Below are 138,062 nucleotides of genomic sequence, written 5' to 3' on the forward strand. Positions count from 1 at the left end.
ACTCATTCTAATAAACTAATTTATTTAAACAATACAATATTATTACTAATAGTGATGACAATATTGTTGTTGAAAGTACCGGTAATAATAATAGTGATGACTTAAATGCGTGTCAAGCATAAAGAAACATTTTCCTGTATGTCTTCTCTCACATATATCGTGAACGTAGCAGGTGCGTGAACGTAACTATGATGGCGCTTCTTCATACAATGCATAAAAATACATATATTATATGTCAATTTGCTTTGCTTTGTTAGGTAATGTTTGCCATTGTAGTAATATATTGCATTTTGTGGAATATGTTGGAGGATTAAATTAAAATAGGCTAAAAATTGGAGTTTTCACAAGAAAAGATAGCACGATTACAAATTTGGAAAAGTATAGATTTAGGCGAAGTAGAAGATATTTAAGCATTGTGCATGTCCCTATATACCTTGAACCCATGCCTAATGGGATTTAAAAGGATATTTTAAGCATGCACTAGATAGATGCCTCATGCCCGTGCCCAACTGAAGTCATTTCAGAATTTGAGGTATTTTTAAGGAGATATGAGGACCATTCAGTTATATATCTTGAAAAATAATCTGAATGATGGATAAATGACTTTTGATTTAATTAAGAGATATTTCAGAAGACTTATTTTTAGAATACTTTTCTTATAAACTTAGGATTTTGTTTATTTGATTTCCTATTCTTATAAAATTATATATTAGTTTTTTATTTCGTTAGGATTTACCTGCTGTATAGGGAGATTTTCTCTTAGGTTCAGGGAATTTTGGAGAGTAAAAAAAACATTTATGAAAGGAATTGAAGGAGGACAATTACTCATTTCTCTGGTTCTTGATTATTAAAAGTAACTTCTAAGTTTTCTATGTGCTTTCTATACAAATGATTTGCAACTCACTTTTTTTTTGTCAGCAAAAAAACTTTATTCAAAAAAAGGATAAAGGATATAATTAAGGGGTATCCAACCCTTACAAAACTCACCAACACCAACAACAGAGAGATATATAGTTTTGAAAATATATCTATTCTCTACTCAAAGTAATACCATTCCTTAATTATAACCACCCAAATTATTTTTCACTTAAGTAATTAGCATGTGCTAATCATATTTTTCAATCCTCACACATGAGAAAATTAGATTATCTAATTAATTTATAGCTAGCATTTATTATTTTTTTACTAAAGAAATATAAATTAATTAAAAGTATTTTGGTATACAAAATTATACATTGATAAGGTTTTTTCATTCCGTCTCTTCAACAAATTCATGGCACGACGCCATGTAGAAGCTAAACTCGCTCCCATGGAGATCTTGCTACTCGATCTCCTACATTTGAGAATCTTTGCCATGCATCACAAACATTTTGACACCTATTACCTATACTATAGTTGTTCTGAAAATTCACTTTTAAGCATGATCAGCACAATTATATTCAAATAGTTTCAGAATATTTTTTATGGACACAAATCACACAATATTGCTTCTCCGTGCCTCACCTATATATTGCAATGTATCGCTGGCATACTATAAGTGAAGTGGGATACAATCACACACACCTTTTTTGAGATCATACCTTCAGGTATATATCCTTATAAATAGCCTAGCCTTTTGTTTCTCCTTAAATTCATTCAGACTTTCTGATGCAATGACAAAAAGGAACGGGGATACCCTTGTCCAAGTTCTTTGCCTGAGAAAATTTCCCTATTTGCTTTTACATAATTAAGGGATTCACTAATAATTAATTAATCTCCGTCACAAAGTAATAAGGAAGCCTATTTTCTCTCTAGTGATATCCAAATATTTCTAGCTTATTGCATCATATGCCTTTTTCGAGTTTACTTTGAGATTATGTATAACAAAACTAATTGAAAAGTTATTTTAAAGTTAAAAAATTAATTGGAAATTAAAAAAAATAGTTAATGATAATTGAAAGTTGAAAATTAACTTATTAAATTAAAAGTATTTGATAAAATTAAGTATTGAAAAGTATAAAATAAAAATAATAATATCATAATTCATTAAAAAATAGCAAAAAGAAAATGAATAAATATATCAAGAATAAAAATAAAAAAATATAAAAAATTATAAGTTAACATTTTAAAAAATAATTCTTTAAGTAGTGTTTCAAAAAACATTATTTCAAGTAATGATTAAAAAAACGTTAAAAATTATTGAGAAATTGCTTTTAAAAAAAAGTTATTTGTTCGTCAAATGATCTTCTAATAAAAAAACAACTATGGTTTCAGTTATTTTCCTATTAGCTTCTTTTACGATTTCGTTAATAATTAACATCCCATTCAACAGTTGTCTATGTCTATTCTAAATAGCGGCAAATTGAGTCTATAATAATATAATATTATTAAGAACCAAATCTCAACCTAGCTATTAGCAAGAATCACTTACAGGCTTACAACACCTTGTACATTTACCCTATAAGTTGAATTGGCCAATAATCTCCATATAGTCTTAGGGCTCGATATTTACAGCATGAGAATAATAAATGACTGGCTTGATATTATGGTGAAATTGCACCAACAATCTACATAAATCACCTTTAATCTTTTCTAACATCCATGTATTTATATGGACTTTTACAGCAAGAAAACTACCGTAGCTTATATAGACGAAATATTTCTAACGTGCATGTATTTAGATTTCTAAGAGCCAAATGTCATGGTGTCGAACAATGACCCCTTAATATATAAAACAATTACTGACAACTTGATTGATAGTAAGTTTTACACCTTATATATTGGGCAGACTATTGGTGCATATACTTTAGCGATGGCTGTGGAATTAATTATTGAAGGACAAGGTGTTAATATAATATATATATATATATATATATATATATAAAAGAAAGATTCTTCCAAAGTTGTCAGTAACAAAAACCATGTGCATGTGATGGCGTTAGACTATTAATTACCAACGTACAGCTTAATACTCCATGGATGTGATTTAAACTTATGTGTGTATAATATTTTTTTAAAAAAATTATATATTATATTAAAATAAAATAATAGGATATTATACTCACACGCACATTAAATATATATTTTTAATATTTTAAATTAGTATATTTCATATGACATGCATTAATATTTGATATAAAAAAATTACGACTTTTATAAATTTTATATTTTTAGTCTTTTGATAAACTTCTTTATAAAGTTTATAAAAATTAAATCACACATTTATTTAACCTTCATCCAAAGTTCTCTCCTCCAATATTTGTAGCATAAATTAAATAGTCTATTGTTCTTGTAAGTTATTTTAAACCTATTTGAATAAACTTGTTGTAAAATTTGTCAAAGAAATATTTAGCTTTGATAAATTTTTTGTTCAATTTTATAACAAATAACTTACGATTCTTATTAACCTATTTTGATAGGCTTCTTCTTTGATGAAAAGATTTTAAAAAAATTATTTATATTACTTTAATATGTTTTTTTTATCAAATTTATAATATAAATTATTAGCCTTTAAATATTCATGTATTTCCTAATTTAATTTTTGATTTAGCACCATGTGACGTGATTAATTGATTTGAAGTGCATGAACATATAATTTGGAGCATATTCTTCAACCAAACTATAGGGGCTCACAACCTACTCGATATGTTTAGCATTGCCCATAAAAGGGGCCACCGTCATAGTTTGGAAGGTGATCGAGTCTGCATAATTAAAAAGACTTTTGCTACCATTGGTTCACCCTGCTTTTAAAAAGGAATCACATCCACTGAAGAGGAATATGGTTTTGGAGAAGAGTGTGGATCGATCCACACTGGAGGGGGTTCATATATAATTGTTGAGCATGAACATGATTTATAAAAAAATCTTTTAAATCTTATTTAGTTTATAAATTATATCAAATAATTTTTTTTACCAAATTAACTCTATGTTACAGGCCAGTGATGATGAAGACCTATCCTTTAGGTTCTATTTATTATTTTTTTATAGTATATTGTAATTTTTTAATGTTATAATAACATTTTTCATTTATATATATATATATATATATATATATATATATATATATATATTATAATTTTGAATCTTTAATTTGTTCTTATTTATAATTTTTATTTATTTAAATGTAATTTATTTTTTATTTTAATATAAGTTAATATGGGTTGAGTGGGGAGGTGAGAATACTCAATGTAGATCTTGCAAAGGCTTCCAAAGATGACAATATTGTATTTAGTGATCATTATTTAAATCTTTGTAATAAATTTTTCATAACAATATTTAGACAAATGGATCAAATTAAAAAACAAAAATAAGTTTAATGACCCAATTAAAAACAAAAATATAATTCAAAGACTCAATTAATAACTAATAAATAATTTAGAGACCTGCCAATTAAATAATAATTACCTTAGCCTTTCTATAATTAACATTACTTGGATAATTATTCAAATTTCTTTCACTTGAAAGTTTTACGCAAATAGATCATGAGTAATTTTATAAAAAAGTCTGACATCACAATTTAATTCAAAATTTTAATATTTAGATTTAAGATTTTTTTTTTCCACTTATATGATACTTATCATTTTCATTTTTATCTTATATAAAATTTTACATCACATTTATACTTCAATCTCTACATTAAATTAGATATTTAATTATATGAATGATTCAACTATATATGAAAGAGTGCTCATACACGATCTTCTTAGTTGATATTTTTTATATATAAGCAAAAAAGAATATTAGTTGAAATGAATACAATCCCATTCTACTGGACTTTTACTATCTACAATTGAATAGTAAGTCCATGAAGACTGAACTATATATGAGAGCCTACACATGTTGTTTTTGTAAAATTGAGTTGAATATATTCTAAAGGGGCTGAACTATGAGTGGAAGTCCATGACTTGGCCTTAGGGAGAGCATGATAGAAGGTGAATGATTGTAACCTGGTGAAAGCTTAAAAGTAAACCTAGAGAGAAGTAGGGTTAAGACAATCTTGTACTCCATGAAGGTCAAATTCCTTCCTACACACATTCTCCCTCCAAACCCAAAAGGCAAGTACCCCATCTTGTGGTTGCACCCACCATTCACATCATCCATGAACCTCTCTGGTCTGAACTCATTTGCGTCGTTTCCCCATACTTCGGGGTCATGGTGCATTGCTACCACATCGATCCACAAGTTGGTCCCATTAGGCACTGTTATATCATCAACTTTAATGTCTTCTCTTGCTTGCCTTTGAACATTTGGTGCTGGTGGGTATAGTCTTAGAACTTCATTCATTACGCACTTCATCTGTAACGAGACATTTTACACATGTCAGATTTTAATGTAGCTAGAGAGAGGCACAGGATCAAAAATAGAATAAATAAACCATTTAAATATGTTTTTTTATCTCTAAAGTGCTATTAAAATCACATTATTTCTTATTTAAAGTGTTATCTAAATATATTTAGGAAAAAAATTAATTTATCAGGACCAACAATGATTTTTTTAATAGAGATCAAAACAAAATTCGAGCTTGTGAACAAAAACATTTAAATTTATATAAGTTGAACATAACATAAATACATCATCAGCGTACCTTCTTTAAACCAGAGAGCGAGGTGATATCAAGCTTTTCATATCCACCCACCACTTGTCTTATCTCATCTCTCAACTGATTTTGCCAATCTTCATGCATGGCTAGAAGCAACAAGGTCCATGTGATAGCAAGTGCTGTGGTTTCATGGCCTCCGAAGAAGAATGTCTTGCATTCATCAACCACTTCTCGTGATGATAGTGTCTTTCCTGACCGGCCATCAACCTGATGGTTTCCCTGAAGCAACAAACCTAACAAATCTTGTTGAGAATTCTTTGTGGGTGAATTCTTCCGGGATTCTATGATGGATAACAAGAGCTCATCGATTTCTTTCCCGAGTTTCTTGGCCTCCAAGGTTTTCTTCACATTGAAATACTTGCCAAAGGGAACACCTACATAACGATTAGTCTTGAAGAGAGTCATTTGCAAGGCTCTTAATTTAGCAATGGCATCTCTTGCATTGCCGTCTTTCATGCCAAAACTTGTTCTTGCTATGATCTCTCCAGCTGTTGCTGTGATCTCCCTCTCCACATCGAATTCGGGGTTGCCGGTGTTTATTTGGTTAGCCCATCTATCTATCATTTGATTCGTGGATTCAACCATCATATTTGCCATGGCCTAGAAAATGCAAAACTAATTATAATGTATGAAAAATTTTGATCCATTTCATGGTTGTTGAGATTTATGAGGTACAAATGAAACTTAAGAGAGAAAAGGGAGTGAGGGATATTATACCTTCAAGTTAATTGGATTGAACGCTGGGGCAACAATGTGCCTGTGACGAACCCAATCGTTACCCTCAACCATAACCAAACCACTCCCAAACATGGGGTCTCTGTCAGTTCTAAACACACTTGGTTTTCCCCATTTCTTAGCCATTACCACTGTGGACATTTTCTTCAAGAACTCTGGCTCAGCAACGTACAGAAATGGCTCCGTCCCCAACCAGTACACGAAAACCTTACCTACATAAACATAAAGTAAAAAATGCATCTTTAACATAAGACCAAATGAGTTATTAATGGATATATATAGTGTATGACATAAGACTAGGAGACTTAATTACCATGTGATTTCTGCCAGCTTGAAAAGTAGGGGAAAACGCTCGAGTGTATATCGTGCGAGAAATTTGAGGATACAATTGAAGATTGAATGTTATTCTTTCGTTTCATTTCTTCAATGTTTCCAAGTGGAAAACTTGGGGTTGGACCTCCCAACCCACATTTCTTAAGCTTCTTAAGTGTTTGATTAGGGAAAACAACCCAATAAAATGTTAATATCAAGAGCAACAAGAGGCAAAGTGCTGCTGAGAAGGCAACAAGAACCCCACATAGCCCTAGAAAAAACTCCATCTATGATCTGATCTCTTTCAGTCAGTGTATCTATGATCTATCTGATGCTTCTTGGTTATGGTTGTGTTGTGTAGAGCATATATCTATGTCGGGTATTTATATAAGAAGGTGCTGAATAAAAGAATGCGTGGCTTTTGACTATGAAAACAACATAATATTATTTTTTTCCCCTGATAATCCCCGGTTGACCTTTTTGACTCTCACGCTATGTTTGAATATTGTCTCTTTTTTGGTCCAACTTCTCTTTCTGCTTCAATATGTTATGTGGTCGGTTTTTGTTTCGCTTATTTTATCCACACATGCAGCTTAACTTGGTTCATAATTGAAAATTTGCGGCCGAGGATGAAACAGGAAAAAAAAAACATTGAAAAAATCTTTGTCGCAAGGTATTGTCCGCCATATTTGTAGTCAACGCGATATTTATGCAAGAGAAACAAAACAAAATCCACGTCTCCACCGTCACCGTGTTTGTTTGCCTTAAAAAAGAATGAAACCTACTAAGTCCTTTGTGAATCCGCGGCGTACTTAATTAGCTAATTTAGTATTAATTATATACCCACGAGTTTTTTTGTCACTACTACAAGAGATACCTGAGGAAAAAATAATGGTAACTTTTAATTAAGATATTTTTTATTTTAAAAATAAGCAAACTATACCGTTTGTGATTATATAAAAGAATTATATTATTATTGTATATGTTATTTATTTATTAATTATATCTATTACTGTAATTTTTAAATCTTAAAAGATTCTAGAAATGAATAACTTGATTAATATGCGATTATATATACTCCCATCCAAGCTGGCTAGGGGGTAAATTCCAATCCTTTTGGGTTCTAAACTCAAATTTATTCACTTGATTTTAGAAATGAATAACTTGATTTTCTTTTTCCCAATAAGATGTTTTAAAAATTAATGTTAAAATTCATGTAATGATTTACAGTATAAATTATATGGTTTTTGGTAGAGTGTATATTATAAGGACTTTTTTGTTTTAACCAGTATATTATAAGCACTTACGATAGTCATAATATTTTAAATCCTTAACAATAGCATATATTTAGTTTTTTATGATATCATGATGAGATAATAGGAGATAATTGAATCTATGTGAAATTATGTGTAATTATTATATTATCTCGTATTATTAGTCTGTGATCATATAAATTAAGTTATTTTTAGTCTAGACGTAATCTTATAAGTTTTATTTGGAGAATTAATCTATATAGTAAAATCTTAAGAAATTTTGTTGTAACTCTCTTGTATATATTTATGTCTTAATAAAGTATTAAATACAGAACAAAATTATTTTGTCATAGGATCCTTTATGGTATCGGAACCAACAAGTTCTATTTGAAATTTAATGACAATGAGTCATTATGAAGAGGAGACTCCTAAGAATGAGTCTCATAAGCAAGAAGAACATAAGATGGTGAAAAAGACTTTATCATCGTATGAATTGAATTCCAACAACGACCTGAGAACTAGACGAGGAAAAGGAGGAATAGTGTGTACAAATGTTGTGCACAATGGTGAAACAAGTACAGACACCAGGATCTCAAAAGGAGACATTTCAGATTTGACTGGGCATACTACATAGCAGTGGCAGATGCTGGTAGAATTACTAAATGCTCAGAAAACAAACTCTAATGACAAGATGACAAGTGACTGTTCACAGCAAAACTTGTTTGATAATATTCTGCGATGCTAATAAGCAAGTGTACTGAGTCGCACAAGTAATATAAAGCAGTAAGAACCAAGTATCGAATCATAGGGAACTTGTTTCATTCAGAAAATATATGTTCAATGAGCAAACATTTGTATAAAGCAAATAAATGTTGAATAGGGTTTTTTGTCTAAAAGTCTAATTAACTATAGATGAAAATATCTAAAAGTTGAGAAGTAAAACAGTCAAGTAACAAGCGTTGGGTCATTCTATTGAACTTACTTTGATGTTGCTAAATGTTTTTCTCTATTTAACGTTGTTTTAGTGTTCTTATGCTGAAAAAAACTATCCAAACCAAGATTCCTCAAGTAAATGGGCCTAACTCTATTTAAATCTCGTCTTTGATCCCTCAACAAACTTAGTCTAAAAGAGTTGCATTATGATTACAGCATAATAAGGACTAGATTGTTGCACTCCATCCCCAGACATACAGTTTTCTAGCTTGCTCTATCAAGTTCTAAGGTTTTAAAGCACTTCTTAGTACTAAAAATTCTAACTATGCATACAAATGGGTGATCAAGCCACAAGCATACAGTAATTAGCATAGATAGAAGCAATGAACACATAAAAAACAAATTTAAATAGATAGTAAGAGAATATTACATCAAAGGTTCAGCATAACTCCCCAACAAGAGATTTAGCCTTCCATTACAAGTTAGCAACTTTCAGCACAAAGGATAGATTTTGAAGAAAGACTAAGGCTACAAATGGTTGAGAATGTTTCCTCCAACCTCTAGAACCCTAAAATCACTCCTCTAACCTAAAACTCTCTTAGAGGCTGAGGCTCTGTCGCTCTAGCTTCTTCTCTTGCTCTATTTTTTGACCTCTCTCCTATTTTTCCCTAACTTCAATGTTTTAAAGGCTAAGTGCAAGTTAGTGATACTCTTTCACTATCTATTTAATGGAAGGCTAAGCCTCTTGGTTGGGAAGTTTAGCTGAATCCTTGATGTAATACTCTTTCACTATCTATTTAATGTTTTTCTATGTTCATTGCTTCTATCTATGCTTATTTTTGCATGCTTATGACTTGATCACCCATTTGTGTGTATAGTTAGGATTTTCAGCATTGGGAAATGCTTTAAAGCCTTAGAACTTGGTAGAGCAAGCTAGAAATATGTATGTCTAGGAATGGAGTGCAGTGATCTAGTTCATATTATGTTGTAGACTTAATGCAACTCTTTTAGGCTGAGTTTGTTGAAGGATCAAGGATGAGGTTTAAAGAGAGTTAGTCTCATTCACTAGAGGGATCTTGGTTTTGAGTAATTTCTCAGCATAAGAACACTAGGATAACATTAAATAGAGAAAAGTACATAATAACATCAAGGAAAATTCAGTAGAACAACCCAACGCTTTTACTTGACTGTTTTCACCCCTAAGTTTCTAGATATTTAGTTTTTATTCACAGAGACTGTAGTACCGAATTCAACTTGATATTTAATTTGCTTTTAGTTTATACAAATATTTGCATACTGGATGTACAGTTTCTGAGTGAAACAAATTTCCTGTGGACTCGACACTCGATCTTAGCGTTTTAATTTACTACTTGTGCGAATCGGTACACTTGCCGACACACGAACATAGTGCATTTGAATTAGTTCATTGTGATTTATGGGGACCATATAGAACTGCTTCTACTTGTGGTGTTTTTTATTTTCCGACAATAGTTGATGTTTATTCATGTGCTGTATGGGTATACCTATTAGCTGATAAACAAGAAATATCGACAATGCTTCACAATTTTTTTGCTCTGCTTGAGAGACAGTTTCATAAACAAGTCAAAATATTTAGAAGTGACAATGGGACAAAATTCACATGCATGAAAAGATATTTTCTTGATCACCCAATAATTTTTCAGACATCTTGCACACAAAATGGGAGAGTGGAACGAAAATATAGACATATTTTGGATGTGGCTCGAGCACTACGATTTCAAGGTAATCTTATTATTAAGTTCTAGGAGAAATGCATTTTAACTGTAGCATATTTGATCAATTGAAATCTTTCCACTGTTTTGAATGGGAAAACTTCATATGAGATGTTATATGGATAACAACCTGCATATGAACATTTGAGAATATTTGACTCCTTATGTTACACCCATAATCAAAGAAGGAATGGTGATAAATTTGCAAGTAGAGTAAGAAGTGTGTGTTTATTGGCTACCCATATGGCAAGAAAAGGTGGAAGTTGTTTGACTTAGAAACATAAGAGATTTTTGTCTCTCAAGATGTTGAATTCGTTGAGACCAAATATCTTTTTTTTATTGATGTTACTACCAAAGAAGATGTTCCTCCTAAAAAATGGAGCTGTGAAGAAATTGTTGGTGATGTGACTAATGGTGTAGAAGAAACGAATCACACAGAAGGTACTGAAGAAAGTGATGATATGACAATGGATGATAGAGGGGGTGAGCCAAATGCATGGTTCAATGAACAAGGTGTTACTCTCCAAAATATGGACACACAAGATACAGTGCTTCCATCTATATCATCAGCTGAGCCATTATTGGGTAGAGGACATAGAACCAAACAACCTTCTACTCAATTGCAAGATTATGTGACAAATACCACCAAAAGATTGAGCCCATCCAACTTTTCACCCTCTCCAAAGGCAGACTCGGGTGTACCCTATCCCATAACTGATTATGTGAATTATGAGAATTTTTATCTTCCACATCATGCTTTTCTTGCATTCATTTCACAGGAAAATGAGCTTGTCACTTATATTGACGTGGTGAAAGACAGTCGGTGGAGAGATGCAATGAAAAGTGAGATTCATGCCCTTGAGACCAATGGAACTTGGACAATCACACAATTGCCTCTAAGAAAGAAAACACTTGGCTGAAAGTGGGTGTACAAAATAAAGCATAAAGCTGATGAAAGTATAGAATGGTTCAAAGTATGGTTAGTAATTCTTGGAAATCATCAAAAAGAGGGGATCAATTACACAGAGACTTTTGCACTCGTTGTAAAAATGGTAACGGTACGCACAATGTTAGTCGTAGCAGCCACATGAGCTTGAGAATTACATCAGATGGATGTGCACAATGCATTTTTACACGGGACCTTGAGGAGGTTGTGTACATGAAGCCACCTTGTGGCTTTCTTCCTCAGCAATATGGCATGATGTGTAAACTCAACAAGTCCTTATATGGACTCAAACAGGTGTCTCGTTGTTGGTTTGCCAAGCTGTTCGATGCACTAAAACACTACAAATTTTGGCAATCTCTGTTTGATTATTCTCTTTTCGTCTTGCAAAGACTAGGGGTACATATTGTAGTGTTAGTGTTTGTTGATGACCTAATCATTTCGGGAGATAATAATGAAGCTATCACCGAATTTAAATCCTATTTACACAATTGCTTTCACATGAAAGACTTGGGGATCTTCAAATATTTCTTGGGTGTTGAAGTGGTGCGATCTTTTGCGAGTATCTTTCTTTGTCAACGCAAATATGCTTTGGACATTATAGCCAAAGCTGAACTTCTGGGAGCTAAGCCATCAAATGTGTCAATTGAACATAATCATCGTCTGGCACTTGCAACAGACTTGCTTTTTCCTCATCTTGATCAGTATAAGTGGTTAGTAGGTTGTCTCTTTTGTCTCTGTTTTACCATACCCTAGCTTTTATATTGTGTGCATGTGTTGTCTCAATTTATGCAGGCACCTAAAGAGGCCTATTGGGAGGCTGTTCTCCGTGTTGTTTGATACCTGAAAGGGAATTCAGGACAGAGTGTTTTGTTGCGTAAGGATTATGACCTTCAACTATCTGGTTGGTGTGACTCTGATTGGGCTGGATGTCCTTTCACTTGTAGGTCCCTTACCGGATGATTTGTTCTACTTGGATCTTTTCCAATTTCATGGAAAACTAAGAAACAACAAACAATATCTCGCTCCTCTGCTGAGACTGAGTATCGATCCATGGCAACAGTAACAGGAGAATTGAAATGATTAAAAGGTCTTCTCCATAGTCTTGGTATCTTTCATTCTTAGCCTATGCGACTTCATTGTGATAGTCAAGCAGCGCTTCATATTGTCAAGAACCCGATTTTTCATGAGCGCACCAAGCACATCGAAGTGGATTGCCACTTCATTCGTGACGAGTATCTCACTGGCAATATTGCACCTACTTATGTTCCTACACATGCACAATTAATTGATATTTTTACCAAGGCTCTTGGTCCCACTCAGTTCACCTCTCTGCTATACAAGTTGAGAATATGTAATTTATATGCTCCAACTTGAGGGGGGTAATGATATCATGATAATAATGGGAGATAATAGAATCTGTGTGAAATTATGTGTAATTATTATATTATCCCGTATTATTAGTCCGTAATTATGTAAATGAATTTGTTTTTAGTCTAAACATAATTTTATGAGTTTTATTTGAAGAATCAATCTGTATAACTCAATCTTAAAAGATTTTGTTATAACTCTCTTATATATATTATGCCTTAGTAAAGCATGAAATACATAAGAGAATTATTCAGTCATAGAATCTTTTAGTTTTCCTTGTAAATAATGCATGTTTGTTTATTTTTATTTTATTTTTGTGTAAAACAAATATTTTTTAATTTATCAATAATTTTTACACAATTGATTTTAAGGTAATTGTTTTAAATTAAAATAAATATTATAAGAGTCTTGTGAAATTATAATTTCATCATTAATTCAGAATAATTATTTTGGAGAACGGGGTATTTTTCAACTATCAAAGATCAAATACTATATACGTATAAAATAATAAAGGTGAGTGATTTGAATTAATAGTTAAAGTTTTACCAAAATATGATAATGAAGTTAAATAGTAAAGATAACTAAAGTTAAATATTAAAGTTTCACTAAAATAGCTTATGAAGCGAACCTGATGCTTCCCATAATCCACTGCATTTCTCCACTTCAAGCCGAAATTCATATCCTCCAATACTACGATTAATGCAAATTAATTATCATAGGATTTGTCAAAATCAACTTTAAAACACAAACCACCACCTCTCCTTTCCTATAAGCTATCCACAACCTCATTGGTAAGAAAAAGGCAATCCACAGTTTATTTCCAAGGTATTGGCAGCACAAAAAATTTCTGAAAACAAAAGTTTTATTTTTGTCCCCCACTTTAAACCACTTCACTGGAGATTCATTGTACCCGTTTACGTATTTTCAATCTATACTCCCTCTAAAATTTCTCCAGAATCTTGGAATTGGATATTTTCTCCTTTAAATTATCTGAACACCCTTCCTTCTCTAATCCTACCATAATTAGATTGAACTCATTCTCCAAAAGGCGAAATCTGTAACTTTATTTATGGTCCATACCCGTATGTTCTTCAATTTTTTTCATTGGGATTCATAATACCTTGGTGGATGTTAATCTTAGTTATAAAAAAAGTGTAAAATTGTAGTAGATAATGAAAAAAAATATGATAGTAAATTATCACATACATGTATCTTTTTTTCTTCTCATAACTGTTACTGCTTACTAATTTTATTCTTTAAAGCATATATATCCCTTTAATTTGGAGTTGAAATATATCTCTCTTAATTTGTCTGTGAAGGAAAATATTCCTTTTTTCTCTATCAAAGTTGTCAAATCAGGTTTATGTTCGTAAGCTTTTGTTAAAAGCATTTTATGATTTGGGCTAATGTAATACTTGAGGTTTATTAGTTATATATAAATAATATACCTCGTGGCCTGGATGCTTATGTGGGTGTTTCTTCAAGTATACAACCATGCATAACTATGAGTAAAATGAGAAAGAGTATAAGATGCAAACTCTTCCGCATTACATATACATAGTTACATGCATATATATAAAGAATTAATATATATGAGAATTTAAAGACGTTTGCAAACTGAAATAAACCGAACAATTTATTACATGTTTAATTAAAATTTGTAAACTTAAGTTTAAATTAAACTTGAGTTTATAAAAGCAATAATACAAGACTTATTTTTATAAAATTGAGTTTTCAAGATAAAATTTTATTTGACAAATATACTTTTACGGATAACCAAACATGTTATGAAACTAAATTTATCTTTAATCAGATTTTGAAGCACCTCAAACAAAAATTCAAACATTATCTTAATTAAATTGACTGTGTGAATTGGCTAACCGTGTCATTCGGAAAGAATCACTTTTAGCATCAAACTGGCTTAAACTGATGAATCATTGAACGAAGCCGGATTTGTAAAATCGGATGGTTCCAGTCATGGACCCACAACAACCCATCAAATTAAAAGAAAAATACCATATGTTAAAGAGCATTGTATCTACTACTATTGGCATATCTAAAAATAATTTTGTTAGTAGACGCCGGAGAAAGAAGGAGAATGGAGGGGGAACTGCAAAAGGATACACGGAAAGAGATGGGTGAAATAATTTAAAACATGTTAGGCAAGTTTCTTCGGAAACGTGAGGATGATTAAATTCAACAATGGCCAATGGCAAATTTTTCAAAAGTATTTATAGGAGAAAAAAATAAGAAGAAATAAAATAAATTTCTTCAAAAGCTAAAATTAACTTATAAATGTGTTTAAAATAATATAATTTAGGTTATGAAAAAGCTTAGATTTTGAGAAATTTATCCACGAAAACCTCTAAGATTTCAAATATCGAAAATATTAAAGGGATAAAAATTAATTAAAATAGTAGTAGATATTAATTATTTTTTGTTACGTAAATTAATGTCAATGTTTTGTGGCCAGTCACCTATTTAATTTCCCCCGAGCCGGCGTGGCTAGAAACGTTTTCAACAGGAATTATAATCAGTTCCCAGTACAAAACATTATAAACGTGCATAATCTGATTCTTCACATGTTATTTTTAACAGATAACATAATTTTAATTACTTTACAACTCAAATTTTTTATTTATTTTTCTCTTTTTTGTTACCAGATCACCTACTATCCTTTTTCTTTCTTTATATTTTTTATGTAATCTTTCTTTATATGTTAAGATTGAAAAATTATAATATATATAATACATTTAATTCAAAGAAAAAAAATAATATACTTAGTTTTAATTTTTAAAAAATCAACATAGTAGAAAAGTCTCTATCATTTTTTTTACAAGGCCAGAAAAGTATCTATCTATATCCATGAAAATGGATTCTATTGTTGTATGAGATACCAGTCATTCAAGAAATTTTATTAATATAAATATTTCTATAGTAAAGTGGAGGTTAAAAAAAACGATAAATCAAGGCACTTAACCATGTCTATTTTTTTTTTTCTTAGAAAGTATTCTTGTGCTCCCTGATGATATTATCACTTTGACTTCTTTTTTCTTTCTTTTTTTATCCCTCTTCTAAGATATATTTATGCTCAAGGGGGTGTGATTTTTTTTAATAGTTAAAACAAAACAAACAAAATATACTCTTTTTTTTTCATGGGTCTACTACGTTCGTAGATCATAATCTTTAATTTGGATTCCCAGACAGTTTTGGAATGGAAAATAATATTGAAACTGGCAAATTTTGATGCTCTCAATATAGTTTAGTGTTTACCAAAAAAAAATATAGTGTATTGCCAATGGGTTTTGTAATATATATATATATAAAAAAAAATTTAGTGTACTGAAAATGGGTAATCGGTAATTCATGCATGTGATTTCTTAGTTATTTATGTTTGTTAGGGCAATGAAAGGTGTAACAGTCCGAAAGCTCCGGAATATATCTTAATAATGTATTTGACTGAGAGGATGAAAATAAAAAAATGAAAAATAAAATAAATATTTGAATTAAAATAAAAAATAAAATATGTGAGATCCAAGTGAGATTTACCTTATTTCTTCTCTGCTTCTCTCATTTCCTCTCTACCAAACACAAACTAACAGCCAGAAATTAAAAGAATGTCATAAAACATGCACCAGCTTGTTAACTTGAAAAACATGAACTGTTGATAGGTAACCGACATTGATAATTTTTCTAAAACATGCACTAAGCTTGCTAATGTTAAAAACAAATTACACTGATTTAGTATTAAAAAAAGCCTAGGGGTGTATTTTTTTTTATTCTAGAACGTAAAAGAATCTAGGAAAACACAACATTTAAAGAACCTACAACATTTAATATGTTGCATGCCAACTTCAAATTATCAAGGCGTAGATATATCGAATATAAAGATGCACAATATGCCACGTAAAACATGCACAATATTTTTTTTTATGAGCACGTTAATAGGTATCCGACAAGGCGTAGATATATCGAATATAAAGAACCTACAACATTTAAAATACCACTTCAAATTAAATTATGCCCAGTTCAAAGTTGCATGCCAATTAGATCGAATTCCTTACACTTAATTATCATGAACACTGCCATGGCATTCGTAGTACCTTTTTCGATTATTAAAATATAAGTCATTCTATTAATGGAAAAAAAATCATAACGAGTGTCCCAAAATTTATATTCAAAAGTCATGGAAAAGCATCAGAGCATCATCGAGTTTCATCAATGATGATCCCAGGAGTAACCAGACATTTAGTAGCTTTTTGTATTTCTTCTGCAGTGGCCCTGGCCCCTGACGCTTGTCTTTAGGAACCTTTAAAAGCTGAAACAATAGCAACGACATTTTAGTACGAACCAATCGACAGATAATGAAACTCAACACAGGAAATGTAGACAACATATTGGAATAAATGCAAAGCATCGTTGGCCGTACAACATACCATTACCATCAAATACCAACCACGTTAAACATTTTGTTTCCAAGGATCAGATCAAGTAAAACAATGGGGGAATTCAATCTTCCCAGCTGAAACTGTTATAATGTTATTATGCCAAAAGTCCATGGCAACAGCTCAAATAGAAGCATTATAGCACCTAGGACTACTTGCTGATAAACTTTCCTTTACTAATAGTTGGTAGACTCTATTATATATATATATATATATATTGGATAATGCAAACATTAAAGTCATTTGGATGTAAAAAAATTAGAAAGACATGCTTAGTAGTTACAAGCTCTGATGTATGTATACTTTAAAATAGATGACAAATCCATATAGCTGTTTACATATCAGAACTTGTCAACTTGGCTGGCTTATCTTCAACCGTTTTAATGTTTTTTTTTTCCAGATAATAGAATTACTAATATGGCATTTTATTAATTCAGCTATGATTATGTTTTTTCAATATTTTTAACAAGACATTGAAGACCAACAAAAATACAATGATGATGGCATTTCAACATGAATATCAGCCATATTAAGAAAAAAATAAAGAAACACAAGACTCCTTAAACGAAGCCCCATTGAGGATGGGGAACCACAACCACATCCTTCCTTCTCGCCCCTGTCACATTGAGGTTTGCACAATAACTAACACATGCTTAAGATATTATAAGCTAATCTTATATACAATTTTATTTAGTGGAGGTCAATTTATAAACAATTTTAGAGTTACTAACCTCTTCATCCTTTTCCTGCTCAAAAGCCATTCTTAGGCTCAAATTTAAGGCAGCATGGTACATCTCGTCCAGTACATATTCCCAAAGTAGAGGCTTATTCACTTTCCACATCAAAATAGTTGTTTGCTTGGCTCCCACCGTTGCACCTACTTTCTGTAAGGATGATTAAGTTGTGGAAAGATTAAATATCAACACACAAATATCAACTGATTCTAAAGTGTGTGCAAATGTTGAAGAGATTGGTCACCTCCATATACAAGTAGTTGTCCTTCCATAACTTGTATAGCAGCTTTGAAGCTTCTTTTTTCTCAACCAGAGTAGATGCTGCTATCTACAAATTAAAGGAAAGCACTAACAGGTCATAATCATAGGCATATAATATCAGTTTAGCAATCTCCTTTATTGGATTTTGGCACATGTGAAGCTTCAGGAGGACTGTCAACGTAGATGAAGTTACATCCTAATCTAACAGCTTTTGTATCTGAGATAATTGGTTATTTGAATGTCTTTTTTTTACTCAAAAATATCATACGGGAACTTGTAGCTCAAATGGAACTGGTCCACATCTAGCTGCAATGTTAACACAGGAGGTTTGATCCTTCAGTCATGTTGCATTAATATGGGTACAGTATTAGTATCCAGTACAAATACGAGGAGAATACACCAAATTTTTAAAAAAAGGATATGGGTACACTGATATAATTTTTAAATAATACAATGCAGAATATAAACTATTTATAGATTGCTGTAAAAACATTTATAATTAACAAACTCACATCTCACAAGCAAGGATGAATGGATTTAATTAAATAGAGAGAAAAAAACATCGGAAGATTGAAAAAAGACAAAGAATCCATATATTTATCTGAGAAACTGTCATTTGGGGGGGGGATCTAGCTAATAGGTAAGGCATACATAGCTATTACTCACAATTTTTAAATTAATTTTGATGAGCACTCAAGTGTACTCAATGTGTAACACCAAGTAATGTCACGCTTGACAAAATGAAGTGCCCATACTTTAGAATCCTCAACCAGGATACCTTTTCCCCTCTCCTACCCAAAATGTTTGTCTAAGAAAGAGGGTTATGGACCTAACTCAACCCTATAAAACCAACTTAAAAGGTGAGGGTTGCAACCACTTATATATACTATTTTGACCATATCACTAGTCGAGTGGGACTAAACCACCACCCTCAAGGTTGCACTTAGGCAACCCCAAAGAGGTCGCAACTAAAGCAGGCTAAAGGCTGTCTGCAATTAAGACGGTTTTTCCAACACTCCCCCTCACACCTAGGACTTCCATCCTGGAGCGTGCCAAATGCAAGTGACCCACCAATGGATCTAGAATAGGCTCTGATACCATCTTTGAAGATAGATTTATGCCTAACTCAACTCTATAAAACTAGCTTGTAAGGTAAGGATTGTCCTTCACTTATATACACTAATTTGGTCATATCACTAGTCAATGTGGGACTAAACCACCACCCTCAAGGTTGCACTTTAGGCAACCTCCAAAGAGACTGCAACTAAGGTGGGCTAAGGTGTGTCCACAATTAAGACAATTTTTCCAACAGTTTGCACCTCTAGTGTTAAAGAGAACAAGAACAACAACAATAAACATCTGATTAGGCAAACAAAAGAAATAACAGTATAATAAGACAATAAGTGAAAATTTATCATAATACAGCATTTATGCTTCATCAAGACGACAACCAGTTTGATAACTCAATCCAGTGCTGAAAATAAAATATTTCTGCTGTCGAAATGATTTAGATGGTGGTTAATACCCAGTTACAAATATATTTGAGTGGGAAACAGCTCAAGATCAAAGGTCAATGAAAGTTTCTAGCAGCAACTCACTATATATATATCCTATCTAATAGGACAAGCATTAGTTTGGTCTCTTTGGTGTCTCCAAAAAACAAATCTATCCTAAATAAAACACATGTACAACTAATAAGTTGTTTTCTGAAACTATTTATTTTTTATTTTTAAATTAAAAAAAAAAGACTGAACAGCATTTATTGTATTTTAGTGTACTAGTAATGTATTATTATATGATAATACATTCCTTTTATACAGTCTCACTATTTTCTTAAATGCCCATAGTACCATTTAATAAACATTGAGGACTTCAATTTTTTCATATTTTTGGCAATAGAAATAAAAATCTTTGTGCAAATTACACATTTGATGCTTAAATTTTCAAAAATGAAAATACATCACTAAATTTTCACTGCCTAAACTTTCACTTTTATCAAACATACACTAAATGTCATTTCTCTAATAGTTCAAACTTCAAAACCCACATGGGGCTACAGCAGTGAACAATAATTCTAAAGCATCAAGTTAATTGGACTAAAATCTCAAACTGCCAACATCGATGAAAGATTTATAGAATCCACTATGTATATTAGCAAAATTAATTTTTTTTAACTTCATTGCAAGAGTAAATCACCTGATCTGTGTCGTGAAAACAGCAATCCTTTGCCAGTAGCCTGAAAATTCTGTAGCCATCCGTTCCATACCTTTTCAACACAATTGACTCAACCTGCAACATAGAACAAAAAATGAGACAGTTCCACATGAGTAACATGTATGTATATGTATGTATGTATGTGTATATATATATATATATATATATATATAATTGCAAAGAACATAAAGATATAAAAACTAAAAACCTCTTCATTTCGAGCCGGTTCAATAATTTTCTTCAAATCTGGAAAGGGAAGAGTTCTTCAACATTAACTAGTAACAAAATAAAATTATAGATGTTTTATATCACAAGAAATAGTCTACCATGAGAAAAATGGGTATCAATTTTACCAATACTATATGATTCCTCTAAAATCATGCTCGGTGAACAACCCAACTGGACAAGGGAAGCTCTAATACGATCTACAGTCATAGTTCGTCCTGTATCAGTCTTCATCACCTCTGTGATAATTGTATCCAGTGACAAGGGAACTGAAACATAGGACAATATAGTATAAGTCAAGAGAGAGCTATGAGATACCAGTGGTGCTGTGGAGATCTTTTTTTTAATGATGAAAGAAGAAATTCATTCCATGAAAGAAGAAATTCATTACAAGTTTACGACAGAAAAAATTACAAAAGAGAAGGGAGGATAAAGAATCCTTCTTAACAAAAGAACAAAACAGAGAACAACCAGAGAGAGACAGAACCAACGTGCAAGCACACACACAGATATATAGCCACATTACTTCCACCAAAATCCTAGGAAGATGAGCAATATGAATTAGTTGAGAGACAAGTCACACCAAACAACAATATCCTTATCACACTACGTGAAGTTAGCTACACACACACACAGATATATAGCCACATTACTTCCACCAAAATCCTAGGAAGATGAGCAATATGAATTAGTTGAGAGACAAGTCACACCAAACAACAATAACCTTATCACACTATGTGAAGTTAGCTACATATATTGGGTTCGATTAAAAGCCAAATTCCTAAGGATATTTCACTGAAAACAACTAAAGCTGTTTTTCCGCATCCCCCCTCAATATGGTGAATAGGCACAAACATGGGAAATAAACTTTCCCAACTTAAGATTCCCAGGAAACTAAAAATTTCCCTTGTACCAAACGTCCCCTAAGAGTTTCCAAATTCATAAAGCAAGGAATCTGGTTCACCTGAATTTTCCGTTTTCACTTTTTTCTGTACACTTCTTGTTGCCTCCAATACTGCACTTAAGACAGTAGCAGTTCCATCATCATGCTGAGTTCTTACATTCTCAATCAATACCTATAATAATATACAGACAAAAAACAAAAAAATCATCTCAATCAATTAAACACTAGTTTATAAATGGGACATCCATGAAAATTTTATAATCTTGTACCAATACGATTAAAAAGAAAACTGAGAGCATGGAAACAATAGTACAAAATCCCTGTTCCCACATTTATCACACAAGCAACAGAAAATATGGTAGCATCAACAAAGAAAAATAAGTAAATGCCAAACTGCTTTACAGGAAGCACTACATAATGATCCAGTGATATAGCCCCCACCCAAAACCGTGAGTTTCTTACTTTAGCTGATTCCATAAAACATTTTAAATTCATGAGTTATTGGAGTATAGAAGGTAACATGTGAATCAGATAGATGCTAGCTTATGTCAAAAATGGTCATTGAACATAGCTCCAAAAAAATTGTCAACTTAAATTCACCTAGCCCAATGTTAACGCACAGTTTTAATCAACAAGTAATCTGTGTAGTTTCATGCTTGGTTATTACTAGTATTCCTTTGACAACTTTTAGATGAACTATTGCCCTTTGAAAGACCGATTTCAAATTTAACTTTCATCATTTATATAACCTTGGAATATATATCTTCTTTGCACCAAAAACATTTGCAATTTTATTCAAAACATTAAACTATCACAGGCAATGTAATATGTTTTTACAACTCTGAAGTTCAATTCCCTTTCTCAGTAAGTTAAATAAAAAAGAATTTGTACGGGAAAAAAAAGGAAAAAATTAAAAGGAAAAAAAGAAGAAAAAAAAAGTAGACTGGGTAGCAATAGGTCAATGTTCAGATAAGAAATTTATCATAAAACACACCTTATGCCTAAGATGACGTATAAACTCCTCGAAATTTGCACGCCAAAGAATTTGCCCCTCTTTTGCTGCACCAAATTGTGTATCCAAGTTCAAAAAATTATACTTGCATGAAAAAATTGTTAACTGAAAACTACTAAGTTGATCTGATCAATGAGGTGAGAATAGTCTTTACCAACTTCTTCTTCAACACTAATCATTTGAGCATCATCTGAGTTTGTTTCTCTATCAACACTACATCTGGTATCTGCAGCGAGTGAAAATCTGATTACATCCCCAGGCACTGCTGCATCTACTACGCGTTGTTCTAATGTCTCTGGTGCTTCAAATATCTACAAGGCATATATTATCAATAAGAAATTGCTGAGAAAACTCATATCCAGGTCACAAGAGTGAACTTTGCTGTTGCAACTTTAATAAAAATGATAAAATTGAATGCTCATCAATTATCCACTTTCAATCACTTATTTGACTGTAAGCAACTATGCATCCTAAACAGGAAGCCATAAATGAAGGGTCATCTGCGTATACAAAATTCAATAATGAACTAGTAAATTGATCACAAAATTGGATAAGTAGCAGGGACAATGCCTTGCTCTTAAGTCAAAAAAAAAAAAGTAAAAGACTAAAGTAAGCTCAATAATAATAATATTAATAATAATAATAATAATAATGATGATGATGATGATGATGATGACAAGGATGATGATGATGAAGAAATATACTAAGTTGAAGTGAAAATATTACAAAGAGAAGGAGGACAAGGAATCCTAACTAACAAAAGAACAAAACCAAAAAAAAAAAAAAAGATAATCAAAGGAACAAAGCTTCACAGTCCCTCGACATAGCTGTTAGTGAAACCCCATTAGAAAGCTCATGTGTCTTACACCAAATAGACACCAAATGCCTCTTGCCCAAATCATTATTCAAAGATAACCCAACTACCTAAAGAAATTTGATCAGAGTGAACAATTAATTACCTTGGCAGACTTGGCACCCCGCTTCCTAGTAGTAGTTTCCTTAAATGAGGTAGAAACAACAGGCTCAGGGGCAGGGCAACGTTCAACAAATCGAGCCGTCAAAAGTTTACAGAGTGTCTCTCGTACAACTTTTGTAGGCACAGCATTTTCTGAAAGTACATGATTTGAGATAGAATAATTTGAAAGGATTCATGATTTTCAGACATACAGGTGAGCTCAACCATGGTATAAATACAATACTTTCAACATATTATTTAGAGCCAAGTATATGTTTGATTAAATTGAATAAACTGTTCAATTAAAGGTTCAGTAATATATCTCCCCATAATGTAATTTAGAAAGACTCTTATAATTTTTTGTCAGTATCATTACCTCCAATTGCTAACCAACTAAACCCTTTCCTTATGTACCACAAATTTAGTTAAGTTGTGAATGATGTACCATTACTATAACTCAACCCAAAGGGAACCACACTCCTAGTACATGTACCTTGACCCACTCCAAAGATACTCTTTGTTTTCATAGTTTTAAAAGTCATCTACAGTTCACTCATCTGATTTGCCAAAAGGATTATGATTAAACCACATATGATACAGTCAGTAGGTTACACCACTCTTAAAACTAATATTTGACACTTTGTGTAAAACATACCTTTTTTAAGAATTAAATCAATTAATATAAGCAAAACAGTGCTCAACCTATTACATGTATCATCAAACACTTGCCTTTTCTTTGACTTTCTCTGTCAACCATTTGTTTGAGGGTAAGCCTACCATCTCGAAGCAATCCATCAAGCAGCTTCACACACTGCAAAACAAGTGGAAAATACTTTCAGCATTTTAAGCCATAATCAAAAAAGGCTTCAAAGAAACATAATAAGGATCAAGCTGACTTCTTCATCAAGCTTCCGCGACACAATCTCCAAGAATTTGGGAAACCTCAATCGGTGGAGTATGCTATCAAACAACACCAGGTACTGAGTTCTTACTCTCAATCTGTCTGCATCATCATCTGCATTTATAATTATTCAGAACATCAACATCAGGTCACTTTACCCACTAATGGAGCAGTATTTCATTGTAAACATTACATTACATGAATCTATGAAACCAAGAGACGGCATCAAAACCACTACAGCTAGGAAGTCCTTTTTTATTAATTTTATTTTACTCCAGCATGTTTGTTGCATGTAGATAATAATAAAAAGAATGAAATAGAGAAAATAATAGTGTTATGTATGTAATGTTACCATCATCTTGAGGAGCAGAAACAAATGCTTGGACACAATTGTGTTGAACTAAAACAAGTAGGGAATTTCGGACTTGGTCCTTAGTAAGGTCGGTGTAGCGAACCAACTGATCCAAAGTGAGGGGCCCATGGATAAATAAGTTTTCGCATACTTTCTGCACGCGAGAAAGATTCAATGTTAAGGAATTGAATGGCGATAAAGTCCGTGAAGATGAAGAGAGAGGAAAAAAAAAAGAGTTACATACAGCGACGATTTTGCCGAAGTGTTTGGTGATGAGGTGGACGGCGAATTTGATGCCGTGCTGTGTGACCATTTTCTTCTGACAGAAAACGGCGAAGAAGCGAGAGTGATGCGAAGGAGAAAGGCGCGGGAAGAAGGGGCTTAGGGATTTTTCGACGGTATCTATGGTGCGCAAGCCAAACCTCCTTTCGTACCGTGCGAAGAAATTTTTCAACCGTTAGATTTTCTAAAATATGAATCGATGGCTGATATTTTTTTCTCATTTTTTCCTCCATTAGATAATCACCATCCTCCCCTCTCTGCCCTTCACACCCTCTCTGCAACCCTTCTGTAATATTTTATCACATTAAAAAACAAAAATTTTCAAATTAAATAAGAAATTATGAAAATAAAAAATATATTATATTTATCCATACGGAGCATTAAAAATTTAAAGATGAAAGTTAATTTAGGATTGAGATTATAATAAGCTTACTTTTTAATTTATTTAAAATATCTTTTAATTTGAAATAGTGTATAAAGATCAAAAATGCAAATTAAGTTAAAATCAAATTAATTAGCATTTTTAATATTATCTTGTTTCTTCTTTAAATATGTATTTCACACATTATTTATGCAACTAACTTAAAAAAATCTGTCAACCATATAAAATTGGTGGCTAGATGGACACTTAGCATAAATGAGATCAAAACAACTTTTGTAATAAAATCTAAACTTAAAAGAATTTATTTAAATAAGTGTACAACCATTTTCCTCTAAATCAAATCAAATCTTTATTATTTACACCGGTTTCAGTCATATAATTTTAACTTTTAATTTATATCGAATTATCTCTCGTTTTTAAAGATTTTAAACACTATGGAATAAAATTTACTTTGCAAAACTAAAGTTCTCGCGTATTAAAGTGTAACATCTTGAGGTTTGATAAAACTTGCACTCCCTTCTTCGTCTCATTATAATTATCAAATAACAAAAAAAAATTCTAAAATAATTATTATTTTAATTTTTTAATATAAAATTAATTAAATTTTTTACTCATATCTCTTATAATATTAATTAATAATAAAATCTATAAATGAATTAATGATAATAGAAATTTAATTTTATAAAATTATTATTGATTTTTTTATGTGTAAAGCAATCTATAACAACTATTTATTTCTAGATGGGAGAGTACTAATTTATTTAAAAATGATAATAATATTAGTTATGGTGATAATTATGATGACAACAAAACGTGTATGTAAAAACTGTGTGTTTTTTTAAATTAAAAAACAAATTTACAAAACATTTTTTCTTGATTTTGAAAATGGCTATATAAATGTTTTAAAAATTATTTCATCTTTATTTTTGTCAAATACATTTTGTTTTAAAAATTATATTTGAAACTCAAAAATTAAGAACTCACAATCACCCAAACGGACCCTAAAGTTATGAGGGATTCCAAATTTGTTTAGAAAACTTGTAGTTGAGTATGAGCAACCAATACGAAATTGGGAATATGCGTTAGGAGAGTGAGAAATAGGAGTATATGATAGTTATGGACATTAAAAACAATATAAAGTGGGAGAAGGAACTTAATACGAAAAGTGTTTACAATTTTGTTAAAAAAATAAGAGTAATTGCTTTTGTTGGTTATAGTGAAAATCCCCTGAAAGACTATTATATATAAACAAAGGGATTATAATATTATGTTGATAAAAAAACTTAAATTAAAAATATTTTTATTAAAAAATGAAAAATTATATTGTTCATAATATTTTTTATGTTGTCCCATAATTTACATAATAAACATTTTTATTATGTTCTTGAGTGAGTCTCGAAGTGTAAGATCTCGAGGTTTGAGCCTAATTTAAGTGATGTAAGTGTTGTATACGATGTGTAGACAGTAGAGAGGTCTAGTAGTAAATGGTACCTGCTGGCTTGAGGCTTGTTGAGAGGTCTAGTAGTAATAATTGTCATAAAGAATTTGTGACTAGTGAAACAGTTTCAGAAACCAGCTAAATATATATTTGTGGTTGTGAATTGTAAAGCCCTTGTTCTGTGCCTTGTTTTTGCTTTGATATGTCTATATGATTTGGTTGAAAGCTACTACAAATTTTCCTCCATTCTTTGAAAACTCCTCTTTCCTATACCCAACAATGTTAGTGTCATCCATCCAGAAGCTAGAGCAGTGGGGGAAGGATCACCAGAAATTAAAGATTAATTAAGGTTTATTTGGGTTTATTTTTATATGCTTATGTGTACTGAGTGAGATATAACATATTCATGAGAAATATAAGATTAACTTAATGATGAAGATGAAGGAAAAAGAAAAGAAAGAAAAGGTCTTAAGCTCGAATCTTCTCATTAATAAAAACTAACAATTAACATTTATTGATAAAAAAAGGAAAGATATAACATATTCAAACACATTTCTAGTATAACCCAAGTTTGTCAAAGGCTATGCTTGTTAATGGGTTCCTAATAACAGTATGTGCCTAAGTTTTTTCTTTAGAAGGTAGAAAGCAACCTTAAGTTTGATTGAATCAACTTGGCACAGCCTCAGAGTGTCTCCATCAAGTTTTCAAACTGATGATTGATAATTTCTTTCTATATCTTTGATTCAAAGACACAAAATAATACTATATGGGATTCAAAGATGTTCTTGGTAGCCTAATTGGTAGTGTCTAATAAGTAGCAGACAGCCAACTTTTCTAGAGATAGACTTTAAAGGATAGGTTGTAAGGGAAATCTCCGGAATTGCGCCAAGGGTAGGTTAACTGGGTCATGGAAAAAAGTTGGTGCCGGACCTGTCTGGTAAGAAAACAGACCTGAGGAATGGTTATTTTAATTTAAGGAAAAGAGGACATTGACACCCTAAACTTTATTATTTTTTGTAAATACACAAACTCAAACTTTTAATTTGTCTTATTCAATTTTTAAATTATAGGTGTCGCTCTAATAGGTCTTTCTCTTATCTTGACATGGAATTAAATGACTAAAAATGGTCATGATAATTGATTTAGGTTAAATCTAAGTTGCTTATATAATTTTTTAATATAAACCATTTTTTTCCTTATTGCTTCCAAGGTTACAGAAGGATTTATTAAAACAATTCCTGAAATTTGAGAATCAATTAGAATGAAAGATGTCTATTTACAAAAGGGATCAAGTCCAAGTAGTCTAAAAATCCTTTAATTTATTAGGATAGGGCAACCATGTTTCCTTTAGGATCATTTATGGTTCCTATAAAAAAAAAAGGATCATTTATGGTGAAGTTTTGAATGTCCTGCGTGTTTCACTGTCCATCATCAACTAAATCTCCTGTATTAGTAGTATGAAGCTATTTCTTCAGGCTCATGGTCCCTAGGGATTCCTGATTTTGGCCAAATGTTTCTCAAAATGTTTTATGTATATTCAAAAGCAAGCTTCTATATGATGCAGTTCTTTCTTTTGAGTCAATGCTAATAACTAATAAGTCTAGAGTTGTTTCAATGCCATTTGGTAACTCTGCAATCCACTTTGTCAAGACTAGCACCTCTGTTTTGTTACCTACAAGGTGGAGTTTGGGGTTTCAGGTTAAGTGATTAGGTTTTGATCAAAAGAAATTCTTAAGTTTCTTGGGAGTTAAGTACATCTGTTATTAAAATTGAAATTATTGACACAACCAAGCCGTCTCACATTCTAAAGAAAATACGTATGTATAATCGGAGGTCAAAAACTATTTCCTCTAAATACTGAGATTTATGTAAGAGATTGATCTCAGTTAACAATTTTTCTTTTATATACACGAATTTGAGGATCGAATTCTTGATCTATTGTTTAAGGAATAAAGTTATTGTCAATCACATCACGTTATTTTGATACATACATTTTTAATCCTTTTACATTTGCTTTTATTGTGATGTAATTAATCTGTCTTTCTATCATAAACGAAATTGGGCAACTTCCAAACCTCAAAGGCCACTAAAGCTAGCCAATTAAGAGAAGTAAAAGACAATATCACTGAGCTTCCAATGCGTGCATGGTATTAATTAAGTATTCTATTTGGTTTTGGTTGAAACATAAAGGACACAAAGCAAAACCATATAATGAAGGAAAATTCCGATCTTAGGAGCAATATGTGTCATTATCAATAAAGACTATGACTAGCTTCTCCCCAGCAGCATTAGCTGTTTGATTGCAACCTTCACCATCCTTAAAAGCCAAATAATCTTGCATTATGTTGTCGGTCCCGTAATTATTAACACAATTCACTGCTGATTAAATGGACTCAATGTTTGTGCATAAACGTGTCTATATATATATATATATATATATACATACTACGGGCAAACAACATATATATACTTAATCTGTTTGCCAATAATTTTCTTTTTGAAAAGTCAGACTAATTATCAGATCAGGTCATGGACCTGAAAAAGAGGTTTGTATTCCCCAAACATATTGTGATGATCAACCATAAGAGTTGAAACAAGAAATTATTAGAAGAGTGGAAATGAAGGACATGAGAAGGCAGAGACATTTATTTATCATTATTAACAAGGGAAAGGGTAGCTACTTCTCTCTTTTTATTTAACATATTCTAAAATGCACAGTACTTTCCTTTCTTTTTCTTTCATCATCTGATGTTCTAATGCATGCATGATTTATTATAATTTATGCATGCACAAGCGGTTAATTTTCTTGTCAAACTAAAATTATTTATTCATTTTAGTGGATTCAAGTCTTCAATTTTTTAGATAAATTTAGCGTTCTAGCTGAAATTCAAACAACTTACCCATTAATGAACCAAAATGCTCACAATACTTCATGCTACAACATAATATAAGGTGATTCAGGTCCAGAGAAAGTTTTCTTGTTTCTTTTCTTTCTTTTTTCTTTCTTTCTTAATTTCTTTTTTGAGGCCATGTTGTTTCTATGCTTAAACCATAAGAAACATGATGCTTCTGAATATCAGCTAATAAACCTTTACTTTTAATGATCGGTTAGTTATCGTGAGTGATCTCTTTTATAATAACCCTTGATATTGAAGTTTTGAAGTCTGTACTGTTTGCTAGAAAAGAAACATTTTCTTGAAATGGTTTTTTTCCATGTAAACAGAATAGGTGAAAACGGAATAATTTAATTAGAATAGACAGTGTAAAAAACTCACATTATCATAGCAAACCATTAAATCATAGATTAACATATAATTCAAAATTATACTTAAAAGAATTTCTAATTAATTAACAATGTAATAATTTTTACATTAACCATGCGTGAAAGTTTAAAGTTACTTCTATATATTAATTAACAATGTAATTATAAATAGGTTAGAAAAAGCAGTATATATAGAGGAGGATATGTTTCTGGTATACATAAATATAATGATTATTGAAGGCACTTGAGTAATTTCACAAAGCAAGCATTTTGTTTGGCACCTTCATTTGAGAATTGAAACAAACTACACGATGAAGGGCATGAAAAGCCCCACCTTTATTTTACTTTTTATTTACCATCATAAAGGAGCCCACAGATATGTTTTGGAGCACCATATATACAACTCGTCCAATAGCAAGCTCTTTGGATGAACAACAACAACCTTATTGTTGGTGGATAGTTCCAAAGGGATCGCATTGATCTAATTCTTTATCTTCCTGCATGTATTTACTTGCAGCTCTGGTTTTGGACCTTTTTACCGGTTCACTGACTTGGATCATGCGATCCCTTAGGAATTTTCCATCGCCATAAAAATTATCTACATCCACAACATGCATCATTTTCCTGAGTGAAACTTCTTGAGGTAATTAGTTAATCTTCTCCTCCTCCACTGTCTATTGCAATCTTATTTTGTTATTTTGAGAGGCAGTTTTTCATTTTCCGGTTACTAGCTAGCATTCTTATCAAAATTATGCTATTTCAGGACGATAAATTTTGGTTATGTTCATGGTAAATAGTATGCGTTAAATTAAAGTTATGGTAAATACGCATTAAAAGTACTTTCATCTTATCTTTATCATTTTAATTTCGAACATTTATGTCTCTTGAATTGAGTATGTCCTTAAATTAGTCTTCAATATTGTATAAGTGAGATATTTTAGTACTAAAACCTTCCGTGTAGTCTCTGTAAAAAATCATTTATTTTAGAATGTAATTTTTATGTATTATCATTGATGGTGGAAATTTGTTTTGAGAATTATAAGAATCGAGATGTTTTATTTTGGAAGAGATAACTCTCTGCAATCTATAGTGACTCTAATTAATCAACAAATATTTTTATCTTGTTAGATTTAGATCACTAGTTATAAGTTCTTTTTATTCAAACTGTAATAATGTTGTGTTTTAAATTTAATAAATTTAAAAGCAACTGAAAAGTAAAGTACAAAACAGTAAATGATTGAAATTGTAATTGAAAGCAATAGTAAATGGCACTAAATGTATATGAAAGCAAATAAAGTGTGTAAAATGTAAATTACTGAGAAAGTAAATCAAAATTTAACGAAATGATTTAAAAAGTGAAAGTTTCGATTTTTTTTAAAAAAAATAAAGGACAAGAAGGAGAAGAACAAATGTGCAATAAAATTTAAAGATTTAAAAAAATGTAAATTGAAAACAAGTAAATTACGATGAAGGTTAAGGAGAACAAGTAAAATCCAAAAGTACAGGCGAAATGGCAAGAAAGTAAAAGAAATGCATTAAAAATACATGAAGACATGCACATCTCATTTTTAGAACCAATATCATATTGCAATAATCAACATAACTTTTTTGCTGACATTGCAATCAACATATTATAGGTGTTAATTAGGTATAGTGTAGTACTTCAATTAAGGAAAAATAGGTATATTGGTTCCCTTTTATATAGATTTTCACTCAATGGGGTAAAAAAAATGTGTAGTCTAGGATCAACTATCTAAGATTGTGCCATTTGTCTCGACCACTGTCTCTTTGATGATTATCTGATGACATGTATTTCTCCCACGCGTTTTGACTAGAAATTAGTTTTTCTGGCATTCCAAACACTTAGTAGAATTCTTCTTCTATTTTGAACATCAAAACTCTGTCTTTATGCTCCAACTGATATTTCTCAAAAAGCCTGTATATATTAAGTTCTCTAAACTCAGAATTTCTAACAAATCTATGCCTTGAACTTACTTCGAACTTGAACTTTAATCAATTCAAGAATCGGTATTTTGACACTTGGAAAAATTTAAGTGGCACCAGCATTGATGCTTATAGAAGCACCCATGCTTAACACAGCTAGTGGGACCCAACAAATAACTTAATAATAAATAATATTTATATAGTAGAAAAGTATAAAAAAAAATTATTTATGAGATTTTAAAAAAAGTAATGTAGAATGATGAGACTCATTTAAGGCAGGTAAAATGTTAAAAAAAATGTTGAGTTAGAGAAATTGGGTGCTTTAAGTTGAAAAAGATATTAAGATTCCTCCTCCAAAGAGAGATCTGGGTTAGAGATCGATGGCCTAATAATGTAAATAATTTTACCATGCTAATTAATAAGAAATGATGAGAAAGTGTTGTTGTTGACAATGATTTTATATAGTATTTGGTCAAGAAGGAATAACTTGCTCTGAAGGAAAGTGGAGGACAAATGTGATGCAGTTTTGATGCGAGCAAAAGTTTTCTTGGCAGATTGAACAGCTTCTCAACAAGTTGCTGTTAAAGAAATACGACAGTTTTCAGATCAGCAACAAGTCGTTAGTTGGAATAAACCTCCAATTGGTGTGCTAAAGTGTAATAGAGATAGCTTGGGGCTTTTTATAGCTGCAGCAACTGGTTTTGATTCAGCATATATCAGTTATGGAAGGTAAAGCTTATGCAGTTCTCGAGGCTTTACTTTGGCTTATTCAGCTTAATTTTTATTCAGTTTTCATTGAATTGGATTGTAAATTGGTGGCAGATCGGATCAACAATGAGGTCAAAGATATTTCAGAATGCCGGATTATTCTTAGTCAAATTAAAAACTTACTTAGAATATATCCTACATACACTGTTAGTTTTGGAATAGTATGGTACTTTAGCACATGCTCTAGCTAGGAATTAATTCTACTAGTTTTCCTCAAGCTTCTTCTTTTTCAGTAATGCCTCATTTTATTCATCACATAATTGAAATGAAAATAATCTGATTTGATTGTTGTATAAATATATATTAGTTATATTTTTAAAATAATTATTATGAAAGTCAATAATTTATCATACATAATAATAATAATATTAATTAATTATTAAATGACTATATAATAATAATAATAATATTAATTAGTTATATTTTTAAATTAATTTTTTATTTTAATCTTTTTTATTTTTATTTTCACTATCATTTTGTATAAAAATTATCAAAGTGAATAACTTTTAAGAAATTCAAGATTAACGTCTGTTTTTAAAATCTGCTCAACCCATATAATTTCTTAGTGATAAGTAGAAATTTTAAGTAAATTCAATCTATTGAACATAAATTATAATCACCAGTTATAATAATAAAAAAAAAATATATCATCACTACCATTACATGTATAGTTGTTAATTTGAACATATCATAAACCAAGTCCACTTAGAAAAAATTCTGATTATAATTTACACCGCCTGACCTTGTTAAAGAAACAATATGCTTTTACAGAGATTGGAGTTGTTCGATTCATTAGTATTTTTTATTTATTTGTAAAAATAAAAGACAATAAATACAAAAAATATAATAATTTACGTATATTATATTTAATTAACTGAATTATACCGTTTAGTTCATTAGTGTTTTCTTTTCCAAGCTTGTGCATAACAAATGAAATAAAAAAAAGTACATTGGTTGTTTACTTATTTCATAAATAAAAAAAAAAAATGGGAAAGACGAGGAAGGAAATTTTACTTAAGAAATGGGATGGAGAATAAAGAGCACCTCGTATTCTCCGTCCCTCTCTCAACAATACAATTTTATCCCTTAGAACTTGAGGAAATGAAATATTATCACATTATTCTCTTATTTTAATAATATTCTCTTTTCTTTCATTTAGGAGCTGTTTATTTCGGTAAATAATTTTTTTTTCTCAAAAATAAATTTTCCTAAGATAACAGTATCTTATAAATAGTATGCTGATTTTTTTTTACTGCGTACATAGTATTGCAGAAAATGTATCATTATCATGTTCAGCATTGACTTTTTACGAATTAAAGAACTTTTTTTTTAGAATATGTAGCTATAAAAAGGATATCTATAGAATGAAAATTTCTTCAATTCTCTTGCTAATCTAAAGTAAGAATTTATTTCTTCTCATAAAATATTGTCTTGGAAAATGTGTAAAACTAATTCAACAGGTACACAGTAACACAAACATGTTTCTAAGGCATGAATAAGGAGTATAAATCGAATAATTAATTCATTCAATATTCTGTTACGTTTTTTATATTTTCTATTATATGATTTATGTTTTGTACACATATATTATACCAACTTCTAAAAAAAATATTCAAATGGGACAATTACGAGAATTAAATTGAACAGGATAACTTATTTGTTCTTTGATGAGTGTGAATTAAGCTTGAGTAAGCAAATTAATTGATGGCACGTACTGTGTGAGATAAGACTTGCATGAGATCTGTGTCACATCAACCTACAACACGAGTGCCCCAGCTGACAAAGGCAAACCCATCAATCAAACATGTCGGTTAATCAAATTTTTGTTCGCACGGCTCTGTTCATACTTCATTATGTATAAGTGTCTCCACTCTCTAGTTGTACCTTTCAAACATAGGTGACCATGCACGTGTGGTGCTGCCTCTTAATTACATTATTCCATAAATTGGACAACGAGTAAAAATATAAAGAAAAAACAAGAGAGAACTGTAAAAATATAAAGTAAAATAGTAAAGAATTACGTAAAATTTTAAATTATTAAAAATTATAAGAAACAAGAAAAAGGTAGAAAAAATTATATTTTTAATTGAATTATTTAACTAATCATATCTAGTTAATCAATTAATAATTTTTAAACATTTTCAATTTCATTTACTTATTATTTGTAGCTTTTAAATTTTAAATTCTTATCATTTTTTATTTTTAATTATTTTTTCATTTATCTATACCGGCAAAACCTTATGAATAACTTAATTCTACCTTAGTTTCTATTCATTTTGTTTTTTTTTTCTACTTCTTTCAATTAAATCTTTTTTTCCCTCACGTTTCTTCTAAAATTCAAAGAAAAGGTAAAGAGAGGACGCATGCAAAGATAGAATATTTTACTAAACCTTTACATGGTTTATATAAAATGTTATATACAAATTCATTATATCAAGCCCACTTTCCTTTAATTATCTAATTTTATTTCTTTTTTCATATTGTACATTTATTTCTCTCAGGGTTTTTTCCTCTTTAACACCCTTCATAGAATCTGAATGAAGCATTTGTTGACCAAAATGCCAAATGACATATATATTACTCGAATCATAAGTTAAGGTATATCAAAAGCTTAATTTAGAACAAGGCATATATCTTCTTCATTTATTTTCTCGATCCTCTATACACCTGAATCTGATAATTTGGGGTGTACGTTATCTTCATCTTATCTAATAAATTATGGAGGCGGTTAAAAATTGCATGCATAGTCTGTACAGATCTAGCTTGCATATAGCAACAGCGCACAGAAAGTCAGAAAGCAAAGCGTATAGCAGGACTGTGTGTGTGCAGTGACGTGAAAATCCACCTCATCTTTTCTCAATTTGTGCAGTTTCGGATGTCATTTCTCTAATTTGTTTTCTTGTGTCGTGCCAGGTCAAATCCAACACTAGGAAAATTTAAACTTTCAACTGTGCTTATTTTTTCCATACATATTTTATGCCGTGTAGGTGCTTTCGTTTTTCTATTTTCTTTTTTACATTAAAATGAAAAAAAGCCACTAATAAAGGACGTTAACGTAAATAAAAAATGCTTATAGTATATACCAACTAACAGTAAATTATGCACATATAGTCATAAACTGACAGGAGCCTCTTGAAAGACTATATAGCATCTTCATAGTGTTGCACTCATCTTAGCTTGACTTGAAGAAGGTTAATTTTGTCAAGTGTTGGTTGTGGGGGAGATAGCTATTCCCTTACTAGGCGATTATTGATGAGCACATTTGGATCAACGCTACAGAATTTGGTCTTTGCTAAACTGGCACTGGGCACCCATGAGGAAGGCGTTGGGCAACCATGGCACACTCTCATCTCAGTTGAATTAGCACTCAATCTCCATTGCGCGGGTGTAATTATACGTTTATAATGTGTTTATATAATTATATGACATCAAGTAGAATTATATAGATGTTTATAATACTTTCATTTTATCCCATAACAATTTTTGTTATGCTCATAAATATAATTAATTAAGATATAATATCAAATTATATTTCTTAATGTGCCTTTTTTAATGCAAATCAAATAAATAATATTAAGAAAGTGTGAATGTTAAATCATAAATATTTATTAATATTGCTCCTTTTGAGAATTAGGAAATTCAACATAATTTAATTAGTAGTTTTAAATCATTTAATGTAAATAAATCTAATTAAACACAAAACTTTAGCCCCGTGTAAGTTTTATGTCATTATATTTGTGATTTGAAACATAAAGCGCAAAACATGATAAATGGTCAGTAGCCTCATTTTTATTTTTATTTTATTGTAAGCATTTATGTTTTATACTTTTATGCAATTATTAATGAGAAAATTCTGAACTGTAGGGTGGACTATAAGGTCTGGAAGGATATAATTTTCTTTTATTTGAGGTGGATGAACATTGATTATGTTGTAAGAAAGGACGAGCCACCTTTAAATTATATCCTCCCCATTTGAGCTTAAATTTCTCTCTGATATCACACCATGCATACAAGCTATGAAAAGTGGAATCGATCTAATGGCCTTTGCGTAATATTGTTCATAAAACCAACATCTATTATGGTTTCATTACCGTTGCAGTGCCCTCAACGTACATTTGCAAAAGAAAAGATATCGTAATTATGTGTTGAAAACGATTTGGAATTTGTGCTACAACCATTTCAACTAAGACACAAACATGTTCTATATATCTTTGCTGACATTTAGGGCATTAGTTTATCATCATAATAAATATTCCTGAGAATTACCGAGCAATTTGAGATTTCAGATAATAAGGAACTTGTCAGCACCCTGATTTTGAGATGTTTATCCATGAGGCTTCCCGTGATGGAAGTTTTACATGAGCACATTATGCAAATGAGGGACATAAAAACATAGTTGAAAGTACTTAAGATTGAGATGTATAAGTCTTGTATGTTTTATACTTGTCAGCACCTAAATGCTTAAGGTTGAGATGTATAAGTCTTGACACTTAATTCCTTGTCAAATGCTCTATCTTTCAAGATCTCTTACAACACACAAAGACACATTTACTACTGGCATATTAAAGATCTCTTACAACACACACAAGGACACATTTACTACTGGCATATTAAACAAATATCAGAGAGAAATTTAAGCTCAAATGGGGAGGATATAATTTAAACATAACTTGTATGCATGGTGTGATTATTATCAATAGTCTTATTTAAGATTATCAAACTCGAGAATTTATGGAGATTCGTGAGAGATCTATAGACTCAACTCGTAGACTCGTAAAAATAACAACAAAATATTTATAAATAATATACAAATTAAAAATTTCAACAATATAATAAAGTAATAATAAATCATAAAGTTCAGAATTTGATGGTAGATTATTCTCATTGAAAGTTTGATGTTATTAGAGAATAAGACATATTTGAGAATAACACGATAAATGAAGGTTTATAGTAATAGAAAACTTGAGTCTGTCAAGTTTACTTAAAGTTGATAGAGTTTTAAAAAAATTTACTCAAGAGTCAACTTAGAGAGGACAAATGAACTCATAAACTTGTAAGAGTTAACGATTTAACTTGAGAATTTTCTAACCATGACCATGTTATCTTTGATGATATATTATTATATTATATACATTATTCTTTCAATTTAATTAATTGTTTTAATTATGTTTGAGTTTTAGGCATAAGTTGAGTATTCCTTCACCCTTTTTCTTGTTGCTGTTAGGATTGGAAATTCCTGTATTTTACATGTTTATAGGATTGAGTCATTGAGTTTTTAAAATAGTATAAAATGTTTGGAATCATTGTTATTTAACTTGGAGCTATTTTAAAAAAGTCAAAACATTTTGAATTGTTTGTTGACAAAGATAAAGAGTCTTTTCATATTAGATCTTGAACATATTATAGTTCCGAATTAAATTTTTGTATGTTAAAAATTTTAGAAAAAAATATTTATCATCTATAATAATTTTATCTAATTCAAACATGAATTACTTCCTAAATCCATTTGACCGGAGCCGAAAACTACTTATTTATAGTAAGGATATACCAGCAAAGCTGTGAGGCTTTCCAAATTCAAGCGATTCCACTAAAAATTGAATAGGGCCACGTGTTGAGACTTGAGACGAGGGTGAAAGAGCAAGTTAGACAGCCTCCCACCATCAAGGTTTGGTGGGTATGAAACAGGAAGCAATTAAAAGGGGCCAAGATCATCTCCCTAATTCTGGGATAGATGCCTCGTGGTCAACTCGTTATCAATTCCGCTGCCGTAGACTATGCCATGGCATACAATTTCTTCCGCAAACACCGGTAGCAAAATTAAATTTCAATTTGAAAATTCTCTTCTTCTTTTTTTTGTCTTTGAAAAGTTTATCAATTACAATTATAAAAAAAATTAGCTACGATACGAACTCAGATCATTTTATCCTTTAAATACAGAGGTTAGTTATCATTTATATAGTCGTTTAGCTAATTGTACTATTACTATAAATTAACATCAATTATGGATCAATATATAAAATAATCATGTTCATGTAGAAATTAATAAGTATTATTGTATTAAATATTAATATAATACATTATATTATTAGTATAAGTTTATAATATTTATATTGAAATTTTAATTTCTGTTAAAAAAGCTAAATTAACAAAAACAATGAAAATATTCAACATTTTCGTATAGGCTAGGCCAACTGTGTTTATGCTTTGTTTTGTAGATAGGAGAAAAATAGGATGAATGGAAAAAAAAAAAAAAAAGAGTGATTGAAATTATGTGAGAAATAAAGTAAAAAAATATAAATGTTTGATTGAAAAAAATAGATAAGAAGCGGTACAAAAATAGGTGAAAAATAATATAATGGATCTCATTATTTTTAAAATTATTTTTCCTCTCTCTTCCTCCTACAAAACAATCCACTTCTCCAATTTCTACTCTATCAAACAAGTTGTTAATGGTAGATTGAAATTTTGTTAGATTAGTCTATGATAGTGTTATTTAAAGAATATATATGATGTGTAATGCAATAAAATGAGTTTAATTGTTATCCATTACTAATTTTTTAAAAAAATGCATTCTCAACATATTAGAAATTATTTTTGGAATGACTTACAATTTAATTATTTTTATAAAGTTAATGAACTTTTTATACATGACAAAATTTATTATTGTAACATTGGTGTAGGATATCATCAATTTGACTGACTGTCAAAGAATTGAACTAATCATATTTAATGAAATCCTCTTTCATGATAATATTTTTTCATTCATAAAATTTAATCTTTTACTCAAGATCGAACCAAATTTTACTCTGACAAATAACAACAACATTTAAGGTATATTTTAAAATATATATTTTAAGAAAAATAATATTAATATAAAAATAATATCATATATATGCAAAACAATCTAATAAATCAAAAAGTTGTATTACTAATACATTATTATTTTTTTTAAAAGAGAATTTGAGGCATAAAGACTGGATTGGGATAATCTGAAAAATAAATCAATCTCATCGTCAACTCTTAATTAGTTTTTAAATATGAATCATGTCATGAGTTAATCTAAATCAAATCAAATTAGTGAAACGAGATAAATCACAAATACTCCTAACTAAAAATAAGATTTGTCAATTATAATAATAAGTAGGTGCATTTTTTTAAACTAAACTCAATATACATAAATGTTAAATTTTTTTTGAAAGGGAAAATATTAATCTTAAAATAAACATCAACAACACATATAACATTATATTTATCATTTATAATTTATCAATTATAAAAAAAGTGAAAAAAAAAATTCAAGCCAACGAGCAACCATACCTATCACATACTAGTCCAACCTTGTACCCAAAAAAAATACTGTCCAACCTAACAAGTAAAATTTTGGATTGGACTGAGTTGGAAAGTCTGAACTGGAATTCTTACAAATCAATCCAAGTCATACATCAAATTAATTTGGCCTACCTAATAAACTTGACACATTTTGGCACTCGTCTTCTATATTTCTCCTCCCTCCTTTCCAACCATTACCAAACAAGCCGTTAATTACCAACCGATAATAAATAGTATGAACAAAAATTCGTTTTGTTCATCAGGTGTACTATGCCTAAATAACTTCAAAATTGTAATTTTCATAGTATGATGACATTGTTCATTGGACCTGGGAAGAAGCAACAACAAAGTTCTAAGTTAGCGGTGAAAGGTGATGTGACATATGGATGGTGGAAGTAGTAGATTGAGTCATTGTGAAAGATCCGCCACTAATGGCGGTATTAAGAACATAAGTTTTTTTTCGCACGAAATTAAGAACATAAGTTTTTTTTTTTTTTTTGTATAAAGACACAAAGTTTAATGAATTTTGAACTTTACATCATGAAAAATTCGTTCATATGAAACTTAACTTGCTAAATAAGACATGGAATCTAATTGTTATCATTTTTTCTTTAAATATCTAATTGAATAATAATACATTTTTTTTTAAAAAAATGGCAACTAAAAACAAAAGCAGTGACATTTAAAAAAATTATATAAATTTTGACTAATTTTCATTTGCTACTACTGTTGATTAATTTGAAATTGTTTTAAACATAACTTTTAAAAATAAATATTATAAAAGTGAATATTTTATCTATAAAATAATTTATAATTAGATTAGATCATAATATATCTTACTGAATATTTAATAGATCTACATATTAAGAACTCAAACTTAAAATCCATTGTAAATTAATCCACTTTATTAAGTGTTATACTATTAATATTATGTATTTTAATTTATTCATATAAATTTCTCTATTTTTTAACTAAAAAACAAGAATGGAATCAAAATGATGCAAAGCATATTTGAATCCGAAGAAACGTGCATTAGGGGTCTGGTAAGTTTCATAACATTTAAACTAGTCTTCTTTTCCCCTGACTTGCAATTCACGTTGAGAAATGGGAAGTCCACATACTCCAATATTTTTATGTCAAATTCCAGAATTAGTCCTACTGATTAAAAAAAATCCATAATTTCCATAGAAAAAAACCCACCATATAAATGCACTAGCCATCAAGCCTCATAAGTCATAACATAACATTCCTCCAAACACATAGTTATCATCAATTCCCCAACTAGTTTTAGCCACACTTGTGTCTTCTTCTGCTTTAAGCTATGGCCTCTAACTTCAGCTTGAGAACTTTGATGATATTTTCCCTTGCATTTTGGCTCGCCCTGAAAGGCACTCTTGGTAAGTAAACAAAACCTGTCAATCTCATAAAAGCTCACCCCACAAGAATTATCAAATTGATTGAAACTATAGTCCTAGGATGATCTTGGATCATATAATAATTTCTTGGACCCATCCCCTTTCTTTATGAATGCCTTAATTGTCATGTTTCTTCCCATAATAAACAATTAATATTGTAATGGGAAAATGCAGGAGGGATAGAGTGTGAGACTCTAAGCCATGACACATGCTCATTCGCTGTGTCATCTGCTGGAAAACGGTGTGTGCTTGAGAAGCGCGTCAAGAGGACTGGTGAGGAAGCATACACATGCAGGACATCAGAGATTGAAGCTGATAAACTGAAGGACCACATTGAAACAGAGCAATGCATCAAGGCTTGTGGTTTGGACAGAAAGTCCCTTGGAATCTCATCAGATTCTCTTCTTGAGTCTACTTTCACTCAGAAGCTCTGCTCCCCTCACTGCTACCAGTGTTGCCCAAATGTTGTTGACTTGTACTTCAATCTTGCAGCTGGTGAAGGTACACATACATATTCATCAATAGACATGTAACATATATAGTATGCATGCCATATTTCTCAAGTAAAACCCACTTTAATTCAAGAAATCGTGATTCATAAATCATAATTAATGGCACAGAATAAGAATGGAAGTGCACAACATGCACAATTCTAAGGACTAATTAAAATAGTTTATCCATTTATAATATAAAACGATTTTACAGTGTTATTTAGTCACATATGATAAATATATTGATTTTAAGCGTGCATAAATAGAGAGTTCAGGTTGTTCCATATTTACTCTTTTAATGTCTAAGCTTGAGCAATTTTATGTTGTTTGTGTGTACGTAGGAGTGTTTCTTCCCAAGTTGTGTGAAGCACAAGGTGTAAATGCTCGTAGAGGAATGGCTGAACTGAAAAGCTCTGGTATTGTGGCACCTGGACCTGTGCACGGTGTGCAGTTCGCAGCTGCTCCTCCAATTAACCCTGTGGAGCTCACAATTGAACCCGCCGTTGCCCCGTCAGCAAACTAAAGCCTAGTCTAATTTTTTAGAACACACAAAAGAAATTGAGAGAGGCCTATTAAACAACTTAGCATATAGTAGAATACAAATTGAGAGTCTAATAATGAAGTTGCACCTAAAATGTAAGATCGCTCGCTATATGGTTTGTGGCACAATATTTGGCAGGAAGTGCCCTTGCCTCCTCGTTAATAAGGTGTAACTTTCACTATATTATAAATGCATCTCTTTTACTGATCAAAGTTTGAACAATAGCCACTAACGATTTCTCAATGTAAATTAAATTAATAAGTACAATAAGCTTATCCGCAAGCGGAGAAATCATAAGAAAAGGGATGTGAACTTGTGTTATTATGCTTAGTTAACTACACGGGTAGTTGGAGGTTGGGGGATCTCGTTTATCCAGTTTTCAAACTTATATTCTAAGATCAATTAAACAATTTGTGGTTGCAATTTATAATTTTTTAAGGAGTGTAATAATAATTTAGCGGCGGTCTCGCGTCCTTGTGTTGCATAATTTCGGGAAAGTCTTGAAAAGGCAACATATTCTTAATTCCAAGTCAATGGAGTATTTGATTATTGTTACCCCCAACTTTCACTTTTGGTTGACAAAGCACTTGCCTCCAACCATGTGTTACTTTATCTTCACCACGAAAAATTAATTTTCTCATCATAAAGCTAATCTAAACACACTATAAATATGTTACTTTTTTTTTTTATAAATGATAACAGAATTAATAATAAGAAAATATAGCATTATTTATACAAATAATAGAGAGTAGAGAAACTCACAAAAGTTTTTCTTTTTTTTTGTTAATGGTAACGAGTAAACATCTATGCAGAGAAAATTTTGTTCCTGCCCTTGTCTTCCTTGTTAACCTTTCGGGTTTCATTTATATTGACCACGCCGAAAGGAACGGGCTGGAACAAGGCCCAACTGAATGAGCATGAACCTCCTATGCCCCTTGTGGCAGGCCCATCATCGAAAACCCTAAGTAATCAAAATAATTTAAAAAATAATAATCGAACTAATTCATTCATACTTTAATCAATATAATATCTGTTGATTTTAGAAAACAACAAATAAATATATTAAGGGGGATTGAGTTATTAGGGTTAATAATGATCCGTTCATTCTTTTTTTTCTTCTAATCTATTAGATTACTATTGAATTTTTTATGCTATTGAAAGTCCATTTCTTCCTTTTGCGATTAATTCTCCATCACTGTCAATATGAACTTTTTGATATGGAGTATAATAGAATTTTAAATATCCTTATAAACTAATTTCTTATAAATACTTGTCTAGAAATGTTATCGAGCATATAACACAAAAATAATTCAAAGGAAATTAAGAATAAAATAAATTTATAAAATATTTTAATTTATTTATATTAAAATTAAATTTTTCTTCATACTATTTTTGAATTTGTATGTTTTTTCTTATTTTAGAGGAATTAAATCCGTAATTAATTGTTACTAAATTAATAAAAAGGATAAAACTTACCTAGATGCTTTTTATGTTATTTTTCAATGACAACTGAAAACTCATCTTACTAACCGTTTTTGTTTTTTAATGAAAATTTTTATTATGTAAATTATCTATGTTTTTTTATATAAGGAATGCAAATTATATAATTAAAACTCTATTTGTCATTAAAAGTAATATTAAAAATATATAAAAACCGTATCTATATTTTGTCTTGTTAAAAATCCATTAAACATGTAGATTAAATTTCTCTGGTCTTTTTAATTTTTGAAAACAAAATTCCCTAGTCTTCCTCCGTTAAAACTAGTTCGCTTTACAATCCCTTCCACCTTTCTTCTTTTATTGGCTCTTGCATGATAATGGGTATTTTTTTTTAATTACCAGGGTATATTTAAAAAAAATTACGAAAATGAATAAATGGTGCTTTAAAATATGATTTCACTTTCAAGAATCATACTTCAAAGCACGATTTTATTTTTTTAAAAATTGTTACACTAAAATTATATATGCATATATGATTTCAATTTTTTAATTTTCTTTTTATTATTAAAAGTTGAAACCGTACATATATGTATGATTTCAACATTTTTTTATAATTATTTTATAAATTATTTTTCCTTTTTTTCATATATGTATATATTATGGCGTTTCATATATAAGCAATTTTTTGCTTTGTTTTAATAAGGGGAGAAAATATCACCATTAGAGGTGGATGCTGTCCTTCTATCTCATCCAGACATTGCTCAGGCAGTTGCATTCGGAGTACCAGATGACAAATATGGCGAAGAGGTATGTGTTTTTAGGGGGAAATGCCTCTCTTATAAAACGGGTTTACAGTAAAAAGTACATTTATTTTAATTGAGGTTATGATATAAATCAAGTTGATACATTTAATTGTTTGTTTAAGACAAAAGAAAATTCATTTTAGAGGAATCGTGTTCATGGTCCTTGTTACCTTTATTCCTTTTGATTTTCCGCCTCTCCCTTGTTTTATTTATCTCTTCTTTAATCACACTTTGTTCTCAATAAACCTTTAAAGCAGAGAAAGGTCACAAACTCATAGGTATATTTCCAGTTGTCTACGGAAAAAAGCAAACACTTTGATGAGTTTGATCTCAATAAACCTTACAAACAAAGAAATTAAACATGGTAAACTCATGAGCATACACCCAGTTGTATTTACCCAAAAAAACAAAATTTATACTTATTAAGGAATATAGATTTTTTGGCTGAAAAAGCCCAACATTACGTAAGCATCATAAGTGTGGTCCTTGAACTGGGAGAGGGAAAGTTCCCTTTCCTTTTTGTTTGTATCTATCATATTATATAGATGTGGTTAGAGAATTTTTTTCAGTCTTCACAGAGCATACTCTTTTCCTTGGAATAACGACACTCATTTTCGTATGGTTATATTTGTTTCCTGATTTAAAAAATTCAAATTAAAAATAACAAAAAAGCTGTCAAACAAAAAAATATAAGGGAATAGGTACTACAAGGATACCAAAAATTTATTTGAAACCCAGTCCAATAGCTTGCGAATAGAAAGATAGTTCAGAAATCTGGGGCCTTACTAGATGCATTTGCTACGTGCTGAAAATTTGTGTTCAAATTATTCATCATATCTAACATTTTAACAGATAAATTGTGCAATCATCCCAAAAGAAGGACCAAACATTGATGAGGCGGAGGTGCAGAGATTTAGCAAGAAGAACCTTGCAGCCTTCAAAGTCCCTAAAAAGGTCTTCTTCACTGATTCTTTACCCAAGACTGCCACTGGCAAGATTCTGAGGCGTCTTGTAGCAGAACACTTCATTTCTCAAACTTGAGCAGCTGAATACTATCTGGAGCCGAAACAAATAGCTTGCCAATAAATAACTTTGCCCAATTGAAAATTATTCTTGAAATAGACCAACCATAAATTTTAACATTGTATTAGCTTGTGGGCAAGTTCGATGTTCCATCAAAATAAAGGTTTAAGGATTAGTTTTATTTTTTTTATAAAAAAATTCTGGATAAGCATATAATTCGGTGCCTGTATGTAATTTAGTCTCTGTACGTTTAACGTATTCTCAATTTAATCCTTTGATAAAAACTTATTAAATGTTAATGATTTGACAATTGGCACATTTAACCTCCCTAATATATATTTCATTTATGTAACACATTCTTAACATGCTATACTTACAGGAATTAAATTAAGAATGTGTCATACATATAAGATAATGCGTAAAAGAGTTAACGGTCATCTTATTACAACAAAGACTAAATGGTATAATCATCCATAGATTTTTCATCCCTAATTTTATAAGGATATGAATATGAGGAGCACAGAAAAGATTGTAGTTTTCTCAAAGCACTTCTATGGGATAAAGAATTAGGGTTGAGCACTAGTTGTATGGCCAGATGAGTTCAAAAATTTCAAATAGAAGAAAATTGATATATGTAAATCTATATTAATATTTCGTCTGTTTGGTCTATCGGTTAAGTTGGGTGGTGGATTGATTGAGTTGCGGATGCATCAAATGGGTTATAATATATATACTCCATATATATGTAACCCCTACAAGTTTCAAAGTTACATGTAAGTCACATAACATGTAGCACAACTCCATACACAAATACATCAGAGAATGGAGGAGTACAGTGCTAACTTCAAAAATTAAAGAACAACTACCAAAAGCAAGGCCAACATGACCTGTAAGCAACTACAACAACACCACGTACACATCACCTAGCCTGGTACGGTTACCCATCCCTGTTATAACCTACATCCAGATTCGAAGGGCACAGCTTTGGGGAATTGATCCATTCAAACAAAGAGTATCGAAAGTTAGGCAGTTTAGCATTCATCCAGTTTCAAGACTTGATTCTGATCTTATCCATAATCCCTTCAAATGACAGAACACCACTATTAAAGAGCATATCATTTCTCATACATCATAGGCTCCAATAAATAGCTACCCACACCATACTCCAAGCTTGTTATGCCAATTTACCTTCCACATTGATGTGAAGAACTGCTTGTTGATTTCGTGTGGCATATGTGGCGTCAAATGGTCACATACCACTGAACGCCAAATGCAAAAAGGTCATGGTGAGGCTGGAATAATCGGTACTGATCGGCCCAAGTGCTTTTAACCACTGAACGCCAAGCACTATATCAGCACCTGTGATGGGAAGGTTAATAAGGTCCACGGAAAATTGTTGTCCCTGAACTGAAATTGAAACAGCAGGGAAGACTGAATCGCATTCCAGTAAATTGTCATTGCCGACCATGACTCGTAATGGTGTTGTGGGTGATGGTTGAAGGTGGAGGAATTTAGCGACCCTGGTCTAGATAAAATTGTGTGTGCTATCTCCGTCAACTAAAATGACGAGTTTGTGATAAAGGACAGTGCCATAAATCCTGAAGGTTTTCAGGACTGACAGTTCGGCCAATGCATTTAGACTGATTTGGGGAAACTGCGGAAGGCTTGGATCAGCAGGTTCCTCGGGTGGGATAGAGGTATCTGCGATCTCTCCGTCTTCGTCAGCGATAAGGAAATGAAGGGAGGGTTTGCAACGGTGGCCAGTGACCCATTTGTCGTTGCAGTGGTAGCAAAGGCCCTTATCGCGGTGAACGGCCATTTCCTCAAACGACAGACGTTTAAAGGGTAGTTTACTTGGAAGTACAGGCGCTGATGTAGGGGAAGCGGCCAGCATCTGTGGGGCAGGGTAAAACGGTCGAGAACCTCGACATCGATCCAGGAGTTTATCCTCTTGGAGACGTGCTAAGGCAACGACCTGTGGGAGCGAAATTGGTTGGAGAGCTTGGACCTCTCAGCGAAGTTCCAGTAATAAATCGGAAATGAAACAGCTCAGGATAAAAGGAGGAGCAAGGCTGACGATGCGGTTTGCTAGTCATTCGAACTCCGTGAGGTAATTGGAGACAATGCCACGTTGCTGCAATTTGAAAAGTGCGTCGCGTCATCGTAAAACGAAGGGGCAAATCGAGATTCAATTGCTTGAAGCAATGTCGGCCAGGTCATGAGGAACCCATTGTGGTGCATCCATTGAAACCACGAGAGTGCGGGACTCTCCATATAAAATCTAGCAACAATGATTTTCTCTTGATCGGGGAGGTTTTGATATTCGAAAAACTGAGTAGCTTTGAATATCCACCCCATAGGGTCGCTGCCATCAAAACGGGGTATTTCAAGTTTCATGTGAGAGCGAGAACAGCTAGCTAGTGTAGGGGTTGGTGTGAATTTAGGTGAGGTAGGGATAGGGGTAAGGTTTGCAAGACGTTCCAGAAGGGAGTCCATCTTGAGGTTCATGTCTATTTGGGCCTGGACAAGGGAGGTTTGGTTCTGAGAAAGAAATGGGTGACTCTGTGTGAGTCGGGCGACGGCTTCTTCAAGATGTTCGATGGAGGTTTGCTGGGTGTTGTGTTCCAGCATAGTGGCAGCAGGTCGGACCACTTGTTAGGTATGTTATCTACTAACTATGAAGACTAAGGGGGTGTATTGGATTGGGATTTTGAGAGAATATTTTGACAAAAACAATCTTGAAGATTTTAAAAGATTATGTGGGATTGTATTGATTTTGTGGGATTTTAAAAGATTTTTTTTAAAAGACTTTTTACAATCAGGATTCTTAACCCAAGATTTTAATGGATTTCAACACAGATTTTTAAGATTTCAAAGCACTTTATGGATTTTTAAGATTTTGAAAGATTAATACATTTTAAACAAAAAAAATAACGGAAGTTACAAAAGTGAATGAAAAAGATGATAAATAAATTATAATGTTTGAATAAAGAAAATAAAAACGATAGAAATTTTAAACCTTTTAATAACAAAGTCATTATTGCCTAAAAAAATAATAACAAAGTGATTCTCACTTCATGTTCGCCTAATTATTAGCATTTCTCCACATATCTGAACCTATATTAGTCCTCCATATATTAGCATCTTCTCGTTCCTGCTCTTGTGTTTAAGTAATTTTTTATTTGACAAAAATAGTTATTGTTTCCTAATTGTCAAAAGTATAGTGACTATATCCCGAATAATATACAATTCAATAGAAAAACCAATAAAAAACTACCTAATAATAAAATAAGGGTCATGCTAACATGCGCACTTAGGGCACATGTTAAGGATACTTCCAATAGTAACTATGTCTTAAAAACAACAATTTTTGACTTTTAAAAAAGTAAATTGCACAACTTTCAATACAAAATTTCTATACATAATACACTAACAAGTGTCTTAAGGGCACATGTTAGCATTTTCCATAAAAATAATACTCATATATCATAAAATCATTTTAAAAAAAAACTATTAACAAAATAACAATAATAATAACACAATAACAATTAAAAAATTATTAACACAATAATAATAATAATAACACGTTGTCAAAAAAATAATAATAACACATTAATAATTAACATTTTAATAATAACACAAGAAAATAATAATAATAATAATGGACGTTGTAAAAAAACAAGTTGAAGAAACAGAAAAAAAAAAAAAGAGTTTTTTATTTTGATTTGCATATACAGTACTAAAAAAAAAGCAATATGAAATCTTGATGCATATCAATTGCCATTCTTTTGATGCATATTCATTGCCTGGACGTTGAAAACAATATGAATACGAAATCTTGAAGCATATACAGCACCCTTTTCTTTTGATTTGCGTAATATACATATAGTATGAACAATATTGACTATCGATTGCCATTAAAAAAATAGGTAAAATTGATTGAAAAGTTGTAAGAGAATGAACCTGGTAGTGGTTTGTGTCTTGTTCGGCAGGAGAAGAAAAAATCTTTGGAAGATTATGAAAAGTCTCAAGGGTTTGGGTGAGATTGTTGGAGGAGTATTTTATGTGTATTTCTAACTAAAAAGTCTCTCAAAATCCATTCTACAGAAGAATCCATCAAAATCTATTTACTTTTGAATACCAAAAGACATTTTAAAAGTGGTAAGAAATCTCAATTGAATACCAACAGATTTTGTTGCCCTGAAAAAAAAATATTTATTGTCTTAATTGAATACCACAATATTTATTTATATTTTATAAAAGTCTTGATTGAATACTACAAGACTTTTTAATCATAAAAAAGTCTTTTAAAATTCTTTGAAATCTTAATCCAATACACCCCCTAAAGTAATTGGGCAAATTCTCATATATTTTCATTCATTGTTGATGTTATTTATAGACATTACAGAGGTATAAAGACCGTTGTTGTATATTGGCCATCTGCAATTCATCAACAAATTAACAACCTTGTCTGGTAAAAGATTCTAACAGAAATGCTAATACTACAACTGAATTTGTATTTTTCTGCTACAAGAATTTTGGTGTAGTGCTAGTAAAAATATGCTCTCTTGTGGTTATATGTCAGTAGGAATTACACGAAATTTCTGAGGTAAGTGGGCCTCTGGATGTGCCTCTTGGATCTATTGGGCTCAGAGGTGCTAAGACATTTGCACAAAAATAATCAACAAAAGTAAAATAAAATGTCAACACACTCTCAATGGGAATTTTAGCTCCACCCAACTCATCTCGTGTTCAAGTTTTAAAGAGGTAGGATTAATATTTGTAACTCAACCCTATTGGCATCAAGTTTTATCAAGTTTGAGGCCTCAAGGAAACATGTCACACCTTATTTTGCAATTTTAATTCACTTATACATTTTTTAAAATAGATTATATATCAAATTATTAATTAATTTTAAGTTCAAATAATATATACAAATTAATGATGTAGTCGCTTATGGCTAAAGATTTCCATCGGTGTGATTTGATGTCTGGCATTTTAAGAATGTTTGTTTAGAGGTAATAACGAAAGTTATCACCTATTAAATAAAGGAAAATTTTCCTTAAAAAACAAATAGAGGAAATTTTAAATAGCTTAATAATTTGATAAAATTGTATTTTTAGTCTCCCTAATTGTCTCCAATTTTGATTTTGGTTCTCCTTAAAATTATTGACACATTTAATCCTCTAATTATATTCAATCTTGTAAATGTAGTTCTCAAGTCCAGATTTAGTTTGTTAGAAGGAATGTTGACGTGTCAAGTACTGATAAAACAATGATAGTCACGTGTTACATCCTGATTGGATATTAACTCTATAAACGATAAAAATGTATTGTTGTTGTCATCGTCAAATTAGAACATGATATGTGACAATCAGCATTCATTTGTAATAGGCAACGTCTAAATCTGAAATTAGGAATCACATCTACGGGATTGAACATAATTGGATGACTAAATATACCAAGAGAACCAAAATCAAAATTGGAGACAAGTAGGGGGACCAAAAATATAATTTTACCTACTAATTTTTTTAGCTTGTTATTTTTTTAAAGGTTCTTAAAATATTCTTTGTTCACACCGCAATTGATCATACAATATATTCTTTACTAAACCTCTAATAAAGCTCATCAAATTGTTGTTCGTATTACAATTGATGATTACTATTGTCTTACTTTGTTGATTGCTACACTTGATACTCGGTTACAAGAGTTTAATAGTAAAATTTGTAATAATATGATAGGATTGTTTATTTTAAGTTCACCTTTAATATAAAATTTTTACAAATCACTCAATGTGAATTTTTTTTTATGAATTGATAATAAAAAAATTATCTAGATGATTATTTACTGAACAAGAGGTTGCATCTTTTAATATAACAACTCATTTGTTTTTGAGAAAATATTTTCTATTTTTTATTTTACTTTTAATTACAAAGCCGTCACATTGCTTTCAGATTATTTCGTGTTTTTAAATATTTGTACAAGAAACAATCAATTTTTTTTTTGTATTCTGAGTTTCATATAAAAATATTTAAAAACGAAAAATAAGTTAAAAATAAAGTGAAAATTTTATAAATAAAAAATAAAAGCAGAAAATAAAAACAAAGTAAAAAGACCCTAACCTCAACATAGTAAACTTGATATTCCTTTTCACTTTTAATTGACAAATTTGTCAATAATTCCTGAGCTACGCAAGGATTGGAGAAATATTTCACTTATGCTTTGATTGATTATTTATTGTTTTTGGTATTGAATTTTCTGGTTTTAACTGCTACTATTAAGAGATCATTTGTAACGGTTAAAAATAAGCTCAAAAATAATATGGAAGATGAATTTTTAATTGATTGTTTGATAACAGGTCGTTGAAATATTTGATACATATTTTGTATTATTGAAGACTTTTGGTATATAAAAGAATGACTTACAGAACTTAACATATAACATAGATAAATAATATGATATACTTTTTAACTAGTATGATTTAATTAATATTTGTTATTAATCTTGTTTCGACCTCTCGTTTAATTTATTTCTGAATCCAGCTTGTTGTCGTCGGGACAATGTAAACAAGGGAATTAAGCACTGGAACAACCTTGTCAGAATTCTAGTTATTACCAAACATAACTTCGTGGGCCTCTGAACTAGCTATAGGCAAAATGTACCGGGTCAGGAATTAGAATTAGAATGTTTACAATCACAATCACGGGCACTCAAACTCCGTAGTGGAATTTATATTTTGTTTTTTAAAAAAGAACTCCATGATTTTATTTTATTTTTTTGCTGAGTCTCCATGATAGAGATTAGAGAATGCTATATTCTGACTATATTAAGCAAAAAATTATATTCTGTCCAAAAAATATATATATTCTGACTACACTACATATATATATATATATATATATATATATATATATATATATATATATATATATTCTGGAAGTTTCAGTCCGTGCAAGCATTAACACAGTAGCAAACAACAAATATACACGTCATAACGGGTTGTTATTTTATTATAAGAAACATATTATTTTATTATTTTTTACACATGAAATTGGAGATAGTAAATGATTAAGTTAAATGATCATTTTTTTTTTTAAAATATTAATTTTATTAGAAATGTTACAGGAAGAATTTAAATTCACAACCTCTTCTTTGTTTCTTTCTCCCTTCTTCTATCACTTTATATCTCTTAGTTAAATGTAAAATAGGTAAATATTTAATCATGCTTGATAAAAACTCGTAAATTTTTATTTTAGCTTTTATGGGGTTTATCTTGGACGATATGGAAAGCAAACCACAATCACAACTAAAATAAGAAATTTTAAGGATCAATTAGCTTTTGGGGGAATTCCTAGTGTTATCCAAACAGTTGTGTTAAACTTCACTATTATTTTAAGGATTAATTTTTCAAGTAAAGCAACATAATTATGTTATCCAAATACATAACAAACATCCATGTTTGGCATTGCCAATTCACGCACCACCCTTAAAAAACGATTGAAAAACCATCTAAAACTGGGAATCCAAACAAGTTGTGGTGCAAGGATCAAACCCCTTGACATGAAGAATGATATCCAAATAGTTAATAAGAATATATCAACTACGTTTCAATCAGAGGGCACCATGTTAACAATAATGAAAACAAGCAGAAAAATAAAATCCCTAAACACTACGAAATCCAGCCACGAAGACAGACACAGAGTGCCCCAAAACAATCCAAAATCCCGAAAAAGATATTCAGGTCAAGGGATGAAAAAAACACAACATTAACAGAGTATCACAACAAAACACAAACAAGAACACCCTGCAAATCACTACTATTGTTTTAAACCTCATCTTCCTGAGGTTCTTCCTCATCTTCATACTCATAGCCCTCATCATCAGCAGTTGCATCTTGGTATTGCTGGTACTCGGACACAAGGTCATTCATGTTGCTCTCAGCTTCAGTAAACTCCATTTCATCCATACCTTCTCCAGTGTACCAATGCAAGAAGGCCTTTCTGCGGAACATAGCTGTGAATTGCTCACTCACCCTCCTGAACATTTCTTGAATAGAGGTAGAGTTGCCAATGAAGGTTGATGCCATTTTCAAACCAGTTGGAGGGATATCACAGACAGTGGATTTCACATTGTTGGGGATCCATTCCACAAAGTATGATGAGTTCTTGTTCTGAACATTGATCATCTGTTCGTCAACCTCCTTTGTGCTCATCTTACCACGGAACATCGCAGAAGCTGTCAAGTATCGACCATGGCGAGGATCAGCTGCACACATCATGTTCTTAGCATCCCACATTTGTTGGGTCAATTCGGGTACAGTAAGAGCTCTGTACTGTTGGGAACCACGAGATGTGAGTGGGGCAAAACCCACCATGAAAAAGTGCAGACGAGGGAAGGGAATGAGATTCACAGCAAGTTTGCGAAGATCTGAGTTGAGTTGCCCAGGGAAACGAAGACAACATGTCACACCACTCATGGTGGCTGAAATTAGATGGTTCAGATCCCCAACTGTTTAAGAAACAACAACAAAATCACAATGTCAGTAAGCAAATCAAAGAGGTGAAAGAGCAGCACAAGCAAAGATATAATAGAAGAATTGGTGAGATGAACTCACAGCTTGGAGTGGTGAGCTTAAGCGTGCGGAAGCAGATGTCATAGAGAGCTTCGTTATCCAAAACCATGCATTCATCTGCATTCTCAACGAGCTGGTGCACTGATAGGGTTGCATTGTAAGGCTCAACAACAGTGTCAGAAACCTTAGGGGATGGGAACACAGAGAATGTGAGCATCATTCGGTCAGGGTATTCTTCCCTGATCTTTGAGATCAACAGTGTTCCCATTCCAGAACCAGTTCCACCACCGAGAGAGTGGCAAACCTGAAACCCTGAAACTCACGCAAACTTTTTTTAGAACCCTAATTACTTAGCAATTACCAATAAAAAAACATCGGAGCACAAAAATTTCAGTATTACACACAAACTCGAGGAATTGGTTCAATTCAACCATTCTTAACTCATGGTTCAAGCATGTCTTCACACAAATCACAAATTAAAAACTAACGAACACCATAGATAATAGCATACACACCTAACCATTTCCGCTAATTTTCTTTTCAGCAAATACAAAACAGCGGAAAACAACGCTAACAACGTCTCACAAAACTTGGGCAATTAATTAACTGTAAACATTACTACACTTCAAAACCAGCAAAATCCACCGAGTGATTTTCCAGATCAAGACTTATCCTACAAACACTCTAGCTTAACTGCTTCGTTGCAACAGTACAAGTTAAACACCACAGAGACCATCGATTCCCACTCAACCATACAAACAACTCTTATAACACTAACAAACAAACTCAAATCGAAACAACAAGCGCTGAAACGCAAGAACCCTAAAAATAGCGCAGGGAGTTAGAGTAAGTTATACCTTGAAGGCAGTCACAGTTTTCTGCCTCCTTCCTGACAACGTCGAGAACGGAGTCAATCAACTCAGCGCCTTCGGTGTAGTGACCTTTGGCCCAGTTGTTTCCGGCGCCGGACTGTCCAAAGACGAAGTTATCTGGCCGGAAAATCTGACCGTAGGGACCAGATCTGACGCTGTCCATGGTCCCTGGCTCCAGATCCATGAGCACCGCCCTAGGCACGAACCTTCCGCAACTCGCTTCATTGTAGTAGACGTTGACTCGCTCGAGTTGCAACTCGTTGTCCCCTTGGTACCTCCCCGTTGAATCGATCCCGTGCTCCGCGCACACCACCTCCCAGAACTTGGCTCCGATCTGGTTCCCGCATTGCCCTCCCTGGATGTGAAGAATCTCACGCATCTTCGTTCGAGTTCGAGAAAGAAAACCACACGAAGAGGAAGAAGAAGAGTGAGTGAGTGAGAGAAGCGCAAAAAGTGATTGTGAAACGTGAACCCGGAAGAAACCCTTGTCTGTGAAAAGAAGGAGCGAGAAGAAGAGTGGTTTTATAGGACGGAGTCGTAACGCCGTTATGTGGGGCTGAGCAGTTAACGGGGGGATTTGACGGAGCCGTTGGATTTAAGGGGGAATTTAAAATTTGAAAAGCGACGGTAATTTTTTAATCTTCTATGGGCGGTTTTTCTACTGCGGTAAGGTTTTGTTGTTCTTAGTATTTCTTGGCGTTGGATGGGATTTGAAATGGACACGTGGCGGGGTGGGATTTTGTGATATTCGGGCCGTTAATGCGTTGGGGGATGTGCCTTGCCTGCTCTGACACGCTTCGGTTAGCGACTGCAGGTTTCTAAAACGGAACCGTACGCTCTTGGTTGGCGCGTGATTATGACGCGCGTTGTGCATGTGGGAGCATGAAAAGCTGGCAACAGTGGCACGTGATTGCGGGGCTGGATCATGTGATTTGCACTTGTTCTAATTCTGTCTAGTCTAGGAAAAGCATTTTGTTTATGCTTACTTGTGGATGGGAGCAGATTTGCTCTGTCACTGCTTCTTCACCTTCAAGGGTTGACTGGTTTATTTATCCCTAATAAGAAATTAGTATTTTTCTTTTATCGTTTAAATTGGAATTGATTACTTGGTGATGAAGGGAACAATCTTTTTCGCTTTCAAAATGTTGTGACTTTTCTGCACAATCACAAAAATAATTTCTACTTGAATACCAAGTTTTTGTGTAGTACTATGGTGTATCATGTATGTTGTGTCTAGTTGTATCAATCAATGATAGTTTTCTTTGCGTTTTCATGTACAATTCTGTTAGGAAAAAGATGTTATCTCATGGAAACTTGTCATAAGAATAGCTGTTATTTTAGAAGTGGTTATTGTAGCGGTTATCGTAATGGGATTGCAGTTATTATACATATTTGATAAACCTTTAAATATCAAGAGGCACTAAATAAAACGTAGAACATTCAGGCTTAAATTTGTTATTTCCTTACTTCCTCTTAGAGATTGTCCTTAGTCTCGAATTTAAGGGAACCACCGCTAACAATTGGTCCAACCTGCCACTCTTCAATGGCGGACACCGAACTTTCCACCGCCTGTGTGGATCGTCTTGAGGCCGCCATGACCAAACTCGCTGCAATCCAAACTTCCACTACTGCAGCCCAAACTTCCATTGCTTCCAAACTTGATGACATTCTTCGGATACTGAATATCATAGTACCCAGACAACCCTCTCCATCTTCTGCCTTTGCGAAGTCACCACCTATGCCGCCTTTGCTTCCCAAGGTAACCAACCCATCTTCTTCCTCTGCTAAACCACCACCAACAGCAAAAACCATACTGTTTCCACCAACAGTAGAAACCACGTTGCCTCCCCTTCCCATGACAACTTTTCACCTTCCCGTTAACAAGCACCACACACTTTCCTCCGACCCCTTCCCAGCTGCCAGTAACCGGTCCCACACAAAGCCATTCAGTCGCAACATCCTTCTCTTCGACATTCGTTTCTCCCTTTCTATTGTGTGTGCTGCCACGGTCAGGAACACAAATCTCAACCATCCCTTCCTTCTCCTCCTCTTCACCATTCTCTTCGCTGCCAAAGGGCTCTGTCTCCGCAATCATCTTCAGGCACTGATTCTTACACCCATTTTCATTTGGGATCCAGGTTCTGTTTTCTGCACCCAACACCTTGAGGACAAGGTGTTTTTGATGGGTTAGGGAATGCTAGGAAGAAGATGCTCTGCCATGGAAACTTGTCATAGGGGTAGTTGTCATTCTAGAAGTAGTTATTATGGTGGTTATTGTAGCGGTTATCATAGTGGGAGTGCGATTATTATAGTGGGATTGCGGTTATTATACATATTTGATAGACCTTTAAATATCAAGAGGCACTAAATAAAACGTAGAACATTCAGGCTTAAGTTTTCTATTTCCTTTCTTTCTCTTGAAGATTGCCCTTAGTCTCGAACTCAAGGGAACCACTGCTAACAATTAAATGTTAGGAAGAAGATGCTCTGTCATGGAAACTTGCCATAGGGGTAGTTGTCATTCTAGAAGTAGTTATTGTGGTGGTTATTGTAGTGGTTATTGTAGCGGTTATTATAGTGGGATTGCGGTTATTATACATATTTTATAGGTCTTTACATATCAAGAAGCACTAAATAAAACGTAGAACATTCAGGCTTAAGTTTGTTATTTCTTTTTTTCCTCTTGAAGAATGTCCTTAGTCTCAAACTTAAGAGAACCACTGATAACCCTACCCGAATATATCATTCAAACTTCTCGTGGAATTAATATTCAAATTACTATAATATGTTGGCAATGGGCAATCAATGGTTGATGTCAATTTCTTTTTTCGGTCCACTCATGAACAGTAACACTAGCATGATCTTTCATGTTAATTTAGAGGGGGGACATTTGACACATTGTTGGCTGCTTAATTGGTTACATATTTAACAGCTCAAAAATTAAAGAGATAAAGTTAAGCTTATTACATAAAAGCCCGTATCTTTATTACTTTAAAACATATTTTTAGAATTTACCCACAAACAAGTTTTCAACATGTTCTTAGCGGAGTTTTTATATATAAGTTTAATTATCATGCATGACTTCGAAAATAGTTATTTGTTAGAAATGTCATTAATTTTATTATGAATAAATGGTGTATACAATTTATCAAAAAATTAATATTTTTTTTAAAAACACACCAATGATTATTTTCAACCGGTTGACGGTGTGCAATTTTTGTACACTGCATAGAAATTAAATTTTTTTTATATTAGCACATCTCGAGATTTCTTAAAATTATACATGGTCTTTATTTTTTGGATAATAATGAGTGAAATATATTAGAATTATCAGTATAATGTATTTCAAATAATCACAGAGAGTCCGTTTATAAAAAAAAAAAAGAGAGATATCAAGGGAGATTTGCCGAAATGTTGAAAGATTTTATTATTATTATTATTTGTGATCTAAACTGAACCAAGCAAGATTTGGTTATCAAAACGACTACTGGTGTGTCGGGATTGTGAATTAATATTGATGCACCATTTCAACCAAAATGTACTTTCATGTCTGCTATATATCACTGTACTTGAATTTTGGATTAGCATTGCACATATTACAGACGCAAATTCTAAACTGATGACCATAATGGACCATATTTGGATATACATACTTTTATATAGTCCGTGCTGGCCTTGATTTCATCTCTATCATCAAAATGACAGTTAGTGTACTCAAAGTTCCACCAGGGTGTGCAGACGTTTCTTTCACTCTAGCCAAAGATTGATAGTGGACCCATTGAGAAAAAAAACCATAAAACATGTAGGGTCCTTTTCTCTTGGATATATAAGAATAGAAGCAAAGGAGTCATCCAACAGTAACATTGAGAGCAGATGTAGTGATCACAAAACCCTTCATGACAAAGTTACGACCTTTTTCATTATTTTATTTTAATGGATCCAATGCCCAACTACAAAATAATCATTGTAAGAGGAAGTTGGAGTGGTTTATGACTTTGTGCTACTAAATTGCTTAATTAAGTCTTCCTTGTTATGAATAGTTCTATAATTATCTTTGCCTGATGTACGTGAAAGCAAAGGCAATGACTGATGAGTGATGAGACATTAATTTGGGAATCTGGTTGCACTTTCTCATCAACAGGTAAGTGACATAATAACTTATTATATACATCGATCTATCTATATTTGTGCTGAACAAAAAAACATGCCACTATATATGCTGTAATAACAAGCAACGTTTGGACGTGAGTTTTCCAAGTATGAAATATTGGCAGTGTGTCTTAATTCCTAAATTCATTAAGTGAGTCAACAAAGGGTATCCAGTTTAACTTATGCACCAACTTACATTAATATTTTACTGGACTTGTATATAAATAAAAATAATTAGTTTTACATTAATTATTAAAATTAGTTTACATCATTTAATTTTATTATTCTTAAATAAAAAATAGGATTATTTTTAAAATAATATTTATTGGAACTTTATATTATTAATAAAAAATCATCGAATATACAATTATAAATAAATGAAAAATATTTTAAAAATAATATCATTAAATAAAATAAAATTAATTAAATTTATTTATATTTATATTCAACCTATAATATCACTTCTTTTTTCTTACATACTAGTCCAAAGGGAGTAAATTAAATTAAAATTAGACCGACTATAAACAAGTATCGATGCATTCATCGTTTGCAAACTACCAAAAGAAACCTATCATACCTCCCATCTTCATTTAATAAAATGAATCAATGAAAGAGGCAAATATTATGACATGGATACTTCTATTTTTATTTTATATTTTTACTTTTAAATTATAAAATTGTCACCTAAGTTGTTTCGTGCTTTCAAAGATTTATACAATAAACAAGAAGAGCTAAAAAAAATTGTTTTCCATGTTTCCTTTACAAATATCTGAAAATAGGAAACACGTACATTAGAAGCAATGTGGCATTTTTAATTAAAAATTCAAAACAAAACATTTTAAAAAATTAAATAGACCATTAGATACCAAATTCCTTATGAACTCGTAGCTCAGTATTGAAATACTTTTTTAATTTTCATGTTTGATTTAAGAAGGATTCCTAAAATATAAATACTTAAAAAGTAAAAGGACCAATATTATGTTAAAATCACACGATGAGTATTTGTTATGGTGAAATAGACCAAATCAATATTAAGGAAACTTTGAGGATTAGGGGTTTTCACAAGATGTGCTATTATTTGCTTAATTACCTTCGCTATTGTTCTGTATTGTTTTTCTTAGAAGAATCATTGTTATTTTTCAAGATAAATACATATGTTTTAACTGGCTTTATATTTACTATGTGATAACTATATTCAATTAAATCTTTTATGATTCGTGTTAATCCACTGAATCCTTAGAGGATTAAAGTAGAGGAGAAAAAATGAGTCAACCAAGTAGAGCCTGGGGCTATAAAAATTGATTCTAAATTAAAAGTAAATCTTTAAAGTTTATTTTCAATTGTATATTCTGGTTATGACATAATCTTTGGACCCTTTTATTTCAATATGTATTCGATTCATTTATATGTTCCTCTTGTTGGAACCTTGGCAGTAGTCATTTCTTATTCAAGCCTCATCTCATTTGCAGTGGCGACCACTCCTTGTCTTCATCCGTGCTGGAGATGTTACAACTATGTCAAATCGGATCCGTGTCAGAGATGTTACAACTATGTCAAATCTTTATCCTAAGGTACGTTATTATGTCGCTTTTGTTCATCAATATCATGCATCCCTTCTTTTATCATCACCAAAAATTACTTTTCGAAAACATTTGCCTCTTTCAGAATGTAAAATTTGGAAATTTCTTTTCAATACTTTTTATTTTATTTTATTTCAGTGTTGGGTTGCGGTGGTGTTGGTGTGCTTGTGTATATAGAAACTTGGTGAGGGCGTGAAGGTGTTGAGTTGTCGAGGCAAAGACGAAGGGTGCCTGGTGAGGGGTATTATTGTCTGTTAGGGTGTTTGGGGTACATGAAGCAAAATAGAAGGTGCAGGAAGTAATCACCTCAAGCAAAATATAAGACTTGGAAATTAATTACTAATTGGACTTCGGGTCCAAATATCACTAATGACCCAAAAGCTGTAATATCAAGACAATTAATTGCAAACAACATAATTAATTAGTGAAATAATAATAACAAAAATATTATGTAATTAGATTATTATAGTGTTTAGAAATTTTCACAACAGCCTTTAGGCTTCTCTTTTAAGTGAATTTCCGAGATCCAATTCACCTGATTTTTTTTTTAATAATAAAAAAAACTTCATAAGGTGAGTGTAAAAATCTTTAAAATCTAAATAAATTTTATTATTTTAACAATTTATTACTGCCAGACTAGGTAAAAAACCAAGCAAATAAATAAATGGGAAAAGGAGAATCCTTTGGATTTGCGTCGCCGCAAGCATTGCAGAGTGACAGCAGCGGCAGCTTGGCCTGAGGTTAGAGATGGTTAGCCAAAGGCAGCGACTCGCTCGGAAGCGATACAAATCGGAACACCCTGAGCTCTTTCCGAAGCCCAAGCCCACACCCCCCAAAGACCCCGACAAGAAGAAAAAGAAGAACAAAAACAGCGCTTTCAAGCGCAAGAGGCCCGAGCCCAAGCCCGGCTCCAGAAAAAGACACCTTCTCAGAGTCCCCGGCATGAAGCCCGGCGAGAGCTGTTTCATCTGCAAGGCCATGGACCACATCGCCAAGCTCTGCCCCGAAAAGGCCGAATGGGAAAAGAACAAGGTTTTCTATTCAGTATTCCCCACTCCAAATGTTAACCTTCGTTTTCGTGAACATCAATTAACATGATTGGTGGTGTCGTTTTCTGCAGATATGTTTGCGGTGTCGACGACGCGGTCATAGAGCTAAGAACTGCCCTGAGGTACTAGATGGCGCCAAGGATGCCAAGTATTGCTATAACTGTGGGGAAAATGGTCACGCTCTCACACAATGTCTGCACCCTCTTCAAGAAGGTTTGTTAATACTCAATATAAACTTACTTTTTTTTTTTATTGTTTTTTCGTCACATGTGTCTGAAATTGTGAAAACCGGATAAGTAAGATATGATATGGCTTTAACATTGTAAGTATTAGAGATTTCGATTGAAATTTGAAATCTATACGAAGCAGTTCCGTATAGATTTCTGGTTGTCCTCTAGGGCTTGTTACTTTACACTAAGGGGCCGTTTGAATAATCAACTTAGAGCATGTTTGGTTTGTAGTTGCAGAATTACGTTTGAGGTAAAAGTAATTTTGCCAATGGATCGGGACCCTTGTTTTTGTGATCATTTTGCTTTCATCCGTTGGATTTGCATTGAAAAACACGCGTTGTAGCATTTCCAACTGCAAATCAAACATGCACTTAAGGTCTTATTGAATAAGTACTTACACAAGCTGTTTTTTTAGTTGAAGGGGAAATAGGTACAGACGGTTAGGTTTTTATATAAGTGGTAAAAGCTATCTTAGAGAACTTAAAGGAGCTCAAAACAACTTATGCACATATCAAAAGCTATTTGCATAAGCTCTTCCAGACACTTGCACAAATGCTTGTGTCATAAGTTCAAATAGGCTGTAATTAAGGTCTTCCAGATGGGAACTAGATGGATAGATAATGGTATATACTAGAAGTTATAAAGTTTCACTATCTTTGTCTTTGACTCTAGTTGTGTAAGAATTGTCAAGAGATAAGTTGTTCACTAAATAACCTCAGCACCTTACAATTAAATGGTGATGTGATTAAATCTGTAGACCTGTTTCACAGATTATACGATATCTGTAACCGCAAATTTTTAATGTTTCTACATGTGCACTGATAACATGATTATGGAATGAAACATTTTGTCTTTGTCAGATGTCTTCTGTTTTAATTAATTATTTTCACAAATAATTACAAAATGTCACTTTGTTTTCATTTTGTTTCCTGTTATCAGTATCACATATTTGGATAGAAAATAGTAAAACATGATTTTGTTGTTTCACTGTCTATTCTATAAAAAGAAATAAAATGAAAATAAGGTGTTATTTTTTTGTAATTATTTGTTGAAGCAGGAAATAACAACATAGAATGTTTTCTCAAACTAAGCAAGCCATGAACATTTTCTGTATAATTAATAGGAGAAATGGATTTTTTTTATTTTGGTCCCCTAGTAAAATTCAATCATTAATTAAAACTGCCTTTTATGGCCATACATTCTGCAATGAATTGCAGCTGGTTAGATTATCTCCTTTTTGTGAATGAAATGCATGCAGTTTTCTGGCAAATCATGGGATTTAGCTTTAGTAAAGTATAAAAAATTAGAGTGCTTCAGTGCTCCTTAGTCAAGGTTCTAATAGTCTAGTAATAATTCTTGGTTGTTTTCTCTTTAGACAGAGGAAGAACACACAAGCACACATCATTATTGTCTCATATTCTGCATTTTCTGTGTTGCTTCAGTGTTCCTCAGTGAAGGCTCTTTCTGCTTTATTTTTACTACTGTGTAATTACTGTCTTCTCTGCTATATGTACAGTTGTAAATATACCTCCTAATGGTCAGGGATTTTATGGTCTGCCTTTGATAAAATCTCATCTTCTCAATTTATATTTTAATAGAGTGCTTATGTGTTCTTTAATGTATTTTCTGATGATATAAAGTGTGCCATCATTGAAGCAGGAGGGACAAAGTTTGCTGAGTGCTTTGTCTGTAATCAACGTGGACACTTGAGTAAAAACTGTCCTCAAAATACTCATGGCATTTATCCAAAGGTATTATTATTTCCTTTAGTGCCGCACCCTGTAAAATATATAATTATATTAGTTTAATCAACAAAACTTGTCCCCTGTCGGGCGTGTCTAATCTGATACAACTATTTATTTACACTAGGGTGGTTGCTGTAAAATATGTGGTGGTGTGACACATTTGGCAAAGGATTGCCCTGACAAAGGGAAGAGTGGATCTGTTGCTGCTAACAGGCCTGCTGATGGATGTAAGTTTTTTCGGAAAAAGATGAATGGATTTTCTACTTCTATATTACTGGTTTTGATATCAAGTGCTGCATTTTTTTTAATCTGCTTGGCATCCATGTTTCAATTATTAACTTCTCTAAAAATGGTTGATATTACTAGTCCTGTTTTGCTGCTATTTGGCGGCAGTTGATTCAATATACAATATTAATAATTTCTGACTGTAATGTAAACTAATTGCAAGTAGTGAAAGTGCACTAATTTTTTACCTTGGCCACCTTGGGATAAATTAGAACAGTTGCAATGCAACTGCGCCTCCACAATTAGTGATATTTTGGCTCTGAAATCTATTATCTATTATTCTATTATTTTGGTTCTAAAATAGATACTAACTAGTCCTGGGGGTTATCATGAAGTCGCTAACCAAACTGGATAAACTGTTCTCTTCATATCGGAGTTTGAGATTACAAAAGTTTGTTGGTGGTAAACTGTATGACTTTGCTTGGTTGCTTATCAGTCATCATCACAAATGTTAAAATCTATTCTTTATATATAGAATATTATGGGAAATGATTGTCAGTTGTGATAGGCTTGAAACTTGATTGTTATTAGGACATGGACAGTCCAGCCTTCTTCATTTTATTAGATGTTGATCTTCATTTATTTTATTTAATTAACTGTGCAATGTTCTTATTTAAAGTAATCACTAATCAGTGTCTTTGTTGCAATCCTTGTTTGAGATTTCGCCCATGAAGAGACATTGTAACAAAGGGGTAGTAATATGTGCGACTATTAGATGTCTGGCAGTGGGTTGAAGTATATCTAAAAAAAAACAAATTGTTCCTCATAGAAATTGAAAATGAACTCAAATTTTTGGAGTGATTTGTGTGCTCAGCCTGAGCACTTTCTGTGTGTCTCCAATTTAATGGCATTCAGCTATGATTTCTTCTGATAATTAGATTGCTAAGCATTGATAGTCACATGGAAGAAGGGTGCTTAAATCAAATATGGTTGATAAATATTCTTTCTTTCAGGGATGAGAATTGATGAGAGGCCCATGGGTCAGGTTACCAAATTTGTCAGCGGGGATGATATTGAGGATGACTTCATGACAGATGACATACATAGTGGAGACAAGAAAAAGCTAGCAAAGTCAACTGAAGACCCTGTAAAACCAAAGAAGAAGAAGGAGGGTCCTAAAGTTGTGAACTTTTAACTAAGGATAGTTACCTCTTAATGTATTGTGTGGATATTTGTTTCCACTCACCATTTCTTTCCTGTTCTATCCACAAGGCTATGGTAGACCCCTGAATCTCTTCCAGAATATGTAATCGCTCATGCAAAGTCTTGGGTTGCCTAAATGTTTGGAGAATTGATTGACATGAAAACAAGGACTATCGTGTCTCATCGCTGATCATGAATTCTACAGTGAGTTGTAAAAGGTTACTGAAAATGTAACAATATTTTTTTGGTACAATTACTAGTTTATTAGTTGTCTTTACTTTGATGATCGACTTTCGGTGCAATATTGTTCACTACTAACCTGATTTTAATATATTTTTTATTTCTTATTTGGAAGGCATTGGTTTCTCCACTAGTAAAAATTTCAGAGTAAAATTTAAAAATAGAATAGTAGGACTAAAAATGCAAGGGCGCATCCATGAGGCATGCAGGAAATAAAAATTTGGTACGTTTTAGAATAAGTGGTGTTTTAAGCACCACATTCACATCAAAACTGTTTTTTAATTCAAAATAATGATTTTTGTTTCACTATAAAATTGTTATTTTTGTTTTACTAAATTAGAAGAGAACAAGTGCAATGACCAATTTTTTTTTTTTTTGTCAATGTGATATTTGTTTGACAAAAAATGAAATTACCATTGACCCTTAAATAACTTGTATTAATTCATAAAATAAACTTGAGAGTCTATATAGGAGTTATAAACTTTAAGTTGGTTGGGTGATAAAAAGATAAGGAAAAGAGGGAAAGAAAAACCGTGGTTATGATTCCTCCTCCCTAACAAAAAAAAAAAGTAACATAAAAAATATTGAGAGTTCATATGTTTTTAGTTAAAAGAATAATTGAGCTTAGTTGGAAAATTAACCAATAACAGTCACTAAAGTTAAATTTTTGTAATTCATGTTTTTTTACTTTCTATTTCAAATTACATAAGAGAGAAATGATTTTTTTTAGAGAAAAAAAGTATTTATGTTCATTTAACTTTATTTTAATAATTTTTGTAATAAATTAGATTAATTCCTGATGTAATTTCATTATTCAATTACTGCAATGTAATATTATTATCAAAAACTACTATTTTTTCTTGATTCATAGAAAAGCATAACAAATAAATCAATGTTAAATAAATACATAACTTATAAAAAAACAGATATATAAAATTAATTGAATTCAATTATATTTAAATTAATAATATTCAATTATTTTTCACAAATATTAAATTAATTTGTTAATTCCAAAACAAGTTACATTTGTTTCATAGGTTTATATTCTACTAAAATATCTACTCACTTTTATTTTTTTCAGTTGGTGTTATAAAAAAATTCAGTTGGCTTTTAAAAAAAAAATTCTAATAAAATGTACTGCCGAGTACCGAACATGTATATTAGCTTATGATAGATTGTTTTAATTTGTTGGTACATAGAGATTGTTTTAATTTAACTAATAATATTTATTTTAAATACTTCAAACTTCAAAATATCTATTTTAAAAAAAAGTACTTCAAAATATAATTGCAGTAAAAATTCCATACATTCAATGTCTTGAAATCCTATGTACAAAAGAAGAGATATTTGTAGTGTTTATCGTGTAATCCTAAAATTAGTACTATATTAGATAGCATCCGTATGATTCCTGGGATCGCACAGGTAAATTTGGAGGGATTTTCTTTTACATTATATAAAAAATATATATTAACAATTTCATTAAATTTTATATTATTAATAAATAAATAAAATCAATTCACATGTCTATAATATATAGCTTATTTATTTATTAGAAATAACAAAAGATAATTAAATGTGATCAATACAACTATAAAATAAATTTTGACAATATTACTCTCTCAAAGATAAAAAAGTATGTTTAAACAAATGAAACTAATGACAAAACTCAAATGAAAATTGTAATAATTTTTTTATACAAAAAACTAAGATTATTTAATTATAATCTGTTTTATGGAGATAATTAATTTATTTCTATAAAAAATAATAAAAACAGAATTAAGTGAATAAATGAAAAAAATATAAATTTAATAACACTTACTTGAATGATTGAAAGTCAGTACAATAAGTACTTAGTATGTGTGTCTGGACATTATGTGTGAGGTAATAATAAATAAATGTAATTTAAAAAAAATTAATTGATAACTTAAAAAGAAAAATAATAAAATATAATTTTGTAAAAGTTAATTTGACATTACAACATTTTAGTTTTGCCTCTCATATTCGATTAACATCTAACCGTGCATTATGTGTGGGGCGACACTTTTTATTATTATAAAAAATAATTTAATAATAAATAAATATAAATATAATTATATTAAATTTAATTTGACATTACAATATTTTAGTTTAGCTTCTCATGTTCAATTAACTTCTAAGTATATTTTTTCTTCAAACAAAACAAAGCATGATCATTCTTGAAGGATAACAACTATTTTACAAATAGTTCGCCGAACTTGAAAATCTTGATTCTATTAGAACTAAATTCAAGAATTTGAAATGCAAATTAAAGAATAATAAACAAATAAATTTTTAATTCATAAAATGCATAATTAATTAATTAAAATAATTATAATCATTACAAAAAAATGTAAACCAAACACCATGGCTTGGTATTAGACCACATAGCAACTCCTTATTTATTATTCTCTTTATTAAATGCAATGAAATTTATTTGTATTTATTTTATTTTTTCAATTAAATGCAATAAATTCTATTTATATTTATTTTTTTCTTCTCTCTTAAATGTAATCAATTGCATTTTCATTTGTTTTATTCATATTAACGAATCATAACAAATTTTTAATTGACTAATTTATGTAGATATTAGATAAAAATTAGAATTTTAAATAAAAGAAAATTGATGCAGAAAAGTCAAGTTTAATTAATGTTGACAAATAAAAGGATTACATTAACATGAAAAAAAAGGAAAGATTAAAATTGTACCTAGAGACATAAATAGACTATAAAGATTAAAATTACACAAATAATACATATTATATAATACATAATATATATAATGTATTATTACATGCAATATTGGTTGATTGTAAAAATGAATTGAAAATATTTTTTTATTGTAATTTTAAATTTTAAAAAAAGAGTGAGACCTATTGTCAGCAAACATATTTTATATACTATATTGAGATTAATTAATATTAATTGATACAGTCAAAGTGCATCCTTAAATTCATGTCGTAGAAAAAGTACTTAAATTCGTGTAAAAAGAAAAAGAGTCAAACCCCGCATTAAACCCTAATTTACGTGATTTGCATTAGCCAAGGAGCTTGGCCGCATAGGTGGCCGTGGCCATTGCAATATGCAGAGCGAGTTCTCCGATGCGAAGAAGCACAGAGAGGAGGAAAACCCTCAAACACTCGCTTCCCCGGAACATGGCACTGAGAAGAAGAAGAAGAAGAAGAGAAAGAGAAAGAAGATAACCGAGGAATCAAATGAGCAGCCCCAGGTTGAGGTATGCCCTAAACCCTTTGCAGACTCATTAGTCTCGATTGTTCCACAAGAGGAAAATGCTGAAACATCTACGCAGAACCCTAACCCACCCCCCCGGAAAAAGAAGAAGAAGAATAGTGTTCAAGGTGCAGAGCAAGTTCAAACACTTGATCCTTCGATCCTCTTAGGCGTGGAACCTGATGTTACGAAGGAAGAAGGGGCACAACAAGCTTCAGACCTGCCAGCTGAAACAATTACGCAAAACCGTGCCCCAACCCCCAAGAAAAACAAGAAGGATGTGCAAGGTGCACAACAGCAACTTCCGATATGTGACCCTTCAAATCCGACAGGTGTGGAACCCAATTTTGCGAAGGAAGAAGCAACACAACAAGGTGATGCAAATGAAACTGCGGTCCCTGGAATAAATGAAGAACGCCCTGGACCTGATTCAATGCCTCTGGAAGACACTCCCCGGAAAAAGAAGTCCGCAGGGAAAAAGAAGAATGTGCTTATTAAGCCCCACGGGGCTAAACTTGAACTAGAATCAAAGGAGTCCAATAATACAGAGCACCCTCAACAATGCTCCTCAGACTCAGAACTGAAAATGAAGATGAAAAAAGGGGCAGAAGCCAATGCTGAGAACTCTGCACTGTGCCCTAAACCTGAATTGGCGCTCCCAAATGACAAATCAATCCCTATTGATTCAGTAGTGAACAAAAGGACAGTACCAACTGAAGCTAAGGTGGAAGATCCTCAAGCGTGTTCTAAACCCAAGTTAGCATCCTCAATAGACTTGCCAGCTCCAACAAACCCAGAAAAGAAAAAAGAGGCAGAACCTATCCAAAACCCTGAAGCACGTGTTGAACCCCCTCAACCTCAATCTTGCCCTGCATCATGTGCAGAGTCTCCGGGTAATCCAGCAATTCCAATTGATCAGAGCAGAAGAAAACAAAAAAGCAAGAGGGGAAAAGAAAAAATAATAATGTGCTCAGAAGAGAAGGTGGAGAACCAAGGGAGCTCATTGCATATGGACATAACCCTCAACCAGGTTCCAGACCAGGTCCAACAAGGCCAAACAACCCCAATAAGCCTACAACCAGCATCCCTGACAGACCATACAATCCCGGTGCATCCAGCAACCCCAATAGACCCAGAACAGACGATGAAGAAGAAAAAGAAGAAGCAAAGGAAGAATGCGCTGGAGTGGGAAGAGCTTAATGATAATAAAAATTGTACAGAGCTGCCAGAAATCTCAATTCAGACATCTCCATGCCTTATAGAAGCATCCCCAATAGACCCAGCAATTCCAATGGGCTCTTGCCTTACAATCCCAATATGTCCAGCAATCTCAGCAGACCCCGAACAGGAGATGTCAAAGAAAAAGAAGAAAAGGAAGAGTGTGCTTAAAAGTGAAGCAGCAGAACCCAATGAACATAACAAGCTGCCTGAAGCTGCTCCGCCCGATGCCCCTGTTCAGAAATCTATATACCATATAGATGCACCCTCAATCGACCCAATAATCCCAATGGGCCCATCTCCCCCTGTAGACACAGAAACCCCAATAGACCAAGGTCAGGAGATGACCAAGAAAAAGAGGAAGAAGAAAAAGAGGATTGTGATCATAACTGAAGGGACAGAAACCAACGAACACGGTGTCAAGCCATCTGAAACCCCAGTTGAAAGATTTACATATCCTACAGTAGCAACCTCAATAGACCCAAAAATTCCAGTCCTAGCTCCCCCAATAGACACAGCAACCCCAATAAACCAAAGTCAGAAGACTGGCAAGAAAAAGAGGAAGATGAGTGCCCTTATAAGCAAAGGGGCAGAACCCAATGAACATGATGACAAGCCAGCTGGAACTCCTGTTCAGAGATCTATACATTCTATAGCAGAACCCTCAATAGACCCAACTATTCCAACAAGCCAAGCTCCCCCAGTAGACCCAGCAACCCTGGTAGACCCAGAACCGATGACCAAGAAAAAGAGGAAGAAAAGGAACAGTGCACTAAAAAATGAAGGGTTAGAATCTGAGAAACACAATGCTGATCCAACTGCAGAAACCCCAGTTCAAAAAACTGAAGGATCCACAACTGAAAATTTTAAGGTAATTAGCAAGATCCATAGATTTATTTGTATTATATGTTGCTGTGATCTGTAAAAATCGTTAGCAGTTCCTCAGGAACAGTGTTTTTCTGTTTTTTGAGATTGATACAAATAGAATTTGCCCATAGTAGTGTATAAATGGTAATTGGTATTTCCAGGGCAGATGCAATGCCGGGCCAGCAGGTAAAACCCCAGTTCAGAGAACTGACAGTCTCAGAGTGACTAAATCTCCCTTTAAACATCATGGTGAAAGTTCCTTGGTATGTAGTGACATTTACTTATTTAGTCTCAGCAGTGTATTGTATGTTTCTCTAGCCTGGGATAATCATACAGTTCCCAAAGAATGTTTTTTCCTCTGTTTGGAATAATATGATTAGAGTTATAGCTCATTTTAGTATATATATATTATAACTTTGTATGTCCAGAGATGCCGGGCATGCCGACAGCCTGGTCACAGATTCCAACAATGCCAGAGGCTGAAATGTCTTTCCAGGGATGAGGAAGTTTGCTTCTTTTGTGGGGAAATTGGACATTCACTTGGAAAGTGCAATGTGTCTCAAGCAGGTATGCTAAAATTTTAATGCTTTTCATAAAATGCTTGTATTTTTAATTTTCAATTTTTAATATGAGAATTGTGTCAAAACTGTATGAAGCATGGAAATTGTTAATTTTACAGTATTTTTTTTATTGAAATTCACATAACAGCAATGCATGTGGTTTCTAATCTTATTAGTCATAAACATCCAAGCTTGCTTAAATAAACATGGTACATATTATTATAGGTAATTGGTGAGATCTGATCCTAGTGATAGATATTTTTATTTTGCTCCATTAGCTCAGATATTTAGCCATTCTCTTAGATGCCTTATTGAAGATGTTTAGAATTTGGCATAACACAACTAAGGAATATTCATTATATCTTTGGACTTGGAATCTGCTTGCCCATGCGTTTTATCTGTTACAACATAATCTTCACAAATCGGTGTAATGTAACTGGCTTCACTTTACTTTCTTTCATCTGCTATCTTATGATTCAAATTGTTTCGTTGGTAATGCAGGGGGAGGAAGGTTTGCTAAGTGCTTACTCTGTTATGAACATGGACACTTCAGCTATAACTGCCCTCAAAATGGTCATGGAATTGATCCAAAGGTGTTTTTTTCTATTATTTTGATTTTAGAGAATTGTCACATTGGTTTTTATTTTTTCCTGGAACCTTTGTAAATGTATGAATATTTTTGATTCGTTATCCAACTTTTCCTAAGTCATGATAATTCTAATCTTTCCATACAATTTATATTCCTTAGGTGCTTGAGGACAATGGAGCTATCAATAGAAGTAAGTCTTTCTACAAGAAACTCGATCTAATTTCCTTTTTCATTGTTGTTTATGATATTATTTGTATATCATGTATATCTATGATGTTTTCAAAATAAACTGGAGTTTCCTAACCTTATTTTAAGATATATATATATATATATATATATATATATATATATATATATATATATATATATATATATATATATATATTTTAGGTCTTGAAACATCTTGAAAGGGATAATTGATTTGGTTAAGTTAGAGGTTCATATTTTCGGATTGTGCATAAGCCTTCCAATTGGGATGTACATTGCATCATTTTTGCAAAATAAGCATCTACGTGGATGTTATTAAGAACTAAGAACCTGTTATTTATTTATAGAATATCCGGGAAAAAATTTAGGTGGAAATGGATAATACATCTGCCTTGCTTGTGTTTATCTAACAAATTGTAATCTGTCATCAGTCCAAGTGTAAGTGTTCTTAGTTGATGTGACATATTTTTTATTCAAGGTTTAGTCCATTGACAGATGTATGAAGGAGGCTTTTGTTCATGAATTTTAAATTTTTGGACTTTAGACACATGTTCAAACATGGTGTATAATTCTCTCTCAGAAACTGCTGCCTCTTGTGCAGAAATGGAAAATAAATTCCAATTTCATATTCTCTGCTTTGGATGTAATTTTGTACAACTGATTCATGGTGTCTATTTCCTTCAATCCTGAATAATCTATTTATAATTCCCCTATTCAGGTGTCTTCTGCCATTAGTTTCTTCTGATCTATCTTGCAATGCAAGTAAGCATGAAAGGATAATAATAGTTATGTCTGACAACTCTCGTTCCATTATCTGTAGCAGCAGTGGAAAGCTCAAAGAGAGCTCTTGCGAGGTTTAATATGTGAGCATGGATAGTCTTTCGGATGACTCCAAGTCAATTTACACTAGTTTTGATGATTTTATATCATGTCTGGTAGGCATGGTGTCCCAATTTTTTCATTTTTTTTTTAATTTCAAATTCTCTTATGTAACATAAACGGTAATATTATTTCAGACCTTATTGGGTTTTCGAATCCATTTTTGTATTACTTTTCTACGTTGAGATTAGCTAGGGTGGCGTGCAATGAATTTTTTGGGCAACGAGGTAGAATTAAGATAGTGGAGTAATAAGTTAAACACGAGAAATGGCCCCCAAATTTCTGAATTCAGTTGATGATAATTGTTGAGACAATTTGGTTGCAGTCCCTCGGAATATAGAATGGATTGCCTCTCTTGAGTAATGATGTGTGAACTTTATTTACGATTTTTTCATCATTATTTTTAAGGTAGGCGGTAAAATTTTTGGGAAGTACTAATTTGGCAATAGTTGACCGCAAGCAGTTACTGAAAATGTTCTGGGCTTAAATATGAAAAAAAAGATACTAATTACTGCAATAGTTTACCGCGTGCAATTATATAAAAAAAAAATACTTATATTATTTTACGAATCAGCGAAGTATCAATACAGGTAGGGAGTAATTAAAAACTTGGTGACCAGCATACAATCTAGACATTGTAACTAGCACTTTTTTATTTTCATTTTCCAATAACTTTAGTATTATTTCTATATTATAACAGTTTTTTTTAATATCATGGTATTAGAAAAATATATAAGTTGCAAACATGGTATTATCTTTATATGCTTAAAATTCTCTTATAGTATATGCAGGCATCGATTTTTTTTTATATTAATTTTAATTAAATTTATATTATATTTAAAGCCTAAATATTTGTTTGTGTTTAGAAATGTCATTTTTTTAGTCATGTATTTTTTTCCTATAATTTTTTTTAATTTAGTTTCAATAAATATATTTTTTTTCATTTTGTCCTTTGATGATATAATGTCTGATGACATCATGTTTATATCATGATGATGCCATCTTTAATGATTTTGTAAGGGACCTTCAACCTTGGCAACATAAACTAAGAATAAAACATTTAAAAATGATAGAGAGTAAAATTGATTTTTTTACAGGACTAAAAATGGAAATGTGCCAAACTATAGGGAATAAAATCATATTCAAGCTCATTTTTATGTAGCTTTAGAGCCTTTTGAGGTACAATTTTATAAATTGATGAATGAGAACTTATGCGGGACCTTTTTTTATATGTATAATTGAACACATATATTATGAGATTTACAATAACTTATCTAATTAACTAAATTAGACTCTATTGATTATAAGTAATCTTAAAATAATAAGACAAAATGATGGTAATTGTTCATTGTTTTCGGTCAGTAGTCACCAACAGTTTTCTATGATTTCTTAACTGAGAAAAATAAAATTTGAATTTCATTTTATACGATAAAATAAAAATAAAAATTTATTCCAACACGTCCTTTTTTTGTGGAAGAAAAACTATGTTTTTAAAATTAAAAATAAATTTAAACGGTTTATAACAATTAGATAATTTTTTGTCCAAAATGTGAGAATTTCAACAAAAAACGTAGTTTCATTACTGTTTTACTTTTACAAAATACAAGTATTAGTTGAAAAAATATATTGGAAAATATTTTCTTAAATCAGAAGCTAGTATAAAATGAACGAAAATCTGTATATACTACATAAACTTGGTTCTAATTATTACTATTAACAGATTAAAGTGCACACCATATAGAGTAATGCACGTGCACATGCAATGCATCGGTATAACACGGTAACATTCTTCCTTCGTGGAAATTATCACCCATTAAAGTTTTGAGAGATTTCAACCTTTGTTTCCTTCCTCAAAATTCTCTTGCCCTCCGTTTTTGTCTCAAAGCTTTCATTGCCATTTGCCTTCCCCCAAAATAAGGATCTTTTCTTCTGTCTCCCTCATTTCTCTGTTTCGTTCTCATTTCTCCATAGGCTTTCTCTATCAACCGTGACAACATGGTACGTTCTCTAAAATTATGCACTGTAACTATGCTTCTTGATGTAACAAGATGCACAGGGCAGCTCAAAATTGAATATGAAAATGGCAGGTTACATAGAGCAATATGCAAATCACATCAAACATATTTTTTATTCTTCATGGAGCAGTATTCATTTCTACGTTATAGTAGATATTTGAGATTGCTGTCGCCTACATATTATATAGAATGGCAACATTTTGATAAAATGCATTATATAGTGGCAGAAATGATGTGGTTTCCATGCCTATTATGACTCCATTGGTTGCAATTTGTATTGCATCTACTTTAATTATGAAATTTGCTAAATCTGCTTAGCGATTTTTTCTGATTCTGAGGCTTCGTTTCTATAAAATATTGGAAAGCACATTGATTCATTGGATTAATTGGTGCAGAACTTGAAAGTTTAGGCATACCAAGAATTTTTTATATTACACTTTAGAACTTTTTAAACTTTGGGGGGAAATTCAACTAGTTTGGACCATCCTAGCCAAGCTTTGCTCAACTGAGATATGAGAGATCACCTTTATCTTTTCGACTTGGTGCTTGGAGAGTTGTGGACCGTCCTGATTGAGTAAACATACCACATTCAGAGAGTGGACCTAGGTGGTTCATATTTATAATGAAAGTGGCTCAATTCTTCCCCATTAATCACTTACTTGTGTTATAGGGCACCCTTTTTCCCATCAGTTATTAAAAGAGTGTATTTAAATAAGCCTAAGGTGAAAGATTCAAGGCAAGCAACTTATTCCTAGGCATAGAACTCATCCTCCATACATACTCAAAAGACTTATAAAGTCTGGTTATTATCATCAAATTTGCATATGAACTCATACATACTAATGTATTTTCTTTCGTTTTCCAATAACCTATTTTAGGCCAACGCGGCATCTGGAATGGCTGTTATTGATGAGTGTAAATTAAAGTTCCTGGAGCTAAAGGCAAAGAGGAACTACCGTTTCATTGTGTTTAAGATTGAGAACTATGAAGTGGTAGTGGAGAAACTTGGAAGCCCCGAAGAAACCTATGACGACTTTAGTGCATCTCTGCCTGCCAATGAGTGCCGCTATGCTGTCTTTGATTTTGATTTCACCACAAATGAAAACTGCCAGAAAAGCAAGATTTTCTTCATTGCATGGTAATTTGATATCCCTCAGTTCTTGCACGCATACGTAGTAAATTCATAGTTTTTTCATGTTTGGAGTTTTTCTTTTTTGAAGTTGATCGATCTCTAAAAGAGACTTATTTAATCTTAAAATAAACTAATACAGAAATGCACTTAGATATATGAAGAATGGCAGAAATGCTATTAACATATTGGAGTATAGTGAAGTTAAAATATGGTTATCTTTATCTACGGTTACTACCTCAGGTACACAGTTTATCTTTCATATCATGTATTGCATGACACTGCCATAAAAGAAAGCAAAATAATGGATGGATCATTAACCATATATAAAATAAATGAATGGATTGAATTCAATCTCTTTTTTTTTTTTTTATTTGCCCAGTAGCAAAGCTTAGTAGTAGCCAAGATTGGAAAAAATATATTATATATAATATGTAGCAAATTTTCTGATATGCCTGGAGTTGTTTCCTAATTAAATTGATCTTCTGATATCCATATAGTTTTGATTTATGACTGGATTAATTAACATTACTGAGAAAGGTAACCTTAGTTTACGTGTGTGCTTAAAGATTAAGTTTACAGCTTAAATTATATAAAATACAGTATGTTTATATTATTTAAAAAATTACTTTTTCATTTCTTACGAGATAACTACAGTTTATTCTTCAAAAAAATTTAAATTTAATGAAATATTCTTAGATTTTTTTTATATTCTCATATAAATTTTGTTTTGCCAAAGAAATTAATGTTTCTTGTAATTTTTTCACAAAAAATTATAAATAGATTTTCTAATTTTGTTATACAATGGCAAACAAAGGTGTAAAAGTCGCAAAGAAAGTTATCTGAGGTTGCTGATAAAATAGAAAAAATATTTTAATATCCTAAATACAATCAACTAAGAAGTGATTAATATTTGAATAATATCAACAAATATTTAAAGTTACATATAAAAGATGATATTACCAAAACCATTATGTTTAATATATATATATATATATATATATATATATATATATATGTTAATTTTAATTATTTTGTTCCCTCCAATAAAATCTTTCAAGCTCCGCCACTGGATTTGCCACCCCTATGTATTGCATGGCACTGTCGAATTTGAAAGGATCGCAAAATAACTGTTTGCATACTTTGGTATCATATATTTATCTTTATTTTCTTGTTTCTCATATTCAGGGCTCCTGATACATCAAAGGTGAGAGAGAAGATGGTGTATGCCAGCTCCAAGGACAAATTCAAGAGGGAACTTGATGGCATTCAGGTTGAGTTGCAAGCAACGGATCCTAGTGAGATGAGCTTTGATATCATAAAAGCACGGGCATTATAATAATGTCGTCCAATTATTCAGATTTCACCCTTTTCCCCTACAGCCAGCCTTGGCAGCAGTACTGATTTCATTTGCTTTATATTTTTGTTTATTTATTTAATTTTGTTGGTTTTTTTTTTGTCAACTGGCCTCTACATCTTAAACTAGTAGTTTAATATGATACTAAGGAAAACATACTGCCATGCATAACAACTTAATTATTGTACACATTACATTCTTTGGCTTATAAAGGTACAATTGCATTTCATTGCCAGTCTATCTATTATGACCTTGTGTACGTGTTACTTCCCCACACCTTTTCCCCTTTAAATTTGCAAAGGGTAACTCTTCAGAGACACAATCGTGTAAGTTGATGAATAATAGTTTTAAACATATAATTACCTTATGTTACCTGAAAGTTGAAGTTAAATTTATTATCATGTTGAGCATCACAAATAAAAGGAACTGTTAAAATGGTAGCTGATGAAAAATAATCAGAGTTCGTTAAGCTTTTGCTTATATGCTGAAACAAGATTTGGTATAAAAACATCTTAATGCATATATTTTCGTATCCCAGAGTAAATAAGCAATACAATTTTACTACAACGTACATATTCAACAGAGTAAATAAGAACACGAAATTACTAGTCAAAGTTCATTATTATCGCTATGGTCGATAATGCATGCATCATTGAAGCTCTTGTAAACCTTTGGGCGAGATAGCTAGTCGAAGGACGAACATCAAGGACCTGCAAATTACGTATATAGAGAATGCAAGGGTAAGTAATGTGTTACTTATTTGAAATAAAAGAAAAAGGAAAAAACAGATTAATGTAAAATCTTAATGAAAAAATTTCAATTGCTTACCGCAGTTGCAAATTCTTATATTTAGATTACCATATCATATGATAAGCATGCCTGTTGAAGAAAATGGCACCAAAAACTCCCCAAAATCCGACGGCAAACCCAATTCCGAGGCCCATATGGAACCACGAATAAAATGCAGATGTATCATCATTTTCTCCAATCGGCTTTGTGTTGTGGGGTTTGTAAGAGGAGGTCCACAAAGTTGATTATTACCTATATAGCTAAGATTTGCAAAGCCCTGAAAGTTGTATCCCTAAAGGTCCAAAAAGGATTTCTAAGACGGTTTCCAGAATGGTTTTAAATCGTTTTTAAATTTGTCATCCTAAAAAGTGTTGGCTTTTTATGATAATTTTTAAATTGTTTTAAAATCTGAGTTTTTATATTGGTACTCTTACAATTGATCTTAGAATGTGTTTTTTTTTTAATTTAAAAAATTTGAGAATTTGAAGACGGTTTATAAAAAAACACTTAAAAAATTTGACTTGCTAAGACAGTTTTTTCATAAAATTGATATTTTTTTTAATGTTTATTTTTTTTAATGTCTCTTTAATTGCATGTTGTACATCACCATTATCATTATGCCACAAAAACATAAGCTCACATGCATAAGAAAAAACTATTACTTTAGGTCATAGTAGAAGCTACATTGGTGATAATTAATTTTTTCATTTACACAATGAAATAGATTATCAAAAGCTCATTAACTAGATAATTACCATTGCTCTTATATTAATTATCATTGCTTTTACTTGGTAACGTGTAAAGACAATAACAAGTTTCAACTTGGTGGTTAAGTACTTGTAGGTTTTATTTTTAATTAACTGACTTACATAATTAGGAAAACATGTGATGCCACCTATTCACAAATTAGTTAAATATTTTTTTTAGAAGTGAAAACTTATTTATTATACTTTTGTTGTTTATTGATAATTTAAAAGGATTGAACTCATTCAAAAAGTGAGAAATCATGTCCATATCAAAATCGTTTATACTTTATATTCTACATGTTCCATATCAAAACCTATATTCATTATACATTTAACATCTTTTGAGGGAGAGAAAGAAGGAAAAGAAATGATAGTCAAGGAAATGTGAACCATGCTACCACACTTATCCTCTCAAGCTTATAGTCACAAACTTTAAATTTCACAATTTCTACTTTTCTGTGTTTTGGCCAAGAAATACTAATAAACATGCCTCTCTTGACTTCAATCTTGAGAAAAAAGACCAACTTAACTAACTAGGTTCATTTTTTGAAGATGTTCTGCACTTGAACCAAATGACTCATTGTTGTAAGGTTGATCCTGATGGGAACTCACTATACATACCTTTTGATATCTATGACTAGATGTTGCGGATGCTACTGATTCAGATGTTAGGTGCATACCAACCAGAGTACAACATGTCTTCAATTTTTTTAACCACATCACTCATTGCAGGTCTGTTAACTATTGAATCTTCAACACACTTCATTGCAAGGTCCATAAACTTCTCAAAACGCTCCAATGTTGATCTTGAACAGATGATTGGGTTAATAATTTCGTGAAGACCATACAAGACTTTTGTCTTATCTATTGTACTTCTGACCACTTTCACAATGTATTTCCTTTATTCTATTGGCTTTCTTGCAGTAATCAGCTTCACCATTAGCACTCCAAAGCTATAGACATCCCTCTTTTCAGTCAACTGCTGACTAGTATAATAATCTGGATCCAAGTAGCCCTACATTAACAAAATGAATCTGTTCTCATCAGTCATCACTAAAATTTTGAAAACTAGATTTTGCTTCACACAAATGATGTGTTTTCCTTGCCTTGGTATGTCTTACATGTGAAACAACTTAGATGCTTACATATAATCATGAAAATTCTCAATACAGAAAAAAAAAATAGAATGAAACCTATTTTAAAACTCTGCAAAAGCATGGAATCAATCATTTTCAGTAACCAAAGAGGGAGGGAAGGAGCAAGACAATTCAAACAAACAAATTATCTTAAAATACTATTTAACTCACATATCCAAATATAAAATTACTTGATATAATTGATTAAAATAATAATCAATTATAGATACAATTGGTTATTAAAATAATGTGACTAGGTTAATCCCATGACTTTCGAAGCTAGAAATATCACTCACTGTGAGCACTAGCTTGTTAAATAAGGTTTCCATGATCTTTTAAATCATTAGCTATTAGACATTGATGGAGAAATAAATAAAAATGTTTTTGATAATTTCACAATATCTTTCAACTAGACATTAAAGAATTCACTCACTACGAATGACACAACAACAACTATCATGAACTGCAAGGGGAAATGAAAAACAAGACTTAGATGTCTTTGTTATCATTATTGCATATTTTTTAGTATAGTTTAAATCATAACATTGTAAAAACACACACACCCACTTATATACGGACTCCAATGATTCCAAAGTTACAACAATTGTTTAAGAAATCTACCCGATTTAAGGTAGTTTATGTCCCTCGGAGTTCTTTTGGTGCAATTTCTGCTACAAAGATAGGAACCTTGTACAATCCATAACATACATGATCAATTTATAATAATTCTAACATGTAAGTGTCTAAAATGAAATGTTGTCAATTAAGTAGTACTTGGGTGAGTATAACTACAACCAACCACTTATGAAAAAGCTCCCATTCCATATCCTGTTGCTAGCCCTCCCAATGTCCAAAGGCGTTGGACCCTGTATAAAAGAGAAAAAAAATTATGTTTTGTTATATGCTTGGAGTTAGAGAACAATTTATGGCAAAAACATAGTGCAAGTTTTGGGGTAAGAACCTCGCAAATATGAATAACAAGCCACCTTGCGACACAGAAAACTCTTGGCACTCTCATTGTCTGCATATATTCCAAAATCAACATTTTCTCACCTTGGATACCCCAAATAAAAATAACTAACATGTTAATCACAAAAAACTATCATAATTTCTTTGAACTTACCCATTTACGTCCAATAAAATCATCATTCATGGATTTTCAGTTGGACCAACTAAAAAATCTTTTCAAATTTTTTCCACTAGAATATTGTAGTTAAAAAGCCATTACAAGAAGATGAACTCCTACAGATTTCTTATGTTGTTTGAAATAGGACCATCGAAGTTACAACCAATAATAATTTTGTTGACAGGCGAGAAAGCATATGTTTTGTTAGAATTGTTTTGATTAGAACTAATTCAAATTTGAGTTACTAGTTTAACAATCAATTCTACATTGCAAGGTTGACAACTTATTCAACTCCTCAATGGATTTTGAAAGTGGTCCAGTCATGTCCTTGTTGTAAGATAGATCCCTATAAGAGAAAAATTGATGGTTACTTTAAGCAAAAAAGGAAAAATCAAGAATTAAAAAAGAGATCAACTCATAAAAATTGAATAATGCAAACTGCTAGGCTAAGAATCCCAAATCCAAAGTTAAGACATCTCTTTCTTGAGGTGAAAAGATCTAACTTCCCTAACAGAAAGGCACATAGGCCAATCATATCCTTTTGGTCCATTTAAGAAGGTTTCAGACCAAGCATGTTGGCATCCTAAAAGTGTAAATAAAAATATAAACTCCTGATGAAATTTAACCTAAAATAATATGCAAATTTCCAACTATTTCTTTGTAAATATATATATAAATTCTAAATAATTTTTTACATTAAAACTTTAGAATTCAACCATATATAGAGAATTTTCACAATTTTCAATATAAACCTTGTTTTCATTCCTACTATTTCTTTATGTAGTTGATCAAGTAGATTCTACAAGACTCAACTCCTTTTTTTCTTTTAGGGTTTTGCAAAGATTATACAACTATGGATTCTTCTTCTTAATCCACCACTCATCCAACTATAGGTGTATGTTTATAATTATAAGATCATTTTTAAAAATTTGTTGTCCTTTTTTATAAATTTCTAGATGCATTAATTATTTTTTTCTTACATACCCTTACTTAATTATTCTCTCTCCAAACATTAATGGAAAAAAAACTAAGTGAATAGAGAGATAAGAAAAATGTAATTTTGGAATGTTAGCATAAATAATTGAAATATTTAATGTGATTAACTAAATTAATTACTTTTCTTAAAGACTAATATTAATTGAAAGACGAGAGGAATATTATTTCAAAAAACTTAGGAAAATTGCAACCTAGTGGTTAAATATTTATATATTGTTTTTTTATTAGCTATTGCCATTTCAAACCTTATTTTCACATGAACTATTTGAAAATGAAGATTAGGGTTTTCATGAATGTTGTAGGGATTGAGATTTAGTAAAAAAAAAAAATTGACCTGTTTTTTTAGTATAATTAATTTCATTTTATTTCTTAATTTGTCAAGTTCATTCTTCTAGTGTGGTGTTGGTTGAGTTGGATGCATCTTCTTCATTAGTGTTCGATGTTTTAAAAAAGTGTTGCTTGATATGCCTTTGTGCAATCTTCTGTGGTTTTGTTTGTTGAGTTCTTTCACCACATTTATAGTATATGTCAGTTCATTTTGTCATTATATTTACTAATTCAAATTTACCATACTGATTTAGGTTTAGAATGATTGTTAAATGGATAAAACCAAAATGTTGTTAGAGATCTACTTAGAAATTGTTTGATGAAAGTTGGTGCTTTAATTTTTTAATCTCACAAACAAAGAGACCGCATACGCATGCTTTCCATCACCTGAATTTCCCTCTCCCTCTCTTTCTTTTTTTCTTTTTCGTGACCTTATGCTGTGCCATTTTTCTTCAAATTGTTTAGCCAAATGTGCCACGCGCCTTTAATTAAAATTAAAGTCGGAAAACATTAGGTTTTTTCAACCTTTTTTTGCAGTAATTTTTAGTTTGATTAAGACTTTTTTCATTAACTATATACCTTTAATCAAAGTCATCTTGAATGGAAGCATACCTGAAATCCTTAGAGACATTGCAAGTTGGCCTCCTATTAGGACATTTCTTTGGAAAATATTATGCAAATTATTCCATTTGATAAGTTTTTGCCAGATAAGACAATAATAGATTTTTTTCAACCTTTTTGTTTTAGCAATTTTTAGAGAAATACTTGTAGTTAGTTAGGAGTTAGGACGTATTTGACTAGCAGTTCGGATTAATCAAGGATGGGAATCAACTATATACCCAATTAATGCAATTCAATAAAGAAAGCAACATATATTTGTCCTGTTTGAACTTAAAAAAGTATTTTATTTTCAAATATTTTTTAATATTAATAATATTTTTATTATATTAAAAAAATTTATGGAATTTATTATTATTATTAAGAAAATATGATATATTTAATTTAACAATATTTAATGAGTAATAAAATATGTAAAAGACTTTTTTTACTAACTAATATGTGACCTTTACCTGCAGTTTAAAGTTGTAAGTACAAATTAGTGATTCTTATCTACATCCGTTGCAAACTGTAGGTATCATATGTAATGATAGACAAAACTTATACTAGCAGGCTAATAATCATCATTACAAAATCTCACAAAGTTTTGACACTAATTATCCAAATGCTAATTGCAATTACACATTTACCTATAGATTATTAACTTCTAGTAACAAATTTTATCCGTCCCTAGAAGTAAAATTTCTTTTAGCGTCAGACTTTTCATAGTTTCATATTATCGAGTTCATTAGAGTTTGTCAACTTACAGCTTGTGAATATCCATATCTTTCAATGAATATGCTCAATGGCCCAAGTCCTAAGGCATTTCTGAAACACGACTTCAATTCAACGCATATTTAGTTTTACATTGGATTTTTTAAAATCATGTTGAAATATTGATTTTGAATTAAAAAAAGTTAGGTAGTTTTTTTGTTAGATAATTTTTTTTATAATAAACTCTATTTGTATCTTGCTTTTATAATAAAAATATCTAAAATATAAATTATATTATTTTAAAATTAATTTGAACCAAAATCAATTTAATTTAAAATTAATTTTATGAACTTTAATTTCTTCCAAACCCACATTGAATCCCTCTACCACACAGATAATGGTTTTACTTGAATTCCATCATGGTTTGCTAAGTCGAAGAGCCTTGTCCATGCAGTTGAATCTTCAGTTAAATAAACTAACATTATATATAAAACTTTCATTCTGTGGAAAAAGAATGGTCATCAATTACGCCCCGGTTATGGTATCTGAAATTCTGAATCCTAGAAATAACCAAATTAGTGGTTCGCTGTCAAAAAAGTATTGGCCGGCCCTATAATAAACTTAAAACACAAACCAATCAAAATCAATATCTAACTAACCAGACCAAGTTATTAGCACAGTTCTGGCACACTCCAAAGTCCTAATAGTGTACTTGCACGAGGAGACGGACCACTACTATAAATACTTGAAGTTGAAGGTTTAATTTGCAAAGACTTTGCATGCAGAAATAAAACCTAACGTTGTACGGTTGTAGTACAACACCGAAGCTATATCTATGCCTATTTGCAACGCAAATCTTCGTCTAGCCACAAACCCATTTTCCTGGTCTTGTAAATATGGGACAAAATTTTAACATCAATACCATAAGTATTTTCTATATTCTTAACTAATAAATGACAATGTCATTGAAGTACAACATTAATTTTGATTGGAAAATAATTATAAGAAAAGTATTTATAGTACTGCATCTAAGTATTGTTTATATGATTATGTATCATTTAATTTAGATGATGTTTAGAAAAGTTTATGCAGAATGTATTTAATCGTATGAAAAATACAATATAATTCTTATATTATAAACTTTTTCTTAATTTACTTTATAACATTTCAATCAGTTTTATGGTCCTAAATATTTATAGCCTAGCGAGTTCTCATACATACACCAGTAGAAATTCTTGAGTTTCATGCAAAAAATGTCATACAAATTTAATTTCGTGACAAGTTTAGACTTGGGTGTGCATATAATAAATATTACTAGTTAGTATTTTATATAATATGTATTATATATATTAATAAATAATTTATAATTTTAATAATATTTTAACTTAAATAAATATTATTATATTTATTATTATAATAAAATATTAATATTTAAAATTTCTAGAGTCGTGTTTTATTAGAAAATAAAAAAAATATTTGTAGAATTTCCCTGCAGATTTACTTATATTTTTTTCTATAGTATTTTTTGTGGGTTTAAAGTACATAGGAAAACTACCCACGAATTTAAAATCTGCAAAAATATTACCTGTGAATTTTTCTGCATATTTAAACTCCAAGGAAAAATTACCTGCAAATTTTTCTGCAGATTTTAAATTCATCAGAAAATTACCTATGGATGTAAAATCTATAGCACTGTTTACCATAAAAATCTGAAGAAATGTTTCCAAAAACATCTCAATTTTTTACAGCATGACCGTTGGAACAAAAATTATTATATATATTTGTTGTAGAAAAATTTCGCAGAAAACTAATTATCTGTGCCAGAATTATCTGAGAAATGAGAATCAAAATCCCCAAGAGACTTGTTTCTATAGAATTTAAAATAAATTTTGCAGGAAAGTCTTATATAAAAATTATGTAAGAAATAAAAAAAAAAAGCTATAATGATGTATGTACTTGGCAGAAGACCACATAATTTGGCATCCTTAGTTTAAAATAAATAGGGAAAGGTTTTGCATGGACTTTGCATCAAGAACCCTACGTGTTACTCAATCAATTCAACATCATACCATACCATGGCTATCTGGAACACGAGTCATGTTTTAACCAACAAACCCATTTTCCTAATTCCTCTACTTGTCTTTGTAACCATGTTGTTCATGTTACCAAACAAAGTGAACTCAGCACATTCAGTCTCTTTCACCTTCAACAAGCTTGGTGGTGACCAAAAGGATCTAATCTTCCAAGGTGATGCCACTTCTAATAACAATGTCTTACAACTCACAAAGTTAGATAATAAAGGAAACCCAGTGAGTGGCAGTGTGGGCAGAGTCTTATACTCTGCCCCATTGCGCCTTTATGAAAGCTCCACGGTTGTTTCAAGCTTTGAAACCACCTTTACCTTTGCCATCTCAGCAATTGACACTACTCCAGCTGCTGGAATTTCCTTCTTCATTGCATGATTCTACAATCCCTCCACATTCTGGTGGGAGGCTCCTTGGACTCTTTCCTGACTCAAATGCTCTCAAAAACTCTTCTTCCTCTAATAATGAAACCGCTATTGATTTCAAAGCTTCATCAGACAAAGTTGTTGCTGTTGAATTTGACACATACCATAATTGGGATAGTTGGGATCCATATTATAAACACATTGGAATCGATGTCAACTCTATTAGGTCCAAGGCAACTGCTCAGCGGAATTGGCAAAATGGGAAAATTGCCACTGCACATATCAGCTATAACTCTGCCTCTAAAAGACTAACTGTTGTTGCTTTTTATCCTGCTACTAAAGCTGTGACTCTTTCTCATGACATTGAACTCAATAAAGTGCTTCCTGAATGGGTTAGAGTTGGAATCTCTGCTTCAACTGGAGCACATAAACAAAAAAATACCATTCTCTCATGGTCTTTCACTTCAAGCTTGAAGAACAATGGGGTCCAGAAGAAAGAAGACATGTATATTGCAAGCGTTGCGTGATCATCTACGTGCATGGATCAATGGCCTTCCATCTTCTAATCATGTGCATCAGTCTCATGTAATGTATGTTGTGTTAACAAAACAAGGACAAGTACGGAGTACTAGTCCATTGTTGTTTTCTTTCTTCTTTTTTTTCTTACAATAGCAACAATAAGGTCAAGACTCTATCTGAGATCTTGTGTATGGTACTTAAAAATCTCATCACTAGGCCAACCCTAGTGGTATGTACTAGTCCAATGTTTATGCATGCGTGTTATTTTACTTTTAAAAGTATATAATATTATTAAAAGAATGGAGTTTGCTTCTGTACCCAAGTTAATATAGAGAAATTATTAAGTAGTCTTCAACTATCATGTGTCTATGGTCTCAAGAATTTCTATTTGAGGCATAAACATGCTGAAGAGGGGAGCTGAAGCCATTCACGAGTGAGGGTGCTTTTGCTTTTAGTGTAATGAATAATGATCCCAAAGTTAAAAGATCATTAAGTATAATAGAATAACAGTATAGTACAAGCAATATAATCAGAACCAAAGAAAAACAATATATGCTGATAATGGCCAATGGGGAATAAAGTTTCATATCAGCACCAAAGGAACTATAGGAAGAAAGAAGAAGAAAACGTTGATTGTGGATAGCACTAGGCAAATGAAAAAGCCAATTGTGTGGGAAATGCACAGTTCCCACTCACGACAAAAACATATATATATGACTAATTAGCGTTACATTTAAACTGATGTTAGTGTAATCCAATAGTTTTCCTTGGGTTAGGATTTTGATGTAACATTTAACAAATATTAACCTTTTTGAAATTTCTATGGATACCTTCATTTCATTGGATTTGTACACTCAAAAGTTCCAACCCAAGAAGTTAACTTGAGAAATATTTTTGTATAATATATGGCTTTCTTCACCACTGCCAAAGTTGAGCATGATCTGTTTCCTAACTTTCTTCTTTTTCACAAACCCCCACTTGTTCTACTGCCTAAGGTTCTATTCGTGTGTCTCTCTCTGTTTTTGTTCTTTGACCGGGTGAAGTGTTCTATTTCGTTTTAGGCATATAAAGTATACGTTTGAATTAAAGTTTGCAAATTTAAGTTGGTAAAAAATACTATAAATCTTACTTTTTTAAAATTAACTTTTCTTGTAAAATTTTACTCTTAAAACATATATTTGAGGTAATAAATTCCAAACTGATTTTACTCTTGAACACTTGAAATATTCTCACTGAAAATCCAAAGAAATAGAATATGTATACGGATGGATATTTTGCAGCAGTAATATAGTTATAAAAAAAATTATAACATATATCTCGTAACAGTATATGAAATCAATTTTGTCAAGAAATGCAAAGAAACAGAATTAAAAAAAATGATCGATTATAAGTTTATATTAAATTTGAATATTCACTCTTGAATATAAAAAATAAGTCTATAATCTTTTATTACTAAATTGTTTTGTTTCTCTTACCTTATGCCACATTTTTATACTTGCATAATTTTTAAAAATATTATTATTTAAGTTTAATTGATCGTAATTTGAATTTTTAAAATTTAAATTGTGACATACTGTATTTAATTAATGAATATCAAGTTAACATTTTATAATAAGTAAGATCTTCAGTTTAATTTTTTTATAAAAAACTTTATTTAATTTCTCCGTACCATGATTGTCCATGAATATTTCAGACACGAAAGAGATTTTTTTAGGTTACGAATGAGATTGCTTCTTATGGAGAATTAAGAACCTTATTGTCTAAACCAAAACCAAAACCAAAATTATAGAGGTTATGTGTCTAATTCAAATAATTTATTTTTTTATAATTTCTTTCTTCTTTCTAAATATACATGATTATATTATAAAAGGTGTCTTAGAAAAAAAATACATTAGTAAAATTAAATTATGCTAACTTTCTGAATTAATACGTGAATTATTTTTTTATTAATTATATTTTAGTCCAAACTGACTATTAGAATATGTTGATAAATATGTTGCTAACACTGTATATAGTATTATTACCTCATGCCTATATATAAGTATTGATGTTTAAGGATAATAGACATATGCTAAAAAATATTTAATGAATGTAAAATATTATTATATTTGAACTGAAATGTGCTTATTTAATATCTCATTAGTGTTACCTCATGCACACGAATACTTAACTTGTCATTTTCAAAGTCATTAGGTCTAATGAATTAATACTCTCCATTTGTGAAATGCAGAGTCATTCAGTGTAATTTAACAATGATGTGATTTTTTTTTTATCATTGATATAAAATATTTATCAATCTTATTAATCATTAATTTTTATAAAAAAAAATCTGACTTTTACATTTGAATTGTGTATTCCACCTTCACTCGTAAAAATAAGATGAATTGTGTATTCCACCTTCACTAGTAAAAATAAGATCTAATTAGTTTATTCTATTTATTTTAAGATAATTATAATTATTATTATAACAGTAGTTCTTAAATAAAGGGTATAATTAAAAATAATAATTAACTTTGAATTTCTAAAATGACCAATTTATAAGAAAGAGTTAGTACAATGATAGTAATTTTATCTCTTAATTTTTATTTTAAATTTGAATTGAATTTAAAAAGACAAGAAATTTGTTAGTTTTGGACATAAAATAGTGGACAATCATATTTGCAATGTTTCATTAAAAAAAATCATTCTATAACATTACTGTATTGGATTCAATTGGCACAGGAAACTAGCACATATACATTTTATCATCATTCTCCAACTTCTGACAACGTGAGTGGAGATATTCAAAGCCTTTCTTAGTCCTTACATTAAATTATGGTTATGATGTGTACTAAGTTCAACTGTTACATTGCATTTCATGTAGGGTAGGGAAAAAGCTTCTATTTCGACATCTTTTTTTAAAAGAGATTCATAATTGAATTTTTTTATATTTTAAAAATGGCCTTTTCCGACGGTTGACCTAGGGCGGATAACTTTTTTTTTTTTTTCACAAAACCTAGCGGACAACTGTAACTTCTTCGAATTACTGTATTTGAATCCCACTATTATGATGTTTCAAACTTTCCATCCTCCATACATAGCAGATAGTTTAGTTGGAATTCTCTCTGGCAGTCTACTTACATTGTTGTAATTGCTTTACCATCTTAATCTGTCATTTTTTTTTTCTTCAACCAATTCTTAATAAATGGAGGACAGGATTTTTTTTTTTGGAAGCTCTAAATGGTTTACTACAATGAATGAAATGTGTTTTGTAGAAAGAGATGTTTTTTAGAACATAGACCGGAAAAAATCTTGTTTGAATGAATACGATGATTGGAATAAATTCTCTTAATTTAGAGAACATGGATTAAGAAACATTATTTAATATACTCTACTAAGTATTTTTAATTACTTAAAAAATGTTAGACGATTTTTTTTGTTTTCAATGTAATAAAACATTTTTATTAAATAATTTTTATTTGTGTTTTTTTAACAAGTATCCTAAGATCATGCATTAACGTTGTGAGAATAAGTTTCATTTTTTTTATGGGTAATGCTCTTTGTTTGTTTGTTTTCTCAAAAAAGTTTTTATAAAGTAGTCTTTTATATATATATATATATATATATATATATATATATATATATATATACTAAAGACTTATCCATTCAATCTAATGGACTTAAGAATTGTATCATCTTTCCCTTTCCAAAGTTTCTGTGATAACAAGACAAAATAGTGCGGTGAATGCATTCGGTAGAATAGACACAATAATCCTGGAATAATATTATACACGTAATCCAATTGAATGTAAGATGCAAAGTGACTTGCTTTTCTTCATGTTGGTGTTCTAACTTCTAACTGAATTATTTGTCCTTAAGAGTAGACTTTGAGTTGGTGCCTCATTGGTATTTTATAAAAATAGATTAAAATCTTAATGTGAAGTGAGGCATTTATCTTATAAAATCTATATGTGCTTGTTTTGGATTACAACTAATTAATCAAAATATATCTAACTTGCAAAACAATTGTTTTCTTCTTTTTCCATCCACATATTTAGTTTTTAAAAACATTATTAATCTATTCCCTGACGTGATCCAATTCTTTTTCTTTAGGTAGGAGAATATAACAAGGAAGTGACCAAGTGAGAAGGTAAAAACTAAAAAGAAAGAGAAAATAATATATACATGATTTAATAATAAATTATCATATATGATAAATTTATTTATTTTTAATTATTTTAAAAAATATACTTACCATAATGTTTGATTGGTTTATGGTGTAAAAACTTTTACACTTAGATAATTAAAGAAAATTCAACTTGGCAAATTAATTAACACACTATCAACATGCCAACATTTGTCCTATGTGTGCTATTGAGTTGAGTCATTGTGGCCAAAAATTTTGCATTTAAAGTGACCATCTTCTGGATGTAGGACAGACAGACACGCCCACAAATAAAAAGAAGATATCCTCAACCTCACGCCTTACCTTGTATTACAAAGGCCACAAGTTCTCAACCCTTCATTCTCCTCTTTCTACTTTTCACACCCATCTTCCTCTTCCCAATGGATCCCCAGGTACTGTTTTTCATTTTCATTTTCATATTCAATTTTCTGCAGATTTTTATTTTAATTTTCTTTCTTTGTTTCCATTGCTCATGCACATGTTCAAGCTTCTTTGGTTATATTTATATTATATATAATTATGTATGATTTAATTCAAATTTTGATTATCATTCTCTTCTATTTCTTCCTGCATTTGCTGTTCCCTCACTGGATCCATAGCAGAAGGTGGTGTTAAAGGTCCTTACTATGACAGATGACAAAACAAAAAAGAAAGCAATTGAAGCAGCTGCAGATATCTATGGTTGGTGTTTAGTTTACTTATGATTTCATTTTCATTCTGCCACAGAAACCATATTTCTTGGTCATAGAAAACCTTTTCTTTTTGTGCTTTGGATGCATACTAATTTGTTTAACTTTGAACAGGGGTTGATTCGATTGCCGCAGATGTGACGGAACAGAAGTTGACAGTGATTGGTGAAATGGATGCAGTGGCAGTGGTGAAGAAGCTGAAGAAAGTAGGGAAAGTGGATATAATATCAGTTGGACCTGCCAAGGAAGAGAAAAAAGAAGAAAAGAAAGCGGAAAAGATGGAAGAGAAACCAGAAGGGAAGCCAGAAGAGAAACAGGAAGAGAAAAAATAAAATCATGTCATCATATTTTTCAAATTCTTCCCCCTTCTTTTAATATTTCCTATACAGATAGTAAGCTGCAAATTGTTCATATGATTTATCAATAATGAAAAGTTTTATTGGTTCATATGACTTTTCTGAGTGTAATGATATCTATGCTTCTGCTCATGCTTGTAAATTGTACCAAGAGTGTGTACAGGTAGAAGGCAAAAAAAAATGGTATATTGAAAATACTTCTGAGAGGTAGATAACTCAAACACACAAGATTCTTTGATGAGCAAAGCATTTTTGTTAATCATTTGGTTAGTTTTGGCTGTACATATGGTCAACAATCACACGGAAGTCTACTCAATTTTATGACTATTCTAACCTTAAAAGTCTGCAACCATTTAGCTAGTTACTAACTTTATCGTACAAAATTACTTCAAATAAGGAAAAAACTCACGACTGTTTCAATAATTTTTATGTGCTCTGCATATGCAACAATTGACACCTCGACAAATTGAACTTACTGGCATTATGCTCAACATGTGAGCAAATAGTGAGAACCCCAAAATACTTGGAGACTAGTGATACAACTACTAGCGAAGATTGATATATTCTGTCTGGTGATAAAAAATATCATGAAAAGTACAAGACTGAAGAAAAATAAAGGGTGAGAGGGGGGAATAAAGGGTTTCATGTGAAACATAGAGTGAATCGTAAATTCTACCTTATGATTAGTAATATTATACTAAGCATGGTCAATGTTATGAACATCATGAATCAAATGTATACACAGACATCCGATGAACTTTGACTATTTCAGCTGTGAATGGAATTCTCTTAAACTGGCATCAGGCATCAGCTCCATCAAATCTAAAAAAACAGGGTATCTGTTGGAATGCTTAATAGAAAGAGTCATTTGGATTTGGACTACTTTGATGAACGTATTATTGCAGCATCGGTTGTCATATGCGCATGCTTCAAGTACAATCAACTCAGTAATCTTAATCCGTTGAAGAAATAGATTCAATATGGCCACTAGATTTTTAAAGTTTAAAAATGCAATTTTATAGAGAAATTCCAGTTAGTGACATTATTATATCTATCTAGATTGGATATTCAATGGTTGAGATTTTCTATACTCCAGTTATTAGAGTAAATTACATACACTCCTTTGAGGTTTGAAGTTATTACACATGATGTCCCTTCCTTTAATAACATTACTTTTAGCCCCCTCAACCATAACAGTGTCTATCCTCTGTCAATGTTTTAAAATAAAAAATAAAAAAACAAATAAAAAATCAACTTATGAAAAGTCCCAATTGCCCTTCTCATTTAAGGGTTACAGGTAAGGGTTGGGTGGCATTTCTCTTCAGCTCCTCATCGATTAAGACTTGTCGGAGGTCGTTCTGGCTGAGATTTGCGGCAAGCGACACCGGAAGCTCCCCATGGAGGACTTCGATGCATTCATAGAGCGTTTCCAACTTCTCCCCACTCGTCGGAAGGGTGTGTGACACGATTTGGTGATGACATATGGGAGGCACCGCTGCCACTTGAACCAAATGTTGTTGTGGTGGAAGCAAAGGAGGTCGAAGACAACAGAGATCTAATCGATGGGGTTGTATTTTTTTGGTGTTGGCATAGTTCTTGAGGGGGAGAGGGTGAGTGCGTCAAAGAAGTGGCAAACAACGACGACGGCAAAGTCGTTGGCAAAGAATACAACATTTCCATTTATTTGACTAATTACCCATTTTAGAAAATTTTCTCGGTGTATAATTTTGTGGAATGATAACTGAATTTTTTAATCTTGCTTTTGTGTTTGGTGAAGTAGATTAAGTATACAATTTCTTGAATATAAATGTTGATTTTGGAAGTTGCTGGTGTGGTATTATTCATCTCAGTTTTGGGTTTTTTGAATAAGGTTCCATTTGTTTTAAGTGTTTTTGTCTTGCTAGTGTCGTTTTATTCATCCCACGTTGCTGGGATTTTGGAATAAAGGTTCAATTTGTTCAATTTGTTGCCTTGCTTATGATGTTGTGTTTCTTTGAAGAGTGTAGAGTGCCTTGCATAATGAAAATATAATTCATTGAAGAGACAGATAGTTGTTGGAATTTCGGAACAAAAATTGGGAGTGAGATAAAGGAAGGGGATGATGGTGTTTTTGGAAGAAAACATTATTAAAAAACCATGTGCCACTCACATGTACAAGTCTGTTAACAATTTAAATGTTAAGGGGACAGGGGGTGTTACTGCTATGAGACCCAAAAAATTAGGGGATTTTAAATAGGTCCGAAAAAAAGAGGGATACTGGGTGTAACTAATGAAAACCTAAAGGAAGTCAATGTAATTAACTATGTTTGGGACATCTAACTACTCATTTGCCACACTATTTTCAGGAATTTACAAGTTTGTTTTCTTGGATGAGAAAAATAAGATCAAAGTTTCAAGAGTTCTTGCTTCGCAGTAGGGTTCAACACCCAACGATGAAACATTGAATTTTTATTCTTCCTCCCTGGGTCCTAGCCCCTAGGGGAATCTAGTACCCAAAAAAATTGCATGATCAATTGTCCTGTTAGGCTATTATACCTTGACTGTACATATAAGCATGCCAAACGGCAAGTATGTAATATTCTGTTCATTTGTAACTTACCAATTCAATCCAGAATGATGGTAAAAAAAAAAGGCAGATTAGATACATGACCCCTGGACCTGGACAACGAATGTACACAGTAACGTTCGGGATTCTGAGTCGCCAATCCCATCAACAGAAAATTGAATAACCTCAACCCAATGAAGCCGTATTATCCTGTATAATGTTTAACTGCAAGAACAAAGTTATGATTTTTGTGAGTGCCGTTTCAAAAATAAATCTAATACTAATAGTTAAAAAGAGAGGGGCTATTAAAAGAGCCTTAGGGATGAGTTAAAAAAGCTTGGGAAAGACTTGAGACTATGTACATGAAAAACTGCACTAGAGAGGCCTACATAAGAATCACTTAGCATGACAAATGAGAGAAAATTAAGCCAAAATAAGTATGTAGGAGATTGAAGAGGAGGAACCCTTGGAAAAAATAATCTGACATTTGTGGTTCCTAACTAGGAAAATTTTCTAACGAAAAAAGATGGAAATTGGTGAACAAGCAATTGCAATTAGTTGTAAAAAATTATAGAAGCACTAACTAGTGACTACCATTTTGGAAAGCAGCATTCCAAAAAGAGAAAATAAAACATGTAGTCATGTACTTTATCATCAATGCTATTGATTATACTACAGATGATAGTGTTTTGTTATCTACTATGAAGTTATAAACTTCAATATGACTAACAGCATAGGAATCTGCAATACAAATTAAAAATATCTCATAAGTGAAGCTTGCATTAGTGCAAAGCATCCTAAGATAACTATTTGGAACTTGGCACCCCCATTCTGCATAATGACAGAATATGCCTGTCATGTATGGTCGCAGTACAAAATATCAAGCCAACAAATGAACCATAACAATAACCTGACAATAAAAGGGGATAAGCTTTCCAATCTTCATCTGGAATGTGGCAGCAAATTAAATGGCTGTCTTTGAAGCCACAGAAAAGCAACCAACTTAAGCATGTGTGCGGAAAGCAACACAAAAAAATACTGCATCTCTGGCTATTGCTGGCAATTTCTATAAGCTGCTATTCCTTGCTCTGGATTTATGAAATACACCAATGAACCAGGAGACTTAGTCTTACAACTCAGAAATTAAAAGGAGATTTTAATTATAAATATTAAATTTAATCTCAAAATCATGAATGAAAACACATAAATTTCAGCTGATATAAAACAATAATCATAACATTGAAAATGATGCCACTTTCAATATTAAAAGAAGAATGGCGTTATGGGATTAACCAAATTAATCAATAGCCTGTCAAGCATCCAGTTTATAAATCCTTTATAAGTTATGAATTGTTATAGCAAAAGCCAAAGAATTAGCTTGCGTGACTCCAGTTATAATTTAGATTACATAAGCCCAAACAAAAAATAGTTACTACCAAAAGTACATAAAGTTCCACTATAAAGAAAGTAACAAACACAATTTAAGCACCTTATTCCTGAATCCTGACAAATGCAAGCAGATATGAAGCAAAAGAAGCATAGCCTAAAATAATTGACAAGAAATATCAATCATATATTATGAAAAAATGGGCATACAGGTTCACATGTCAGTTACTGAGAGTAGAAATAAGTAAAGAAAGATATATATATTAGGGGGGGGGACTACATACTTCATTTCTCTAGCTTCTAATCAGCTGAACAAGTAGCAGGACATTGGTCTCAGTTAACCAAATCAAAAGTTGATGCCTGTGAGTTAATAGATACTAAGCCTTGTGCCCTCTGAATCTTGAATGTATGTCAGCATACTTCCCCTTCTCCGTCATTTGTCTTATCACTTCATGAGCATCAGCAGTCTTTCCAGCATTCCTCAAACAACTCGCTAATGTATTATAGACAAATGAATTTGGACTACAACCTTTGGTCTTCATTTCCTTGAGCATTGAGCACGCTTCATCAAATTTTCCTGCCATACATAATCCCTGAATTATGGAATTGTATGTAAAAACATTTGGAACTTGTTCTCTAGAAATCATATATTGATACATTTTCAGTGCTTTCTCAATCTCACCAGCCACTACATATCCTGTTATCATTACAGTGTAAGCCACCACATCTGGGATGCATCCATTCTTTATCATTTCATCAAAAAAATATTTGCAAGCATCCAGATTCCCAGCTCTGCTGAGTCCATCTATCAATGTAGTGAAATGAAGCACAGTTGGTTCTATACCCATTTCTCTCATGTGATTTAAAAGATTGAGAGCTGCAAGTGGTTTGTCCCCCTTGCCGAGAACATGAAGAAGAATATTGAATGTATGAAAATCTGGAGAAAATCCATTTCTACCCATCTCATCAAGCAGTCTGTGAAACTGATCCAACTTTCCTAGTCTGTACTTGGCATACATGACAATATTATAAGTTAAAATATCTGATGAAAATCCATCAAGCAACAGCTGTTGATAAACCCACTCAATCAACTTGTACTGGTTTAAAACAAGAAGACCATGCAGGATGGCATTGTAGGAGTGCTTAAAAGGCCTAAAGTTAAACGTCTTTGATTTTATGAACCTCTCCACCAAACTTTTAGCCAAACCCGCCTCACCACAAGTACGAATCAAAATATTGAAAGTACGAGCAGTAGCCGGAAGACCTTTCTCAACCATCTCATCAACCAACCTCCACAATGCCTTAAACTCCTCGCACTCAGCATATATGTTCATAACTAGGTGATACGCATTCACAGTGTGCTGGTAACCCTCTTGCTGACTGCACCACACAAAAAACTTATATGCCAGCTTTGCACACCTGGTCTTATTCTCACAATTTATGTGCTTCAAAATTCCAAAGAGAACCTCCCTCACAAGAAGCCCTGATAGCCTTACATGCAACTCACCTAAAACCAACCTCGCATCGAGACCGGGACCGTCTTGCCGGAGAACCTCAAGGACCCTCTTAGCATCTAACTTAACAGTTTCTAAGAACCCTTTTCTAAGTGAAAACTGTTTTCGGTTATAGCCCCAATCCTCTTTCAAATGGAGCCTTTCATCCACATTGGTATCATAATCTGGACCTAGTTTTTTCAAAGGCTCCTCAATAAATTCGAATCCGTTACCATCAAACGGATGGCTACATAATCTCCGCAAAATAATCAAAGAATGGGAAAAATTTTGCACCCTCTTTGGACCTAAAAGGGTTATTGCATTCATGGTTCGAATTCGAACCCATCATCACTGAAAAATGCGCAACAACCGCGATTTGGCCAATGGTAAAATCGCCTTTCCTTGCAGTGGAAGCTTCCAGAAGCCCACCGTACTAACGAGTAGATGGATATCCATGGAATCGAAAACCAAGTTTGGAGAAAGATATAGAAGCTAGAAGAGCAACGAGAAAAACATGAAGTGGCAAAATAGCGTACCGTGTCGGACAATATTTTGAAGTATTGGTCTAAACAATGTTGGGGGTGCCAAGAAATGGCATTATATGAAAGCCAAATTCATTGTGTTTGGTGTGAGTGAAGTGTGGTTGTGAAGTAAGCAAAAATGGCGACTGCAAAACCCTAACACGTTTTTTTTGTGTGTGTGAAGTAAACCCTAACACGGTGTAGCAGGGGAAAAGAAGATGTTATTCTTAACGCATCGTTTCATTTACTTGTATTTTTAAATTCTTTTGGGTTTGGTCTGAGTTTGGGCTTTAAAGAAGATGTATCTTTTTTAATTTTTTTATAACGTCTCTTTGTTTTTATTTATTAAAAAATATCGTAACAAATTTTTAAAAAATAATAAATAATTTTATTACTTTCAATTGCAAGAAAGTCCCGATTAAATTATCATTTAAAATATAAAATAGGCTACTACTAAACATGCACTTCATCAAAAGTAAGAATTTCTATCCTTTGATGTCCAGAATCAGATAGCATGTGGGTACAGTTAAAATAAATCCAACAGTTTTGTTATGTCAATGTTTGTTTTCATAATTTTTCACTCAAATAGACTGCAGAGGATCGTGATTTCAAAGATAAATAAAATGGATTATATTTTGATTGGTTGTTGAAACAAGAGTTTAATGTCTATGTGTAAAACTATTTTATAATATTATCTAATAATAACTTATTATTTGAATTATTTTAAGATAATTATTTTAAAAATTAACAAATTTATTATATATGATAAGTTATGATTAGATGATTATGTAAAAAAAATTATACAATAACTTTTTTTCTCGTTGAAACAAATGCTACGTGGAAAAATTATAAACACAAAAAAATTGGAAATGGAAACATAAAAATACACATTAGCATATGGGACATTGAATTTAGTAAAATACAATCACAGAATACAGTTGCATATATTGCCACTGTTTTTTTTTTTTTTTTTTGCATTTAACCTTATAATAACCAAGTATTATTATCTGCTTCAGTACTACAATATCATAATGCAAATTCCACATCTACACAAACATATAATAACTTACACATGAATCCAACATATACAAATATCTAATCACAAGGAAAAGCACAGCACACATGTATAATCCAATATCCATGAAGAAATTTAGCGAGTCCCTTGTTCTTCAAATGGACTACTCTTGTTTCCACCAACAACCTGATGAACCTGTTCCACTTCAGCACCAGAATTTGTACTCTTGGATAAATCTTCACCTCCGGCAGCCATAACAAGAGCAAACTCAAAATCAGAATTATACATAAAACGCCATTTTGCAAAAATGTACTTAGCAAAAGAAACCTCATTTACCTTTTTCCTCAGATTTGCCAAACCAAGAGCCAACAACACCCTTAAGCTTGCCAACCACACCTTTCCCTGGACTCTTCACACTGCTCTCTTCACACATTTTGTCATCCCCACCATTCAAGTTTTCATCCTCTTTTTTCACTGGCTCTTCCTTCCTCTTATGTAAAGCTTCTGAAATTACCTCAGAAAGTGACTTGTCTTCTTCACCAGGCTTTAGCTTCTCAGACAAATAATCCTTCACAGAAACCTCATTTTTTGTCTCAGTTCCAACACCACCAGTGCTAGTTCTAGTCACTTTGGACTTCACTGCACCTCCCACCTCTGCAACCTTATCATAAACTGGAGCTAATTTCTCTGACAGAGAGTGAGCAATGTTCTTTCCATGTTGTGCAGTTGAGTCAGGCATGTTAGAAGCATCCCCTTGCTCTTCATTTGTTACCACCTTGTCCTTTATCTCAACTTTCTCTCCTGAACCTGCCTCAGAATCTATGACATCTTTAGGAGAGACAACTTCATCAATGTTTGCTTCGTAGTGTGGTTGTTCTTCAACTGTGGTTGTGATGGTGTTGAAAGTTATTCCAGTTTCTGTGGGATTTTCCAGGTTTCTGTTGATATTTGTGGATGTTGTTTCCTGCTTGAACTGATCATCATGACTTTCAGAAGAAGGATACCGAGTTTGTGTTGCAGCAGAGAGGTGTGACACAAACTGATCATGTTTTTCAGCAAGAGGAACGATTGGTTCTGGAGTAGGTTTTTCATGCACATTCATTTTCGCAAAAGATTCCTCAACTGGTGTGATTTCTTCTATTTCATCCTTTCCTGTAAGCCACCACAAATGAAAATCTTAATCACATGGATCATGGTACATATAAATATCACTAAAGCATGAACAAAGTTGAAGGAATAATTTTGAAAGAAAATTGATTGTATTGTTGAATGGACAGTAAAAGAATTCAACTCTAAAAACTTAATCACGGAATTACAACAGTGATAAATTCATAAAACACATGCATGTATATAGTAAAATATGAAATTGGAAATATTTGCTCCAATAATTTCCCAATCAACATAACGAGGAGTCAAATCCAATTTAATCAATTTAACCATCAAATTTTTTAAATGGTACACTAATATTAATGCATAATGCAAAGTCCATAGCAAAATATTGAGTTATAAAACTTTGTTCAATTGCCTTACTTACCTATCACACTTGGATCAGTGATTTTGGTTTCATAATTGGGAGGGGTATATGCCTCAATTGTACTTCCTGGAGCATGAGGCGCTTCCTCCAAGCCTATTGACCTCTCCAAATTTTCCTTAGGTATCTCTGCTTTCTCTTCCACAGAAAATGTTTTCGCTATGTTTTGATCAATTTCAGTAGCTGAAGAAATGCCTCCAAGTAATGCATCATGACGAGGTTCTTCTCCCATAACTGCTGTGCCTCCAAAATCAATTCCTGACTTCCCTAAATATTCGAGTTGCTCAGATGTAGGTATAGCAGTTTTAACATCTTCACTTTCTTGAACTGCAGAACATTCAAGCATATAGTACAACTTAAATCAGATTTTTACTTTTACTTTTACTTTTAAATTCCCGTTATTAAACGGCTTCAATTTTAAAAAATAAAATAAAATAAAAAGTTTCTGATTTCCTTCTGTTTTGAAGAAAAAATAGAAAAGTATCTACTAGGCTACTACGAGTAAATGTCAAATTCTAAGGTTATGTTTTTAATGCCTGATTAAATTTGATTTCACTCCTCCAATTGATTTTGTAGATTTCAAGCTTTATGAAAATCACATTGATATCGTGACATGCATTCAAACTTGTTACATCATATGTTATCTAAAAAATAGTCACATATGTCACGATATTATTGAATGATAATAGAAAATATTTTTAAAAAAAATTATGAAGACTAAAATAACGGACTAAAATCAAATTTAGTCATAATGAACTGAAAAGGTGTTTGAACCCCGGATCTTATTTCACTTTATGGAGAACTAATAGTCATCCTCTAATTGCAGATGATTTAGAAAAGAACATACTTGGTGTTTCATGAACTTGTGGGTCTTCAGCCATTTCTTCATCCTCCTCTAAGTCATCATCATCAAGGGTATGCTGATCTTCATTGTTATACACATGACCACGATCAAGCACTTGATGGCCATGCTTCTTAATCGTGTCCTTAATTTTCTTAGCCTTTGCCTTTACCTTATTCAGAACAGACTTCTTCTCCTCATCAAAGTGGTCTTCTTCTGCACCATGTGTCACTACATCCAAAAAATTAGATGTAGAAGAAGAAACAAAGAAAATTATTATAAAAAAAACCATGGGAACATTAATGAAGATGTCTTCAAATTCAAATATAATACAACTTGCTTCCAAATGTGATTCATATATACCTTGCTCTGAGACAACAATGTGGGGGTAATGTTCATCGTTCTCATGTACTTCACTTTGAACAGCTCCTGAATCCATGATTGAAAACAGAAGAAAAGTAACTGCCTGCTCGTTAATGATAATTACGTTATATAGAGAAAGGCCAGGACATTCTATGCCACACGTGGCATCTCATAAATGGAGACATGTGAGACATAACCGACATGTCTCTATCGTTTGACATGTGTTAAGTAGTTTTGCGTACGTGGACACAAACAAAACTCCTCTTGTCGTCTTGAACATGCTGACTATGATGCTAGTGTTAGATATAGAAATTGGTCCCCTTCGAGTAACGACGACGGTTCATCCAAATGTGAGAGTATTTACACGCATAAAGTGTCCTTTTCAAAGATGACACTATACAAGTGTCCCTGGCTCTTTGGAATGAGAGGAAAGCTCAACGTAAATAATATTTTTCTTTATTGTTTCTTGACAACAACTGATATACACAAATAATTATGATATTCGTCAACTTTGGTTATGATACGTAAATTCAAATGTCTAGTTGGTTCCTTTTCTAGTGTTAATCTTATAAATAATTGTGGACACTTGAGCAAATTTTCGGTACTCTTGTTACTCCTTCTTCCTTAGTTGTTAATCACCATTAATTATACAGTTTCCTCTGATTTTTTAGTTTTAAAAAATTAAGAAAAAAAAACTACCATATATGCCAATATCAAAATTTTGAGGGAAGGAGCAAATGATGGAAAAAAAAATGTCCTAGTTACCCCCTGCTCTTTTTTCTTTATTCAGGCATCAATTGTAGGTAACAGCACAGGTCTATTATGGGACTTGTATGTTCATACAGTCCTGAATGGTGGGCCTCTTTTCACCATTATTGGGGGTTACATCTTTGAGGCTTAATTTGTGAGAAATTAGGCTACAATCCATGTCGTGAATCTTCAAGATTAGTTGTCTCTAAATTCGTTTATGGTAATGGTTTGTTGGAACTTATTATATTGAAATAATAAGCAAGGTGAAGAAACGAATAAAAAGATGGCAACAAAGTCGGAAAAATTCCTTGTGCCCACCCGTTGCCTTTCTCCAACACACTTTAAAGTTTAGACAGTTGTTTCTACTTTAAAGTTTAGACAGTTGTTTCTACTTTTAGCAAGAACAAACTGCTTTCAAGACTAGCTTTCTGTATATGAGATCTAACACTTGTATTTCAATAACTTAAAACATTATAATTGAAACTCCTAAAATTAGCTTCTAATTATTGCTTCTGAAAACCATTAATCAAGGTAACCTTGACAGTTGCTTATACTCATTAGCCTTTTCTTTTCTTTATTCTATCCACATTGTCAATAAAACCATTTCTTCTGATATAACTTATGTATATGTTACATTGCATGCCTCAAACTGATGATAAATCATTGGCTACATGGCCTATATAAGGCTACAGCATCATACCCCTGGCTCACTTGCCAACTTATCATACAACAAGAATATTGGATGGACCAAGTGGCCCAGAAAAAATTTGGATGAGGTAAAACTGTTAGTAGATGTACAGGATAACTTAAGTGCAAACTGCAAAGTACTTGTTAAATTTGTTTCCTCCATTCTGGTGATGATGATAATCTGCCTCCATCACCACTCATGAATGCTTTCTATGAGACAACACCGGCAAAGAATTCTAGTTCTTTTTACCATTCTTGAGATTCCGTAGAGCCATAACAAGCTGTTGTCTTTCTCCCTCTACCTCTGCAAATTTCAGACTAATCTCTGAATATCTTTCTTCCATGTCTTTCAGCTCGCTTTCCATAATCTTGTTCCTTTCCTTTAGCTGTGCAACTTCATTCAACAATTCATTTGTATGGCCCTCACTGTCAGAGTAAAGAGACAAAATAATAGCAGTTAGTTCTTGGATGAGATGTGTGACATAACAACAAATTTGATGTCTATGGCACCAATTTTGTATTACAAAGATTCATGATTATGTTCAAGGAAACAAGAGATTCAGAAGGCAAGAAATGAATTTGATTTTACCTTCCAGCTGATTTGCCTAATGTTCCTCCTTCAAACTTGCTAACAGCAGCGTTTGCAGCATCCATTCCCTTTTTATGTTACAAATACAACAGTCTTGAGTTATTCTAGAGCATCAAGATCAACTAATGTATGCAAATAAAACCTAAAGCTAAACCTTGATCAGACATTTTCTTTTAGCACCATTTTAAGTTTGAGATTTTCTGCTTGTTGACCTTGTTAAGTATATTTGTATCATGATTCATGGACCAGAAAGATTTCAATTTTTCTCAACTAAAGCTCCATAACTGTTTTTAAATTGTGCGTACTTTTGTTCAAAAGTAGGCATTGTGTATCAAGTTCCTTAAGAATTGGTTTTCAGTATTTGAAACTCTGCTAACTGTTTAATAGTTGCATAACTGACCAAAAACATTATAGATTTTCTGAAATACACACAGAATGTTAAACTATGCTGCATCACCATCCTCAGAGTTTGTATGATTTCATGAGGGAATCATATTCCTTCTTTTAGATAAAAAAGTGGGTTCCATTTTGCAATAATTTTTCAAATGGATTTTGAAATTTATTTCTCGACAACGGGAGAAGACTAAATGTACCAAAAAGAAAAGAGTAAAGTACCAAATTAGTCCCTCACTTTTGGAGGCGCTGTCAATTTGGTCCCTAAGATTTAAAAAATATCAAAATGATCCTTGGCACGTTAGTCCCTGCCGTTAGTAGTCTCCTAACACCGTGACAAACGGAATGTAAAGTCGAGGATCATTTTGACATTTTTTAAATCTTAAAGACCAAATTGACAGTGTCTCCAAAAATAAGGGACTAATTTGGTACTTTACTCAAAAAAAAAAAAACACAGCAAAGCTGATTAGTTCAAATGTTTTCTATACATTATATAAGTCCCCCTCCCCCTCCCAAAAAAAAGTTACTAAATACAAGAGAAAACTAAATATTATCATTTTCCGAAAAACTTTGCACTTATCTCTGGATTTATAGTTATTACTTATTTCTATTTATTATGTAGTGTGCATAAGCCATAGGGAAGTGATGTTACCATGCAACCTGTCCTAATACACAACAGCAATATTTATGTTATTCATCTCTGATTTTAAATGACAGCTGAACAATTACCTTGTGCATTTCAGATTTTGACTTCTTGATATGTGCCTTAGCAGAAGGAGGCACAACACTCTCATTTGCAGCACGTCCTTTGTTATTCTTGAGCTTCTTTTCCATAGCACTTAACTCTGCTTCCTTCTTCTTCAGCTCCCCTTCTAATTGAGATATCTGTTTCTTCATATTTTCTTTCTCCACTTGTTCTTTGCGCAAACTTTGTTTTATTTCATTGTGCTGATTCTTAAAGGTTTCTACTTCTGACAGTAGGGTTCCAAGTATCTTCTCCTCATCATTTGGTATCATAAGTCGTTCTCCTTTCTGGGTCTCAGTCGTGTTCTTTGTTAGGTTTGTTTCAGACAATGCACCCTCTGCCATCAACATCTTAATTTGAGATCTCAGCATTTGAATTTGCTTTGAAAATGAAGCATCCTTTTCATCCTTTTGCCTCTGTGCATCCTCAAGTTGTTTCGACTTAACTTCTAGTTCTTGTGACATCTGTTCTATTGTTTCGGCTTTAGAATCTATTTGGTTCAAAAGCTCTTTCATTTTCAATTCATTCTGATCTGTGATAAGCCTGAGCTCTTCATTGCATTTATGGAGCATTTCTTCTATAAGTTTGTTCTGGTGCCGCAACGCATCAGCTTCCGCAACTGCTTTCATAGTCATCTTTTCATTCTCTTCAACTTTTTGTGACATTTCAACAGAAAGCAATCTATATTCCTCCTCAAAACGCTCAGATGCGACAACATTATTGTGTCTTATCTTTCTCAAGGCCTCTTCTGCTTGGATGGCCCGTTCTTCCTGCTCAGTTTTTGCACATTGCATAGCATGGAGATCTTCTTCAAATTGATCTGCCTGTAGTTTCAGTTCTTTCTCCAAAGACTTGACTTCATTTTCAAGTTCCTTGATACAGACCAGAGATGCTGAAAATTCCTCTTCCTGCACCTTTAGCCTTTCATCTAATCTCTCTACTTGAGATTCAAGTTGTTGTATTGTAACTAAACAAGATGAATGTTCATTCTGTAACTTGATGTGTTGTGCTTCATCTTGCTTTAACCTTAAAGAGATATCCACATTTTCCTTCTTAAGAAGATCATACTCCAAAGTGAGTTCTTTTATTTGCTCACTTAGCTCTTCATGTTGCTTGTAGTAATTGTCTATTTCTTCATCCTGGTCTGCAATTTTTTGCCGCAAGCGATCTAATTCTGTGGCATCATCATGCTCTTTAGTAATCTTCTGGGATTTTGTATTGGTAGACAGATCCAATATTTCATTATTCTTTTGTTCCAGCATTGCTTCAAGGTCTGTCACAGCCAAAAGTAATTCAGAGTTCGAGTTTTGTGTCTTCCGCAATTGCAATTGGAGATTGGCCTTCATATCTTTTTCATAAACAAGCTCATCCTTTATTGCCTCTAACTGAAGCCTAGTATCTTCAATCTCAGACTTCAAGGTTTTAGTGGTTTTGCTCTCATTATTGAAGTTCTGCTGGGACTTGAGTTGCTCATACTTGGTCTTGAGCAAATCTCTCTCCTCTCTGAGACTAATTATTTGTCTTGACAAATTCTGTCCCCTACTGCTTTCTTTTTCTACCTGCCTTCGAAGTGATTGCAACTCTATTTCTGATACTTCTGCCTGCCTCTTTAAAGAAGTAATTTCACTTTTGAGGCTTTCAGTGGCATTATTTGAAGGCTCCTGTAATCTTTCTCTTGGAAGATTATCTTCCAGGCTGTTAGTCCAGTCACCTAAACTTCCATCTGATGCTGAACCAGTTGACCAGTTTGTGTTTGACCTCTTATGCACTTGGGTTTCGGTTGCAGTGGCCTTAACAGTTCCTCTTGATGGAATTGAATTTTGTCTGAAGCTATAAGGATCCTCCCATGAAGCTACACCAGGACTGATGCCATTAGATGCATCTTGCTCAGAATACTCAGATCTAGTCCTTGCCGTGTGCCCATTCTATAAGATAATAATAAAAACTAATGTAACTATAAGTTTATAAATGAGTTATCTCCTAGCATTACTTATCCTCTTCATAAGTTTCTGCTAAGGAAAGTTTCAAGTTTCAACTGTGTAAATAGAATTGTTAGCCATATAAAGGTATCTTATAAGACCTTACTTCATCAACATTATAACTTTCATGATCCGTACTGCCATAGCTCAGCTGGTGTTTCAAGTTTCCTTCACTGCAAAGTCCCTCAGCTTCATTATCTTCCCCATTTCTGGAATTCAGGTATAAGGTTGAGAGAGCATATTGGAGAGAAATAAAATATAAAAAAAAAAACATAGGGAAAATTCTAATTTAAAATTAACAGGGTGTTATGGTTCACTTTCACCTTTCAGCAGCATATCCTTCCACGTTCTGAATAGTCACCTGTCTCAACATTCAACAATTCTAATGTGAGAAATTAAGAATGAGGTATTTTTTAAATAAATAAAAAAATAGTATGAAAGGAAACAAAACTCCCAAAAAGCTCAAATTCTTATGATATGCTAAAGATTAAGAAATGAATGATGTGAAAGTGCTTGTTGAGAATTGAGAGTGAAACAAGAAGCAAGGTAGGGAAGGAGATCAAGAGTACTAACATGTAGAACTATGCCTGAATTGGCAAACTTTAGGGGTAGAGAAATAGTCATTGGCTCAGTTTCTGCAACAAAATCCGCAAAATCAATTGAGGCTTCCCCAAGAAAGCCAGATTTTGAAGACCCCTGCAAGAGCCCCACAAAATTAGACTTTGAAACCAACATCCTAATTGAGTAAAGGACAGTGTGAAATTACAACTACTGCTTACAGTTGAAACAATAAAATGGTAGATTTTCTCATGAACTTTTCCTGATTTTGAATCCCTAACAAGTTTAACTGGTTCAAACACTGGATTTTCCCATGAGCAGGTCCCATCTTGGACAGCAGTTTTCTCTAGTTTCACTGTTGGTTTCCCAACATCATCTGGCACCAAAGACACCATTATTGCATTCTTTTTCATCTTTGGCACCTGATAAAAAAAAAAAAAGGAGACATAGAACAAGGTCAAAAACACTGCCTGCAGAATCTGTACATTGGTTTGTGTATATGATAAATTGATAATTCCCTTCACTACACAAACTGACAAACTATTCTAACTAAAACAAATATGCCACACTGTGCAAATTTCAAACTTCTTGTGCAACATGTTACAATTATAACAGCTAGGCCAGACCCTATTTTTAGATTTAGTAGTAACTAAACTCTGAGGATTTGTTCTTGTGTTTGTCTTACTCACCTGAGTTGCCTGAAAATCCAATTTGAATAGAGCTTTGATCTTGTTCTTCTTGCTCCATGACTTGAACATGTTTGCAGGCTGATAAATATGGCCGTTGCAGGGTTGTAGATGCAAGAAAAGAAGACTCTTATAAGCGGCACCTCCTCATTGGTGAGGAAATGCTATATGTTGTGAAGTGTCAGGATTTGAAAACTCTGGTATTTATTGTTTGTGAACAAATGCAGTTAATGACTGGAATGAAGTGTCAGGATGTTCAGAAAGCCAAGAATCTTGTGAGTTGCGAAGTACTACCTCCTGATTTCTTGGCTCCGATACTGAACTTGCACCAGTAGCAAACTAACAAAAAAGCAATTGATAAAAATAAGATTGATATTAGAAGCTTCCCCACATGTCTTCAAGCACCAAAGATAATGTTAAGGGAACACAGATGAATCCCATTATGGTCTACTTTTTGCTTTTTAGCAAGGACAAAGTAGTGAGGATAATTGAAATGACAACATTGACCAAACACATGAGTGTTAATCACGGTGAACAATTTTTTTTAATAATATTTTTCTTGGGTTAAAAAAAAAATTCTAATAAAATAATTACTCTATTGTCAAGCTCTGATTTATCTTGAAATGGGGATTTGAGAGAACTTGCAATTAATTTAAAGTCTGAAGTGAAGTTAGGAATAGAGGTTTAAATCAACATTTAAATAGGAATGAGTGTGACATTTTATTTGACCAAATTTACCTAGAAATCTAGTTTTTCCAAATGGATAAGTAAAAAGGGATGGCAGTGTCCATGTGCTTGTGTGCTGTCTTTGATAAGAAACAACCCACCAAGACATAAATGTAGCACCTTTCTGCTGTAAGGGCGTGATGAAGAAAGTTTACTCAGAAAATGAGTTGTAAATGCATAGAGGCTTGGACCCCACAAGCCATTAAAACCCTCTTCAACATGTCTTTAAGAGGCAAAATGCAAATAAAATAAAATAAAAACAACTAACTTCGTAATACAAGGCAAAGCAAACTAGGCATTTGCTAACACACATTCAGCACATGCATGTGTCAGCGGCCAAACAGATCCTCAACGTATTGAAATTATTTTTCTCATGTGTACTAAATAATAAGCAAGTAAGACATCAACGATAAGGTAGAGCCCTTTATAAAAATCACGCATTATTCGATGTGTATCATTGAAAAGAAAATTTAAACAAATCAATAAATTAATTTAAATTTAGGTGCCTAACTCATGTGACTCGCATCATAAGATCTTAAAATAATTAGATATACACAGCTTCATTCATTTTGGGGGGAAATAATGTAACAGGCTAATTAAAATATGTGAACACCATAAAATATGGTCCCTTTTTTTTAAGAATAAAATATGGTCCTTTTAGTTGCACGAAAACTGGCCTTCTCAAATGTGGTACACATAAAATTTATAAAAGAATAATAACAGTACAGCATTAGTATATAAAATATTTGACCTTGTACAAAAAAAAAATGACCTTCAGCTATCTAAACAAATGGCTAGTGTGGTCCACGAGCAGAGAGAACCTAGGCCGATAGAACGAGTAATAACACAACATTGTCCACACTCCACATAGTTTCATACAAATTTAAGTTTTAGTGTTGCAGCAATGAAATTTATGATTTTTTATATATATTCAGAAAATTGCTATACGGATCTAAACAATTCTATTCAATTCAACTACATTTATCCTTAGTTCATACGGGAAGATCTCTCTAAGAAAAAATGTTCACTAAATAAGATTTTAATAGGATGAGAGGATTCAAATTCACATTCATAAAAGAGATGAAAATTTGTTTCAAATCTTTAAGCACTTGTATCTATTCATTTTGACTTTTTCAGAATTTTCTAGCTCCAATTCCAATGCATACATCGCTATCAAATGAACTTACCAGTTAGTATATGTGTACCAACTCAAGGCATTCATATGCCATAAATTTGAACATGAGGCACTTTCTTTCTTACTTTTTCTTTATTGTAAAAAATATATGGGAAAATCCCTCCTCGTCCTCATTCTTCAACCTGAATTTCTTTTCTTGGTTACCTGTCCAAAGCATCGCCCTACAACTCACTTTCTTCCTACCACACTGAGTGCTACAACTTTTCTCCCTTGTCCCAGACTTTCAATTTTGCATCATAATAATAATAACAGTTAAATAAAGTTGAATTGCCTTTTCAAAAGTGACCACAAATCATGGATTACCAAGCACGGCGTAGAAAAATAATGAGCTAGTAGTTATATGCATGAACTAATGGACTTGGTACAAAAACTTAAAGATTAGTGCCCCCACTTACACAAAAATCAGGCAATGAGAGACGCAAAATCATAATTGAAAGTCTTTTGAGATTTGATGAAGTAATGAAATCAATTCTACCTATTCAATGTGGGAATCTTCAGTTTATTTTTATAGGTAGAAAAATCTTCAGTATAATGGTGGCATTATGTTTGCCAGCTACGAGGGCATATTAATTACGGGGTCCTTATCCGTTGAATAAAGTTTGATACTATTTACCTATTTTGTTCATAATTAATTTTTATTGTAAAATCTCACTCAATTTTTTTTAATAATATTTTTTTAATCCATAACAATATTATTTAAAGAGACTAAATTCAATATCTCTCAAACAAATAATTTATTTTGAGGAGCATATAATATTCTTTTAAATTTAATTGAAATACACCCATAGCATAAGATAACTTAATGCAGAGGATAATGAATTATAAAAAAAAAAAGAACAAAATTAAGTAATTAGTACACAATTCTTAATGTGTCAAAAAAATTACACAATTCCTAAATTAGTATTAGAAATTAAAAATATTTGTCCTAAAGAGGAAAATAATTAATTGAAAAACAATAAATGAATTAGGTGATGATGACAACTAATCTAATTTATTTTATTCATAAGAATTAAACACGGTATCAATTGAACTAGGCTCACTTGGTACAACTAATTAGTTTAGTAATTAAAAAATTTTATTTGAAAAGGGAAAAGGATCAATTAAATATAGAAAATAGGTTAGTAATTTTTTAATATAAGAATAAATTCAAGTAACAAAAAGTTTATGATAACTCACACACTATTTAATGGATTTAGATAATCTCGAACCCAACATGACCCAAATAAATTGGGTAGAATTTTTAAGTGTTTGGATCATACCCAATCCAACCTAATTAAATCGATATTAAATGAGTTGAATAATGGATTTTGTATTTTTGACCTGTGACCCAACCCAACTCAGATATATATATTATTTTAATAATAATACCATTAATAAATAATAATAATAAGTAATCTTGCTAGACAATTGTTAAAGAACATGTCATGCTAAATGATTTTCGTTATACCATGAGTCCTGAGCCATCAATTTGTTGTTGTACCAATAAAAAATTTGACTAAATATACTTCATAAAGGTTATATTCTAGTGCTTTAGTTGTGTTTACATTTTTTTTTTGTTGTATAACATTAATAATCCTCTAAGATTTTGGATTATTTGAAGGTTTTTTAAATGGTAGATATTATTTGAGATTTTGGATTATTTGAAGGTTTTTTAAATGGTAGATATTATTTGAGATTTTGGATTATATCTTAGTTGTTTTTAATTGAGTATATTCAATTGTTGATATTTTTCCTTTATGTTGCACATATGGCAAATACAAGTTGTATTGGAAGTATCAATGCCTTAAGTCCTCTCACCACTTACTCCTTCTCAATTCCTATTGAACCTTGCAACATTATTAGAACAAATGTCAAAGGTCCTTATACAATAAGGGACATAAGCTTCATCTTGACAAGCAAAGGTGCTAAAAAGAAGACCTACCAGAACTTCTTATAGTGTTTAGGTTCATTCTGATAAGATAAATGGTGATGCTTTTTGCAAATATTGCCACAAATCATATAAGATTAATAGTTCTAAATATGGAATCACTAATTTAATAAAGCATGCGAGAGACTCTCAGAAAAACCCTAATAAACAGATTGATAAGAAACAAAAAACTATTACGGTTGAAAATGGATGTAAAGGTGACCCTAATATTGTTAATATGAAACTAGTTGAATCCAATCAAGAACAAACTTTTATAACACTTGCAAAGATAATACTTATAGATGAAATTCCTTTTAAATTTATTGAAAATAAACGGTTTTGGCACATTATTCAAATGCTTAATTATAGATGAGAATTATAGATCAATTTCCTTTTAATTTTTGCACAATTTATTCAAATTTAAAATTTTCAAAATAAAATTATTTTTAAAATGTTATGACTCAACCCAACCTAACCCAACCTAAATTTTTTTTATTAGGTTAGGTGACAAGTTTAGTCAAATCTAGTTCAACCTAATCACTATATACCCCTATTATTTAATTAACTGAGTTAAACTTTGTTTATATATATTTTTTAATGACTAACCCAACCCTTGATATAAGTTAACAGATAAAAATTGCATTTAAAAATAATATAAGAAATTGTGGACGGTAATTTATGTTTAAGAGAGAGGACTATAATTTAGAAGTAAATAATTTATTAAATTACTTTTATAATATAATTCAATAACATGTTATATATATATATATATATATATATATATATAATACTAATTATTATATTAAAAATTTAAAATATTTGTTCTAAAGAGGAAAAGAACTAATTGGAAAAAAACTTAACAATTATAATACAACACTTATTTTTTCATCCGTAGAAGTTGAATACAAATAATAAATGTTGTGTTATAATTATTAAGAAAAATAAGTATTATGTTATAATTGTCTAGTTTTTTTTTACATAATTTGTGTATTGACGATGTAAAAAAAAAATTATACGGTTACATACTATTTGATTAGGGGAGAAAAGAAAGGAAAAAAAAAGTTTGGGGAGGGGAGGAATTTTTATAAATTTTGACGGTTTAGTTCAATTTTTTAGAGGGGGTAAGAAAAGACTAAAGGAAACAAATGCCTCATCATTCAATTTACGCTCCCCTCCACTATTGGATTTGGAGAGATTTAGAGGGGAAGATAATTGTGAACCATATTGTGACCGACATTTGATTTTAAACATCACATTGTTAAATTTATTTAAAAAATCCAATTATTAAAACATTTAGGACCCATTTTGGTGGTTGGAATAACAAAGTACATATATAATGTAAAATCAAAACTCAAATGACGAAAAAAAAACATAACCAAACAAAAACTGACAAAGATGAACAGTCATGTTTAGCTTTTATGTCAGTAATGACAAAAGAATATAAATTTTTAATGAGCATAAAGATAGAATCAATCTCTATAAAAAGAGAAAAAAAAGTTGAATCTCTCTGTTTTTATCATTCCATTTATTTTATTTTTTTGGGTAGATGGGGTACGTATATAGGCAAAGAACTATTAGATTGCCAAATTTGAAAAGAAAACCCTTGAAATGTCTCTTTTTGAGAGTGGGAAAGCGAAGTTCGTTACTTGTGAATTTTGTTCTTAGCTTATTGTCTTGTTCCATGGAACTTGCCGATCACCTATCATACTTAATTTTGATGGCATGGCTTAGCTTTGCTTGGTCCCTAGCGTGCCATCGTAGCATATTATAATACACAATCAAACTTCAAAGCTTCACAACTGTCCAGTGTGGTTCTCAATCTTATCTATCATCTATCATATAAAAAAACAATGAATAACCGGATAGATGCATGGCCAAGAAGTTCTTTTGTTCTCTGGATGATGTTATTGGTTATTTCTTTTCTTTCTTTTCTATAAATGACCAAAATATTAACAAGACTAAGATGGAGAATCTTGGGTAGATCTAGAAGTGGGACGTGCACTTGATTTAAATATTTCATTTGAGTATACCTACATATACCGTTTATGTTTAGGTTAGGTGTAACTTATACGCTGATTGGTAGAAGTGAAAAAAAAAACTAGAAAATAAATAAAATAAACAATAAAATTTTGTGGAACTCACTTTTATTTTTTAATTTAATTCAAAAACTCCATCTTTTTCACTTTCATTTATTTTCTTTCTATTTTACCAAGCATACACAAATAAAGTATATGAAGCACTGCTTGACAATTGGATATTCTTCAAAAGCATTAATTATTAATCCATTGATCTAGAGCTAGAATATTTTCTAAGTTTACCCAATTCAAATAAGGACAATAGTTTGGTCATGAAATGGGAAATACCCGTTCATTCCACCTTTTAAAGAAAGTATACACAATTAATTCATGTATAATGTTAAAAACAAATATCAGTAAAAAAGAATGTAGGTTGAATATGTTTTTAGTTCCTTAAATGTGAGTAATATTTTTTTAGTTCTCTAAATGTTATTTTTTAGTTTTAAAAATTCGTAAAATATTTTTTTAAGTCTTTTTGTAAAGTATAAACAGAAAATAAAATATTCATAATTTTTATCATTTTTTACCATTAGAACTTGATTGTCTAATTTATATTTTAAAGTATGGTTTTTTTAAGGTTTTAAACTGCCAAAGTTAAGTCAATAAAAAAATTTAAAGTAATTTTTAAAACCATTAATGAATTTTTAAATTTTTTAGTAACTTGAATATGATAGTATGTAACCTCCAGAAGCATATTTTAAAATATAAAATATAAAATATAAAACAAAATTTTGATAATCAAAAGTTATTATAAATCACGAATCTTTTATTTTATGTTTGACTTACACTGTGCAAAAGGACTAAAAAAAAAATTATGTATTTCAAGGATTAAAAAAATCAAATTTAAATTTGGAAAACTAAAAATAAAATTACTCAAATTTAAAGTACTAAAAACATATTTAACTCAAAATTTATTTATTTATATGTAATTCAAAGGAATATTTTATGAGTGTGCACTCTAAAATATGAAGCTACTGTTGAAAGAATATACTTTACTTTAATATGTAAAAATAAATTTAAAAGTAAATAATTTAAGAAGTATAAATTGCTAGTCCTGAGAGAAAAATAACATAAATTTTTTTGAATTAATTAATTTGATAATATAAACAAATTAAACTTAGATAAAAATTAATGAATTTAAGAGTTTTAAAACTAGGTTAAAAATATTTTTCAAAAGTAAAGCCTTGAAAATTAAGAATTACAATACTAAATTAATACATACATATTCAAAACCACCTTAATTCAATATATATATATATATATATATATATATATATATATATATATATATATATATATATACATATATATATATATATATATAATGTGAATTTCTATTTTCTAGTAACTCTTATGGGTTTTTTTGTCCAAATTATGATTTTGAGTTGTCATCTTAATTATTAACTTGTATCTCATTCTCTTAAAAAAAAAAGGAGTTGGCATCTCATCGAAAAGCCCAAAGTTAAGCTGAAGTCTCTTTGTTGGACTAAGTACAGCCTTTTATTGGGATTTTCTTCCGGCAAATTTTTTCATACAACCTATTATTTTTGCGTTATTAACATGATATTTTAATCAATTAAACTAATAGATTAATTGTATTAAAAAATAATTAACATCGTTATATATAATATTAAAATTTTTAATATATATTTAATACACATTTACATAATAGATTTTGTAACAATTAATTTTGATCAAATAATGTATCTTTTTACATATATAAACTTTAAATAAAAATTATAAGTTTAATAAAAATGTATACATATAAAAAAATATATTATTAAATCAAAATTAATTATTATAAAATGTATTATATAAACTTATATATGTATATACATTAAAAAAATGTAATATTATATATAATGATATTAATTATTTTTTAATATAATTATTCTATTTTAAATTATTACTTCTTCCGGAATTGGGCTTCGTAACTTCCGGAAGACCTTCTTCCGGAATGTTAAATTATTACTAATTTATTAATTTCTGTTTTATAATTTTTTTAATTTCTGTTTTATAATTTTTTTAATTTCTGTTTTATATATATTTCTGTTAGTTAATAATGAATTATTGGTTTAATTAGGTATAATGATATATATTGTGGATTATAATTTTTTTTGTTTTATAATGGTATATATATTTCTGTTTTATAATTTTTTTTTATTTCTGGTTTATATATGTTGTGGATTATTGATTTAATTAGGTATAATGGTATAATATTAAATGATTTAGGTAACTTAAATGTATAATGGTACAAAAATGTTTTATTAGTTGTTTATTATAGTGATAAGTTTAGTTTAAGTAAATAATGTAGTTATAAATTTAGAATATAGTGATAATTTTAATATAGTCGTGTATGATGCATATGTCCTATTAATATGTTTGTTATTTAAGGTGTAGTAAATTTTTGGATGTGGTTATATGATAATTTGAATGTACTTGTGTATGATGCATATGTCCTTAAGATGGACGAAGATCAATGGAGGTATGACTTTGCGATGTCACACGAAGTTGATATGGATTATGATTATGATAATCAAGAAGAATGTGGAGTGAATGAACGACATGTCGATTGTTCAAATGCTTTTAATACATCTCAGGTAATCATAGATAATTTGAGTCATTGGTTGAATTGATGGTTTGTACGAAAATTAATGTGTTAGGGTTGCGTTGTAGGTATTCACTACTCGAGATGATGTTTTGCAATGGGCTCGAACAGTTGCCCATGAAAATGGATTTGTTGCAGTGATTATGAGATCTAACACAGAGACCGGTAGCAGAGGAAGAAGTTCATTTGTGTTAATTGGGTGTGAAAGGAGTGGTACGTACAAGTGTAGAAATAAAGAATTCGTTAGAAAAGACACCGGGAGTAGGAAATGTGGTTGTCCCTTCAGGCTTCGTGGGAAACCAGTGCGTGGAGGGGAAGGTTGGATGGTGAAGTTGATCTGTGGGATTCATAATCATGAATTGGCGAAGTCCTTAGTTGGACATCCATACGCCGGGCGATTGACTAAGGAAGAAAAGAAAATTATTGCTGATATGACAAAGTCGATGGTGAAACCGAAAAACATCTTGCTAACGTTGAAGGAACACAATGCCGACAGTTACACCACGATAAAGCAAATTTACAATGCAAGAAGTGCATATCGTTCTTCAATAAGAGGAGCTGATACCGAAATGCAGCATCTGATGAAGCTTCTCGAACGTGATCAATACATTCATTGGCATAGATTGAAGGATGAAGTTGTGGTGCGTGATCTGTTTTGGTGTCACCCAGATGCAGTAAAGTTATGCAATGCATGTCATCTGGTGTTTTTTATAGACAGTACCTACAAAACAAACAGGTACAGACTCCCACTACTTGACTTTGTTGGAGTGACACCAACGGCGATGACATTCTCTGCTGGGTTTGCATATCTGGAGGCTGAGCGTGTTAATAATATTGTATGGGCTTTGGAACGATTTCGAGGCCTATTTTTAAGACACGATCGCCTCCCTCTTGTTATTGTCACTGACAGAGACCTAGCACTGATGAATGCAGTGAAAACTGTGTTTCCCGAGTCTACTAATTTGTTGTGCAGGTTTCATATCGATAAGAATGTGAAGGCGAAGTGCAAATCTTTAATCGGGGAAAAAAATGCGTGGGACTATGTAATGGATAACTGGGGTACTTTGGTTGATTGTCCGTCCGAATACGAGTTCCATGAGTCATATCAGAAGTTTCAAGTTGCTTGTTCGCCTTGGCCGATGTTCGTTGACTATGTTAACGACACATGGATTATCCCCCACAAGGAAAAATTTATTACAGCATGGACGAATAAGGTCATGCACCTAGGCAACACAACAACAAACAGGTATTAACAACTGATTTTATTTGTTAGTAACGATTAATATTAAATGGTATTTAATTGTTGTATATTTTCATGTTTGTTGTGTATTTTAAATGTAGGGTTGAATCAGCTCATTGGGCTCTCAAAAGAGTACTACAAAATAGCGTTGGAGACCTATGTAGTGTTTGGGATGCCATGAACAACATGATCACGCTGCAACACGTCGAAATTAAAGCATCCTTTGAAACCAGTACGCATGTGGTTGGCCATGTATATAAAAAAACCTTATACAAGAGGCTTCTTGGGATGGTTTCGAGGGATGCTTTAAATCAGATTGCTTCTGAGATTGACCGTCTACGTTATCTCGGCAACAATCTCTCTTCTTGTGGTTGTGTGATGAGAAGCACGCACGGGCTTCCTTGTGCATGTGAGCTTTCTAGGTATACTGCTAGCAGCATCCCATTGGAGTCAGTCCATCTTTTTTGGAGGAGACTTTGCTTTTCAGACCAAGGGTTATGTGAGACGGAAGTCACCATCAAGGAAGAAATAGAGGTCATATCTAAAAGGTTTGATGAACTTGATGTGGCTGGCAAAGTAAATCTGAAGAGTAAACTTCGAGAAATCGCATACCCTGATCATAACTCTATGTGCCCTCCTCCATCAAAGGTGAACACTAAAGGTGCACCGAAGAAACCGATGAAAAGAAGTCAAACATCCACAAAGCGTGATCCGTCTTACTGGGAGTATGTTGATGCTTTTCATTCTGTTCAAAGCAGCAACTCTCCAGTGAAACGAAGTGCATCATGTTCTCAACCGCGTCAGCCAACAAGGATCATCCCGATGTTGGATCAATTTGCGTCATTCTTTCAAGGTTTCATTCGTGACGTTGTGGATGTGAAAGCGGACGGTAACTGTGGATATCGGTCCATTGGCGCTTTATTAGGTATGGGGGAAGATTCGTGGCCGTTAGTGCGTAATGAATTGCTTAAAGAACTTGGCAGGTGGTCGCATGAGTACATGAACCTCTTCGGTGGCACAGAGAGATTTGAACAACTCATAAAACATTAAACGCGCAAATAATCTTACCACATATGGAGGGGGGTCAAATGCCACTGGAACCTGGGGGCTGGGCGGCTGTATGTAGTCCTCAGGGTCTGCAGCTGGTGCATCCCTCTGCTGGTCAGCTGCCTGGGTCGGTGTCATGAAAGGGTGAGATATGCGAAAAAACCACTCAATGTAATCCGCAGATACCTGCCCAGGCACTAAACAAGGCTGACCCGCAGGTAGTAAGTGATCCGCAAACTCCATCCACCTGTCATCTATCTGCTCCTGTGACAATCGTGCACTAACAGGCGGCGGAGGGATGCTCTGGATGTAACCGAACTGGCGTACCACCCTCTCCGGTCGAACTGCGACGATCATAGGACCCCATCTGAGCTGACCCTGGAACGATGAAATCTCCTGAAACGCCCTAACACCCCGATGCTCCGTGTACGGCAACCAGGACACATCTGTGACGGTCAAACCATCACAACGTGCCCTGTAGGGTGCTCCTGTGATGCCCTTCATGTGCGCCTTCGACGTCAACCACCGGGAAGCACGTGGGGACGTCTCCTGGTATGTGTCGTCAGTCACGCACTGATGCACACTAGGAAAGTGCTCATAGATCCAGCACTACACAATAATTGAGGTTAACATAACATAAAAACATGTTTAAATCATAATCGAACCTAACATATTAATAAACACAAAATTTACCTGAAATAGCGTCAAGTACCCCGCAAGCTGTCTGGTGGTGGTCCTACAAGCCTCATCTAACTGGTCGTACATATGAACCAGCGCGGCAACCCCCCAAGCGTAACCACCACTATGAGCGAGGTCCCGGAAAGCGTCAAGATGGACCACATGCACGTATGTTGCACTCTTATTAGCAAAAAGAGTGCAACCGACAAGGTGCAGCAAATAAGCGCGAGCTGCGACAATCCACCGCCGGGCCTGACATCTGGTCTCATAAATGTCACGAACCCATCCTAATCGTACATATGCTCCACGTGTGAGCGCTGTCTCGGCTCTGGCCTCCTCCGCAGACACTTCCAGCAACTCCGTGAGCAAGAATCTGGCCTCCTCCGTAGAAAGAGCGTGGAAACTGTGCAAGGCGCCAGTGATGGGCAAATGTAGAATGGACGACACATCATCCAATGTGATCGTCAGCTCTCCTACTGGAAGGTGGAAGGTGCTAGTCTCACTGTGCCACCTCTCCACAAATGCGGATATAAGTCCAGGATCGCCAGTAATAACTGAACAATCTATCAGTGGACTTAATCCTGTGGCAGCCACCAGGCCTTCAATCTCAGGCACTGGCCTCCCAATCAGTGTCAGCTTCCTCCCATGTGACACTAACTTCAAATCAGGACGTTCCTGATTTGAAGTACAAATTAAACAATTATTAAAAAAAAATTAATCATAAACAAATAAATAAACAATGACAAATAATTAACAAATTAAAATACCTGTCCACTCCACACGGCATGTGCAACATGCTCGGCAAATGATGTGAGCACTGACGGGTCACGTGGACCACCAGGGAATCCCTCTGCAGCATCATCACCATCTGACCCCTCACCACTATCAGCACCCTGTGCGTCCGCACGCATCTCAGGTGCCTCCGTAGGCTGCTCAGGGAGATCATCAGTCATGTCAGCGACGTCCTCAGCCATATCACGTCCCTCCGTAGTCATCTGATGAACGCGTAGCCTACGGGCTGAGGCAGTAGGCCTACGCCTCTCGGGAACATCGCCAGCATCCTCGCCAGCAGCTCTATCTCTGCCTACAAATCTACCTATGGCACGACCTAAACCTCGTGTTCTGGCCATGATCTGTAAATCATGTCGAACACGTTTTTTTTTCGGTCAAAATATACACAATTTTCTTTATAAAAAATCAACTTTATTTATAAACAAATAAGACTAACTTAAATCAAATCATTTTCACACATACACGACCTAATTTTAAAAAAAAAAATTAAACAACTTCATTTATATAAAAAAAACAACTAATGTAAAATAAAATTATTAATAAACATGCACAACTTAATTTTTTTTAAAAAAAAATAAACAACTTCATTTATATAAAAAAAAAACAACTAATGTAAAATAAAATTATTAATAAACATGCACAACTTAATTTTTTTAAAAAAAAATTAAACAACTTCATTTACAAAAAAAAAAAAAAACACAACTAATATAAAAATAATTCATTACTAAACATCCACAACTTAATTTTTAAAAAAAATTAAACAACTAATGTAAAAAAAAAATTATTTAGTAAACATCCACAATTTTTTTAGTAAATAAAATACTTCATTTATAATAAAATAAACTAATTAATTATAAAAAATTAGTATTTTTATAAAACTTCCAAAACACACAACTTTAATTATAAAAATAGACAACTTCATTTTTAAAGAAAAAACACTAATTTAAAAAAAAACAATAAACAAAAACAAACACAACTACTTTTATAAAAAAAAATTAATTTACAACATTAATATTTAGTAAAAATACACAATTTAAATTATAAAAAAAATATGACATCAAAAACCCAAACTTCATTGTTCATAAAATCTAAAAAACAAAATAACCAAAATAAATAAAATAATTCATTTAAAAAAAACAAAACAATTTCTGTTTAAAAAAAATTTAAAAAAAAAAACACAAAAAAAAAAACAAAAAAACCACTTCCGGAAGAAGTGGTTCTTCCGGAAACACTCCGGAAGAAGGGTTCTTCCGTAAAGGTCTTCCGGAAGTTTGAAACTTCTTCCGGAAGTGCGAGTCTTCCGGAATTCTTCCGGATGAACCACTTCTTCCGGAAAGTTCCCGGAAGACGTTTTCCGGAAGTCTTCCGGAAGAAGTGTTCTTCCGGAAGACGTTTGGTTACTTCCGGAAGAACACTTCTTCCGGAAACTTTCCGGAAAACGTTCTTCCGGAACTTCCGGAAGAACCCCTAAGGGGTCTTCCGGAAGACTCCTCCGTCAGCGATTTCCGCCATTTTTTCCGGCGTCCTCTCGTCTTCTCCCCTCTCGTCTTCTACCCTAGGTTTCGTCTTCTACCCTAAGGTTCCACTAACCTAACGTTACACTAACCTACCCTAATGTAGTGCATAACAAAACCAAAGCTAAGAAGAAGGCCACCTACCTCGAAGCAAATGGGTCCAAGGGCTGTCGGAGAAGCTCGCGGAGAAGAAGCTTGTCGGGGAAGAGAGAAGAGAAGAAGCTTTTTGCGGAAGAGCCACAGTGAGAAAAAGAGAGAATGCTTCCGGGAAGAAAAGAAATGCTTTTTATATTTTTAACTGAAGGGCAAAATTGACCTTTCATTAAATTGCTGGGTGCACCAGCAATATTGCTGGGTGCACCTAGCATATCCCTGAATATTAAGAGTCTAATTTCTCTGTATGGTTATAAAATTCAGGGTGATGCTATTGGCACTAGCTATTTTACTCTTCGCACTCTGACAATTTTTTTTTTAATTTTTTAACTAAAAATACCTACCGTTCACAAACACTAGGTATTAGATACTACTATATACATAATGAAACTAATTTTCGATATACACAACAAAACATAGTTTTCGGTAGATATATACATGTACCCAGCGGTATAAGATTTTTTATTCATTCACATGTGTGAGTAAACTCTATCTAATAACTTGTGTTTGACTTTCACTATGCAACAAAATTTTGGATTAACGACAATTACAATCCCCAAGCTGAGAAACATCATTGATCTCAGGAAAAAAAAAACCCAAAATTAACCAATATGCGATCCTGTACGTGCCACGTTGGTTTCTCCCCCATGCACTACATTTTGCAGTTGCACACCGTAGAACCATCCTTTTTATAAGCTAAACACATTCACGTGCAGCCTCATCTGTTCCAACTGAAGCACGATAATTTTGACATTCCTAAGTCCTAATTAATGTTTCTCGGTTCACCACAATTACTACAGGGATCTCACCTAACACACAAACGCAAATTAAGGAGAGACTAGATTGACTTGCTGGGGCTTCCAGTTCAGGTAACGAGGATGCCGGATCTGTCAAGAAGCATTGGAAATTAATTTTAGTTGTTAATAACTTACTAATATGTTCTATCGTAAAAAAAAAAAAAAAATCGTTCATACGTAAAAAATCTTCGTAATTGGTAATTACATTGAAATATAAGTTAATATGATTTTAGATAAAGGTTACTTATGCTTTTTGTTGTTAATTTTTTTTCAATTTTTTCTTTTAGTATCTAGATAAAAAAATTAGCGTTTTTTTTTTATTTTTAGACTTTTTTGTTATGAATCTTACTTTCAAATTGTGTTTGGTTATAATGAAAGAAAGGGAAAAAATGTGACAAAAAGAAATGAACATGAAAGAGGGAGACTAAAGAGAACGAAAAAGAAGATTATTAGGTAGATATTAAAAAGAGATAAAAGGATTTGATGTCATAAATAATAAAATAAAAAAATATAAATAAAATATTTGTAAAATTTTAATTTTATCTATGGTTTTTTTTCTTTAATATTTTTCTCTAAAGTGGTTTTTTTTAAAACAAACTGTATCCTTTTTTTATTACATTTTATTATAATAACTAACATTATATATATAATCAATTTTACTGCCATCAAATTTGATACTCTACGAAAATTCAATTTTATTAGGCATAGGCATACTTAATTCTAAATTATGCTAGGCATATTCCATTCTCCAATCCATATTCGATTTTCTCCAACCCATATTCGATTTTCTCTGCACTATATTTGATTTTGTTCCCAGCGTGGTGCGTTAAAAAAGTGTTCCGAGATTACAGTATTAGTTTTGGAAACACCCGTTTAACGTTGTTATTTGTTGGCATTTCTTATAACAATTTTAGTGGTAGGTTTTGAAATGCTAAACTATTTTATTATTTTTTTTCTGAATCCCATCATGACAAAAGATCTGCATTTTTTAACCGGATATCTCATATTAAGATCTTACATAATTTTTTTAGTCTCATATAAATTTTACTTTTAAATATTTTATTAAATTAATATACTTAATTATATTTTTTTCTTTTCCCCAACGTCAACGTTCACACTTCCTTCTCTTTCTTCTTATCCCATCCTTCTTTCGTTTTCTTTTTCTTTTTTCTTCCAGACCACTCCCCCTCCCCTCCAGCTTCTCCTTCCCCTCCCCTTCGTGGCCTCACAGCCCCCCTCACCCTTCCTCCTGCGCGGTCCTTTGCCACGACTATCCGCAATCACCTCTAAATAAGTTTTTTTTCCTTCATCTTATCTTGCTTTTTTTCTTCAATTACCTTCTATGTTGATATTTAGTTTTTTATTTTCATAATTTTTTTTTCTAGTAGGTCAGAGATCTTCAAGGATTATATAGAAGAATTCATTTTTCATTCAAGATAGTTAATCCCACTTTATTAAAAAATCCATACAAAATTAAATCTTGAGCTCAAGATCCTTATTTAAAATCTGACACTAAAATTATCCTTGTACAAAAGTTTGAAAGCAAGCACGAATCCTACTAATTTTATAAATTTTAATGTAACTTTCTACTAAAACAAATTTAATTAGGGGTAGATCCACATCAGGTGTTCAAGGAAAATTACGTTGTCTGGCTATAACAATTATAGTCTACTGCATTTGGCTGTCTAGGAACAAGCTGATTTTTGAAGATTATCAATTTTCTGTCATAGAGGTTATTAGCAAGATTAAGTTTCTTATGTATAGACAAGCGCACCCGTTGCATTTGATTTGTTTTAGCATCTTGATATATGTCTTCTTGTATTAGGGAGATTTTTGATTTTCTTTAACTACGGGTATGTCCCGTTTATTATTGTATCATTTCCTAAATAACAAATTTAACATTCTTTTTCTTATACTTTTTTTTTTGTCAATCATTAAAGTCTTTGTTATCAATTACTTGTCGAGTCATTAAAGAACCTCATATAACAATCATTGTATTTTTTGTAATTTGTGTTTCTAATTTTTTCATTTATTCAAATCAATTGATGTCATTAGACTAGTTAATAAATAATTAAAAAACATAATTTTTTACACAAAAATTATAGATAATTGTCTTGTTAGATTTTCCAATAACATGATAAGTTACTTGACAAAGTGACTGACAAATCATTAATTAATGTTATTATTTGATAATAACAACTAAAATAATTATGAGAAAAAAACATAGGACCAAAAATATTAAAATTTTATTTAGGAACTATAAGTTAAATTAAAAAAAAAACTATTAAAAGTATAATTACTCTTTCTAAATAAATTTTTCACATATTTAGTTCAACATTGAAAATTTAATTTTAGATTCATAATTGATTTTTGAGTTAAAATAATTTTAAAACACTAATTTAATCTTATAATAAAACAATCAAATATAAATTAATCATTTCAAATCATTTTTAATCAAATTAATTTTGCCAATACAAACAATACTCGTTCACACACATGCAAAATTGTTGAGCTATGACCGGGTTTTACTATCCGTGAAAACTATATAAAAAAATCAGGAAGAATAAAAATACAATAAAAATTTTGGTAAAAAAAATACAATGAAAAAGTGAGGGAACATTATGATGACATGTCTATTATTTCATTGAACGTGACTAATTAAATGGGTAAAAAATGACTAATGGGAATTAACTAATGAAAGTGTGAGACAGAAACATTGTAAAAGCCGTTAATAACGAATAATTTAATAATTACAAACTAAAATAATGTATCACTTTCTAAAGTGAGTCTTCTTATTAAAGGGAGATAAAATTTAAATATTTTTATTTCTAGCATTAGTGCAAAATATCTTTTAATTCTGCTGATAAATAATAATTAATCTTGGACAAACAATATGGTAATTATCAATTAATTAAATAATAGTAACAAGTTGAGAGAGAAAAGATGTTGTTTGGCAAAACCTTTGATTTGATTTAAATCCTTATGGAGGGATGACAACTAAAGAGAAGAGATTTTTTTTCCACCGTAACATTAGTATAAAATATTTATTATTTTATTAATAATTATTTTTTACTAAAAAATATAGTTAATTATTTTTAGTAAGATTTCTTATTCTAATAATAACATTTTTTTCACAAAGCTCAAACCATTATTTACAGAAATCAAATTCGAATGGTACTCATAATTCAACCAATTATTTGTTGAAAAGGGAAGGAATTTATAATTACAGAAGAATGATTAGATAGATAGGAAGATAGGAACTGGAGTAGACGATGTTAAGTAGAGGGGTAAGGTTTTTATTTTTTACTTTATGTACGATGAAGTTTACTTAAAACAAGAATAAAATCTACCAAAATTTTTAAAAGAATAAAACAAAAATTAATCGATTTAAAACTATGAAAATAAAACCAAAGTTGATCGAATACGAGCGTTAAAAGGTGTGGTATGAGATGGAGACACGTGGTGAGCATCTAACGGATAAGGAAAAAGATCAGGATGGGCATGAGAACTGAGAAGGTCAAAACAATGCGTTGGTCGACGTACCAAAAACTTATACCAATGTATGATACAATTTTATGTAATTATTTTAGGTCTTCATATTTTTTAAACGATTTTATTTTTATTTTTAATAATATTAAAGTAGTAATAATAATTAATTTTTTAAATTATATAAATTAAAAATAATTCATTAATAAAAGTTAAGTAATAATTTTTATTCGATAATTTTATCTTTAAATAATTTATTAATCTTTTAACTTACATTAATTTTCTATTATTTAAAAATTTAGAAAGCATTCCCCAAGTCTTTTAAAGTGATTGCAGTTCCACACAAGCACCTTCAAATAAAATTCAAGTATCGAAGAAGAAGATGGCTTTAGGTGTTCCTGCTCTTCCGTTGACATACGTGGCTCACGTTCTGGCAGTTGTTGCCAGCGTCTTGGTCGTGGTCTGGGTCGTCAATTTCAGGGGTGGCTTGGCTTGGGATTCTGATAACAAGTCCCTCATCTTCAACGTATTCTCTCTTTCCTATTACTATTCCACTTTTTGAAATCTGGGCGTTCAATTGTGTGTGTTCCCAACTCACTCAAAAACTCCTCCTGGTTAGTTATTGCTGGGGGTCACTAATCTGCATCCATATCATATCTTCAGGGGAGCATTTCAATTTTTTTTTTTCTTTCTTTTTTTATAATGAAAAGTTTAGGTGAGTTTTGTCCTAGGCCATGCAGGTCTCAAGGCTCAACGAGCTCTCACAGGAAGCAAAACTCATCCTTTTGGATATGAGTTTGTTATTGTTGGCGACCATTTCAGTTTTTGTTTTCTCTTCTTTCAATTTTTGTTTTTGTTATTTATCATACATAAATATATGCATAGTAATTATGTAGTCCTAATTTTAGATGTTATATTAGTTTTAGCTTTCAGCTTATTGCTCAATACCACAAACTAACGCCTGGCCCTAACTGTAAGCCGCCTTTTGCTGTTTAGTTTTCTGTGTTTTTCTCTACTCCATTCCTCACCCACCCCCCGCGTTTTTTAATGGCGTTCATATGATTAGTTCATTTTAATAAAAGTTTTTTTTATGCTTCAGAAATAATAAAACATTATTAAGTTAGAAATTGAAAGCTGCAGCTAGTTTAGCTAGTTTATGATTTTTTTTTATAGTACGATTTCAGTTTGTTTGAATAATAGTCATAAATTGACTTCTTGGTACATAAATAAATTTTTATCTTAAGATTAACAAACATTTGGATGCTTTTGATATGATTTACTTGTTGTAAGTTTTATTTACTGAAACATTTCTTAACGGAGTTCATGTCCCTCCTATGATATATAGGAAAGGGATCCACTTTCTCCAAATAACTCTTTTAGAGTTATTTTTCATCCTCGTCATTCATTTTCTTTGGATGGGTTGTAATAAGTAACTCTACAAGAAAATGAATAATGACAATGAGGAATAATGCTAAAAGAGTTAGTCTTGGAGTAAGTGGATTCCGCCTTATATATATATATATATATATATATATATATATATATATATATGAGGCTGCTGCCAGTTGTGATAAATCAAATCTGAGATGTTGTTTTTATATTTAAAAGTCATTCAGATCATTGTACTGTTAGAGCCCTTTAGTTGTCTCATAAAATTAAATACACAAAGTTTTGCTTTTTTGGGTAACCATCTAATGGCTAAAGTAGCTACCTTAGTTTTGCTTTATTTTATTTTTTTCAATCAAATTAGGGTAAGGGGATCAAGTAAGATAGGATACCCTCCACATTCAAAGAGTATTTACAAAAGATTGATATTATATCTCAAGGAGTCCTCTGGTTTCTGACAAAAAATAAAATCTTCCCTGTTTGACCGAAATAATTTAAGAGGGAATTTTCAGTTAATTATCACTAAGTTTATTGTTGTAGTGAATATTAGTGTTGCAATTGCAAATTGGATCTCTGGTGCTTTTTTTCCCCCTTTCTTTTTCCTATTATGTAGGTTAAGTCTTACCTCCTAAGCTTTAGAGGAGTTAACTGGGAACTGTGTTTCTCTCAAACATGATTAGAAAGCTTCATCTGCAACTTACAGGCTTGAAATAGATGTTTTGGGCCTCTGAAGATTTGATTAATTGTTATTTGTTATTTTTAAGATGTTTTGATTAATTTATTGGCCACGTTCTCTACCTACTTGTCATTTTGAATTTAATAATTCATCGGATCCTGAATTTCCAACTTGTGGGATGGACATGGACCCACATGCCTATCTGTTTTGGATTTGAGTGAGAAATGAGCTGTCATTAACAAAAAAAATCATGATATTCAGAGATCCTTTGAATCTGAATTAACACTAAGTTCCATCTCATGCATCACGAGGTCAAAGTTACGTATGAAGAATAACTTATTATACAATTACAAGTTGATATTCCTAGTTGAATTGTGCTATCACTTTTAGGAGGTCCCTACATCTTACGTACATTTCCCTTTGTACAGATTCATCCAGTTCTTATTGTTATTGGCTTACTAGTTCATGGGGGTGAAGGTAATTCACAAGGAACTGCTTTATGAATCAATTCCATTCGATTTTGTTGACCTACTAAATACTAAATTGTTTCTCTGATTTTTCTCATGCGTGAAAAAACATGCAGCTATTATAAGTTACAAAGCTTTTCCCCTAAAGAAGGAAGTGAAGAAATTGATACACCTTGTTTTCCATGCCATCGCATTAATACTTGGAATAGTTGGAATTTATACTGCCTTCAAGTTTCACAATGAAAGTGGGATTGCCAATCTCTACAGCTTGCATTCATGGCTTGGAATTGGGGTTATTGTCCTTTATGGCATTCAGGTAAACAAACCACTGTATAAGACTAAACTAAACTATCCTATAAATGTAGTATACCTTGAAGACATGATATGATTATGGTTAAGTTTATAATTTCAGTTTAAGCACCAGATATAGAGTCTATGGTGCAAGCTATAGATTGAAAATGTGGACTTTGCTTATCTCCAAATGAAATTCAATTATCTACTAACATTGTGTTGGTTCCCTGAAGTGGATATATGGGTTTGTGATCTTTTTCTTCCCTGGTGGGACTCCAGACATTAGACGCGCCTCACTTCCTTGGCACGCGCTATTTGGGCTGTTTGTATTTGTCTTGGCTGTGGGCACTGCTGCTCTTGGGTTTCTGGAGAAGCTCACTTTCCTTGAGAACTCAGGATTGGACAAATATGGTTCTGAGGCTTTGCTTGTCAACTTCACTGCCATTATCACAATCTTATTTGGTGCCTTTGTTGTGTTATCTGCTCTAGCTGATGCTCCCCCAGCCCCTGCAGCAGATGACTATGAAGCCATATAGACACTTGTAAGTTTGTATCATATTTTTATTTTATGGAATAATCTCATGTCTGCTATAAAAGTTTGTATTGGGAGTTGGAGGAAGGAAATAATTTGTTGTTTGTATTCTTGGATCTAAAGCTTGTATTTAATCATCAATTTCAATATATTAACCCTAAAATGTGAAATTAGTCATTGGGTTATATCAGTTTTTCTTTTTGTTTTGAACTTTTCCTTGATCAGCAGTTGAGATTAGCTCATATAATTTGTGTGACAGTACATTGAAAATTCAGTGTATCTTGTAATTTTATTCCTTTGTGAAGATATGTACACATCATATATTTTCACGTTTATTATTATTATTATTATTATTATTATTATTATTATAGATGCTAACGAGGATGGGAAATGGCCACTGGTATAAAAGGATATTGAGTCACAAACAAAGAGTGAATTTTTGGCAATTTTTTAGGAGGAATACTTGAATGAATTGAATATATACTAGAATAATGGAGATTAAAAAACTGTGCCGGTAAAAAACTGTATGATTAATTATAGTTTTTTTAGAAGATAATTAATTATAGTTTAAAGGAATTATAATATTACTTGTACCAATTAGATACATTCTCGAAACTTATAATAAACCTCAGAAGTTTTTTTTTTGTTGTTGTTGAAATGGACCTCAAAAGTTAAACATATTTAAGTTGGAAAATTTTGGAATGAGTGATTTTAAGTTTCTTAAGATTTAAGAAGCATGCTAGTAAAAACAAAACAAGATGAATGGAGTTGTTTTGCTTTGTCCAAAGGGCAAATATTTAGTTCCTAAAGTAGGCATTCGATAATAATTTAGTTCTTTCACTTTTAAGTCAGTAATTTAGTCTATAAATGTGACATGTTACAACAAATTAGAAAAACTGTCAACTATTTTATAATTTGGTCCTTAAAGTATCATCCTTAATATCAGAGTAGTTCTGAAATTATACTATTTTCTGATAAATTAGTTCATGATTTTATAATAAATACTTGGATTAATTTGTTACAATATTTGAATATTTATAAACTAAATTGATGATTTAAAAAATATAGACTAAATTGACAATGAATACATAATTCAAAAACTAAATAAGCTAGCCATAACTGTAGTATGAGTCCAGAAAGGTTGCAACTGAACCTTGTCTCCAACTAGATTCATGGAGTAGTTAAATTGTTACAAATGGAAATTGTTTAAAACTCCAAAATTAATTTTGATAATTCCCAATCACTTAAAAGAAATGTACTTGTAAATAGAAAAATAATACTAAGTAAGAAGGGAAATCTTATAATGATGGATTACTATCTTCTGCAATTTCCAGCAGAAGTCGTAGTTAACTTAATACCATATTGGTTTTAGAAAACCACAAATAGTCTACTTATTGATTTAATAAATGCTTGTTAAATTATATAATTCTTACCCATTCATTTTTTTTTATAAATTTTAAGATGGAATACAAGTGACCCATGAGGCCATGACCTATTTATCGACGCTATCCATTATTTATTCTCATCTGGCATCATTGCCCATGGAAGGTGGCTATGAGCCTACGTTGACGATGGCTCCACCTCCATTCGACCAGTAGCTTGTAGGTGACATTTTCTCATACCAATAAGAACGTGCCATTCAATTACAATCTTTTAGAAATGGTCGAGTTACAGTAGAGATTTTGTGTGCACTATCACTATATGATAACATAACATATATTATTATCTTAGCTATTTGAAAATTCTTTTCCTTCACAGTAACTTAAACGCGAAGTTTTTATGAATTTTTTGAGAGTACTAAACTCAGTATGATAAAAATATAATTCGTAAATAATATAATCATGCAGCCAAATAAATTAAATGACTGATATTAATCAATAAATTTAAAATTAAAATTAACCATTGATAATTACTTCAAATTTTCAGTTCGTTTGTTGACAATCAATTCGATTCAAATCGAACTGTTTTGTCTATTTAAAATTGAATGGCTACATGATTATGTATTCAAGAATTTGTACGAATTATGAATTTATTATTTTTGGTATATTTATAATTCTTTGAGAAATTGTAATATTAATTTTAACTTATAATTTGAATTTGTATTTTGAACTATGTTTGATGTGAGATTAATTTGTGTATTTTGCAATTTATTTTAATATTTTAAGCTCTTGGAAAACTGAAAATCAATTCGATTTAAATAGAAATAAACTGGATTCAATAGAATAATGATGGTAAGAACCAAATAATTAGTTTAACCTTTTAAATAACAATAAAAAATAATAGTATTTACCATTTAGTATGATACTTTTATGCAGTAAAAAAAGTATGATATTTTTATTATATATATTGGTTATGGAAAATGTTAATAATAATTTTAAATATAATATTTAAATGCAGTTTTATTTATTAAATGCAAGTTAGGTGATGCAAATCCCACTCTCTATTTAACAAATCACACATAATTTTATTTTATAATAAAAATATATTTAAAAATGTATTAGAGCATGTTACTAGTTGGCTAGTTGCCCCTTTTCCTATTAGAAAATTTTAGCTCAAAATAGATTATCATTTAGGGATGGATTCGCGGGCAATTTCATGATTCCAACACAAGGGACATGCACGTACACTTGATTGCGACTATTCTTACCATCAATTTTACATTTTGTGTTGTTTTGATCGACCAAACGTTGTCCCACTGTCATGTCTTCTATCTCTTTTTTAGTATGAGGCCATAACACCACTCTCTGCACTAGTTTTCGTGGGTTAGCACCCGTGTAATCCACTTTATATTTATTTCAACGATTTTATAAAGGAAGGAAAAAAACTTAATTTTAACTCTTACCCCAATTCGAAAGTGAAATTAATTGACATAATACTTCATAACACTTCTTTTGAGGTGAAAAAACGGGCAAAAAGCTGTATACATAAGTTACACAACGTGCGAATAGACGCTGTTTTCAATTAGGCTTGAGGCCCAATTCATATCTCAACTTAAAACTTTTTTTCTTCTTCTTAATTATCAATTTATTCTTCACACTATTTTAAATGGTTCAATTAGATCTTAAAATTTTAAAAATAAATCAATTTTTTCCTCTAATTTTTTAATTTTTTTAATTTGATTCTCAAGTTCTTAAAAATAAATTAATTTAGTTTTCAAATTTTTTAAATATAAATCAATTTGATTATCAATTTTTTTAATACTTGAAAATCAAATTAAATCATAAAATTGATTTATTTTTAAAAACTTTTGGTATCAACTGCTTCAACAATCATCTGCTGAAAGGGTCAAAGCCAAGATGAAACTTCAGCTTTCTGAAACTGATAAGGCAAACTTCATAAATACATTTTCACCATATATTATGAAATAAATTACTTTTCTTGTTGTTTATAACATTGATCTCAGTAGCACCGATATTAAATGTTCTAACAAATTCTTCTGTAGTAAACTAGTTTAAGAATAATTTTCAAAAAATTATCATGTTAATCTATACATGGAAAACTTAGTTTTTGGCATGAATGGTTGGCTAGCCTTCTCTGATGTTCTTGTAGTGTATAATCATTTGATAATAGAAACTGGTCAACGTACGTTGCTACTATCTACTAATGATATATATGAATAAGGGTATGTATTACGAACCAAAATTTTAACATTTAATACTTGAAGTGTTGATATAAAATTTGCTATATATCTAGCCTGCCAAATGAGATGGTTTATCCAAATGGACCATTAGTAGAAGACCAAAAAAGAAGGAAGGGAAAAATTACACTTGGTTATCAAACTCTCAAGTTAACTCTTACGAGTTTACAAATTCACTTATTCTCTGTGAGTTGACTCTTGAGTAAATTATTTTTTTAGAGGCAAATTCATTCTATAAATTTTAAGTAAACCCGATAGACTTGAGTTTACTATCTATCGAGTCAACAAGTTAACAAGTTAAAAAATTAGATCAAAATGTAAGTTTTTTTTTTTGTTTGTTTAACATTCAACATATATTCATTTAGTGTGTTATTCTCAAATACAAAATTCTTACCTTTAATCATATCAAACCCCTATTCTTTAATAACATTAAATCCTCAATGAGAATGATCTATCACTACTATAACGTCTGCAAGTTATTATCTAATAATGATGTATTATTACTAGACTTGGTTATTTAAATATTTTGAACTTTATGATTTACTATTTTATTTTATTATATTGTTGAAATATTTAATTAGTATGTTATTTATAAATATTTTATTATTATTTTTATATGAAATAGACTCTTACAAATTTACGAGTTGAATCCATGAGTCAAGTCTATAAAACTTTTACAAATTTACGTAAATTGTCGAGTCATAGTGATAACCTTGGTGCCCAAAGCATCTATTGCAATCAACTCCATAGGAGGAACATCTATCTCTGTGAGAATAACACCTGAACTTCGCAAAGAAATCCTTTATCTTCACCACCCTTTGAGTCACGCAACCACCCTCCAAACCCAGCTTGCCCAGGGTTGCCTTGGCAACTACCACCACATGCAAGAATATTTGGTTCCCCGTAGCCTTACTTTGACTATTCACACACATTGTCAATAAATATATTAATGATAGGAGAAAAAAATTAACTAATTATAATTTTTCAGACAAATATTGACAAGTGTCATTAAGACATTAATTAAGAAATTAAAAAGAAATTTTTTTTAATGAAACGAGTGCAAAATTATGTTGTCATAATTTTTTTATGTTTTTCTATAATTTTTACAATAAATATTTCATTCTTTTAATTTCTTAATTAATATTTTAAACACATTAGACTAGTTAGAAGAACCAATTTTTTTATATACTATAGATATCTCAAGTATCATTTGCAATTTGAAGTAGACAATGTTGTTCAATTTGAGATGGAAATAATATACGATATATTATTTTAGTATTTATATAATATGAAAATGGAAATGTCATTTAAGATTTGTGTAAGTATAATATCATGCATAGTGAATATAAAACTCAAGCGTGCAATATAACACAAAATATAAAATATTTTAATAATTAAAGTTATTTTAAAAATATTTATTTTATATCAACTTTTAAATAATTTGAAAATAAAATTATCAAGCTCATGCACCATTTATATTAAAAAAGAGTATTTAATTTTTAAGAAATTATTATTTCATCAATGGTCCCGGATCTTTTAATTTCCATACTCAACAATCATATTGAAGATTGCTTTTTATAAAGAGTATCATCCGTAATAATAACATCAATTACTTTTTCTTGATCTGAGTGTACCGTTTTTATTCCTATCAACTAGATCCGTTTGAAAATGTTTGGTTTATTTGAATCATTAAATTATTCAGTTAGTAATCACTTTAAAAGGGTATAAATTAAATTGCAGATCATAATATTAAATGAAATTAAAAGGGAATAAAGTAAGTTGCAGATAAAAAAAGGAAAAAAATCAAAACAAGTACCAAAGTCTAGAAAGGATATACGAATTCGAATTGATTAAAATTGAAGTAATCCAAAAATAATAAAAAAGAATAGGTGGTCTTAAGATCCGTTGAAAGAAGTGACTCAGGTTAAGGTATTTAATGTATTTGTTACATGGTTACAAATTCGTTATGCTTACGTGCACGCAATAGTTAATTATAATATTGTTATTTTTCTCTCACGTATATAGAAAAAAGACTCATAATAATTCGTATAAAACTGCTACTTGGTACAAAAAATGACAAAATTAACCAAATTGTGCGTGACCATACATTAATGGGTTGGAATAAAATTAAATTTCAATCAAATGATTTCATATGTCCAATTCGTATCGCCTATCTTTACCTTAATCCATATAACAACAGTAAATCAATCCTTTTTTCTTTCTTATTTTTATACTTTAGGTTCTCTCAATGTTCTATTGCTCTAATCTTGACTCGATCATCTTCAAACTCAAAAATCAAAATAGCCTCCTAACCTCAGATTTTTTTTTAAATAACAGTATGGTATATGGATTATGGAAAGCTAATTGTTTTACAAGTTGAGCAAGAAATTAACAAATGTACTAGTTGATATGATTGATAATTGATTGCAAGAGATAATGAGCATCTTTACGAGTTAGGTCCCACATAAAGATTCCTTTGCCATCAAGAAACAAAAGACGAAAGAATCTCCGCGAAGCACAGTAAAAAAATATCTCGATGTAGAAATGAATTTTTGGAACATGATGAAGCTCAAGGGTACTGAAATACTGAATGCAGTGCCAACTTTGTCATAAACACGCAGGCTGAATATTAATTAATAATACGACACACTGCAAATATCAAACACCAACAGGTTTAGAGATGGAAGAAAAACCTCCACCGGCGTGTAAAATTAAAATTTGTTGTGGAACAAAATTAAAATCACTAAAACATTTAATAGATAGTAAGTTTTTAATACATATCAAATATTTTATTTTTCATTATTAAGTTATTAAGTAGGTGTATTGTTGGGGAAAGGATGATGAAGTTTAATAGCTTTAATATTTGCTTTTTTTGTACAATATTTGTTTATTTGAATTAATGCTTATATTTATTATATTTTTAAATTAAAGATACCAGATACAAAAAATAAAAATATATTTTCATTTTTAATTTAAAAGTAACTAAAGTCAAAACAAAATAATATTTTATATTTTTTGACAGAAATAATAATAATATTTTATAATTAATAAATTTGAATATATTATTCCATTTATTATTTTTTAAAATAAATCTATTTATTTAATTAAATTGATTTGTTATATTATGAATTTTATTTTAGTAAATCATAATATCAGATGTAAAAAATAAAATAAAATAAAATTTGCTTTTAAAAAATAAATATTGTTCAGTAAAAAAAGTATTGTTTGGAGACTTTTTTCCTAGTTTAATTGATATTGTTTAGTGGATCATTGGAAAAGTTTTATTATTGTAATTAATGTATTTTATTTTCAATAATTATTTAATGTGCTTCTCAAATTGGAGATACTATTTAATCATCTAATGAGTTATTGAGAAATCGTTATTTTTATAATTAATGTTTTATTTTTAACATTAAAGTATTTAATGCTAATGAATTCAATGATTGAAAATTCTTTAGAAACATGTATTTAACCTTTCACAAAAGATGTGACTCTGTTTTCATATTTTAAATATTACTACTTTAATTAGAAATAATTTTTCATGTAAATTTTGTAATATTAATTTTTTTTACCAATGGACAGTTAGATAAGAAAAGTGTGAGTATTATAAATATGTTCATTTTTAATAATTCTTTAATGGAGTATTTTAGATGCAAGACTTTTTGGTAATCAACAATTTACGGTTAATTAATGAGCCATTGAAAAATCTTCATTTTTATAACTAACGTGTGCTATTTTTAACATTAAATTGTCTAATGTTAATAAATAAAATTTAATCATTGTTACACAAAATATGTGACTGACTGTTGTCATATTTAAAATATTAAAATACTAATAAAAATATTTATACTTTAATTAGAAATATTTTATTGTTATGTAGTATTTTGTAATATTTTAAATGTGTAAGACTTTCAAATGTTTAGTACTATAAAAATATTTATACATTTATTTTAAATATGTTGTTGTAATGTAGTAATGTTTTTTTTTTTTACTTATTTATGATTCAACTTTTGTTCTACAACATGTTTAATTATTTGCATTTTTTGTTCTTAAGTTTTATACCCAATAAATATTAAAAGATTTTGCATATCTCTTATGAAATATATTTTATTTTTATAATTTTTTTTAATTTCTTCAAAATCCAGTCAATGTTAATAAAAGCCTTTTATTTATACAATCATGCCTTGCATATTAGGAAGAAAGTCAAAGTATGCAAGACTTTCAATTTAAAATTCC

General features: G+C 31.5%; 10 protein-coding genes, 1 long non-coding RNA gene, 2 other non-coding genes and 1 pseudogene across 26 annotated transcripts; 7 read left to right on the forward strand and 7 right to left on the reverse strand.

Annotated features, from left to right (window-relative positions):
- Positions 1–4,678: 4,678 nt before the first annotated feature.
- Positions 4,679–6,984, reverse strand: LOC100803409 (cytokinin hydroxylase). Its single transcript, XM_003535564.5, has 4 exons — positions 6,627–6,984; positions 6,296–6,525; positions 5,564–6,178; positions 4,679–5,274 (listed from the first exon to the last, which is right to left on the reverse strand). The coding sequence occupies exons 1-4, from the start codon at positions 6,910–6,912 to the stop codon at positions 4,849–4,851; spliced, it is 1,557 nt and encodes a 518-aa protein (XP_003535612.1). The 5' UTR covers positions 6,913–6,984; the 3' UTR covers positions 4,679–4,848.
- A 9,886-nt stretch (positions 6,985–16,870) lies between these two features.
- LOC100803947 (DNA-directed RNA polymerase III subunit RPC3) lies at positions 16,871–25,292 on the reverse strand. Its single transcript, XM_006589476.4, has 14 exons — positions 25,124–25,292; positions 24,880–25,033; positions 24,523–24,641; positions 24,356–24,437; positions 23,631–23,779; positions 22,826–22,982; positions 22,654–22,718; positions 21,720–21,831; positions 20,884–21,024; positions 20,739–20,776; positions 20,513–20,605; positions 18,300–18,383; positions 18,053–18,205; positions 16,871–17,194 (listed from the first exon to the last, which is right to left on the reverse strand). The coding sequence occupies exons 1-14, from the start codon at positions 25,190–25,192 to the stop codon at positions 17,054–17,056; spliced, it is 1,557 nt and encodes a 518-aa protein (XP_006589539.1). The 5' UTR covers positions 25,193–25,292; the 3' UTR covers positions 16,871–17,053.
- Positions 25,293–29,450: 4,158 nt separating this feature from the next.
- Positions 29,451–33,205, forward strand: LOC121172907 (uncharacterized). Its single transcript, XR_005886734.1, has 3 exons — positions 29,451–30,886; positions 32,653–32,916; positions 33,010–33,205. It is a non-coding gene; the product is annotated as an uncharacterized lncRNA (long non-coding RNA).
- Positions 30,692–30,829, forward strand: MIR393I (microRNA MIR393i). The gene has a single exon (NR_126740.1). It is a non-coding gene; the product is annotated as a microRNA MIR393i (primary transcript).
- Positions 33,206–41,587: 8,382 nt separating the features above from the next.
- Positions 41,588–42,887, forward strand: LOC100787709 (uncharacterized). The gene is made up of 3 exons (NM_001254698.2): positions 41,588–41,681; positions 41,874–42,200; positions 42,532–42,887. The coding sequence occupies exons 1-3, from the start codon at positions 41,606–41,608 to the stop codon at positions 42,711–42,713; spliced, it is 585 nt and encodes a 194-aa protein (NP_001241627.1). The 5' UTR covers positions 41,588–41,605; the 3' UTR covers positions 42,714–42,887.
- A 10,692-nt stretch (positions 42,888–53,579) lies between these two features.
- On the reverse strand, positions 53,580–55,947 carry LOC100788253 (tubulin beta-1 chain). The gene is made up of 3 exons (XM_003536419.5): positions 55,427–55,947; positions 54,612–54,881; positions 53,580–54,505 (listed from the first exon to the last, which is right to left on the reverse strand). Exons 1-3 carry the CDS (start codon positions 55,818–55,820, stop codon positions 53,823–53,825), a joined length of 1,347 nt encoding a protein of 448 aa, XP_003536467.1. The 5' UTR covers positions 55,821–55,947; the 3' UTR covers positions 53,580–53,822.
- Positions 55,948–68,858: 12,911 nt separating this feature from the next.
- Positions 68,859–73,791, forward strand: LOC102664068 (proteoglycan 4). Of its 4 annotated transcripts, none has more exons than XM_006589477.2 (6): positions 68,859–71,197; positions 71,355–71,456; positions 71,622–71,760; positions 72,255–72,346; positions 72,502–72,532; positions 73,370–73,791. In XM_006589477.2, the coding sequence occupies exons 1-6, from the start codon at positions 68,960–68,962 to the stop codon at positions 73,414–73,416; spliced, it is 2,649 nt and encodes an 882-aa protein (XP_006589540.1). In that variant the 5' UTR covers positions 68,859–68,959; the 3' UTR covers positions 73,417–73,791. The 4 variants fall into 4 exon arrangements, 3 of the variants coding, with proteins under 3 accessions (XP_006589540.1, XP_006589541.1, XP_006589542.1); XM_006589478.2 differs by having other exon boundaries at positions 73,373–73,791; XM_006589479.4 differs by having other exon boundaries at positions 73,268–73,406.
- Positions 73,792–86,474: 12,683 nt separating this feature from the next.
- LOC100805005 (lectin ConGF-like) lies at positions 86,475–87,501 on the forward strand (annotated as a pseudogene).
- A 4,227-nt stretch (positions 87,502–91,728) lies between these two features.
- Positions 91,729–94,500, forward strand: LOC100789139 (heavy metal-associated isoprenylated plant protein 39). Of its 2 annotated transcripts, none has more exons than XM_003536420.5 (3): positions 91,729–91,885; positions 92,096–92,174; positions 92,297–94,500. In XM_003536420.5, exons 1-3 carry the CDS (start codon positions 91,874–91,876, stop codon positions 92,512–92,514), a joined length of 309 nt encoding a protein of 102 aa, XP_003536468.1. In that variant the 5' UTR covers positions 91,729–91,873; the 3' UTR covers positions 92,515–94,500. The 2 variants fall into 2 exon arrangements, with proteins under 2 accessions (XP_003536468.1, XP_006589543.1); XM_006589480.4 differs by having other exon boundaries at positions 91,747–91,885; positions 92,093–92,174.
- Positions 94,501–94,917: 417 nt separating this feature from the next.
- On the reverse strand, positions 94,918–98,722 carry LOC100805547 (pentatricopeptide repeat-containing protein At3g60050). 5 transcript variants are annotated; one of them, XM_041005918.1, is made up of 4 exons: positions 97,152–98,722; positions 96,573–97,046; positions 95,994–96,171; positions 94,918–95,308 (listed from the first exon to the last, which is right to left on the reverse strand). In XM_041005918.1, the coding sequence occupies exons 1-2, from the start codon at positions 98,287–98,289 to the stop codon at positions 96,847–96,849; spliced, it is 1,338 nt and encodes a 445-aa protein (XP_040861852.1). In that variant the 5' UTR covers positions 98,290–98,722; the 3' UTR covers positions 94,918–95,308; positions 95,994–96,171; positions 96,573–96,846. The 5 variants fall into 5 exon arrangements, with proteins under 5 accessions (XP_040861852.1, XP_006589545.1, XP_006589544.1 ...); XM_006589482.4 differs by having other exon boundaries at positions 96,573–96,626; positions 96,754–98,722; XM_006589481.4 differs by having other exon boundaries at positions 96,754–98,722.
- Positions 98,723–99,530: 808 nt separating this feature from the next.
- On the reverse strand, positions 99,531–102,340 carry LOC100806075 (low-temperature-induced 65 kDa protein). 4 transcript variants are annotated; one of them, XM_014763353.2, is made up of 5 exons: positions 102,234–102,340; positions 101,877–102,101; positions 101,033–101,356; positions 99,835–100,650; positions 99,531–99,734 (listed from the first exon to the last, which is right to left on the reverse strand). In XM_014763353.2, exons 1-5 carry the CDS (start codon positions 102,307–102,309, stop codon positions 99,634–99,636), a joined length of 1,542 nt encoding a protein of 513 aa, XP_014618839.1. In that variant the 5' UTR covers positions 102,310–102,340; the 3' UTR covers positions 99,531–99,633. The 4 variants fall into 4 exon arrangements, with proteins under 4 accessions (XP_014618839.1, XP_003535616.2, XP_040861854.1 ...); XM_003535568.4 differs by having other exon boundaries at positions 99,531–99,740; XM_041005920.1 differs by having other exon boundaries at positions 101,877–102,086; positions 102,234–102,332.
- A 1,231-nt stretch (positions 102,341–103,571) lies between these two features.
- On the reverse strand, positions 103,572–111,002 carry LOC100806603 (MAR-binding filament-like protein 1-1). Of its 3 annotated transcripts, none has more exons than XM_041005921.1 (9): positions 110,937–111,002; positions 108,624–108,959; positions 108,156–108,356; positions 107,950–108,072; positions 107,700–107,737; positions 107,483–107,585; positions 105,382–107,322; positions 104,260–104,327; positions 103,572–104,096 (listed from the first exon to the last, which is right to left on the reverse strand). In XM_041005921.1, the coding sequence occupies exons 2-9, from the start codon at positions 108,690–108,692 to the stop codon at positions 103,907–103,909; spliced, it is 2,733 nt and encodes a 910-aa protein (XP_040861855.1). In that variant the 5' UTR covers positions 108,693–108,959; positions 110,937–111,002; the 3' UTR covers positions 103,572–103,906. The 3 variants fall into 3 exon arrangements, with proteins under 3 accessions (XP_040861855.1, XP_006589546.1, XP_014618841.1); XM_006589483.4 differs by lacking the exon at positions 110,937–111,002 and having other exon boundaries at positions 108,624–108,817; positions 108,915–109,343; XM_014763355.3 differs by lacking the exon at positions 110,937–111,002 and having other exon boundaries at positions 108,624–109,343.
- On the reverse strand, positions 104,898–105,057 carry MIR4388 (microRNA MIR4388). Its single transcript, NR_048720.1, has one exon. It is a non-coding gene; the product is annotated as a microRNA MIR4388 (primary transcript).
- A 16,189-nt stretch (positions 111,003–127,191) lies between the features above and the next one.
- Positions 127,192–130,252, forward strand: LOC100527259 (uncharacterized). The gene is given in 4 exon segments (NM_001250219.2): positions 127,192–127,363; positions 129,328–129,376; positions 129,483–129,682; positions 129,891–130,252. Coding segments are annotated over 4 exon segments (696 nt in total). The 5' UTR covers positions 127,192–127,219; the 3' UTR covers positions 130,194–130,252.
- The last annotated feature ends 7,810 nt before the right edge of the window (positions 130,253–138,062 follow it).

This window comes from Glycine max, chromosome 10 (genome assembly GCF_000004515.6).
Source record: "Glycine max cultivar Williams 82 chromosome 10, Glycine_max_v4.0, whole genome shotgun sequence".
NCBI lineage: Eukaryota > Viridiplantae > Streptophyta > Magnoliopsida > Fabales > Fabaceae > Glycine > Glycine max.

Coding starts and splice junctions, on each gene's coding strand:
- LOC100803947 (XM_006589476.4), bottom strand. CDS start 25,192: ATGGTCACACAGCACGGCATCAAATTCGCCGTCCACCTCATCACCAAA. Junction 23,780..24,355: donor CAGAGAAAGTCAAAGAAAAG/GCAAGTGTTTGA, acceptor ATGTACTTTCAG/AAAATGCTGTGCCTACAAAA. Junction 22,719..22,825: donor TAGTGTTGAAGAAGAAGTTG/GTAAAGACTATT, acceptor AATTTGGTGCAG/CAAAAGAGGGGCAAATTCTT.
- LOC100803409 (XM_003535564.5), bottom strand. CDS start 6,912: ATGGAGTTTTTTCTAGGGCTATGTGGGGTTCTTGTTGCCTTCTCAGCA. Junction 6,179..6,295: donor TCAATCCAATTAACTTGAAG/GTATAATATCCC, acceptor TGCATTTTCTAG/GCCATGGCAAATATGATGGT. Junction 5,275..5,563: donor CGCTCTCTGGTTTAAAGAAG/GTACGCTGATGA, acceptor GTCTCGTTACAG/ATGAAGTGCGTAATGAATGA.
- LOC100787709 (NM_001254698.2), top strand. CDS start 41,606: ATGGCCTCTAACTTCAGCTTGAGAACTTTGATGATATTTTCCCTTGCA. Junction 41,682..41,873: donor CGCCCTGAAAGGCACTCTTG/GTAAGTAAACAA, acceptor GGGAAAATGCAG/GAGGGATAGAGTGTGAGACT. Junction 42,201..42,531: donor CAATCTTGCAGCTGGTGAAG/GTACACATACAT, acceptor GTGTGTACGTAG/GAGTGTTTCTTCCCAAGTTG.
- LOC102664068 (XM_006589477.2), top strand. CDS start 68,960: ATGCAGAGCGAGTTCTCCGATGCGAAGAAGCACAGAGAGGAGGAAAAC. Junction 71,457..71,621: donor ATCATGGTGAAAGTTCCTTG/GTATGTAGTGAC, acceptor TTGTATGTCCAG/AGATGCCGGGCATGCCGACA. Junction 72,533..73,369: donor CAATGGAGCTATCAATAGAA/GTAAGTCTTTCT, acceptor CATTATCTGTAG/CAGCAGTGGAAAGCTCAAAG.
- LOC100805547 (XM_003535567.5), bottom strand. CDS start 98,289: ATGAATGCAATAACCCTTTTAGGTCCAAAGAGGGTGCAAAATTTTTCC.
- LOC100806075 (XM_003535568.4), bottom strand. CDS start 102,309: ATGGATTCAGGAGCTGTTCAAAGTGAAGTACATGAGAACGATGAACAT. Junction 102,102..102,233: donor CATTGTTGTCTCAGAGCAAG/GTATATATGAAT, acceptor TTTTGGATGTAG/TGACACATGGTGCAGAAGAA. Junction 101,357..101,876: donor ACAAGTTCATGAAACACCAA/GTATGTTCTTTT, acceptor AATGTTCTGCAG/TTCAAGAAAGTGAAGATGTT.
- LOC100806603 (XM_041005921.1), bottom strand. CDS start 108,692: ATGTTCAAGTCATGGAGCAAGAAGAACAAGATCAAAGCTCTATTCAAA. Junction 108,357..108,623: donor TGGATTTTCAGGCAACTCAG/GTGAGTAAGACA, acceptor TTTTTTTATCAG/GTGCCAAAGATGAAAAAGAA. Junction 104,328..105,381: donor CAAAATCTGAAATGCACAAG/GTAATTGTTCAG, acceptor TAACATAAAAAG/GGAATGGATGCTGCAAACGC.
- LOC100789139 (XM_006589480.4), top strand. Junction 92,175..92,296: donor AGCAGCTGCAGATATCTATG/GTTGGTGTTTAG, acceptor AACTTTGAACAG/GGGTTGATTCGATTGCCGCA.
- LOC100788253 (XM_003536419.5), bottom strand. CDS start 55,820: ATGCGTGAGATTCTTCACATCCAGGGAGGGCAATGCGGGAACCAGATC. Junction 54,882..55,426: donor AAACTGTGACTGCCTTCAAG/GTATAACTTACT, acceptor CGTGAGTTTCAG/GGTTTCAGGTTTGCCACTCT. Junction 54,506..54,611: donor TAAGCTCACCACTCCAAGCT/GTGAGTTCATCT, acceptor TTTCTTAAACAG/TTGGGGATCTGAACCATCTA.